At 39.1% G+C, this 132,795-nt stretch overlaps 8 protein-coding genes and 2 long non-coding RNA genes across 10 annotated transcripts; 4 read left to right on the top strand and 6 right to left on the bottom strand.

Annotated features, from left to right (window-relative positions):
• Nucleotides 1-6,540: 6,540 nt before the first annotated feature.
• On the top strand, nt 6,541-29,521 carry LOC306735137 (RNA-binding Raly-like protein; the record flags this gene model as incomplete). Its single annotated transcript, XM_079216581.1, has 8 exons — nt 6,541-6,796; nt 24,077-24,152; nt 25,270-25,317; nt 26,066-26,256; nt 27,367-27,480; nt 27,659-27,813; nt 28,331-28,368; nt 29,073-29,521. 7 exons carry the CDS (start codon nt 6,541-6,543, stop codon nt 28,361-28,363), a joined length of 873 nt encoding a protein of 290 aa, XP_079072707.1. The 3' UTR covers nt 28,364-28,368; nt 29,073-29,521.
• A 3,993-nt stretch (nt 29,522-33,514) lies between these two features.
• lrrcc1 (leucine rich repeat and coiled-coil centrosomal protein 1) lies at nt 33,515-48,560 on the top strand. The gene is made up of 19 exons (XM_079216027.1): nt 33,515-33,563; nt 34,210-34,415; nt 34,554-34,619; nt 34,702-34,869; nt 37,225-37,391; nt 38,584-38,775; nt 39,289-39,488; nt 40,229-40,400; nt 42,264-42,412; nt 43,409-43,613; nt 43,914-44,053; nt 44,362-44,563; nt 45,132-45,317; nt 45,795-45,969; nt 46,317-46,480; nt 46,879-47,087; nt 47,340-47,477; nt 47,877-48,012; nt 48,303-48,560. Exons 1-19 carry the CDS (start codon nt 33,520-33,522, stop codon nt 48,411-48,413), a joined length of 3,030 nt encoding a protein of 1,009 aa, XP_079072153.1. The 5' UTR covers nt 33,515-33,519; the 3' UTR covers nt 48,414-48,560.
• Nucleotides 48,561-49,046: 486 nt separating this feature from the next.
• Nucleotides 49,047-57,068, top strand: e2f5 (E2F transcription factor 5; the record flags this gene model as incomplete). The annotated part of the gene is made up of 8 exons (XM_079227421.1): nt 49,047-49,175; nt 50,940-51,049; nt 51,339-51,500; nt 51,890-51,998; nt 52,631-52,943; nt 55,904-56,041; nt 56,296-56,334; nt 56,872-57,068. The coding sequence occupies 8 exons, from the start codon at nt 49,047-49,049 to the stop codon at nt 56,946-56,948; spliced, it is 1,077 nt and encodes a 358-aa protein (XP_079083547.1). The 3' UTR covers nt 56,949-57,068.
• A 1,553-nt stretch (nt 57,069-58,621) lies between these two features.
• On the bottom strand, nt 58,622-60,769 carry ackr4a (atypical chemokine receptor 4a; the record flags this gene model as incomplete). The annotated part of the gene is made up of 1 exon (XM_079221876.1): nt 58,622-60,769. One exon carries the CDS (start codon nt 60,767-60,769, stop codon nt 59,666-59,668), a length of 1,104 nt encoding a protein of 367 aa, XP_079078002.1. The 3' UTR covers nt 58,622-59,665.
• A 2,693-nt stretch (nt 60,770-63,462) lies between these two features.
• LOC306741364 lies at nt 63,463-64,871 on the bottom strand. Its single transcript, XR_013771058.1, has 5 exons — nt 64,748-64,871; nt 64,369-64,485; nt 64,243-64,274; nt 63,961-63,985; nt 63,463-63,860 (listed from the first exon to the last, which is right to left on the bottom strand). It is a non-coding gene; the product is annotated as an uncharacterized lncRNA (long non-coding RNA).
• Nucleotides 64,872-66,584: 1,713 nt separating this feature from the next.
• LOC306734729 lies at nt 66,585-67,648 on the bottom strand. Its single transcript, XR_013770973.1, has 4 exons — nt 67,528-67,648; nt 67,310-67,414; nt 67,155-67,207; nt 66,585-66,906 (listed from the first exon to the last, which is right to left on the bottom strand). It is a non-coding gene; the product is annotated as an uncharacterized lncRNA (long non-coding RNA).
• Nucleotides 67,649-68,303: 655 nt separating this feature from the next.
• LOC306753599 (uncharacterized protein) lies at nt 68,304-69,985 on the bottom strand (the record flags this gene model as incomplete). The annotated part of the gene is made up of 4 exons (XM_079237487.1): nt 68,304-68,689; nt 69,332-69,384; nt 69,630-69,734; nt 69,869-69,985. The coding sequence occupies 4 exons, from the start codon at nt 69,983-69,985 to the stop codon at nt 68,611-68,613; spliced, it is 354 nt and encodes a 117-aa protein (XP_079093613.1). The 3' UTR covers nt 68,304-68,610.
• Nucleotides 69,986-73,815: 3,830 nt separating this feature from the next.
• Nucleotides 73,816-100,133, top strand: myripa (myosin VIIA and Rab interacting protein a; the record flags this gene model as incomplete). Its single annotated transcript, XM_079237498.1, has 16 exons — nt 73,816-73,925; nt 81,844-82,065; nt 83,368-83,504; nt 86,683-86,763; nt 88,333-88,430; nt 89,921-90,001; nt 90,122-90,177; nt 90,628-90,761; nt 91,081-91,454; nt 94,076-95,833; nt 96,944-97,000; nt 97,596-97,772; nt 98,571-98,732; nt 98,891-98,992; nt 99,106-99,166; nt 99,596-100,133. 16 exons carry the CDS (start codon nt 73,816-73,818, stop codon nt 99,613-99,615), a joined length of 3,630 nt encoding a protein of 1,209 aa, XP_079093624.1. The 3' UTR covers nt 99,616-100,133.
• Nucleotides 100,134-100,511: 378 nt separating this feature from the next.
• plxdc2a (plexin domain containing 2a) lies at nt 100,512-116,364 on the bottom strand (the record flags this gene model as incomplete). Its single annotated transcript, XM_079237508.1, has 13 exons — nt 100,512-100,799; nt 101,677-101,834; nt 108,686-108,914; nt 109,016-109,076; nt 110,345-110,426; nt 110,749-110,844; nt 110,964-111,063; nt 111,144-111,262; nt 112,031-112,153; nt 112,742-112,811; nt 113,340-113,483; nt 114,186-114,400; nt 116,268-116,364. The coding sequence occupies 13 exons, from the start codon at nt 116,362-116,364 to the stop codon at nt 100,593-100,595; spliced, it is 1,701 nt and encodes a 566-aa protein (XP_079093634.1). The 3' UTR covers nt 100,512-100,592.
• Nucleotides 116,365-118,050: 1,686 nt separating this feature from the next.
• Nucleotides 118,051-121,052, bottom strand: LOC306738069 (peptidyl-prolyl cis-trans isomerase FKBP1A-like). The gene is made up of 4 exons (XM_079219897.1): nt 120,935-121,052; nt 120,773-120,820; nt 119,946-120,058; nt 118,051-118,902 (listed from the first exon to the last, which is right to left on the bottom strand). The coding sequence occupies exons 1-4, from the start codon at nt 121,041-121,043 to the stop codon at nt 118,774-118,776; spliced, it is 399 nt and encodes a 132-aa protein (XP_079076023.1). The 5' UTR covers nt 121,044-121,052; the 3' UTR covers nt 118,051-118,773.
• Between the last annotated feature and the right edge of the window lie 11,743 nt (nt 121,053-132,795).

Genomic DNA, 132,795 nt, shown 5'->3' on the forward strand with positions numbered 1-132,795 from the left:
TGACCTTATTCACAATCATATATTCATGAAGAAGCATCCAGACCTTCCTCCAATAGCCTATATATAATTTACAAACCGATTTCAATATGCCATCACATATGGAAAAGGGACAACATCTCTTTGAAATATTCCCTTACCGGGATCCAGCCTCGGGTTGGTGGAGTACATAAGCACGTCAGACCGCCGCTAACTCCTACCACTGCTAACTCCTACCACTGCTAACTCCTACCACTGCTAACTCCTACCACTGCTTACTCCTACCACTGCTAAATCCTACCACTGCTAAATCCTACCACTGCTAACTCCTACCACTGCTTACTCCTACCACTGCTAAATCCTACCACTGCTAAATCCTACCACTGCTAACCTCTACCACTGCTTACTCCTACCACTGCTAACTCCTACCACTGCTAACTCTTACCACTGCTAACTCCTACCACTGCTTACTCCTACCACTGCTTACTCCTACCACTGCTAAATCCTACCACTGCTAACCCCTATCATTGCTAACCCCTACCACTGCTAACTCCTACCACTGCTAACTCCTACCACAACAGCTTAATTTAGCACACAGACATTGTGAAGAGTGTCTTTCTCTGAGTTTAATTCATTATGTTCTGTGATTAAACACCATTTAGCCATGATGCAGTTTGACCTTCCACTCAAGTTTATTTAAATATTTAGTGATTACCGAGATCAAATCATTTAGTCTTTCTACGTTTGTTATAATGAAGATTCATTCTTTGTCTATAACTGACTATTCAACTAAATTCTAGCAGTCAGGTCAGCCACAATCATTATTCTGGCTGTAAAATCCTCTTGATGTTCGGTCATTGAATGATTTTAGCACTTTTTTCAGTTTTTATGGTATTCACAACAGCATTTTCATAAATCCTCACAACTGCATACGTTCTCACATAACAAAAATAACCACATACCTGCACAGCGTATAGTTCGTAAATTTAGACTGTACAAAATTGTAATACGATTTCAGTCCACAGTTATTACCGTGTAATGCGTTTGGCTGTCATTCAAAAGAAAGAGGCGAAAAGAAAAAAAAGCACACTCATTATTAGACACATACTTTATTCGCTTACGCAGACCTTTTTTTTCAGGGAGGAACTAAAAAGTGAGACTTGGTTCAAGAGACGTCTTTCTCCTTAGCCTGATAAGGCAAAAGGTAACGTATCTAAATACAACTTATTTTCCTCTGTTGGCGACATTTGAGGTTTGCTGCTACCCCGTCAAATCACGGAAGATAAAATGCTGCAATGCAACACTCGAGCAGCGGATATAGTGAGTGTGGCCTGAATGCATCCTTCACATCCCATATGCACAGTGTCATATTGAATGAGGAGTTTTCATCTCATTCTCCTCTGACGGGAGCGCGAGTCAGCTGGGAGAGATCAGGGAGAGAAGAAGTGCTAAACTGATTACTTTCACCAGTTTCTCGCTTCTTTATCTCCGGAGAATTCAGTCACTGAAGCCCCTGACAGTTGGTGTGAAGGGACCAAAGAAGATCCATGAAATACTTAAACTTGGAACCTCTGCAAACACTGTAGGATGCCCTGAAGAAAAAACATCACTGTCAAGCACTCGCTTCGCTGTTATAAGAAACTTTACAGACTCTTAACAGACAAACAAAATGTTGTTGCGTGCAGAAACATGCCAGTGATGAGCTGGGAATGCGTTCACGGCTTCACTGATGCATGAAGATGTTGTTTAGCATTAATTTCTGGAGCGTTAAGCGTGCCCGGATGAACCCAAACCACCCTTTTTCCTCCTGCCTTGCCTATCAGGCTGATTTGAATTCAGTGTGAGTGTGTTTTCAGGCTTGGGATATTTCCACTAGCATTTGCCAGAAGTTGTGCCACATGTTCTTCTTAAAAAGGCTTTGAGGATCTTAAAGGCTCATGAATATTGTAAATAAAGTCATTTTTTTGCCATTTTGAGTAAGCTAGGAATTATATAAAACAATGTCTTGTCACCATTAAAAATAATAATAATTGAAAAACCTGTATGAGTGCAATTGACAAAATAGGCTATACTGCTGGAGGATCTCTGGGGTGTTTATTTTAGGTGATGCATGTCGACGACCTGCACTTGTGATTTTCTCCCAGCTGCATCCTTCAGTTATTTAGGACATGGGTTCAGGGGAAGTAATGGTAATAGAAGTTTGACAAGTTTACAGATTGTGAGGAAAACTCCAAAACCATTTGTCGAGCTAATGGGTCTAATGTCTCGTCCATGAGTAAGTTTGAAACGATTGGACATTAGGCTCCTCTCTACCTAACTAATGGACATGTTTGATCTTTGTAGCTGCACCCGGCTAGCTTTTCCCTCTGTTTCCAGTCTTGGCTCTGCTAAGCAACGCTAACCGGCTGTTTGCAGTAGCTTCAAACTTGATGTACAATTTCACTTCTTCTTCTTCTTCTTCTTCTTCTTCTTCTTCTTCTTCTTCTTCTTCTTCTTCTTCTTCTTCTTCTTGTGCTCGTACCATTGGCTTAAAGTGATGGGACTCAATAAAAAAGTGACTCTAGGTGTCCGCCACATTTCTCTGCTTTCAACTGATATAAAATAACTTTTTTCTTTCGTTCTTCTGCCTCACTAGTCTTTCTAACCAAATACTGTTCATTCAACATTTCAACATTTCAAGCAAAAATCCAATGCTTTTATTCGGCACTATAACCTCTAGCTCAATGCGATTAAATTAGGGAAATCGGATGTTCTGATATTAAATCTGCCTGAAAATGGGCTCCTGCTTGCTTAATCAACCGCCTAATGACCTCACCTCTGTGCATTTGCCTTAGAAGGGGCCATTCAGTGCACTTCACATCCATCAGTCACTCAGCGGGTTGGGTTAGGCGCTGGAGCTGTGAGGTTTATTCAAAGGTAGAGAAGGACTGAAAGGGATTTGATTGACTGGTGTTTCTTTTTAAAGACCTCGGTTCTGTTGATATTTAAGGTAATTACCTCCAGATGACATCACGTCTTAATGGCACTCAGTGTTAAATTATCCTCCATTCTGTGAGGAGCAAAGGGAGATTTAGGGAGCATTATGTGCGGTTTAGGGAGGGAAGTGAACAGATATGATGGGGAAAAATGTGATGGGAAGCGTGTCTGACTGTAAGAAGTATTCGTGTATGTGTGTGTTTGTGTATCTCTGTGTGTCAGGATGCGTGAGATACATTTTTAGAGAAATACCTGTACATATCATTACATCTCTCCATCCTTTCCCCACACTGATTTGTATTCAGGCCCCATTCACAGATTAAAATACATTTACAAGTAGAGTCTGCTTTTCACCTGAGCTGCAAGGCTCATGATCAGACTAGAATAGACATGATAGGATTTGTCAATTAAACCATTGGTCGATAAACAGAAAACTAATTGGAAACTATTTTGATCGTCAAATAACTGTTCCACGTTTGTTTTGTTTGTTTCAACAAAACAAAAATTTGATGACTTGCTGCTTTTGATCTAACTAAAGGCTGAATATATTTTATTTAACTGTTGCTCAATTCTCTGACTAGCACAGTGGTTCGCAAACTTTTTCTGTAGGGCCCCACTTTGGAGGAAGAAAAATGTTCGTGCCCCACCGCCCCAACAAAATTGTAACAAAATGGTCCAACTATTTGTGACTCCTCCCTCCGTGCTTTTTCAAATAATACAATAAAAAAATTACAATCCCTTTCAAGTAAACCAGATCGCTCCATCAGACAAAAACTAATAACATGTGCAATCACTTTGTTAGAACAATGCAAATCAAGTTCTATCTCTGCAAAAAAATAACTAATATTTGGCAAAAAAAATACTTATTGTGGCTCCAAATAACCTGTTTTGCACTGAATATATTATCAAGATAATAACAATAACGTTCAACCTGTGCAAAACAAAATGAGTGCAGATGTGTGAGCATCACGTTGTATCAGTATTAGTGGCTGCAGTGAGCTGCTTTCCTCTATCAATGTTTTTTAAATGAGATGGTAGATTTGATACGGCCGCTCTTAATTCATGCTCAATGTTGAGCTTAGATCTATATTCTGTTTTGAGAGACGCAGCAGCAGAAAAGATCTCATGGAGGCTTTTATCAAAACGCCAAGAATCGTCAAGTCGCGCAATCGTAACCTGTTAACGGCGTGACGTAAACATTTCCACTAAAGTACAGGCATTTCTCCATGTATTTATTAATGACGTTTTATGTCCGTGTTACTTTTGTACTTTTGTACTATGTAAAGTTATCATATTCATGGAGAGAGTGTTCGTCCTGAAACCACAAGGTAGCCGGTTCATCCCCATAGTTTCATGTTGAAGTGTCCTTGAGCAAGACCCTGAAGCCTCAGAGCTTCACAGCAGCACACTGCCCCTTAATTACTAAGGATGGGTAAAATGCAGAGAATAATTTCCCCACTGTGATATTAGCCGTCGCCCCTCTTTCCGCTTCTAAGAGCTTCTCCTGTGATAATAATGTGTGCACGGCTGCATCTGGGTCTAAAAGCCTCATTGTGGGAAGATACAAACTCATAAATCTCCGTCAACAGGGAATTCAAAGAAGCAACAACCTGAGAGGTACTTCCGTCATCTCTGAGTGGATGTGCTATAAATGTATTGCCATGGCGACACTTCCTGATCCCCCCCAGAGGTCTGTGGCATTATGGGAACAAACAGTGCAGCCTGCAGAGAGGTTGCAATTAATTTGTGTCCAGCTCAATGATTTTTCTCTCTCTCTGCTGACCTTGTTTCTATTTGACAGTAAAGTAGCTGTCATTGTGTGCATTGGTAATACAATCGTTAATTGTGGAAGACGTATTCAGATCATTTAATTAAGTAAAAGTACCAAAACCACAATGTTAAAGTCCTGGTTTAAAAACCCATACTCTATCAGCAAAATATGCTTAAAGTATCAAACGTAAAAGTAGAAGTACTTGTTCTGCATTTAAATGTCTCCTGTGCCTGATATTTTCTTGTATCACATTATTAGATTATTGATTTTGATATTTCAAATGAGGAGCCATATTGTATATTGCAGCTGGTCGAGGTGGAGCTGGTTTTAAAGGGTTGGGCCGCTCCAAAGGTTCAAAAGATCAATCTGATGAAATCATGATGATTCACTTTTCTTGAAACTTTGCTTGTAAAAAAAAAACGTAAAATTAAGAACATAGTCCGACTGCATGGTGGTTAATATTGCACAGTGGATACATTGAATTTATATTGCACATGAATGAATAAATGAACAAATTGACATCCAAAACCTGAGGGAACTACAACAACGTTTCCTCATACAACCCTTTGTATGATATTTTCCGACAAGTCACTCCACTTTCTTTTTCCTCTCTTTTCAAACTAAATGACTGCTGTCTGAGTTTTGTAGCCGATAGAATGAATGAATTCAGTGGACAGAACAAGGCGGATAATTCCTTTTGCTTCTTTCGGGGCCACCTGTTTCTACTTCAGGAAACACAAGTCTCTTTCCTGAGCTCCAATCATCTTGAAGCACAATGCCATTTAGGATGTTCTTGTCCTTCTCAGACATCACAAAGGCATTGCGTGTGGAGGGAACTCAAAAGTAAAAGAGACAATGTAAACGGCGAGTGAAGACTCTTGTGGCTTCTAGCTGTTTTTCTGGAATTGGGAACACAGAGTTCTCATATACTGTAAGAATTGTCAGATTCACATGTTTTAAACGCAGCTGCCATGAAAGCTCCATGTTAACATTGACTTGGGCTTAGGATGTAATGAACAGGTGGAGACAACTGGATAGACAATTATCAATTAATTTATTAGCCGAGAAACATAATTGTTCACTTTTAAATAATTGATATCAACAGAAAATGATTTTGATTAAAACTATTTTGATAAATGACTAAAATCCAATGATCTGCTTTTTCTCTATTTTCATGCGATAGTTGATCTTTGGGTTTGGGACAGTTGGTTTGACAAAACAAGACAAACAAGACAAAACAAGACATTTGAAGACCTCATTCTGCGTTATAGACTGATGGATTCATCAAGAATCGATCAGTTGCAGCTCTAATTTGAAGACATCAGGTTGGGTTTTGGGAAACTGTGATGGACACGTTGTCACTGTTACGGATCAAATGATTAACTGAAGAAAATAATTACCACAGAAATAATTACAAATTCAAGTAAGCGTGCCTGACATGATTCTCTGATAGTGAAGCATTCTGGGTTTCAATTTCATCTTAGAAACTAATAAGAACAAAGTATCTTTGTTCTGAGTATTGAAGCTGTCAGGTGATCAAATCTTCTTGCGTATCTCGAAATGCCTTTTAAAGCATATTGTAGAAACTAGCAGCTTTCTACGGGATGAGAAAACAACATTTAGTTTTTCTAAATCCACTTAAACCCCACTAAATTAGACTATTGAGTGAAAAACAAAGAATGTGTTTTCTCATCCCGTAGAAAGCTGCTAGTACCTACAACATGCTTCCAGCTGTGAGGACCCTTCACAGTCTAACCCTCCTGGCTTTCTGAGCAGTGTGCAATGTGTCTCCCAGCAGGCAGTGCTGCAGGACTAGGATGACTGGGAAGACCCAGACCAGCAACGTGACCAACAAGAATGACCCGCGCTCACTCAACTCCCGCGTCTTCATCGGCAACCTCAACACGGCCGTGGTAACCAAGGGCGACATCGAGACCATCTTTTCCAAATACGGCAAGATCGTGGGCTGCTCGGTCCACAAGGGCTACGCCTTTGTTCAGTACGTCAGCACGAGGAACGCCAGGGCGGCCGTGGCCGGGGAGAACACCAGGGTCATTGCCGGACAGTCACTAGGTCAGTGGTTCTCAACCTTTTTTCAGTGATGTACCCCCTGTGAAATATGTTTTGCATCTGAGTACCACCAGCGCAAAATAATCTTTGGTTGAAAAAAAGATGTATTACACTGCGCTGTGCCATCAGTGTCTGATTTAATATATAATATATACAATTATCTTCATGAATTTACACTTATATGTTATTGAATATTTCTTAAATAACTATTTTGAAAGGATTTTTGAATAGATGCTAATCTTTTATACATATATTTTAAATCTCACGTATTCATTAATTCATAATTTAGAGTTCATTAATGAACTCTAAATTTAGAGTTTTTTAGAGTTCATTAATGAACTCTAAATTAATGTATATATATATATATATATATATATATATATATATATATATATATATATATATATATATATATATATATATATATATATATTTGACATAAGAGAGAAGTACACTGTGTAACATGGTGCTTTATTCAACTTCCATAATGAGAGACCTCTCTTCCACATTGAAGCTGCTTGTTCCCCAGTCTGTTAGATGGATCCATGGTTTCCCAAAAGTACATTACGGTCCCCCCAGAAGTTTATCAGCATTTTTAAAACATCCATATATTAATCTTCACTTGTAAGGGACATTGGGTCACACATTTATAAAAGATCATAGAAAAGAGAACAAAGAGCAAGAGACCTGCGGGGTGTCGGTGGTTCACCATCAGGTCCATGTCGCTATGCCACAGTTGGCCGTTAGCGGCTGGTTGGTCTTTTGTCGGCATGCTGTTCAGCAAGCAGAAGCTGAGGATTCAGTGGAGATGAATGGGAGTCCGGTTTGAGTCATGTACCAGCGGCCTGTGGATTCCCTTTTCTTTTTTCTCCAAAATTCAAGTTTATCGTTGGAGCCGCTTTGAGCCGAAAAGTATTCAAAGTGGACCGCATGTTGTTGAAAGGTTTACGTTTTTTAGATTCTAACATTTATTTTAATGGTATTTAATAACTATATTTTCAAAATGTAACTTGCCCTGACATATGTCATGATAAAAGTGATTGAAAAGTAAAATCCTTTACTTGCATTAGGGTGTTATAGAGAAATCTACATGTTTCATCCTCACGGATGTTCTGTTCAAACCAAAAGATTAAGGGCAAAGAAAACTAGATATATAAAAACAAGAGAAGGGGTCAATACTAATCACCAAAGATACTTTCATAAAAACAAGTTAATATAAAAAGAGGTTTACATTTAGTCAGTTTGAAACCTTCTGCCACATTATTTAAAACTAATATTTCTAATCAATATTGCCTGAAGACTCAAGCGGCCATCTGGTTCATGGTGTTCATGGACAAAAGTCCTGTGATTTATTTTGATGGCGGGCTTAAATTTGATCAGTAAAACCGTGAAAATAATTTTGAAATGAAGAGGCACAGCGGGTGTGAAGACGCTAAGTTACAGACATTTTTGGGGGGTTTGAGCTTGAACGTACAGACAGACAGTCAGACAGACAGTCAGACAGACAGCAACAGGGAAGAAACATTTAGATCCTGGTCTGCCTGGGCGTTGAGTGGATCCCTGTAATATTCCTGATATTACTTATTGATTAGGTCACAGCCTCCTCCACGGAAGACACAAATCCTCCCGAGCCCTGCTCTCTCATTAAAAATGAATAAGAGCGCTGTGGGTCACGTCTGTAATTCCACCCTGTGTTTGTTCAGTTTCATGCATTTTTGGGCAATGAAATGATGGCAGTGGTAAAAGTTCATTTTGCTGTAAAATAGTGTGTCTCAAGAACTATTATTGTATTTTTGTAGAACTTCATGACTGATACTCCTTTAGTGAAACTAAACGGACTGGCCTGAGCCAACCCAGGTGTTGTCTGGGTAGTTTTGGCAATGTGTATTGGTAATGATAACATTGTACCTTGAAACCTGGCGACATTAGTAAAATTAGACCCAATGGAGCAAACTGGCTGTTAAAAACATTCATCTCAGTGTACAGGCCGAGCTCCTGGTTCAACTTTGACTGACGGTAGTTGCCGTAGTTTTGCTCACACGATTCTCCTGTTCAATGAGAGATTATTGATCACATTACAGGTGTGTTGACTTTACATTTAGATAACATGGTTGAACGGTTGGTTTGTTTGAAAGCTAATGAGTCGAAAGAGGAGCCAGATCTGTCTCTAAAATAAATTGGAAATAAAACTAGAAGAATAGGAGTCAAATTAAGCCCAAATTGATATAATGGAACTATCCTTTTAAAATAATAATTTAATATTTTGGGGATATACACTATTTGACTTTCTTGTCAAGACTTAAATGAGAAAAACAATACCACTCTCAAGTTTGGATGGAGCTAAAGTCAGGAGGCAATTAGCTTAGCTTAGCATAAAGACTGGAACCATAAGGAAACAGCTAGCATATTAAACAATGTAAAGGAGAATTAATACATTGTATGTCATGTGCTTTAACTATTTCCTTGCAGACAGTAGAGACTCCAGGAAGTCAATTATTTGTTTATGTTTGTGTTTGAAATAAACGAACAAGATGTGAGATGTTAATTTGTGAGCGTTAGAGGGATTGGTTGATAGATTTTAAAAACCTTTTTCCAGTCTTTATGCTACGCTAACCATATGAGTGTGGTATTTATCTTCTCATCTCATGAGTTCATAATCTGGAAAACTGACTCCTATATTTTGTTTTGCACATTGCATGCTTAATATTTTTAAAGGCAGCATTAAGGTTTTCACATCGGTGTAAATAGTATTACGTCAGTAAATGAACATATTTTGTATCGATGGTCCTAGCATAACCCAAATGTCTGGACATCATTGATAACTGAAAAAGGTTGACACATTTCTAAATACCTTAGTGCTTTATGTCGACACACAACCGAAACATTCACCCTGCTGTCAACACAAATCCACGTCTAGTCTGTCTTGTCCTGTCTGCATCGTTGCATCCACTTAAAGGAGCTCCTCTCATTGTTATGCACACTGACAAACCATAGCACGGTTATGCATTTCCTGAAAAACACGATTTCCTGAGAGAAAGGAAAGAGCATCTTGCTGAGAAGATCTCAAGTGAACATGTGTCTCAAGAACAAAGGCTTCACACAGCAATAAAAGTGAAGTATACCTTTGCATAGCAGGGCATACTGCAGCTCCACTGACTGCACTTCAGAGTGTGCTTGTACACATTGAGCGCCTGTGGACACACGCACACACACACACACACACACACACACACACACACACACACACACACACACACACACACACACACACACACACGCACACGCAATAAATTCAGTATATTAGCAATGCACCACAAGTGTCAGAGGTATACTAAAGGTGTCCACAATAACGTCTCTCTCTGCTTCGGAAATCATCTTCTCTGCCTTTATTCTTCTGCCCCCGTGAAACGTAACCCTTCCATCATCATCTTTTAAACATGAACTTTATATTTCATTAAGGTTTGAAACTGTATTGCCAAGAGGTGGGCGCAGCCTGCGCAACATAGGAATTATTTATATTTTCTCCTCCTTTATTAAATCACACACAGGGAAAAGAGTCAAAAGACAGAAGTGTGAAGGTATGACATGTGACAGGAGGGGTCACGGGGTCAGATTCAAACCTGTCCTGAGTACACAGTCTGCAGCTTTACTAGAGTTACTCGAACATCCCGTGCTTGAGTAGATTTAATAGCCGCGAGATGCTGAAGCGCCAGCAATTGCTTTACTCAATTTAATTCCTTCGAACATGACTGGAGTGCCGACACAATGACTTTATGTAGTTCATGAAAATAAAAGTGACATTCAATCAAATCGCCGGTTGACCTCAGACATCAGCTACTTAGATGAAGATGTCAGCTAACTTAAACACACATCACTTTACATCACACGTCACTTTAACATACACTTACATTAACGTTATCTGTTTGTCTGAGCACTTTATCTTATACTTGGTTTAAATATCATTGCACTGTTGTTGTCGTCGACTGTTGATTGTTGTTTGACTCGTCTAATGTATGCACCTTCCGCCTGGCAAAATTCCTCGTTTGTGTAAACATTCCTGGCAATAAACGGTTTCTGATTCTGATTCTGAGCTGGTGATGAAGAGTGCAGGGGAGGTTTTCATTCTTGTTTCACCATCTAAGCAATTCTGCTTTCTGCTTTTGTGGCTATAATCTGGACATAGATGTATCAATACCCTAAGGTTCATTCTTTATAATCTGAGTTTGGTGTGATCATAAATGCTTTCTCTGGTTCAAAGTGTGGAAGAACTTTCCAGTGTGACTGTTGCCTGGTGGTCTTTGAGTGCCTCTCTGTGGTTGAAAAGCTGCAGAACAACATAATCAGAATCAGCTTTAAATCCAAGGTATTCTGGAGTCTTTTTTTCTATGTGTTCGGGAACTGTAGGTTGCATACAGCTGATCCGCCGTGTAATGACTGGTAAAACTACAAATGGAAAAAAATAGTTTCTTTGACATTTTTGGGGAAAGCTATATTTCATAATAGTGAAAGATCTATTTGCAGGTATGTCTGTCAAAACCTCAGTCTAAAAGTCTCTAGCTTAATTTATTTGTTTTTATAAACAATATATATGTAAACGTTATGATAAGGGAAGACTTAAACAATCAAAGTTACAGTAAGGATATCAATCCATGCAGACATTAAAGGAGCAGTGATTTACTACCATCTATTGGTGAGGTTGCAGAATGCAACTGAACACTGAATACCGCTTCACTGAACACTCCTTTTCCAAGCATGTCAGAGAGCCACGTTGGTCTTCAGGTAGTGTACAAATGCAAAAAGCTCTCTCTAGAGTCACTGTTTGGTTTGTCCTTACTGGCTTCCTGTAGAAACATGGCGGTTCAACATGCTGAACTCTGTGAAGAGGACCGGCCCCCTATAGATATGAAGGAGAACATAACGATTCTTAGTTTCAGGTGATGATACACTAATTCCATTTCCGCCAATAAATTCTCCTAAATCAACACACTGTTCCTTTAAGTATGATACAAAGATGGGACCTGTTGGATTGTGTCAATGTTAATTTGATTTATTGAATAATAATCAAAACATTCTAATCTAAAAGTTACCATTTTTACTCTAAAATATGGATTCATTCTTCTGTGCACCAGTCAGTTATTTCAGGCTTCCCTGCATCCCTGACTTTCCATCTGCATGAACACTAGATGGCGCTGAAAGAATATAAGTGAAGGCAACGCCACCAAAACTCTGACATCTTATTAAGTCCCTCAGCATGCAGAATTCAATCCTATCCTCTGTGGTCAAACTCATGCAGGGCTCGCCTGCATCCTGTGCAGAATATCCAACCACATTTTTACATTCATGAATAATTGTATGCCGTGAAACATTGCTTTTTAGTGGTTGTCTTTGCTGTTTCCATAGTAAAATAAAGCAGCTCGGAAACGGTTGACACATGGACTGTTTTTGTATTAAGATACAACAATGATTAGGTTGCTGCTGTCATTAATGGTGATTAAATGTGTTTCAACATTATCTTGGAATAACCTCCTTGAATAAATAATCCCAAAAGACACACAGAACGTGTTTTAGTTCCCACATCATAAAAACAAGATGCATTTTTTATATTTCTTTAAAGAAGTCAAAGTGAGGACATTGGTCGTTTGATTCAAGCGACTGTCCTTGAAGTCATGAATCCTCCATCTTTCATTGGCTTTTAGTTTCTGGTCTTTTCTTGGCGAGAACAAAGAAGCGGGGGACCATTAAGATATCAGGCTGCGTGAGACAGCTGCAAACCCCTTGTCAGTGTAATTAGATATTACAATTACAAGGCTTCATCTGCAGCGGAGCCCGAGCGCTGCAGAACAGCTGGGGAATCATAGGCAGGTGCTCTGCTTCTCCAGTCTGTCTCTTAAGTCACTGACAATCCTAAATGTAAAAGAGAGAGAGAGAGAGAGAGAGAGAGAGAGAGAGAGAGAGAGAGAGAGAGAGAGAGAGAGAGAGAGATGGGAGGCCGTCACAATATGAAGCTGATTTGTCATTCCAATGGAAAAAACTTAGAACAGTGAAGGTCAAACTATATTTTTCTGCATTATTAAAATTGAGTTGTATTTTATAGGACGAACCATGAATATCAAGCAGGATTCATCTCTTGGTGTTTGTTGTTGTTGTTAAATGTGTGTTGAATTATGTGAAGCTTCAATCAATTTCTAATTATTTAACACATGTATTTTTCATTCTTTTTTGTTTCTGAGCACAATTATGTGTTATCGCCAAGCACTTGCGCCACAAATTCCATCTTTTTTTTAATTGATTTTTTCATTCACTTGTTTGTTGATAACGCCAATATAGCTCCGTTGATCGGAGAGAAGCATCTGTCCATAAAAAGAAAAAAAAATCAAATAATTGAACACAATACAGATACACATTGTGTGTGATAACATAAATAAATACAAGTGATGTTTTGTATGCTCTAATTTTCAGCCCATGTCCCATGTTATATATCCGAATAAACAAATAAATCAAATAGATTCTACCCAAAGATTCAGGATAAAAACAATATATAGCGACTGTGAGCATATGAATGTGCTTGTATGTATTATATATGATCAGGTATGCATTGGAATATGCATAGTTGTAAAAGGGTATATATGAAGTGTATAATATGCATGTGTGTACACATACAATGTGACCATGAATACATCAAAACTCATTAAATATTCACATCTTTGTTGGTGCACAAGACAATATTTCCTAACAATGGGTCCGAATGAGTCATTGTAATTGTAATAATGTAATTATAACTCGACTCTCACAGCCCTCATTGTGTCTTTCTCCTGCACCAAGTTAACGACGAGCTGGTGAGTGGAACATTTAGCAGCTAAAGAGCCAGATATTTCCCTCTGGAGTTAATGGAGCGCTGAAAGATAAATATTGAAACTATATTGAAATGAATAATGAACATTTGTGCTTACATAATGTGAGTGTAAAATAATACATTTGACCTTTTAAGACGTTTCAATGATGGTCACTTGTGATAGTCATCAGGACATTTAAGAGACCAAACAATGAATTGAGAAGGTAGATTAATTGATAACAAAAATAATTGTTAGTTGCTGCCATCTACACATGATGGGTATTTTACAGGCTGATTCCAGTATGTTAGACCCTATATGCTTGAGTACATTAAGGCCAGTACGTTTCTGTATTTTCAACAAAATTGATAGGTCACTGAGCAAATTAATCCAGTTAATTAAAACTACACTTCCAAGACCTTTTGGGTGAGTGGTTTGGTGGGTGCCTTGTTGGTTGGGGTAGAGTAGTTGCATGATATGTTTCTTTATTCTCTTCCTTCACTTCAAATTGCTTCTTTCCAGTCACATACATTTCTCATTTAAAGGGAGAGAGTGACTTTTTGGGAGTGAAATAGTCTGAAAGTATCACCCATAAAGTATCATATTAAACTATTTCCTTACTTCTCAATCAGTGCTTCACAGAGACAAAAAACAACTACACGATCGATTATTAATTCAACTCCTGTCTTTGGACGAGAGAGAGAGAGAGAGAGAGAGAGAGAGAGAGAGAGAGAGAGAGAGAGAGAGAGAGAGAGAGAGAGAGAGAGAGAGAAGTATTCTGAGGCGAGAGTTCCCCCTGGAATAGTTCGACAAATGGTTTGGTCCGAAGCGGCTCCGCTGTGAGTCTGGAGCAGAAGGTGCACGCGCAGTCTGGCTTTTTTTAGGGAGAGAAAAGGAAGCAAAAGTCTACTCGACCGCAGCAGAGACGTCACCCGTGTTGTCCCCGTTTCGACATGACCATGTTCAAAGGCAGGCGTCGCAACCTGAGATGTGAGTATGAGGCGTCGATCCCTCGTGACCAGGAGTTTTAATTACATGTCGCCGAAGTTAATGCTGTTAGTTTGCCCAGAGCATTGGTGAAATATTGTATTGTACACATTGTAGATACTACTTGTACTTTACTTGAGTATTTCCATTATATCTTAGGGTATATTGTCATTTTTACATACAGTGTATCTGACAGATGTAACGTTAGGTACTTATCAGATCAATATTCAAAAGAATATGATCAATTAATTAAATAGGTATTTTTTTAATATAACTATTGAATGGAAAATAGTTGACATTTGACAATATTTTGATGCTGCTTAGCCTTAGATATTGATGAGTCAAGAACATTATTCAAATGATAAAGGTACAACGTGGTTTTATTGCGCCTTATTAGTATTTTTACTTTTGATACTTTACGTGCAACTTGCTTCTTGTTGCCTTCTCATGTATTTTTACTCGAATGCAGCACTTACACTGTGGCTTTTACTTTTACTTCAAGAGATCAGAGTACTTCTTCCACCACTGCCAGAGAGTGTTCATTCCTTGCTGATGATTATAAATTGTTAAAATGCATTAACTGTGTGCAGGCTTCTCTGCAGTCTTTTCATAATTGAAATCTGCATCTCCGGCGTTCAATGTGCGTCAGCATTTTTGTGTACATTTCAAAATTCTAGTGAAGCAATCCTTATTTTATGAATTAACGCATAGGGACTGATGCAAATCAAACATAAACAATGCCATGGCTAATGAGCTAATATTTTACCAATTCAGACAACATAAATACTCTTCATCCAGTTTTTGAGCTTTTTTTTGGCATGAATTGTGTAATTAAATAAAAAATCTGAGTAGTTTTATTACAGGCAGGAGGTTGCTGCATAAGGCCCATAACAGTCATTTGAATCCATTTGGTTACTGCAGACTAAAATATTAAAGTGGTGGTGTTCAGTGCAGAAGTGCCTTTGAGCAAAGTACTGCACTGGTTGGTTGCACAGGCAGCGTGTACCTAAGAGGCTGATGGGGATATATTTCTGCACTGTTTGCAGATCTGCGGTTAAATGAATAATTTATATCTCGTGTATTAACTGCTAGATTTATTGGTTCATGATCAGAATACATTATATGTACAACTCGTGAGTTTTGCATGTAACCTTTTATTCATATTTATTTAGATGTATAAAGTCAGCGCTGGGACAATTATTTTGTATTATCAAGAGGCCTTATTCACAGCGGACATTTTGACGAATAAACTAAACGCTGTGACGGTGCACAGAGAGTTCTGCAGGGACAACTTATTTTTGTAGGCCAATCCTGGAAGTTAGCATCACCCAGCTGGTTCGAATGTGATTTTTGTATTTAAATAAACTCTGTGGCAAACAAATGTTTCTGATCCTGGAACAATTTGATCAGCAAGATAATCGTCATGAATGGACACCACATTTTATGATTTTTTTTTTTTAAGTGTCAATACAATCCGCAGAAGAAAAAGTTAATGCTATGCTGTGTTCACATTGAAAGAGTTGCGAATTTTCTCAATGCTTTTTCTCAACACTTTTTCGCCTGAGTTTACTCACTCGACTTTATGTGGTAAATTCGCTTTTTCGCAACCATTCGCGTTTGTACATTGACTTTACATGCAATCTACTCTTTTGGTGTGAACGCAGCATAAGGCTATAGATGAACTACACCACGGTCACATGAGCGTGGGTATACACAACGAGGATGCAAGGATGAACCAGTCGGTTTTAAGGTTTAGTGGTCTCATTTAGTCGCTTGTTAACTGCCTTTTTTAAGATGTAAAGATTTCTCATCTTCAGCTTGAGTCAACCACAGACCTCATTTCAGGCATCTTAACCGCCTGAGAGACGAGGGGACCGGAAGTGCAACAATGCCGACTCATTCCCAGGAGTTAGGGCTTACTCGATAAGGACCCTGAAACTAATGTAGCGAAATGGAATTCAGCCATCATTAATTTATATTATTTACTATTTACTGTGCTTTTCAGACTGTGACATGACAAAATGGCTCCCTGGAACAAAGGGAAAATTATTTTCCACAGTTAATAAATCAATCATTTGATGAATAAAATGTGAGAAAACGGGGAAAGAATCCCTTGAGATTTCCTGCGGTGCTTGTTTTGTCTGACCAACTTTCTCAAGTCTAATTTACCGCCACATAAGACAAACTACTGAACTTATCTGAACATTGGAGAAGCTGAATTTAACACATTTCCATAAAAGAAAAATTGCAAAATCAGTGATTCCCAACCTTTTTTAATGGCTTGTGATCCTTTAAGTGAAGCAATGTATTGTGTGACCAACTCAACCAATTAATTATTTTTTGGCACTTGTTTCATTTGAATAATCTTTAAAAAACCTGAAACTTAAAACAACAAGAAGGGGGGAAAAAAAGCCAAGATTGGAGGAGCAGGAACATGTTTTGTCTTTTTCTAACCCCTTAAACCTTTTGTGATTAATTTTCTGTTGGTCAACTAAATGATGAATCACCTAGTCTTTTAATTCTGCTGATGTCTAAACATGTATGCTGCTCAGTGTTTCAACGGTCAAACCCTGAACGAGGAGGCCAAGTTTCAGAGCAGATGTACGAGTAGTTTCAAGCAGGTGGCAGCTGCCAGTTTGTTTCCAGCTCCTTACACAGATTCACCAGCGTGTGGCGAGGCGGAAATGATGGACCACCTCCTGGGCTTGAAAGGATTCAAAGCGTTGCACTTAAAGACACATAGTTACATCATAAGAAAGAAATGACAAAAAGCAAAAGGAGGAACAGTGTATTAACAGCTCAGGAGAGATGAAAGACTATATTATCTTTACCTCAGGCTACGGCCATATACTCATTATGATTTAATGCAAAAATCAACACATGCCAAAGTTGAGGTGTACCACAGGCGTGAAAACCTGTTACCTTCTCTACTGCGACTCCGAAGAACATTCACACTAATGCGAATATTCCCAATGCGAACAGTCAACTCGAAAAATGTAGCAGCCACACGTCAGTCTCTCCTAAATGGACCACAGCTCAGCAGGTCTAATGAAAATAATTGTATTAGATCCTCAGAAGAAGTACAAGGAATTCATTAAGGAAGGACGGCAATTAATTCACGTGTCGCCTTCTATAAACAAAAAAGCTTTGAGGTCTTCATCCTGATTGGTGGAATCAGTCATGACGTAATACACTCTCGATCAGTGCATGTAGCTCAAAGATGTCTGCAGTTCATACGAGATTAGTGAAGACTTTAATTTACGATATCTCCAAGTACATTTTGACGAGCCTAAATTTAAGTTTATTTTAGATTTCTGGAATAACATTCTTTCAAGTAAGAACAATGGAATTGTATTGCGAATTTAAATATGTCATAATTCCTCAAATAGTGGATTTATTGTTTTACCTTAACTGAGGACACCAGGCCTTTATTTGAAGCAGGCTTTTATTAGATCCGTGTATCGAGAGGTGAAGTCGCACTCCTTCCAATGGACCACCACGGGACCTTATTTCTGGAAAAATTTGTAGGGTAGTCGATAGCGGGTGAATTGCACCACGAATTACACTCATGATGGTTGTCAATTTAAAAGATATGTTTCAGCTTCGTTGTCTGTGTCCTCGCACAAAAAATGTTTCTTGCTCGTTCATTTGCTTCCCAGCTGATAAAAAGAGTCGCTGGATAAAAGACATCAGGTAAGATAAGGTTACATTTGTGCATCGAAATAGCTAAAAGCTACCTAGCTAGCTAGCAAGCAGAGGCAACTGCTGTGTTTGTGTCGTGCTCTTAGAGACGAGAGATGTTGTTCACTGATCTTTACTAAATGAATCAAATTTATGACAAACTGCAACTTCTTTACTTGCACAATTATCTTTTGAACTGACAAAACGACTACTGTGTCATTCATGATGTAATTCAAAACGGAATAAAACAAAATTTGTCTTTTGCTGTTGACTACTGTACATATTTTTTCCGGAAATAAGGTCCCATTGGGGGACACCAGAAGGGGCAGGACTTCGCCTCTGTATTGGGTCATATTTTATTTTCTGATTCACTCTTCTGCTCTTTTTTCCTACTGCATTATGATGTTAATGCAAACTCACCACTTCTGTGTATCTGTCATAAGAAGGCTTTTTATCGTGAAATATTTGTAGGGTTCTCCATTTGTCTTTTGTTAATTTACCCGGAATTCATGACAGATTAGCCAAAATAGTAATTTATCTGAAATCTGATTCTCCGGTTGACCCATGTCATAGTCGTATCTATCTTGTGAAAACAACTTAAGTTTGTTGATCCAGACTATCCAGAATTACATTCATGGTTTCTGCAAATAAACTGGAACTAATCTCAATTACAATACAATGGCATGACCAGTAAGAACAATATTTCAAGACAATGTGAACAGAAGGTCATCATGTCCACATACACACGTTAATATGTGGGTGGGTGTGTGTGTGTACCCAGACACACACTCACAGTGTGTGTGCTTCCCTTAACCTGTCACTCACCCTGCCCTGCTTGAGGAAACACTCTCTCAGGTGTAATGAAAAGCCGTAACTGCCTGTGCCCTTGAGCCTCCCTGTCAGATTTACGGGGCGCGAAAACGCAGCGTAGATTGAATCTGCGGCTGCTGTCATGCAGGATGTCTCTTATAGTCGCTCGTTTGTATTCACACAGGTGCCTGGACGATCTCTTATTCAAATACTGCTCACCTGCTCTTGTGTAACAGCATAGACAGGAGATTGTTCTGTGCCAGGAGTGATGCTCTGCCTGCCAAAGATTGTGTTTTAGTATTAGTGCAGGGAGGTAATGTATTCTCTCTCATTACTTTTCTCAGGCAGTATTACCACATCACTTAGCTTAGAAGGCTATAGTTTAACATGGACAACCACTCTCTTCCCAACTATGTCTATTCCCAAAGTTAAAAGTTGCTTTGCACAGTCTCTTCCATGTGAATAATCCCAGTCAGGAGGAAAATTGCTAATACACTATAGTTCAGCTTGCCAAGGCTAAATAGAAGCTGCACAAGGGGTAAACTGTTATTTAGCTGCGTTTTCCTTTTTTCAAACTAAGCTCATCCCTGTGGACGCAAAGTTTTGTCTGCGCTGGTCCGGTCGTAATGACTCGTCCACATCTCCAGAGACGAAGAGCTCAAGGGCAAGCTGAGCCGAAGGGTCTATTTATAACAAAAAAAGATACTCAAAGGTAATTTAGCACGCTGTCATTAATATGAATGAACCCAAACGGAGTCAGGGGTGCCCTGAGGTGGTGATGATTGTATTCTAAAAGGATCCAGAGTGGATGGATAAAACTGTTACTGAATTAAACCACATCTTTGCCGAAGGAGACGCTCAATTAAATGGAGATCTGGTAAAGCCCACGATTTATGGGTTTCATCTTGTTCAAGATGAGGGGAGGCGGTATGAAAACACCCCTTTGACCTCTCCGACCTTTGAGTGCGTGACTTGCAAACTAAACCTCTTACTGTGAAAATCTGGTTTCTATACTTTTTTTTTTTTTATATATATATATATATATATATATATATATATATATATATATATAGTAACATAATAAAGCAAGTACAATCTCTGTAAATCTCATCTCTGGACCAATATATTCTCAATGGATTTCTTGGTCCAAAAACGTTTTGTCTTCAATATTTAATAATTTGGAAGTGCACATTGTAACCTTTCTTTTAAATGGTCTACTTACTTAGAGTGGCCGAAAAAGATCAAGTAATGCAGCTTTAAGAATTGGATTACACTTATGAAGCATAGACTGTAAATAAGAAGTGGACGTAATCATCAGGAGGTCACCCATTGATTTTTGGACTGCCGTCATGAAGCCTTGAGTTTTTCGACGAGTGACGCTGTTCGGCACTGACTCGCCCGTCACTGACGGGCGAGTCAGTGCCGAACAGCGTCACTCGTCAAAAAGCTGACAAACTATGACCCCGCCCCGCTGGTGTCACCTTTTTCACCCCTTATGAGTTTGCAGGTCTGACTGTAAATGTTAGACCCAGTGACAGCATGAAATGGCTTGCATAATACTTAGTAAGGAGGCCATCATAATTTTTGACTCATGGCTGAAGTTAAGTTTCTCCAGCTCTCCCCAGGTTGGCAAAAAATGCATCTCAAAATGCATCAGATCGATGCTTTAAAATATGGAATATTACAATTTTTCTTACGAGGGAGCATGCCCCCGAACCCACTAGAGGGGTAATATCCTTCTCACCTTTTTCACCCCTGACCCATTTTCATGCCTGACAAACCAATGAGTGGCCTCCCTGTGACTACGCAAACCTCTTGTAGACAGTCTGTACTTTTCAACATTAAAAGCCCTGCGAGTCGCAAGGTTGGTGGTCTTTTTGAATTTGTCTCTGTTTCTGTTGTGCAGCGTCCAACTCCCTTATGATGGCAAGCAAGCAACTCTTATTTTCCCCTCAATGTGATGCTGCATACAGTTTACAATATAAATCGAGTCCTCACTGGCTATTGCTTAGCAACACAGCCTCCATCTCCAGGCTCAACATTTTAATAGATACACACATACAATCAAGTCCGTCAGTCGCACACGCGCATTTGTTTAATTTTTGTATATGATTAATATAATGGCTGTAATCAATCAGATGCTCAGTGTGTGTCTGTCGTGGGCGTGGAGGGTTGTGGGTGTTCGTTTAGAGAGTGCTTTTTAGTGCTTCGCTCTCTCTTTAACGACCCCAGCAGGGGACCAGAGAAAGGAGAGCACACTTAACGATGTGGACCATTCCTCACGTCTTCCTGGAGCCTAATGATAATGATACAGACGTCCCTGTGCACCGGAGAGCGGCTGATACATCCCGGATTCATTAGTCCATTAGGGAGAGCGAGGAGGGAAAGGAGGGAATAAAGAGAAACAGAGAGGAAGGGAAAGTCTTGTGTGTGTGTGTGTGTGTGTGTGTGTGTGTTAAAGCCAGAGAGAGAAAAGGTGTGACAAACGAAAACAGAGAGCCTGTATACTATAGTCTGAGATATCTTGCATTCTTTAAATTGGCTCGACTTCAGCTCCTGTCATGAAAGTTGCTGCTGCATGATCCCCAAAGCAGTTGATGCAGAGCTGATGTTTTATCTGCGCAACTTTTTTTGAAGCTGTCGAGGGTAACTCACCCCATCAGACAAGGGTCTGTCCTGCTTTGTCGGTGTGTGCCTCTGTTTGTGCGAGCGGGAAGTGGGTGTTTGGTGTTTGTTTGTGTTTGTGTGTATGACCTTGAGTAGCACTCAAGGCTGACTGAGCTGAGTTTGAGCAGAAGCACCGCTGAGAAGCCGACAGACTAAATGCAGCGATAGCAGCCTGCTTTAGCAGTAGGGCTCTTGGAAGCTAGAAGGGTCTGTCAATCATTACTCACCATGTGTTGAAGAGTCTCAGTAGTCTGCGAATGCATTTGAAGGGGATTCCATTGTTTTTCAGTTTTTTACCGAGTGACTTTTATTTTTTTACCAAAATTGTCACTTGCAGTCCTTTCTTAACACAATCGATGTCTTGGTTGTCTCAAGGTACTTCAAACCCTTAAAAAGTTTCCAACTTCTCTGCTCGTCTTTGTGTCTGTGAAAGCTTCAGTGGACTGTAAGTGTTCAGTGTTCACTAAGTGAATCAATGCTTTCTACCTTTTATTCACCTGGTTAATTTCATCACACGGAGCCCAACAGGCACAACCCTCTCTGCCAGCTTCAGGGCTCCAACTAACAAATCATTTGAATAAAAGTCTATAGATTTGTATAAGATAAAATAAGATAATCCTTTATTAGTCCCGCAGTAGGGAAATTGCAGGATTACAGCAGCCTTGCACACAAGAGACACACAGTAAAAAAACAAGTAATATAAATAATAAACAGTAAAACGGTAATAAAAAAACAGTAAAGAAGAGAATACAGTAGCAATTTAAATAAAAAATTAAATATACAGACGGAATTTAAAAAAGTATAAAAAAGTACTTAATGTATTTATATTGCACCAGGTAAATGCAATTAAAGTGGCCACAGTGAATAAAGTGATTACAGTGTTTGTGGTCTACTGTGAGCTCAGTTTATTGTGCAGCCTGACAGCAGCGGGAAGGAAGAACTTGCAGTACCTCTCCCTCAGACACCGGGGGTGAATCAGCCGGTGACTGAAGGAGCTGTGCTGGTTTATTACTAATACACTAATCTGTACGCTAAATATTAAGCTGGAGATGGTAAACTCAGCATTAGACAGGAAACAGACAGATTAAGTCTTTTGATTACAGTAGTTGCCATGGAAATTTCATCATAAGTTAAAATATAAAGTTATAAAGAGATGATGCCACGTCTTGCATTGTTCATAAGGCACAGTCTTAAAACATTGAGTCTGCAGGGCTTCAACGCAAAGATTCAGCCTTGAGTTGAGGTATGCCCAAATTAAATTTCTCCAAGATGCTGGGAAAAAAAATGTAAGAGGTACCAGAGAGGTGAAATTTTAAAGACAGTGAGAATAAGGTCTGTCTGTATCTGAGAAGTGATTTAGACGGAATCGGCCCTCGAGGGATTGTCAGCGACGCTCTTAATCTCTAATCTTTTTCTCTCCACCTCTAATTAGCGATGTCCCTCGTCTCTCAAAGTTTGGATACTGATGTTTTCACTTCAAAATGGATAAGGATATGTTCCACTTGCGTTTCTGTATTTGAAAAAACATTGAAAAATGTGTGGTGGCCAAGCTCTAAACAAAACTGTTTTAGTGTGTTAATTAATGTCTGAAAAGATAAGATACAGATTTGATTGACTTCAGACTGATTACATGTATGGAGTACAAACATATAAGATACAAAATGATACAGCTGATGCATATTTTCATTAGGGATTAATCTTGCACGGATTATCTTTCATTAATCGATATAATAAATCTATCCTTTTTTCTGTAACATGTCAGAAAATAGTGACAAGAGTTTATCACTGCAGAAAATTCTGCAGTTTTGAATCTTTTGCCTATTTTTATTTCCAAGCCCCTCAAAAATGTGAACGCACAGTAGAATAATAATCTCCAAACATCCCTGCACTTTCATGCTCGAGTTCTTATCACATTTTGGAGACATGGACTAATGAACATGTTGACATGTATTTGTACCCTGCAGGCATTTTACAAGCGATGATTTGTAACCTAATTTCAACAGTATTATCATTACTATCGTTAACATACATTTTGTAATGTGTTACAATTAAACAGCTTGGAAGCTCATAAAATTGTTACATGTTAAATTTATTACGACACATGAAACTATCGTGTAATATTTTCACAATAGGCAAAACAATGCAGGTTTATTGGTCTTAAAAACATTCATTCTACCCCCTTATTTTACACAGGATTTCCTTCTCGCTCTATTTTTTTTTAAGTATTAACCTATATTTAGAAGGATTTCTGTATATTATAAGGCAGTACTGTGTCATGTCATGACATCAATTCTCATTTTGTTTGCAGATATCAACATGGCAGGAGAGCCAAAACCATACAGGCCTAAGATGGGCTCCAAGAGGCCTCTGTCGTCCCTCTACAGGTCTGTGTGAAACATGTCTTATTTTGCTGTTCGGTTAATGCTTTGCTGACCTACTTTTCCCACCGTAGTTACATTCTGCTGTCTGGTCAGGTACTTCAGCAGGAACAGCCAATTTCCTAACTGCTATCAGTGTCTGTTGTTACATGACTTTTTAGTGTCTTGTTGGAGGCAAAGAAAAAAACGTGCACAGGAAGTGACATGGCTGGCATTTTAAGAGGCTAAAAGAAGTACAAATGGCTGATCATTAGGGCTTACGGAATTTAGTTAAAATAGCTTATTTGTTTTCTTGCTGTGTTAAATTAGATAATTGATATCACTCTTGTCTGTACGCTAAAAGGCCAGGCTAGCTGTGTGCTTTTACCTGCACCGCTAAAGCTAATTAATTAACATGTTTCATGATGTCTTTGTTTATTTAATCTGTTCATAAACTGTGTACACATTATATTGTTCTGGCTTTATATGAAGTGCTGTGCCAGAGAAATGACTTCCTGAAGTCACAGAGCCAGTCTGCCTGTTTCCCCCTGTACTCAGACTGTATGCTAAGCTAACCTAATCAGCTGTTGGCTGCTGTATATTTTCAGAAATACACCTAATTGTTTTCCTGCAGTTAGGAGAGTATTGACTCATGTCTGTGCTGTAAATGTGAAACTACACTCAGCAGCTAGTTAGCGTAGCTTAGCACAAAGACTGGAAACTAGTCTGAAGGTAAAAACAATTGTTTACCAGGAAATTTAAAGCTTGTATCTTGTTGACTAAATCTGCGCAGAAACTGAAGTGTAAAAATGACACCCTGGCAGACGGTTAGCTTAACGTATAAAGACTGTTCTTGCTCTCAGCTGAAGAATATCTAAAAAGAGGAGAGAATAACGACACTGGACTGACGTTGGTGCCAAACCAATAGTATCCTACATATATTTTATTGTAATAGACCATGTTTGTTATCAATAACTAACCAAACCATCAAATGGATAATGATATTTAATGATATTCAGGAGAGCTAAATAATGTTTACTATTATTGTCAGTAGGTGACGCTAATCGCCAAATTTGATATAAATCTGGACTTTTTTACATTTAACATTAACAGGAAACTTAAAAACTCTGTTTTATCTTCACAGTGGCTATGAGTTTGACTATGACTACTACAGAGATGATTTCTACAGCAGGTATGTAAAAAGTCGTATCTGATGGTAAATATCAGCACAGTTTGGCTGAACCGGTCACGTTCCTCCCTACATTTCTTTTTCTAATCTCCGTTCTCCTGGTATTTTGCCCTTCACTGTTCCTCCTTTCTCCTCTTTTCAGAAACGGCTACTTAGATATAGATGAGTTTTGAACAGAATGGTCCCATTTCCAATCTAAGGCAAAGTAACTACATTATCATAGGCATAATGAATGTAATATTGGGGAGGTTTTTATTCCTTTCTGTTGGAATTGCTAATGATGCTGTTATCCGCATAGGCGAGTACTGAATGTCAGATAGTCCCCAGGCTGGTCATTTGCGCTGGCAAGGCAGAGAATGTATCTTCCTTCTGACATTTTCATTGGCTTGTTTACTTCCTCTACTTCGCAATACCCCTGATGAGAGTTGAATCCTTCAGCTTTGAGTCATTATTGCTATTTTGGCAATTTAATGTGTCGTTGGCAAGTGGGAACAAGATTTGATTTAATGTCCGCGGCGTTCAATATGTACCTCTATCATTCAAACATCTTTAAGGGGCTTTGTAAGTGTTTCTTGTTGCTGGAGTGACTTCTGGAAGAAAAAAAATACACCAACACACTTGCTGTTTAATGGCCATAATAAATCCAGAAATGCTTCTCCTTAAAACGACTAGTTCATCTGCACTGTAATTTCTTTTGTAACATTTCTATTGTTTGAAGATTGCTGAAACTTTATTTCTCATGTGTCTACAGACTCTTTGAGTACCACGGTCGGGTCCTGCCCCCGACCCGTGCTGTGATCCCCATGAAACGTTCGCGGCTAGTCGTCCCGTCCACACGCAGACCCAAATCCTCCTTTCCAGTCAGGGCCTGTTCTTCTTCCTCCTCCTCCTCTTCCTCCTCCCGAGCGCTCAATGTCGGCTCTTCCATCGCAGTCCCTAAACGTATGTTCTCTTTGTCACTTCTTTTCTGCTCTGTTTAAACGGAAACTCAAGTTTATTACAACTTAGTTCTTTCCATGTTGTGATTAACAATGTACTCTCCAAAGTGATTATTGAGATCTGATAACTTTGGAAAAAAACTAAACGCTTTAGCAGCAAGGCAATCAGACGGGTTTAGGGTTACAAAAATCGATTCATTTTTTTTTATTAGGCCCGTAACATATAAGAAAAAGGGGGAAATACCCATCACAGTTTCCCTGAGTCCAAAGAAAAGCAGTACATCTTAAAATTTACAAAGCTTGTTTTGTCCTAGTGTAATGTGTCGTTCTCCTCCATTCCCTGCAGCATTTCTGAATCTTTTATATCACTGTTTAATTGCACGGCTGTTTTAGTTCACTTTCACTGCTCTCGGAGGATCATTTTCAGACGTAGCAGGCAGCTGTTTTTTAACAAAAAAGCTCTAAAAACCCACAGTACACAGCCTCTTCCGCCCCAAATGACAGACAGACTCAGCTAGCGATTAGCTCCTGATCATAGTGGAGCATTTAGCAGATAAAGAAGAGACAGATTGTTAAACAGTTGGCAACATTGCTTGTGTCTGATAGTTAGTTAGTTAGTTAGTTAGTTAGTTAGTTAGTTAGTTAGTTAGTTAGTTTAGCACAAAGACTGGGAACGGGGGGCCAACCTGGCTCTGTCTGTTGGTAACTAAATGGACCTACCAACAGCTACAAAATGAGCATATTTCAAAAATGTTAAAGTATATTTTAAGTTTGTGAAGACGGTGTTATTATTACTGATGGGAATAAAAAAATAGGATCCAGATTGTATGGCAGCTTCATTTTCGTTTAATTGTTCAACAGTTGCCATTGCACTGCTCGTAATATCACTCTTACCAATCAGTATTCTCTTCATAATGCAACGGCGTAGAATACATAATTAATTGTGGCATCCATTTGAACGCCCTTTCACGATTGTGCCTCCGCTACATTTCTGGCAACGAAGTTGGCTGCTGAAACGTGTTTGAGCAGCGCAGTAGCTGTTGTAGCCGTGTCTATCTCCTCATCGAACATCACATTAATTGTGCTTTTTAACTGTATTAATGTATGCTCACAGTGAAGACAGACCAGCTGCTAACAATCAAGAAGGAGCTGTCACAGATCAAGACCAAGATCGACTCACTGCTTGGACGGCTGGAGAGGATTGAGAGGCAGCATCGCTCTGACGGCGGTGAGAGTCGACAGAGGGGAGCATGCATATGTAGATGTGGAAATGAAAGACGCACACAAAGTGAAACTAAAAACTACTTAAGCTTTATAGAGTGGCTCGTCTGAAAGAAATCATTCTATTTGTAAAAATAAGAAGTATTGCTCTCTCTGATGTTAACTGCAAGTCTCTCATTTCGCAGACATGCAGAGGAAACAAGAGGGGACGTGTGAGCGTCTCCATGGTGACGCAGCAGACCACTCGGGTAGAGAGGAGGCGGAGGGGACGGCCGAGGTGGAAGCGGGAGAGATGACGGACGGCGGGGAAGATGACTTTGAAGACGAAGGCAACAGAATGGTGAGCAGGTCACGTAGACATTTACGGTCTCAATAAGAGCGAAAAATAAGATGTTTTCTTTTACCTCAATGCCTGAGCTGTTAATCAATGGCTGATTAGCCTCTCCAGGAACATGAACATAAGCTCATGAAAGCATTCCAAGAATATATAGTATTATGCACTACCTGGAGACCAAGTTACTCGACCAACTCTGAATGTATGAGAGAATAACTAACTTACATTTACTTAACGTTTCCTCTTTGTGTATCTATGTACTTTTGTGTCCTTATTTATTGTGGAAAAATAAACTATAACTCTTTAGTTTTTTTGTAACTTTAAAAGTAACTAAATGTAACTCTAAATTCTTTTATTCTGATATTTTGCTCATCAAAAAGCCCCTCGTGTGACAGATTAAACAACAAACACAAATAAATTGTTTCATTTAAAGTGATTGGGAATTGAAGAAGGGCAAGTTAGAAGAATGTTCATCTCACTGATATTTATATTGTTTTGTTTTGTTTTCTTCTTTTAATCGCAGATAGAGAACCACATATCGGACATTGACAACTGAGTAAGGTCAGTGTTTAATCTCTTCTTAAAAGGGAATCATTATTTATTCATATGGAATTTCATTTTGTGAATAGACTTTTAGCAGCGTATGGACCACAGTACCCGTTTTCAGTTCCAAGCCACTTGTAGTAAGCAGCAGCGATGCTGATGATCTTCGTCTTATTTTCCTCTTCTTTTAAGCAGAGTGAGAAACGCTGCTCATCCCGTCTGTTATTCTCTCCGTCTGGGTGCGTAAGGCAAAGACAGCTTCTCTGCCGTTATCACTGATGACTGTCTGAACAGCCGCAGTGACACAACTCCGTCAGGCGACATTTAAATCCCCTGATTTTCTTTGTATGAACAAATAGCGAGATTTAGAGATTTAATTTGCCTCTTGGCTGACATTTACTCCCTGCTGTCCTCAAGTGCCAGATAATGTAAATCCTTTTCAGCCATTCTGAACATGATGGATCGTTAAAACGGTATCATAATTAACCGCTTGTTCTCAGGTGGATATCTCAGTGGTCGCAGGTAACATCAAAAGCATTCGTTTATTTGAATGTTGATCGCAGCCCCTACCCCACCTGTTTTTCATCTCGCAGATGATGCAGCTTATAATGTAGACACCTTTTCTACATGGGTTTACTGTGAAAGTAAATCATTTTATTATTATTAATAATAATAATAATTATCACTGCTGTCTATCTTGTATTCTCTTTTTTTTTCTCAAGTTGGGGAAAAGAGGAGCCTACAGTACAAGAAGAGGGGAGAAAAGATGCCAGCAAAACTTTCTTGATCAAGAAGGTGTATTTGAAATTTACAGAAAGCGATGACGGGAGTGACTGAAAGCAGAGGAAGAGTTTTTCAAACTTGTTTTTTTTGTTTGTTCGCCTCATTAAAACATGGCACTCCTGATGTGTACTTCATCTAACTGCTGGTTATGAATATTCTCCAGACGACAGCAAGACCACCTGCCAAGAGCAATCTATGATTTCCCTTCAAGCTGATTGCCTTTCTGGAAAGTGAGGACAATATATTGTGTTCTTAATACAGTATATTATGGTCTGTATTGTGCATTAAAAATACAGTTGCGTTATCAATCAGATGAACCATGAAACGCACTCTTTTGTTGTAATGTTTGTTCTGTTTCTGTGCATTGAAAACTGAGACGAGCCGCAGCGCTGGAATAATTATTAATGATATGATTTTACTTTATTTGTACATTCAAATGAAATGTTATTTATTCATAATGTCAACACAGTGTCTTATGCATATCATGTTTGTCATTCGTTATCCATGAGAAGATGCTTTTTTAATTCTATTTACTTTCTGTTTTTTTTTTTTTACTATCAGCATGTTAAAAACATATCATTATGGATCATTTGTATTCATTGCGTCTGTTGTACAGCTATGGATTATAGCAGTTTTTGAAATAAACCTGTTCCTCCCAAAAACATAAAAAACAGTCTGACAGTCTGGTTGTGGCTTTTATTTACACATTTAGTTTCTGTTTGGGTTTTCTGCACAGTAAAAATATATATTTTTACATTCTGCCTAAAAAAAAAAACAACTTCAACAAAAGGTTTAAAAACCTTATGACACAAGACGCAGTATTGGAAAGTTTCTACCTGACTAAACTTAAGCAACATGGCTGTAGGGATGAAAATGCTTCTCTGTTGAATTATCTATCGGATGGATTGTCATGGGATATTTCTACAACCATTCATGCTCCCCTGAAGATTACAGTACAACTTTGAGGTAGTTTGACTGTCAGAGGGACATGTAGCAGCTCAGTTAATACTCTACTATAGTTATTGATGATAATTTAGCCTACAAACTATTTTATTATTCTATCATTTTATTGTTCCAGCTTCTCAAATGCGATGCTTTGCTGCTTTACATCATTGTTTTTTAATATCTTTATTATCCTAGTATTGTAGCTTTTTTCACTTTTCTGAAGTTTTACAAATCAAACAATTCATCGATTAACCAAACAAATTGTAGATTAATCTATTATGAAAACCTCCCCTGAATCAGGGCCTTGAGGTCATGTTGCAGTTTTTTATCCATGTTTGTCCAAAATCTCATCACCTCATCACTTTATTTTTTTAAACATTCATGTGAAATTGTTATATTACCATATGAAGGTGAGGTCACATTGACCTTTGACCTCCGAAATATAGTCAGTTTATTCTTAAATCCAAGTGGACATTTGTGCCAAATTGTTTTAGATATGGCATTCACGAGAATGACTCGAAAACATAATGCCGGCCTCAGCTGTCGCTGCTGCAGATGCATAATAATCATTAATCACAACCAACATTTAACTGCTGCATACTCGTTAATGCATGAGTAATACCAATCTAAAGATATAAATTACAGTATGACAGTCACAGGGCACATGTTCTGCATTGAGTACAGTGCTTTTACTTTTTTAGTATATTTTCCTGATTTTGCTACATATTTTTAGTAAATTGTCAATGCAGGACTTCTCATGTATGAGTATTTTTTAAATTTGGTATTTGAAACTCTACTTAACTAAAGGATACACTTTCTCCAGTGTCGCAGATGCATGTGTCCCTCAGGATGAATTCTAATATATTTAATTATTTAAATACTTTAGTTTATGATAAAAAAAAAAAGAACTATTGACATTCCCATCAGCCTCAGCGGTGCTTTGTGTGTCGTTCTAGCAAATGTTAACACACCAGACTAAGATGATAAAGGCGGTAACCATTAACTTCTTAACATCAGTATGTTAGCATTGTCATTGTTAAGCTATGCCAAAGTCAAACATCAGAGTGCCACTAGCTTACCTGAAGGTAACTTTTCTCTCCACCTTCAAACCCTTTTCAAAACAAATGGGAGTAGCAAGGTGAAAATAATGGCACAGGTTGATGGTAAATGTTCCCTCAACTCAAGTTAGCATTCCTATACATTAGTCCTATTCTATAATTGGCTTTGAGACTATTCATCTATTTGTTATTTATTTATTGAAAGTACAGTGCCCTTGAAAACGAAATGTGATAAGTGGTGGTGGAGCCGCGGCAGATGGCATTTCTAATTCACTCACTTCATTAGCACCAGATCTTCATTTTCACAGGTTAAGGAGGGCCATTGGCTGCTTTTCAGGTATAATTGGCTCTATCATTGCTGGCTAGCAGCCAGTGAGTACAATGATCAGTCATGCAGCTCATCTAATATGGACAATGTTCAGTGCGTGATGAACTGAATCAATCACTGGCCTTTTGCTGCTGGAGGAATTATGAGTATAAGAGGGGGCAGGATCTTTATAACACATCTGTGATTAGCCATGCTCGAGTAAGGATGCACAACTTGCAGCAAGCTTTGTTTTGCAGGCCTTAAAGTCAAAGATAGAGCTAATGTTCAAGTTTGATGAATTATATCTTAAGAAGGAGCCATTTATATTGATTCTCTACTGGCAATTGTATTTCAAGTAAGTCTTTAATTCTGGTTTGGAGAGGCATATTGGTATTGTTTTTTATCAAATATACTGTTCTTATTCGTGTGTGTGACGCATTCTAGAGAGATTTAAAATAGATCATGAATGCGTCAGCAGGCAGATTATATTCAGTTGTTCACACAAATGGCAAGAGGAAGAGCAAAGTAATTTAATTTGAAGACTAGAATTGTATGGTTGCTTTGAGACAAAGGCATCATTTCTATTATACACAAAACATCTTTATTTTAGCAGGCATGAAATATTGTGTTTTTCATGCAACAGTTTGAGTCTTTGTTTTTCTCTCTGTATTTGCCACATTGTTTACTGTGTGATTGCTGCCAGGAAGGGGGTACACATGCTGAGGGAAGCAGCTGGAGCTTAAAAAGAATCAAAAATCAAGATGTGAAAAACAGTTGTCCTTAACTTCAAGATAAGTAAAGATTAAGGAAGAAATGTCAGATAAATAAAAGGGAGTCAAAAGTGCAGACAAAAAACACAGCAATGACGTGTGAGGGATTAACAACATTGGGCTGAGAATAGCAAATTTACAATAATTATAAATGCTGTAAAACTTAAAATGTATATGTTTTACATAATGGAGAGTCAATGTTTTTGTATTTTCTCTTCCATGAATTTAGTCACGTTCAAAAATATTTGATACAACATGCTTATTGTACTGTTATGGTTTATAAAACCTTAAAAGAGCTTAACTGGACATGTGCAGCAGAAAAAAATAATCTCACGATATGATCAAAAACTCCAGAACAGCCACTAAATGGACATCGTTTTTTTTGTCAACGGCGGTTTCCTAAATCAAAAATGAACTTTGAATATCATAAGGTGGATGACTTCTTCCAGGTACCTCTGTAAAAACTGTATAACAACATAAAACTGAGTAACTAAACTATGATACACATACCAATTATTCACAGTGTGTTGGTACACTGTCCCAGGTATAGAGGTATATAGGGTACACACAGGGAAGTAACAAGTGGGAGAATTTACTGTGTTTTGATACTTCACTTTTACATCTCAGAGTAAATTATTGTACTTTTTACAAAACGGCATTTGTTTTATAAATTAGCTCCTAGTTATTTTACAGATATAGATTATCATAACAAATATTTCCAATGAATAAAACATGATATATTATTATGGCTAACCAGCTACAACATTTAAGTTACACAACACATCACTGTAATCCAGTCATATAATAGGCATATATATGATTTTGCATAATGAGTATTTTTACTTCTAGTAGGCCTACTTTGAGTATATTTTTATGCATATACTTATGTGTACTTTTAGCTAAATATAGTTGTGAATGCGGGACTTCTACTTGTATTTCTGCACTGCGCCTGAGTAGGAACCACTGCAACGCAGATGTCCCGGATGTTACTGTTGACTACATCATAGAAACCGGAAGTACGATGTTAAAGGCGGTTATATCAATTACTCGACAGAGAAGAGGCTCAAAACAATAACAACACACGCTTTTACGTTAGATACAATACCATCCAGCCCTCGGCGGCTCTTCCAGCGTTTGTGACTGTGCTTTGTAAACGTTTACTTCCTGAACTCGATGTGCTGGGACGCTCGTTTAACTCCGCTAAAGGCTTCAATCTAAGTTAAGTAGTCTGCAGACTTTATACTTATTGAGTACAGTCTACGTTACACGTGTGTGACTAATAACATAACGGTGGCAGCGTGTCGTAATGGGAGACAAGGAGCTGAGTCTCATTGACAAAAATATAACAAGGTAACGTTTACGTTATTGTTTTGTCTGTGTGTGTGTGTGTGTGTGTGTGTTTGTGTTTGTGTTTACTTTGCTCGATAGTTTCCTGAACACTTGCCCTGAGTCGAATTAAACTTTTAATCCATTGCCTTCAAACCATTAGTAAAAGGGCAGAAACAGCATTTAACGTTCAGTGACTGTGAACGTTACTCTTAATGCAGCAGAATCCTTCCGTCATACTATTACGTGTTAACGCTGATTAGGCCTATATTATTGGATCGTTATTACTTATGAATTCAAGTATAGCAGCATTTTAATTCGCTAAACTAAAAAAAAAGAAGGTATTTGAATAATTCGTACCCCTTTGTACGGTCATTGTATGTGTGTATGTGAAATCCTCTCTGAAAAGTGACTCGTATAACTGTCTGAGAAATGCAATGAGTCAAAAGTATAAAGTATAAAAAAAAGAAGTATGCAAGTAAAGTACTAACCCCGTTAGCGTTGCCTCAACACTGAGTTTAGTTGAGAAGATATACTGAAGACGTTACCTTGATTTTTCACGCTTTCTGGGACTTTTCAGAGACTCGTACAACTTTTCCTGCAGAGCAAATCGGTCGTAACCGTTCTTTCATGGGGAATCTGTCGTTTAACCGTGTTGCTTTCTGTCTAGTTTGCTCGATGTCCCCCTGAGTCCCACTGTAACATCACTCAACCTGCACTGCAACCACATCCCGGGGATCGAGGGTCTGACCTCAGCGTGGCACCTGCGACACTTGGACCTTTCCTCCAATTGCATTTCTAAGATTGAGGGTCTAAGTTCCCTCACTTTCTTGAGGACTTTAAATTTATCCTGTAACTCAATCACCAAGGTTGAAGGTGAGTCTTTTAGTCACCATTTCACTCCGATGATAAATATTTCAGTGTTGTGGTTGTTCTCCGAGTAATACTTCTTCATTACAGACTCTTTGAGCTGTGAAATCACTCGGTTGTTAATGTCCCCTCCCTTTACCTCAGGACTGAATGGCCTTGTGAACTTAACAAGATTAAACTTGTCCTACAATCAGATAAACAACCTCACTGGTGAGTTGAACAACGACTACGCTCTTGTGTCGTTCAAGTGATTGACTCGTAAATGCTGTTGATTTCTGACGTCTTTTTTTAGGCTTGTTGTATCTTCATGGCATTGACTACAAGCTGAAGCACCTCAGTCTCCATAGCAACCACCTGGACAACATTGATCACCTCCTGCAGTGCCTGCTTGGATTGCAACGTTTAAGAGAGGTCACCTTAAGTCAGGATGGCGGAGACAACGCTGTGTGTAGGTCACCAGGTAAGACATAAAAAGCTTATTTTGCAGTATTTGTAATTAGTGGTTGGACTGTAATATCACATAATATCACAATATCATCATTGGCCTTTCACAGATGTATCGTATCAGTACAAACACTCAAGACGGTTCAATTAGAAGAGGTTGAAGTAGAATCTCTGGTGCTTGTTTTGGAGGATTCTTCATGAATTTGGTTGTGTTACACATATTTATACATTTCAGTTTATTGGGCACTTCAGTTAAACTCCACCTTTTTAGACTGCACCTCAACACCTGGTGCTAGCACTTACTCCTTGCCCTATCCTCTCACTATAAAACAAGGCATCGCTGCCTGTCTGTCTGTGAGTATGTCCTACACAAAGCTCGAGAACCATCTGATCTTTTTCACACTTGACCAGTGCATTGCTGGAAGTGGGTGCTATATCTCCAGATGGTGGCTGCGCTATAACAACAAACTTCACATTTTGGTTTGTAACTTTTAAATCATCAACCAACTTTCAGCAACAACTTTTTGTCCTGGAGTCTGTGGGTCCAGATGAATCTATGTATGCTGCGCTCATTAACATTTTTTACGCCATTTTTAATTGTGTCCAGATCTGTTTTTAGTTGTCTTATCTGTATATGCATTGAAGGAGGAATTTAAAAGCAGAAGTACTTGTGGGTCGTACACATCCTCCTGGGCCCTGTTTCTCGTACCTGGCTTACTGAGTTAGCGGGCTAATTGTCAGGATAAGATGACGTTCATCTCCTGCTTCTCAGCAGAGAAATAAAAAGAGGTTCCTCTGAGTTTATTTGCCATTGTACTGTTAGAACATCGTGGTGTCAGTGCTCCATTATTATCCCTTTTTGAAGAGGAGGCGCATTTATCCAGATGACTGACTGTCTGGCTAGAATTAACGAGACCGTTTCAGCGTGGATCAGCCGTGAAGAAACCCAGATAGCCTGATGTCAATCATTTCGCTAATTTAAGCTGGATAATAGGACATTTGCTTGACTTTGTTTAGCCAGGTACGAGAAACAGGGCCCTCTACAGGTTTAACAGATCTATATTCCCCTAAATACCCACAGGCAAACAGCATGTATACTGAAAAGGTATTCTTTAAATCCCGGGTGATCATGGGAAGTAATAGTCCGGAATGCGATGAGGTATAGTTAAAAAGTATTTAATAAAAGGTTCATCACAAAAACAGCGTATGCATTCTCGCTTGAGGCCCTCTCTTGCTCACAGATTCACAGTCACAGTTACCTGCCGCCTCTGTCCTCCAAGAGAGCCCCTTCTAGTCGTGCGTGTTAGTTTATCCCACACATTCCCATAGCTACATAAGGCCCTTCCATTGGTTAGTTCTATTATTTCACACCTTTTTGTGCCTTTTTACTCATTCATTCGCCTGCAGCACTGCAAATGACCTGACCAAATAATGCTCAGTTGTTGTTGAACATGTGCTTATTCAACCTTTTGGAGGCTTTATATGCAACTATAATGTCCATCACGTTTCTAACTAAATATCCAAAACACCTCTCAATTCAACAGCACTACAACTGCACTATGTTTATCAAATATATCCTATGTTTTATTCATTTATCAAAACTCTCTAAAACAGTGATGACTGAGTTTATAGGTCAAATTTGTGTGCTGACTCTTTTCTCCTCTCTCTCTCTCTCTCTCTCTCTCTCTCTCTCTCTCTCTCTCTCTTTTTCTCTCTCTCTCTCTCTCTCTCTCTCTCTCTCTCTCTCTCTCTCTCTCTCTCTCTCGTCTTTGATGCATCGCTCACTAATCCAGTGAATAATTGTTTGATTTTGCAGAATAACTAACTCATAACTCTCCCTTTTTGTATTCACAATAATGAAAGCAGAATGCAAATCAGTGGATGTTGACAGCTACTGATGGTAATGACTGGTATATTTATCTCTTTAGACATCATATGTCAGTATCTTTTCATAATTGTATTGACTGAATTCATATGAATGTAACATCGTTGCAGTGTTTTCCTTTAAGTTATGCTGTGCCCCCATGATCCATATCTTCCAGTTCATGATTAATTCACAGCAGTAGCTGTTGAAAGCACATATTTAAATCCATGAGGGCACACTTAAAGTATTCTTACAACCTTTGCTGTCAATACGTGAAGTTACACTTATAGTGCTCATATCTCATTGGGTGAGCTGAATCAATAGTGCATATGAGGATAGTACACACAGAGGAGAAGTTATTTTGTGCAACATAACCACCCTAACACCTGATGTTTTAGCGAAGCCATAAACCACTAATGTGACAATACTGTATAATGGTTTTGTGGACGGACTTGCAGCTTTTGCCCCGGCAGGTTTTTTAATGTATGTGTGTCTGTCTTGCTGCAGGTTACAGAGAGATTGTTATTCAGTCGTTGCCACAGATCTCTGCTCTGGATGGTCTGGACCGGCTGGGAAATCCATCACATCCAGGTCTCGGGAGTCCCTGTGATATCCCTGGTCTGGAGGACTATGTGGACCTCCTGCTGTCCTCAGATACTAGTCACAATGAAGCGGTACGTTTTGATGCCATACCACCATTATTAGCCTTGTATTTATGCCATTATATTTAATTATAATTACTATATTCAGGTTAAATTGTTTCTTAATTCAATGCTTATTTAACCAGGATGAATTTTAAAACACTCACCTGGACAACATGTCAAACACATAGTCACAGAAGAACACACACCGTTTATTTACAGCATTTATATGTAGCACAATAAAACCGGGCATGAGAGGAATAAGAGAGAGATGCTTTACTTTGAAGGGCCAGTGTGTAGCTTTAGATATTAACAGAAATGGAATATAATATTCATTAAGTAGTTTTTTTTATTAGTGTTTCACCAAAAGGATATTTATTATCATTTCAGGACATGTTGTCCGTGAAAGTGAACAAATTGAAAAACCTCAGTTCCTGGTGCAGGTACTCGCAATAATATAAAAATAACCAGTAAAAACATAAAGGTGTATAAACCTGAAAATAGAAAATATATATGTATATAAATTTGCAGCAAGAGGGACCCGGGTTATGTCTACTGCATTATGTCTACTGCATTGACTAACTAATAAATAAAAACACTTTTTATTACTTAAGAAGCTCCCTAATGCAAAACATTTCAAATATCCACATTCTGCATTTAGAAAATCTGAGATAAGTAAATTATGAATTAGCCTTTGTCAGTGGATGTGGCATTTTATATCCAAAATAGTTCAGTCCAGAATCTAAATGTGCCAAAAATGCGAAACTTGTATTCCAGCTCTTTATGTTGGTATTTGTTTAATTCATATACACATGCATGACAAAAAGTGTGAGCTTCCACTGCAGAGCCTGTCCTCTCTCTTACTTTCCAAAATGTTAACAGAATAACGGTCAGTATTGTATACTGAAAGCGTTTGGGAGACTTATTTAAGTCGGGCACCTTGCTGTGACGTGATGGTGCTGATCATTGAGCCTGTGTTATCCTTCAACCAAAGTAGTGCTTATAAATATCAGATTCCCAGAGGTCACTGAATGGCTGGAATATTGTGTAATTTATCAGAAAAATAGAAGTTAGGGAATATGGTCTCTTACCAATAAATTGCTTATTGAAAATTGAATGTTAAATAAATTGCATCAGATGGCAAAAATATTTTTCTTTTCAGCAAAACCAGCTGCAGTGTAACAAAATTAAATGGAAAAAAGACAAGTTTAAGTTTCTCTTGCAGGTTCGAGAAGATGTCACTCTCACCACACCCCGCATCGATGAGGTGCTGACCCAGTTTCGTCAGCGGATTGCCTCCAAAGCAGTCACAGATCCAGCTGTACAGGTTCGCTCTCCTGTGGCCAATCCAGCAGACCCAGTTAATGAACAACGCATCCAGAAACTGGAGCACCAGGTGTCCCAGCTCATCCAGAAGGTGCTTATTTAACACCGCTGAAAGCCATTAAGTCAATAATTAAGTATTTGTGTGAAGTATACAGCAGGTGAGAGTGGGAGAAGAAAAAAACATTGATGGATTATATTTCGATTAAAAAAACAGCAGTAGTTAGCCATCATAGGTAATCATCCTCTTTTACAAAACAGGTTATACATCACATATGATATTAGAAACTGGAGTATTTCAGCATTTTCCGGACTAAGAGAACATTCTTCCCTAAAGATGCCTGTGTGGTCTGCTTAATTTGTCAGTTCTAGGTTAAGTATTCGTGGTTTCCAAGCAGCAGCCCCGCTTTGATATCACAGTTGTAATTTATTTACCCTTTTAGTGTGAAGTTTTTATGATTAAATTACATTCACAAGTTTTTTTCCCAAATGTAACAATTCATGGTGCCGTATACCCTATGTTTTATTAATTTATGATTTTGTTTGCATTTATCTAAACAGATACAGTAGTACATATTTTTTAAGTATTTCTGTAATTTTTAACCAGGCTCCTGTTGGTGACAAATCCAGTTGCCCTACTCATTCTGTGGCAATGGTACAGAAAGCCAAGAGGGACACTGACCGCACGTCAGAGAGTGAGTGTGACAGCGGGAAGGAAAACAGGAGGCGCACCAGGATCCCCAAACATTGTAACAACATAACATCGAGGGCGACCCCCAAGAAGATCAAGGGCTGGAAATCCGACAGGTAATTTTGCACCATTTTGTTTTTCTCAGTTATCAAGTAAATTACTTTGTAATTTAAAATAATTGGTTTTGCTGTCATATTAACATGTGTTTTCCCTGCTTTTGTTATAGTAGCTAAATGCCACCCACGTGAAACCAAAAATTCATTAGAATTCTCTGTTAATGTTTTAAAACTCAACTGTGTGAAGACATTTAAGAAAATCAGGGAGTGTATTTTTTAAGTAATGATAATCATACACACGTTATGATGGTGTAATTGACAAAGCCTGCATTCATGATAGTCAAACACAATATGCAGCAATGAGAATTTCCATTTTGTACAGCATGCATCAATATAATATCATCAGGTACCTTGAGTATAAATTAAACCCTTTTACGTCTCAGCTGGAAGATGGTCATACATTTCCCTCCTCTCTCTTAGATACTAAAATTGCCATCTGAGTCCCATGATTAACGATCGTGCTTCAATGCTCTACCCCCTCATCTTGCTTCATCAGCCACTGATAACGTATTCAGGGTTTAGTAATTTAACTTAAGTAAGCGCCCACCCGTCCTCATCAGAGGCAAGGTGATTTTTAAATATTAGCTCCAAATTCAATTCAAAGTTTTTCAAACTTTGCTTACCTATAATAGTGAGCAAGTTGTCTGCTTTGACCATTATTGAACCAGACTCTGTTTCTCATCCATTTTACAGCTGGTTCAATACTTGTGTTTTACATGCACTATTTGTTATATGTGCAGCGATCAGGAGAATCATAAACAGAGGAGTTCAAAGTCTGCTGAGGGGCACCGGAGGCAGGCTGGCGGCCCAGGGGGTACAGCCTCAGCGGGGCTGAGGAGAGGACCTGTGAGAACTGCTGAGGCCTCAGGCAACATGAAAACCAAGTCTACTGAGGAGGAGGAAACCTACAGGGTACGACAAGAATAGGTCACCTGTGGTCTGCACAACAGCTTGAATGTAATGTAATATGAAAAAGGTTATGTCTTTGTTCAAGAGGAGCATAGACATCCTCCGAGTGTTTGTAATCGCATCTCTGTGAAAGCATACTTTTGTTTGTATTTTATTAACTTTTTTTTATATACACAAAACCAATACAAAACAACATGCACCTACAGGAACAGAATAATACACTCACCTAAAGGATTATTAGAAACACCTGTTCAATTTCTCATTAATGCAATTATCTAATCAACCAATCACATGGCAGTTGCTTCAATGCATTTAGGGGTGTGGTCCTGGTCAAGACAATCTCCTGAACTCCAAACTGAATGTCAGAATGGGAAAGAAAGGTGATTTAAGCAATTTTGAGCGTGGCATGGTTGTTGGTGCCAGACGGGCGGGTCTGAGTATTTCACAATCTGCTCAGTTACTGGAATTTTCACGCACAACCATTTCTAGGGTTTACAAAGAATGGTGTGAAAAGGGAAAAACATCCAGTATGCGGCAGTCCTGTGGGCGAAAATGCCTTGTTGATGCTAGAGGTCAGAGGAGAATGGGCCGACTGATTCAAGCTGATAGAAGAGCAACTTTGACTGAAATAACCACCCGTTACAACCAAGGTATGCAGCAAAGCATTTGTGAAGCCACAACACGCACAACCTTGAGGCGGATGGGCTACAACAGCAGAAGACCCCACCGGGTACCACTCATCTCCACTACAATTAGGAACAAGAGGCTACAATTTGCAAGAGCTCACCAAAATTGTACAGTTGAAGACTGGAAAAAGGTTGCCTGGTCTAAAGAGTCTTGATTTCTGTTGAGACATTCAGATGGTAGAGTCAGAATTTGGTGTAAACAGAATGAGAACATGGATCCATCATGCCTTGTTACCACTGTGCAGGCTGGTGGTGGAGTAGCTCCAATCATTTCTAATTGGTTTCTTGAACATGACAATGAGTTCACTGTACTAAAATGCCCCCCACAGTCACCAGATCTCAACCCAATAGAGCATCTTTGGGATGTGGTGGAACGGGAGCTTCGTGCCCTGGATGTGCATCCCACAAATCTCCATCAACTGCAAGATGCTATCCTATCAATATAGGCCAACATTTCTAAAGAATGCTTTCAGCACCTTGTTGAATCAATGCCACGTAGAATTAAAGCAGTTCTGAAGGCGAAAGGGGGTCAAACACAGTATTATTATGGTGTTCCTAATAATCCTTTAGGTGAGTGTATCTACCCAATAAAAAGAAGACAATAACAAACCACATCAAAACCTTCCATGAGACTTTTTGCTCAATTTGAGAAACTCAATAACCTGAAAAAACTGACTTAACTTATTTGGATAGTACATTTCATACAGTGTTCGCTTACTGTGCTTCACACACAATTATTATTAACTAAATAAAATAGGATATGAGTTTAGTAACGTAAATACAAATTAAACCTTTGGGTGTATTATGCTAGTAGCGGCTGATGTAGCCTCCAGCTGCTAGCCTCATGCAGAGATGAGGAGTGGTCTGCAGAGGTCTGATAAACTCTCTAACTCCACAACCTCAGGTTTTTTTTATTTCAAATTTATAGTCCTCAGACCCAACTGACATGGACTCAAGTGACATCACTTAAGGCAATTTATCTGATTTCACGCAGCACAAAATGCTTTATGCAATGTTTTAAACGTGCAGTCGTACTCCCTAAGACTTGTAAACAGACTTTAATGTGTAAAATCGGTGGATCTTAACAATATTTTGTATAGGAATTGACTGATACTTGAATCTTTTGAAACGGTCAATGTTCTATTATGCATGCCTCATTCAGTATTTGTGCATATGCTAGACTATTGTGGAAGAGCGTGACCAGGAAAGGGAGAGGCGTTGGAAGGCTGAGCAGGCTGTGAGGAAACTAACAGAGGATCTAAATTGCCTGAAGACAAAAGTCGGGGAGGAGAAAGACCTGCAGAGCATGGCCCTGCACACCACCGACAGGTAAGAGGAAAACCGGCTAGACACACAATGCACGTTTGCACACGAATCTTCACATGATTCAGTGCAGTAACTCTAAAGCATATATCATGAGGAAAAAGGATAATTGGACTTGTCTCTGTGGATTTTATTTGTCAACTGCATAATGGATTATCATCCATTTCAGCCCTCTTCATATTTTGTATTGGCTCTCCTGAGACCAGGGCTCGCTGCCTGTCTCATTCTTGAACAATGAGTATCCATCCCACCATTACAAATCCTCAGTATCATTGTCCTGTAGCCTCTCATGAAATCAAGCACACATTTTGTCTCCATTACTCCAAAACCTTAAAGTATGCCTGCAGTTGCCTTTGATGTTAAAACTGTTAGTGTAAACACCATTAACCTACGCACCCAACCTGTACTCCTATATGTGAGACTGTTTGGCTTCCACACTGCATCCATAGAGCCAGGTGTAAGTATTATAAGTGTCACACTCTGATGTGATAAATCTGCATTATGGTTGTAATTAAAATTTTGGTGACAAGCATATGTCTGCTGCTTTATATTAATCAATCTTAACCGTCACTGTGTAATGACACTGAACACGGCAGCTACTGTTGACTCCCTCACTCGTCAGGTGATAGCTTACAGTGAAATGACTCGGCGTACTAGTTGTGCGGTTATTGTAGGTTGTATTGTTTCCTAAATTCTCCATGTGTATTCTTTCCTTTTTTTCTTTTTTACCAGACAGCCCTTTTATATGTTTTTTCCTCTATGTATATTTTCACGATATGTTCATTTTCTCTTCCTTAAAATAAGATTTTGACTACCGGTATGCTGTAATGTCATATTTCTTCAAATTCACAGCAGTTTTTAACAGCAGGCAATAAAACACAGGGGATAATCAAGGGCATCACAAAATTGGTAGAGGTTGCCTATACCAGTTTCCATACACAGTAAAAACAGCCATACAGGGTATTAATCCTACTGCTCTTATGGTTTGTTCTACCCATACAGACTGAAAGAGTTGTTGATAAAAGAGCGATCGGGTCGCTCTGAACTGCAGACTCGTGCTGAGGAGCTGGAGGGGAGGTGTCAGTCCCTAACCCAGCAGCTGGAACAGGCCCGCAGCAGTGACGATCAACACAAGAATGCACTGTGCAGACTGGAGGAAAGCATCTCCCATGGAGAGGCACTCAGGGCTCGCCAGCAGGCTGAGGAGGTACAGTAGTTAGTTTAGTAAACCTGAGAACTTTTCATCGCCATGTTGATACACATTAGTTTTCATTCAGTCAGGAAATTTGAGCATGGCTGTTTAGAGTCATACATTATGAAAATATCATGCTGTTTCGGTTCCCTACAGCATGTTAACTCCCAATGTCACCGTTAGTTTTAATTAAACCAGCGTAGAACTTCATGATCTCTCCTGCAGAGGGAATGTTTGCAGCCAGATGAAAGGATTCAGCAGAGATTACATTCAGCGCCGAGCGTATCTGATAAAACATGTTCCGGCCTTCCTCAGATGAAGCGGCACCAGGAGCTGGAGAACAAGGCAGCAGCTCTGAAGAGAGAGTCGGACATCCAGAGAGCCTCCATGCATCAGTACAAAGACAAAATGCAGCAGCTGCATGAACTGCTGGCATCCAGGGAACAAGAGCACAGGTACACCTAAAGGATTTTACTCAGAATCACTGGTAGGAGTGTTGCATAACATCAACCTTAGCCCGTATTAAAAGAATACAATCTAAAACATTTTCTGCCAAATATAGATTTGGTTATTTCACATGAAAGGTTTTTGTCTTTGCTCTTCTCACAGTAATAAAACAGTAAATAATCCACAATAGCAGTATTATATATATACAGTTGGAAATTCATGTTATGACCCACATATTCCCATTTGCATGCTCTCAGATTTGTGTTAAACCTTTAGAACGGCTCAGTGTACTATGCTTGTTTGTATTGTCTCACAGAAAACAGTTGGATTTGCGGTTGCAGCCCGGCGGGGCAGATTTCAGAGAGGCACTGGCGAAAGAAGTTGCATCAGTGGAACAGAGACACGGCCACAAGGAGGTGGAGCTGCAGGAGAAACTGGCAGAGGGCAGGAAACAGTATGCCGCTCTGGAAGACGAGTTCCGCATGGCGCTAACCATCGAGGCTGCTCGCTTCTCTGAGGTCTGATTTGAGATAGATGCAAGCCATACAGGTGGCCTGTCATCACTGCAGTGTCTGCAGCTCTACATTCTCTGCACAGTTAAGCTGATACATTATTAATGTGTCCAGTAAAAAGTGAAATGACTGACCTGGAATTGACCCCAATCTAGATAGCTTCAGCATAAGTGTGAAAGCTGAGATTGAATTAGGGTCGTCTGACTCTGGACAAGTAGTCTGTAATTCACACAGAAAGAAAGGATTGGATTTGAATCAATCTTCTCATTATGGTTACAGATTTCATTCACACATTCTGCACACAATGTAATCTTGTCTACTGCTAACACACCTTTCTACTTAAAGCCTTCGACCTTTGGAAACGTCTGAATATAATTCAGATTGTGAGTCAAACGCTCGCTAATGGAAACCTTTAAAAATATCTTTCATTAAATGCGTAACTCTGAAACCTCTTCTGTCAGAATGTGACATTGATTGATCACATTGTCAAGCCAGGTAATGCTCCAACCAAAGTGCTTCACTCTGTTCAACTCTCATACTCATTCGATTCCTTGTCCTCGTTCTGCTTCTGTAGGTAAAGGAGGTTTGTGATCAGATGGTTGCAGAGCTGTTGGGGCTCAAGGCGAGCCTCGCCCAGACCCAGCAGAGGGAGAAGAAATCCGGTTCCCTGGTGCAGGAGCTCACAGCTATGGTCAAAGAACAGAAGTCCCGCATCACTGATCTCATCAAAGCCAAGAGAGATGCTGTCACTGATCTGAAGGTACAGCACTGAAGTTAAAGAGAGAGATCTGACTGAATTATTTAGGATAAATTCTCTGATCAGGCGTAAAAGATCCCATTTTATATATTAGCAGTGTTGGGCGAGCTACTTGGAAAGTATAGTGCGCTTAGCTCCCAGTAACTCTGCACTAAATGAAGCTTCTCTACACTGAAACTCCTCCCTCAAGAAATGTTGCAAGCTAAGTAAGTAGCGCTACTGCCCAACACTGTAAATAAGATACAATAGAGATAAGCAGTTCTGGGCATCAGTCATATTGTTCAGCCTTTAGGAGACTTTTAGGGCCTCATGAATGCTGAATGGTCCAGCTGCCTTTCCATCTGTCAGCCATGACAGATGGATGGCTGTTGATCATTAATACTCTCTCTCTCTCTCTCTTTCTCTCTCTCTCTGTCTCTCTCTCTCTCTATATGTATGTCTGTCTGTCTGTCTGTCTGTTTGTTTCTGTCCCTCTGCCAGAACCGTCTGCATTCCTTGGAAACAGAGGTGGCGCAGGATCGGCGGCTCAGTCTGCAGCTCGAGTTGCTCAAGAAGGACAAGGCTCGACTGTTGTCTCAGCTGACGGCTCAGGAGTCGGTGATCGATGGCCTCAGGGCAGAGAGGAGGATCTGGGGCCAGGAGCTCGCTCAGCAAGGTGGGAGCCGTCTAGGAGGGCACATGTTCCCAACTTAGAACGCCTTTTAGTTCATGGAACACTTGACAACTAGTTTTAGTTGCTCATCAGACACAGGGTTTCCCCTGAGTCCAGCTCTCTCTCTCATATTGGCCAGCAGAGTGAGTCACTCACTTTAGTCATCATGAAGGAGACATGAGCTGTTTGGCTTAATACTGTATGTGCTAGTGTTTTATTTCATCCGTAACGAGTAAAGCCTGTCATCTAGTGGTTGTTTGTGAGAAACACACTCCATAGACGGTAGACCACCAGAAAAACAAACACAGAATGCTTCCAATTTCACAAGTGTATGTATTTCTCTTTCCAAGGATCATCCTTGGCTCAGGATCGTGGACGCCTGGAGGCAAGGACAGAGGTGCTGGGCGCTGAGCTGGAGACTCAGAAGAAACAGAACGAGAGGGACAACGATGCCCTGAAAATCAAAACCAAAATCATTGCTGACCAGACGGAAACCATCCGCAGACTCAAAGAGGTAGTGGAAAATAACGTTTATTATTACAATCAACACTTGACATGATGAAGGCACTGGCAAATGACAAGGTAGTTCAAAATGTAAACCACAATTTGATGTGTTGTTTTTCCTTCTTTACTGAAGATTTCAATAAACTTATGTTTTTTCTTTTTACAACATTTACCAAAAACACTGACATCATTTTATTATTGAAATCAGTATGTCGTTCTTAAAACAAAAGATTCCATCATACAAGAACCTGCCACTACTTCCAACATTTGTATTTGTGCATTTTAACATGAACATTACTGTGTGACTGGTTTATGTGTGTTTATGTATTTCTATCAATATCTCTTCTGATTTTATCTTGGTACCCACTGAAGCCATTTCTCTTCCCCCTCTGTCTTCCTGCTGTCTAGACCGTGCAGGAGCGTGACGATCAGATCCGTAGGCTGAGTGAGGAGGCGGTCAAGACCCAGAAGAGGTCCCAGCAGCAGCTGGAGGAGGAAACGGCTCAGCAGGCTGAGCTGAGGGACCGACTGGAGCATCTGAGTCTGCGCAAGGAGGAGCTGAAGCAGCAGCTGGAGGACAAGGAGGCAGAGCTTGAGGATATCAGAAGAGTTTACAGGCAAGCGTCCCATCACAAGCACACACATATATACTAGATATACGCTATCTAGAAACATAGATATACCAGAAAAAAGAAGAATCTGTAAGTATTAGTTAATAGGAATAACTCATGTTGTTGTTTGAGTAAAGCTCACCACAGCTCATGATTTAGACCAGCTAGCCTTAACGTCTTCCTGATCAGATCTGTTTCTTCACCATCATCAAGTTGAGTTATTTTTCCTTATTCCTCCATATTTATTTGTCCTACCAGTGATTCCAGTAAGAAGTGGCAGGCGAAGGCAGACCTGCTGACTCGGCTGGAGAACCAGGTGACGCGCATGAAGGAAAACTTTGATTCCAAGGAACGTTTGCTGCTGGAAGAAAGAGATAAAGCAACAGAAGCGCACAAGTACGATACAACACATCCAAGCAAACATTTTAAAATTCTTCACAAATCTGCGGTTCTGTTGCATTTTGTGAAGTTATCAACTCAGTTCTAATACCCCACATGATCACATGATGTTAATATTATTAAACATAGCTCCTCCACCTCTCTCCCAAACCCAAAAGCTAGAACATTTTGAAGATTCATAATTGTAATAACATATTAGTTATGAAGTCTGGGTGATCAAATCATGATCAGGGTGTATTAAATCCCCTTAGACAGAAGCAGAGGATTTGTTTATGTTTAAGTGATTCTCTTCTGGGGCCGTCCACCCCACGCTAAAAGGTAATTGTACCAGGGAAGTTAGTGTGACACCCAAGTGTCTTGTATAACATTTAGTTGTATTGGTTGTTTGTCTTGCAGAGCTGCAGTAGAGAAGTTACACTGTGTGGATGATGCATTTCGTCGACAGCTAGAGTCTGGCCAGGCTACCCATCAAACTGAGCTGCTTCGACTGGCGAATGAGAAGCAGAAACAGATTGAACGAGCCAATCAGAAGGTACAATATATACCCTAGGATAGTTTTCCTCCCAGTTGGAAATCAAAAACAGGTGCTTTGTGCCAGTTTATATATATATATATATATATATATATATATATATATATATATATATATATATATATATATATATATATATATATAAACAACATATAAGGATTAATAAGTGTGTGGTAAATACACTAAACCTAGTCTTTGTTTGATCTTGTACAGCAGTGTGATTTTCTTGTGTTTTACCTTCTTTGAACTCCTGCATTCAAAAAGGTTGTATACGTGTGTGTCTTCTTCAGGTGTTTGACGTGGAGGAGGAGATGCGTCAGCTATTGGAGGAGACGGAAACCATTAAGAGAATCACGGAAGAGAAAATGAAACGTCTCACAAGTGTTCTAAAAGACTTTTAACAAATTAAATAGGACTTTGCAGCTATGGCAATGTATGAATTTAAATTATAATATATATTTATTTGAATGAATAAATGTACCTGTTTTTTCTACATGTTTTATCTTAAGTTATTGTTGTATTTTTTTTGTACATCACGATTTATCTAATAAATGCCCTCTTGAGCATATTTTTGTCTTTTCTTTAAATTATACATACATTTGTGTCAACACAACTTTAAGATGAGAACACAGGGTTTGATGGGAAATAAAATGAATACATATTTCATCCATATGCAATGTGCAGTAAAATGCCTGTCACACCTTTATACATGAAAGAGAACTAGGATTTAACAAAAAAGTAATAGTAAATAAAATAAGTATGAAGCACATTGTGACTTGATAATTAGTATTGTTTAATGTACGGTTGAAGGGGGAGGCTCAAAATCTTGTTGAGGGGCGCGAGCGGGACAAGGGTTGCCATGGCAACCGTAACCTAACGTAACGTACGGTCCGTTGATTTAAAAACCCTGCTGCCGGGTCCACAGTCGTCCTGCTGAGACGTTACGTTGTAGTGTAACGTCCGTTAATGCCAACGTTAGTGAAACACAGCGGCTGACTGTAAAAGCAGGACTCTCTGTTTTAAAGAAAAAGAAGATGGAGTTTGAGGCCACGGAGACTGTTCGCTCGACACCGAGTCGCCACGAGAAAAGTTTGGGGCTCCTCACGATGAAGTTTGTCAGTCTGCTTCAAGACGCGAAGGACGGCGTCCTTGATCTGAAAGTGGTCAGTGAAACCGAGAGCAGCCAGCGGGCGTTTGGGGGGGAATTAACCGGTGTTCTGTAGCGTAGCCTCGGCCACAAAGGGCTGTCAGTCACCACCGCCGGTCAGGTGCATTGATTTGGTGAACAGGTGGACTGGCTAGAGCCGCCATTACCTCCTCGGTTGTTGGTTCAATAACGCAAACTCACAAGTGGGGGGATTTTTTTTTTTTATTAAACTACTTGTTTACACAGAGAGAAAGTGCGTAGCTACCAGTTTCCAGTCATATTGTTAATGGAAAGAAACCAATTTGTACTGTTAATTACATTTAAAGTGAGCCCCTCCCCCCTTCAGTATGGAGTAGGGTAACAAAACAAACCTGAACTCGCGAGGCAGTCCAGTTTAATACTATGTTGATTCATGAGATCAGGACTGCATTTATTTTTGATCCTCTTTTACCAAAGAAGAGTTAGCCCAATCTCTCTGGATACTAACTCCTTAAAACAAGACTCTGACCCAGTCTTACCAAGTGCATATCTATGGGTTATTTGGGTTATTCAGACTTATATTTCACTCCATATACACCTTGCATTTTTGCACTTTATTATTTCATTTTCTTACATTTAATACGCTCTGCTATTTTATTGTATTGTGTGTATATATTGATGTAACTTTCCTTGCTGATTTAACAAACAAATGTCCCCCTGGGCATGAATACATTATATATTCTATCTATCTATCTATATATCTATTTACCAGGGCACCCACAAAGTCATTCATCCTTTTAATCTTTAGTTTGTAGTGCCCTGATGAGTTTTTAGTGCCCACATATGAAGTAATTCACATGTGGAAAAAAATGCAATGATTACAAGGAATATCTGAAATATATATATTTTTTAGTTTTTCTGCTTTTCTTTTGTCATAATGCTCAAGATTAATTTGTATGAGCCTCTGAGCTCTCCAAACTCCCTCCTACTCACATTGGGAACCAGTAGTGTAGCAACTATTTTAATAATTGATTAATTGTTTCGGAGACAAAATACCTAAACTCTGGTTCCAGCTTCTCCAGATTTTCTGCATTCCTGTGTTTTATGACAACATAATATCTTTGCTTTGGATTGTTTGTCAGACAAAACAACACATTTGGCAATGTCGCTTTGGACTGGGAAAAGCAGGGATGGACACAGTTTCTGATGTTTTTATAGAATAAAAGATGGTCAACAAATTAATTGATAATGAAAATAGTCCATGTTCCCTCTGAAAGTTTCCTTCCTACTCTCAAATGATAGTTTTCTTTTGGCTGTCCGCTATCAGCTAGAAACTAACAGTGAATGGACATTTTTAAACCCCTCCCCTCAAACGTCGAGGTACACTTTGTTGTACCATCATCTGCCTCACTGCCCTTAATGGTTAGACTAGTGGATGTGTCTCTGCACTGAAAGTGTCTTCCATAATTCTAACTTATTTCATCACACTAATAGCAGTTTTCCCTCCCTTCTTGCGCGCCAAAACTTGGTAATGTTTACACAGCAGGCTTCTTGGACCCTTTCCCTCCTCCTCCTTCCTCCTCTACTATTGCAACTGTCCTCTCCTGCCAAAGGGTTTTATTTTCTGTTTGTGCAGCTTATTTGGCCAAATCCTTAATTTGTTGGCTTTGTTCGAGTGTCTTTCCCACAGAAGTTCTGGGTTTCCTGTTGAAGGCTGGTCTGTGATGTTTCTGTCAGCATGGTTCATATTAAGCTGCCACTCAATAAGACCCTGAATGGAGATGTCTGACTGAATTAACAGGCTGCAGACAGCTTGGCAGTGAAGCAGAAGAGGAGGATATATGACATCACCAACGTACTGGAAGGAGTGGGGTTGCTAGAGAAGAAAAACAAGAACATAATCCAGTGGAGGTTTGAAAAAACTATTTTCATATTTTAATATCCGTGAAATATTTTCTTTCTTACTGATAAGTCAATGCCTTCGGTATCTTTGAACTCTTGTTGTCAATGTGAACGATTTGAGAGGATCTCCCATCCTACCCTTATCCATTGCATTTTTAAATGAAACATGTTGATGCTTTTAGCAGCCAAATCTTATCTTTAGTTGCCTGTTAACCTGCCAAAATGAAGCAAAACATTCCTAGTATACGACTTATACGTAATACTTGCTTGTCCAATCTGTAATCTTCCTTGTGTCTAGGGGGGAGAACTCAGGCAGCCAAACTAAGGAGGTGCTAGAACAGGTGAATGCTTTGAAGGCCCAAATTTCTGACCTGGAGGCTCAAGAAAAAGAGCTGGACAACCAGAAGGCTTGGCTAGAGGAGAACATCAAACACTTTAACCTTGATCCCATCACCAACACATATCCTTTTATGCCATCTAGCATTAAACCTATTTTAAGGTTAAGTAGTTTTTGTTTAGTCCAAATCAGGTCATAGGTTTTGTGTATTTCATTACATTCTCTAATATTGAGTAAACGTTCGTCTACAGTTTGTAACTCTAGTCCTCTTGAGGCCCCATTTATTCATTTCAGAGAAAAGAAATCTCTACTTATCCTTTTAACATTGTTTGTTATTAAGAAAATGCTATGAACGGAGGATTATAAATACAATCGCTATTGTCAGTCTCTTGTGAAACCACGGCCAGGCTAATCCTGATTTGCACAATGCTCACAGTCTTGTTTTTCCAGTTTATTGTCTTCATTTTGCTCCCCAAAGTAATCTAGCTCCTGTTTCCTTGACACCCTTCCACTTATAAATTTGTCACACATGAAGACATCTGCAGTGCCTTCAGCGGAGACACTCTTCTTGCTGTAGTGGCTCCTGCTGGGACCCAGCTGGAGGTACCACTACCTGAAACGGTTGGTCACGTCTTACAAGCTTTCTTTATCGATTGGCATACGAGTAATTTGGTTTTGCCCCTTGAGAACAGAGACAATAATTCCCCATATGTATTCCTCGTTTTCGCTGGTAAACCACATGTAGTCTGTTATAAAAGCAGGCTATTGTGACATGTGAAGTCTAACTGAACATAGAAAAGGATCTTGCGAACAAGGGACAGGGTTCTCCGCACATTTGGCTGCTTGTTCTGTACGAGCTGGCATGTATTTTCTGTAGAGTCTCAAAATAGTGTGATTAAATTATTAGAGACAATTAGAGACAATTTTCAAACTTTCTAAGAAAACTTGCACACGCTGAACTGAGCATACAAACTCACTGGAGATGCTGCACTTTAGCTCACATTCATAAACATCCTGGTCTAAATGACTTCTCTACTCTCAAACTGTCATTTATCATCAGTTGACAGCACCAACTTGTTAGTAAACGGTTGCCCATTTAAAAAAATGCTCTGCTCCTAGGTTTCTGTGGATTAGTCACTATAAGCGACCCATTTTACATACAAGACGTCCTGTGACCCATTGTGTATATAGAATAAAAACAGATTTCGATCTACTGTAATGACGATAAACGTATCTACACTGTTGATCCTCAGGGCCAGAGTGGTCAGAAGAAGTACCAGGTAAACCTACGCAGCCACTCAGCCCCCATCCAGGTCATGCTCATCAACAGAGATTCAGACTCCACGATACCTGTGGTCTTCTCTGTGCCGCCCACTGACGACATCTGTCCAATGCCAACTCCACCGAGCACCCCCGCCAGCCTGCAGAGGTTCCCTTTCTCCATGTCGGTGTACTCCACCCCCTCCTACTGCAGCCAGGACTCTCTCTGCTCAGACCACCAGATGGTGCTGCCAGAACTTGATGAAGTGCTGACTCCATCGTCCACCCCTCCTGATGTGCAGATGGGTAAGCATAGGGACTTTGAAGATTTTATTGCTTATTAACTTAGTCTAGAAAACCCCTATTATTATTATTATTATTATTATTATTATTATTGGGTTTTAATACCCTCATCTTAGGCTGCAGTGAACAAAATTGGAAAGACAAAAGCTTGACTTTTTTGATTTTTATATTTTGTGCAGGGTCATATTTCATACATACAGTAAAAGTTATCCACAAAGAACATTTTTCTCTCTCAAATCCTCCGTTATGATCTATTTGAAATAACATCTTCCATCCCATGAGTCAAAAGATGTTGGTTTTGGTCCCTCCCCCACTTGTTTTGTCAGTTATTGCAATATGAATGGTGTTGGATGTCCACAGTGATACTGTCCGACTGTGCTTCATGTTTCAGTTAAATGAGACCAGAGCAAGTAGAGCAAATCACACTTGTGAAGACTTGTCTACCAAATGTCACCAGCAATATAACTCACCCAAACAAGCTTACTAGACGATAGACTCAATTGCCACAGAGCGACAACTGATGCAGCAGTTGAATATAACAGCCCTGCAAGTGTGTCTTGTCTCATTCCACATAGTGACACCATGAGTGGGAAACTAGTTTTAATCTGACTGCACCTTTTTGGGGGGGGAAAGGGTCATGAATCAAAGGTGTGCAAAGCGATTACTCATTCTAAACTAAGATGCTCCTTGTTCTCAACACCAGGTGCTGCTGCTGCCCTTTTTGTTTTGTGTGTAACTCTGCACTTAGACAAATCAGATGGTCAACTTGTTGTCCAATTCAGTTTATTTTATATAGCCCAAAATCACAAATACAAATTTGCCTCGGAGGTCTTTACAATCTGTACACATAACGTCCCTGTCGCGAGACCTCACATCAGATCAGGAAAAACTCCCCCAAATAAAGATAGTGAAAACCCTTTCACAGGTTTTTGTGTTGTTGTTGTTGAACTGTGTTTCATTATACTTGGAGTAAAACATTTAGCTTATGATGATGGTTGACTAAATATTGGCTGAGACACTTTTTCAAATCTCAGTGTTGCAAATCTAAATGTTTCATTCAAAGACATGCAACATCAGTTCTTGGACATGGGAGTCAGTCCATGTCCAAGAACTGAAAGTATCAAATTGCAAAGGAATGTTGTCAGGAAATCAAATCCTGATGACAAACGGTAAGAAAACACTTCCGTTATATGAATGAATCATGTGAATTTGGTTGACTGTTGCTTTAAAAAGTCTGCTTTCGATCAGCTGACTCCAAAATATCAGATGTCACACATGCAACAACAGGAAAACATTTTCTTTTGAAGTCATTGCTTGCATCTGTAATACAATGCAATCATAATGTAACAGACACCGTGTGTGCTTCATGATAGCTTAAGGTTATTTTAAGGTCCAAGTTTAACGTTGAACTCAGTGTTTTGAAAGCCTTAAATTCTCCATCTCTTTAGAATTAACTATCTAAGAGAAATGAATGAGGAAGAGTTAAAACCCCTTGTTTCATAATCTTTTTCCTCCATCAGCCTTAGTTGGTGAATGTTCTGTCTAATTCTTCTGTATAAAACGATCAAGTTTGTCTTATGACAAACGATCTAAGCTGCGCACGTGCGCGGCCGCGCAGACCTGTCGAAGGGGCCGCGCAATAGATTTTTCAGACCGCGCACATTTTTCTGACCGCATATAAACGTTTTTTTTTTTCAGGAGTTAAAAATATTTTTTGCGCCAGTGTTTCTGAGATAGGAGTGAGCCATCTTCACAATAATAAGATCTTTGATGTGACGTGTCGAGTCTTCTTGGCCAATCAGCGTCCCGTTTCTCGACATGCGCTCTCTGTACCTCTGCTAGCGCTCTGCCTCCGTTAGCACCCCCCACCCCCGCTGTCCTCCTCCGGGCGCCAGGAGCGAAGCTCGCCCAGAGCGCCACATGAGCTCGGGCCGGCGCTGTTTAGGCTCCTCTTGGCGGGCCCTGCTCCAGCAGCTATAGGCTACCATGGCGAAAAGAAAGGCAGAGCAGGCGCCCCAGAAAAAAGTCTGCCTAACGTTCAAACATGAGTGGCTAGATGAAATAGTCCAAACTGACACAGGTAGGATGAAACTTTCAGACATATTTAAATATGAAGAATATGAAGTTATTAAATTGTTTATATAGGCTACCTTTAGGAAAAATGACACCATGTCAATTTAATAGGCCTATAATTATTGTTAAGCACTGCATTAGCATTTTTCTTTCAATGCAGTTCCACTTAAATGTTGTACCTGCTGAGAAATGACTAAACACCTTTGACACTTTTATTTTTGTATATATATCATTATCAGTCATAACCAGTGAACCAGTCATAACCTCCCCTTATTGAAGTTCAACAAAGATCCTTTAAGTTCAACTAAACTGACTGGTAAAACACCATCATTAAAATGTTCCCAAAGTCCAGCCATTATAAAGGATATTGAATAAATATCAACCTTGTATACATATTAATGCATTTGCTGTCATCTCTTTGAATCCCCTATGGCTAACGCAGGCTTGTGGTCATTTTCGGCAGGTCGCGTGGTTGCAAATTGCTCACAGTGCTGAAATGTGCGCTCAGAAAAAAAATGTTTTGCTCAGTGCTGAAAAAAATTAGAGGGAACATTGGTCAGGATGTGTGAGAACAGATAGCACTGGCTAAGACGTTAACAGACTATTCTTCTCAAATTGAAACTCATTACATAAAAAAAAAAGAAAAAAAACACAAAATAGACATTTACTAAACAATATTTACTGTTGTACAACACAATATTGAAAACGTTGACCAAGAAAACATATTGCATGTTTACATGATGGCCCAGGTTTACAGATGTTGGCAGGTGCATTTTATTACTTGAAGACACAGTCTTCGGTATGAAGATCCTCAGTGGAGGTTTACTTTTCCACAAGGTGCTCTGCTGTATAGCTGAGTGATGTTGTTGCACCTCCGATGATCCCTGCAGAGTGTCGCAGTCAGTCGGCAGCAGCGTTGGAGCAGCAGCAGATGGACCTGGCGGGCCAAGAGTTCCAGTCTGTACTGGACGTGAGCAGCCTGTTGAAGCTCAATGCTGCTGGAGACCACATGAAGGACGGCCGAGAGGGTAAGGCACAGGGACACGGGCGCTGCTACGCTGTTTACTCTTAATTACATCACCTTCATTTCAGTTAAGGTTCTGTAAAGGCTTTAAGGTCTCAGCTTGCTTTTATTTAGAGTGTTTATCCCAAGCTTTAAGACTGGGACTTGTGGGAGAAAATGGCTGAATAATATACTGAACTTTTTTAACATTCTACTCAGTAGTCTGCAGTGACTGTTCCATATACTGGGAAATGGAAACATGTTTTAATTCTGTTGTAGGAGCTGTCGACCTGATTGATGAGCTAATGTCGACTGACGGTAAGCGTCTGAATCCCTTGACTTACTTTATAAATGAAAAATTGGATCAACAAATATTTGCCATGACAGTGTGTTTAAAAAGAGAATTGACAGAGTGTACATCCATCAGCTCTGTGAGGTGCTAAAGTGTGCATGCTAACATGCTCACAGTGACTTTAGCTGGTGTTCTAGTGTGTAAGCACCAATTAAAGTTCAGTTGAGGCCGATGGAATGTCATTAGTTTCGCAGGTATTTGATCATTAACCAAAATATTGGCATTCAAGTTTTGACCTGATGGTGGAGCTAGAGGGAAGCGTCAGGGGATCACCAAAGTCAGAAGGACCTCCACAGAGCACTGTAGATATCCGTATCAAAGTAAAATCAATGTATGATAAGGTTTCTGACATGTTTCTGTCTGGACCGAAGTGGTTGACAGTCCAATGTTTGTTTGTTTGTTGCTAATAATTCTATAAGAGTCTCTTTGCAGTCTTTCTATCTGTCTTTGTCTTATTCGTGATTTTCAGTATGTTGCACTATTGATGCTCCTCTCTCACGCAGGAATAGACTACAGCTTCAACCTGGACGACAATGAGGGAGTGTGCGACCTGTTTGATGTGCAGATCCTCAACTACTGACGGCTCGCCGCGCCTCCTCTGCTGCACGCTTTCACAATCTCAGGAGCTGCCTCTGCCTCTCTCTCTCGAAAGACACTTCAAAGATGCCTTTTCCCATTTTTGTTATGACATGCCATTGCCATAAACAGATATTTTTTTTACACACATTTAGACTACTCCGCTGTCTGCCAGACAGCGTCAGCTGGCTGTTTGCCAACACAAAGTGCCTGATTTCATTTGCCAAGAGATATTTGTGAAGCCACGAGTCATTATATGTCCACTTAATGGTTTCACTGGGTAAAGACCATTCACTGAAACTAGTTGCTGAGCCGATTTAAGCCAGGACCAATCCTTCAGCCTCCTTCTGCACTTTTGCATGTTAGTATTTTTCCACATCCAGTGGAAATTCTGAGATTCATACGACGGCTTTACTTTTTGTTCATGAACAGTTGGGACTGAGAGTGTTTTCATATTGGTTGATATTCACAGTAGCATGTAACAACTCAGTATTTACTGCTTTCTAACATTTGATACAGGGTCGATAATCTAGTTCTGGCTACGTAAGTAAGAAATTTAGGGTTCTTTAAAAAGCATATTGTGTAAAAACGTACTCAATTCAACAGTTATATTTGGTCAAATGGCAAATTGTATTTAATGAGTGAATGTTTCGGTTACATTTTGTGACCTTGTTCTCATGTGAAAATGGCAGAAAGATTTATTTTCTAAATTATTGTGACACTGCCATTTTGGGCCTCAAATATTTTTTATTTAGTTAATTAGTTATATATTTGAATAACTAATAATTTTTATTTAATTTAAGGAAAGATATTTCTTGGTTCTAAATTGTTGAAGATGATGCTGGTTGACCTGCCTTAACTGTAATACAAGTGAATTAGCCATATTTCTGATGTGAAATATCTGAAGTGGCATTTTTGTATATTTATAGTTTTCTTTAAATACAAGTCTAATGATTTGAGTTTGGTTTGAACATAAAATAGAGAAGGAAAACAAATGATTTCAACATGTACTCAACTTTTGTCACGTAAGATTAGTTGTCATGGTTGTATTAAACCATACAGGTGTTGTTATTCTCACACGCACACAGTTTGATGCCCAGGTTTTCTTTTCCTTTTCTAACGTTTTGGCTGAGTGAAATGTTTTGCTCAGTTAACAGATGGCAAACCTCAGTCTAATTGATTCCACATGAGAGAGCTCACTTGCCAGAGCACGACCTGCAGCATCACTTGATTTGTACCAGCTGGGATACAGGATGACGACTAAGAAAAAAACATTTAAAATAAACATGTGGTTTCTTCATCGATGAAGAAATGAAGTTCTAACTTTCAGTAAAAACTCATTGTGTTTACATTTTGTATGCGAAGATTAACGACATGACAAACCACAGCAAACATCTGTCTAACAAGAAAAATAACTATTTAATGCAACTATTTAAACGATGTAGTGATGTGTTTGTGTCTAACTTACAATTGGAGACAGTTTATATTTGCTGACAAACCGTCTTCTGTCAGTCATCCCTCAACTCTCATGTAAGGAATTTTCCACCTCCTTTATTGGCAAAATTGCATCAGTTACAAAACCTTTTGGGAAATTGCAACATTTGAAATCCTCATGCTGCTGCTTGCATTAATAATCTCACCTCCAGGCTTTTTAGAAATTGGTTTTAACGGCATGGCATCAGCTCCTCTGCCAATATAGTAAACGCTTCTCTACTCTGAGGCTATTTCCCACAGACCTGGCAAACTGCAGTTAATAAGCCACACTTAAAATGACCTAAACAATTCACTGATCAAGTACAGGCAGACATCAAACCTCCCAGAGGGAAATCCTTGAATAGGGCTGGTTTTCAACAGTTAATCTCAGTCTTGGCCATTAACAATTGTTTTGATATGTTCCAGTCAAAGCCAGAGCACAGAGACTAGTCTTCATGCGATCTTGAACCTAAACACAGTAGGAAAGTTTCATTCTTTGTATTATTCCATTTCAGTGCTGCATTGACTTTGAGGAACTCAGGAAACTTTCCCACATGAAAGGAAGTTAAATCCCACTGGATTTGGTACAACGCAACACCACCAGTGCAAACAAGCTGATATGTGACATCTTTTAATTATCAGGAACTTTAAGGTCAAGTTGCAATTCCAACGTTGTTTCCAAAAGAACAAAGTTCCAGCTCATTCATTGTTTCACAAATAACCTGTATAGTGTATAATGAAGAGTATGAGCTTGATGCATTTATCTTATTTGTGCAGTGTGGGCAGCTGGAAGTGTTATGATAAGTGTTAAATGTTTCTGTTCCTTCAGATCTGGATAATCAAAAAATTAAAAAACCCAGATTTAAGATTGTGGGCTTTTCTACAAAGTGCATATTTGATTATGTAGATCCAGTTTTAGTCAAACTACTTAGCGGTCATTGTCATGCTAACTGGAAAATACATTTGAAAGAAACATTGTTTCCTCTGGACCTGGGTATAAAAATGGACAAAACATCACTCAAAACAGAAATCCAAATTCCTTTTGCATTCATCACTCATAATAGAAAAAAAAGTGAAAGTAAACAAAAATACAACAAACAACCTCCTGTTTTCAGAGAATTGAAGTGTTAAAATATTAAAACATCTGTTGAATTGTTGTACATCTTAATGATTTTCCTCACGCGCTTCTACTGCTGTTGCATCTGCTCTCCTGCTTTACTAAATATGGGGTTGTTCACTGGTCTTGGCTCATATTGAGAAAGTGTTTGTCTCTTGGGCTGCATTGTGGGAGTTAAATGACATCTCCATCTCTTCGTCCTCTGCCGGATTTTCCCTCCTCTTCCTTCTCTTCTCCCCAAACGTTTTGGCCGCCTTCATCATGTACTGCCTGAAGGACGACCCCACGAAGGCGTAGAGGACGGGGTTGAGGCAGCAGTGAGCGAGAGCCAAGCTCTCCGACACCTGAGCCGCCTGATCCAACACTTTACTCGTCCCACAGTGGGTCACTAAGGCGTAGACGGAGTCCATCGCTCGGTAGACCTTCAACGCGTTGTAAGGGAGCTGAGTGACCACGAACACCCCAACGACGGTCAAGAGGACACTTAGCGCTCTCCACTTCTTGCCTCTGCTCTCCACAGGGAGGCCCCTCAGTGTGCGGCCCACGCTCCAGTAACAGACCACCATAACCAGGAGCGGAAGCAGGAATCCCAGCAGCACCTCTGCTATCTCCAGAGCAGCTTTCCACCCGCGAGCCATTGATGGAGGGTAGATAGCCAGACAGACACTCCTATTAGATAACCGTCTCACTTCTGAGAGGAATAAATCAGGAACACCAAGGACGACCGCTGTCGCCCAGACAGCTAAACATATCTTCCAGCAGTGTCTCCTGGTGAATATTCTCTGCAGCCACCGACTTTGGTCTTGACCTTGCACCCTGGCTAACGCTAAGTAACGGTCCAGGCTGATGCAGGCCAGCAGCAGCATGCAGCAGGTGAAGTTGACCGAGTAGCAGGCCGACACCATCTTACAGACGACCTCGCCCAGCTCCCAGCCCCTCGCCGCGTCAGCAGCCCAGAAGGGCAGCGTGAAGAGCAGGAGCAGGTCGGCCACCGCCAGGTGAGTCAGGAAGGCGTCCGTCATGGTTTTGAGGCGCTTGTGGTAGGCGTAGACCGCCACGACTAAGCTGTTTCCTGCCAGGCCCACCACCAGACACACAGTATACATGACTGGGAGGAAGACGGCCGCAATGGAGCGGACATCGCCCTTCTCGCAGAGGGACGGGTAGTCATCGTAGCTGAAGTTGAAGCTGATGTTTTCAGGGTAGAAGTAGTCGTCCTCCTCTGAGACATTCATGCTGATCAGACAAAGCTGGGAGGGAGGACATTTTGACATTTTAAACATTCACAGCGTTACGTGCAGCAACATACACAAATAGAGTAGTGCAAAGTATTTAAGTACAGAGGGAAACAAAAGTAATTACATACCAGGGGAAATAAATGTAACTATTCCCTCAGAGCACAGCATGTCCAAATGTGGAAACCTAGTCTATTCTGACTGCAGGTAAGAGCAAGAGGCGAAGCTTTGTTTTCAGTGAGGGAAAAAACACGCACGCATTTCATAGTGGCAATAATGCAATATACTTTTGAGAGTTAAAGAAATATTCAACACATATTTTCTCCAACAAAAAATACCTAAAGTTGTATCTTATGCATCCAGTAAAACACAACATATATGAAGCAATATAAAGCACAGTATTTCAATGATTCTGACGTAAATACTATTTGTCAAGCGTTGTCCTCTCATTATTCCTTGAAATCTACTGGGAAAACTACCTTGGCATTTCTCCCCAAAAAAGAAAGAAAAAGGAATAAATCAAAACAAAAATGACTTGTACATGTTACCATGTAGCTGTAGAATCTGACTACACCCAATAATCAGTTCAGAAACTAGTCTTACCGGTCAGTGCTTTGTTCCCTCTGCAAGAGAGCCAGCTTTCAATCCAGCCTGGTCTTGTAGCGATGCCCTCTAAAAACACACTTCATGGAAGTAATGACTCAGAGAGAGAGAGAGAGATAGAGAGAGAGAGAGAGAGAGAGAGAGAGAGAGAGATAGAGAGAGAGAGAGAAAGAGAGAGAGAGAGAGAGAGATAGAGAGAGAGAGAGAAAGAGAGAGAGAGAGAGAGAGAGAGAGAGAGAGAGAGGTCAAGGGATGGGAGACAGAAACCAAATCCGTTGTCTGAGCTGTCTATTGAGGAAACACTTTTTGTGTTTTAAACATGAATGAACATGTTTACACAGAGACAATTAGTCATTGCACCATACGAAGAAAAAAGAAATGCCGAAAATGAAGAAATCAGAATGATACGAGTGTAAAATGTGCTAGAATAAATATTGTGTCTTCCATATGCAATATCATCACTCTGTACTAAATGACTTCTTGCTACTAAAAGCATGAAAAAAGCTTTGGTGTCTTTCCTGTCAGGATAAATAACCTCGCCACAGCTAAAACCAGAGGAATGCGGAAGGTTAGCTTTCGGTTTTAATCCATCAAGATTTGGTAGTAGAGGCTTGTTTTTTGTGTGTTTTTTTTAGATAAATTCTTCCTTCCCCTGTTTTGTGTTGCCTCAGCTATCGAGCTGCCACACCCAGTAACAGAAAACATAAACACTGATTTCTTTAGAAAGATTTTAGATTTGATTTTGTAGAGAGTAACGAAGGTTTCAGGGGAAATGTATCGGAGTAAAAGTATCAGTTTTCTTTGCAAAATGTAGTGAAGTTAAAGTAAAAGTCAACTGAAATATAAATAGTAAAGTAGAGTACAGATATCCCAAAAAACTACTTAAGTACAGTAACGAAGTATTTATACTTCGTTACTGTACACCACTGGTATTCAGACAGTCAAATAAAATATTATAGTATACTCAAAATGCTCAAAGAGTCTGTTCTTTCCAGATAAGGAGACAGTTGGTTTGTGGGCGGCATGAAGGCCGTGGTGAGAAGAGAAACATACAGGCACACCAGGACCAGCAACACACTTCTGTCTAATACTCACTGCCATCAATCAGTTTGATGTGGACAAAGAGGGGCAGGTGTGTGCAGATAAAAGATAATCAATCTACATGCACACACATGTTTAACAACAAGTCTGATGTAATCATCACTGAGTCTCTACTATATGTTTCTTTCCCCTGAAGTCCCTCCTGAAACATTTCCCCCGATTTGATAACCTTTGTACTCATTCGTCCAAAATCTTGGTTAATGATTTTTTGTATTGAACAAATCATCTTGTTACAAATTGTACTAAATGTACCCTGAAGCCAGTCTACACCGAGAGCTGTACTACCTCCTCTGCTTTGATTTGCAGTTATGAATATACAGAAATGTAAGATATCGTCTGACTAGTGGACTTTCACAACAAAGTCCTAACATTTCTTTCTAACATTTAAATCACACGATGCCGTTGGACACACCGGGTCAGAAACTAACACTAACACTTTATGAAAGATCTTCTTAATCATCTATAAGTCCTTCATACTTAATTCACAAATGTGGAATCCATCATTTGTAACGTATGAAAACCCAATCATGAAATGCATAATAGTCAAGCTTATTAATAATCAAGAATGAAATATTTATGACTGTGTTTATGAATTGCATACTAATGAGTTACTAATGAGTGCTCATGTTGGAACATTGCTTTAAAAATGATGAATGAAGTGTTTATTCATGCTTTACTAATGCTAAAGAGTGTGTAGGTATAATAAAGTGCAACCGGCTGACTGACTCCATCTTGTGGAGACATTATGCAGCACTACTTATTCAGCTGATTGAAACTACAGCTGATAACATATAATACACGTTTACAGAAAATGATTCAATCTACAATTCTTCTGTCATTTCTTTTTTTCTTCACCGATAACTGATTTAGAAACAGAAAACTGAATGAGATAGCTATTTACAAAGGAAAAAGCTTCTTCTGAGTTTCTAGTTCGTCATAAAGAATAAAGATGAAACACTCCTTGTGTATTCTTATTTCAAAAACTTTATTTAGTTTGCTACCAATTTTATAATCAACAGCAATTGGAGTCAAATATTACCTCATTATTCATCCTAGTAATAGAAGACATTAGTAAGCAATTTATCAGAGCATCTGTGAATACAAAAGAATAGCAAAGTACCAGATAAATGCTTCTAAGCTTTTATATAAAAAACAGTTGAAAAAGTGAACATGTGTTATATTTCATGGCTTGCTGGCATTTTTTTAAGTACTGGAGTAAAGGAGGAGTATTGTTCATGTAAGGATTTATTATTGTCACCAAGATGGTAAATGGCAAAGCAAAAGAGAGCAGCTTTCTGGAGGAGAAGATGCAGGTTCTTCGTGTCTCTCTTCAGTTCTGTCATAAGAGTTGTTTGATTTCCTTCTTCTTACTGATTTGGATTGGAACCTGGAAGCAGAGGGGAAAAATCAGGTCAGTTTAGGAATTTATTGTCATGAATTCAAATGTTTTTTTTTTGTTTTTTTAAATCAAGGAACTTTGGTTTTACCTTTGCAGCGAGTTTGACCTTCTTACTGATGAAGAGAAAATGAGAAAAGTCAGTGAGATGTAAATCAGGAAAAACATCCCTTTGGATTTCAAGTAAGTCAATCTATTAATCAATCAATCTAGCGGTTCAATAAATAAAATAAAAAGTTCTACATGTTTGCATTTTGTTCACCGAGACATTCTCTTGGTCACTTGACAATATTGCAAGATAATAACACAGATCTCAATCTGTGTTATTATCAGATGAATAATATTCATTCTAAAAAAAATGAAGAACATTTACATGTTTTGGTCCAAAGCCAGTTGAACTGGGACCTGGAAACGGAGGGGAAAAAGTCAGTTAATTTTAGGAATTTATTTTGTCATAATTTAAAATTACATTTATTCTTTTTTTAAATCAAGGACCGACCTTTGGTTTAACCTTTGCAAGGAGTGAACAAGCACCGCGTCTCCTCCAGCAGCCGGGTAATTGTCGTGGACTTCTTTGTCCACTCTTTCCTCTGTCGGGCACACTTACTCCCTTCACCTACAACAACATCAGGAGAAAGTACATTATTTGTACTTGTACTCAAAGTCACTGTATTTGATCTTTACCGTAACTCAGAACTGCCAATACAAAGTGAACAACATCAAGTTTGACAGCTCTCTCTCTCTCTCTCTCTCTCTCTCTCTCTCTCTCTCTCTCTCTCTCTCTTTCTCTCTAACAGGTTGGTATTTAGACTGAGACAGTCCTGTGAGAAAACCCAATCAGAATCAGAGAACGTGCAGCTCCTGCATCGTCTTCTTACCTGACCCAGAGGCTGCGTTCGCGGGTCATCTCTCACCAGAGTGGCTGCATCAGTAGAAGTGAAGGCTGTGAAGAGCAGGAAGACCTGCAGACCGAACAGGACCAGCAGCACACCTTTGTCCATGACTGATGAAATGAAGCGTTTGAAACTGACAGATATTTATATACTCGCTGCTGAATAATCACTTCCATGAAAACAATGCATGTTTTGAAATTATTTCACAAGTTCAATTTCATCATTGCAAAAAGCACCCTGAAATGTCTGCTTCCTTCTGTTGTAATTTCTCTTTTGACATCCCTGCCCATTACTGTCTTTAAACCGTGTGCCAATTCATTAGATAACTTTTTTTTTTATTGATTCCCTGTGTGAACATGTTCCATATCACATCCTGAATCTGATTAAAACCGACATCTATCATAGCAGGAACAATACTGTGCAGGCAAAGGTAATTAATAGATGATGTGTTGATGATGTCCTAGTTACACAGCATCTTGACAAGGGAAGTTAAACCTGGAATTATTGCACAATTTCAATGAAAATATTGAAATCGTCTCTACAAAATCGGTGAGGAATTTTACAAAGTGTATACTGTTAACACAGAGAAAACTGCAACCTCACAGCCTCCTCTGGTCTGAACTCCTGACTAGAACTCAACTCAGCTGACCACTGCAGCATGAATAGTCAGCTTTTCCTAAATATTCTAACATTTAAATCACACGGTGCCGTTGGACACACCGGGTCAGAAACTAACACTAACACTTTATGAAAGATCTTCTTAATCATCTATAAGTCCTTCATACTTAATTCACAAATGTGGAATCCATCATTTATAAAGTATGAAAACCCAATCATGAAACGCATAATAGTCAAGCTTATTAATAATCAAGAATGAAATATTTATGACTGTGTTTATGAATTGCATACTAATGAGTTACTAATGAGTGTTCATGTTGGAACATTGCTTTAAAAATGATGAATGAAGTGTTTATTCATGCTTTACTAATGCTAAATAGTGTGTAGGTATAATAAAGTGCAACCGGCTGACTGACTCCATCTTGTGGAGACATTATGCAGCACTACTTATTCAGCTGATTGAAACTACAGCTGATAACATATAATACACGTTTACAGAAAATGATTCAATCTACAATTCTTCTGTCATTTCTTTTTTTCTTCACCGATAACTGATTTAGAAACAGAAAACTGAATGAGAGAAAGAGCAGAAGTAAATCTCTCTCTACTGTATTTCTGCCACTGCATCAGCATTTTAAATGATGAGAAAAATAAAATATTGTTTGCTGTTGTTTACTTCCTTGTCTTGTCTTAGCCCCTTACACACATGCACACCCATGTTTAACAACACGTCTGATGTAATCCTCACTGACTCTCTCTGTATTTGACTGACAGCATCTGCTTCTTTCCCCTGAAGTCCCTCATGAAACATTTCCTCCCATTTCATAACTTTTGTACTTGAACTAACTGCATCTATAATTTACTGCAAAACGTCTTGGTTAAGGATTTTTTTTATTGAACAAAATCCATCTTGAAGCCAGTCTACACAGAGAGCAGTGCCTCCTCTGCTTTGATTTACAGATATGAATAAACAGAAATGTACGGCATCGTCTGGCTAGTGAACTTTCACAGCTGGTCTACCAGTCAACAGGCTGTGTTTATACTGGGCAGCTCCCAGTTTACCAACATGTGTTCTCAGTGTTACCAGAAAAAATACACATTTAAATTAAACTGTTAGCTATTTACAAAGGAAAAAGCTTCTTCTGAGTTTCTAGTTTGTCATAAAGAATAAAGATGAAACACTCCTTGTGTATTCTTATTTCAAAAACTTTATTTTGTTTGTTGTTTGTTGTTGAAATACTACCTCATTATTCATCTTAGTAATAGAAGACATTGGTAAGCAATTTATCAGAGCATCTGTAAATACAAAAGAATAGCAAAGCAGCAAATCTAAGTTTTTATATGAAAACCAGTTGACAATGTGAATATATGTTAAATGTCATGGCTTGTTTGATTGTTTAAATCACATTAGTAAAGGAGGAGTATTTCATGTAAGGATTGATTACAGCTTTCTGGAGGAGAAGATGCAGGTTCTTCGTGTCTCCCTTTAGTTCTGTCGTAAGACTTGTTTGATTTCTTTCTTCTTACTGAAAAAAAAAAAAAACGAGAAAAGTCAAAGAGATGTAAATCAGGAAAAACATCGACATTTTGATTTCAATTTAATCAATCTATTAATCAATCAATCTAGCGGTTCATTAAATAAAATAAAAAGTTCTACATGTTTGCATTTGTTTTACCGAGAGATTCTCTTGGTCACTTGACAATATTGCAAAAATAATAACACAGATCTCAATAAATAATAATATTCATTCTCAAAAAAATTAAGCACATTTACATTTGTTGGTCCAAAGCCAGCAGTTGAGGGTTTGGTGCAACAGTTACTGCATGCTGGAAACAGAAGGGAAAAAAAGTCAGGTCAGTTTAGGAATTTATTTTGTCATAAATTAAAATGAAAAAAAGAGAAAGTAAATCGAGGAAATTCGTTTTTACCTTTCCAACTAATGAACAAGCACCGGGCCTCAGCCAGCAGCCGGGTAATTGTCGTGGATTTCTTTGTCCACTCTTTTCTCTGTCGGGCACACTTACTCCCTTCACCTACAACAACATCAGGAGAAAGTACATTATTTGTACTCAAAGTCCCTGGTATTAATCTGTGCCATTACGAAAACCCAATCAGAGAACGTGCAGCTCCTGCATCGTCTTCTTACCTGACCCAGAGGCTGCGTTCGCGGGTCATCTCTCACCAGAGTGGCTGCATCAGTAGAAGTGAAGGCTGTGAAGAGCAGGAAGACCTGCAGACCGAACAGGACCAGCAGCACACCTTTGTCCATGACTGATGAAATGAAGCGTTTGAAACTGACAGATCTTTAAATACTCACTGATGTGCTGAATAATCACTTCTATGAAAACAATGCATTTTTTGAAATTATTTCACAAGTCCAATTTCATCATTGCAAAAAACACCCTGAAATGTCTGCTTCCTTCTGTTGTAATTTCTCTTTTGACATCCCTGCCCATTACTGTCTTTAAACCATGTGCCAATTCATTAGATCACTTTTTTTAAATGTATTAATGGAAAATATTCCATATCACATCCTTAATATGATTGAAACCGGCATCTATCATAGCAGGAACAATACTGTGTAGGTAAAGGTAATTAATAGATGATGTGTTGATGACGACTCGGGTTACACAAAGTCTTGACAAGGGAAGTTAAGCCTGGGAATATTGCACAATTTCAATGAAAATATTGAAATCACAGCCTCCTCTGGTCTGATCTCCTGACTAGAATGCAAGACAGCTGACCACTGCAGCATGAATAGTCAGCTTTCTCTAAATATTCTAACCTTTAAATCACACCACATGTAGAACGCTAAAATGAAGGCTTAACAAAAGCTGCATGCGTGTGTTTTTCACTTCACTGATAACTGATTTAGAAACAGAAAACTCAATGAGACAAATAAAACCAAAATGTTCTGCTTTTCATTGTTTTTAATCAGTAAAACATTTTTGTGGTATACATAACGCTTGTAGTGGAACACAATGTGTGACAATGTGAGCACCTTGTTCAGTACAGCAGTGAATGATTATCTGTCAATCACTATTAACTCTTTGCAGCTGTTGGCAACAATAGTATTTGACCATAAACACCAATGAACTTTGCTTTTACAATCCAGTATTAATGTTATTTGCTTTAACAAAAGATACAATCAAAGCCGTGCATATATGTAATGGAGCAGTGTCATGATCACCAGAATGATATCCTTGGTCATCGCTCAATAAGTGCAATATCAGTAATAATCAACGATTCCTTCACCAAATGGTTCTCTGTCCATCCCTCCCATTCGGTATTTGAACAACTCCTCTGGGCTATACACGGAGACATAAAGAAACACAGAAAAGAAAGAGAAGTTACACAAAATAGCTTCAACCAAGCAATTGTTAGAGAATTGTGGGATCACATGACACAAAAATTAATCTTGAAAGGCTTCAAGCAATGCGTTTGTGTCCAGTTAACCGGAGGACGGACCAATCGGAGTCCTGTGAGGAGCTACTGGCAGCTACGAGTGGTTTACTTTGAGTTTAGTAAGTGCCAGTCAGATTGTAGCTTTGTCTGAGTTTCACTACGCAACAAAGTATTTACAAGTGGAGAAACTCATAATTCCATCTATAAAGAAGCATGTGTTTGTATTGCAGTGGATAATTAGTTAGTAAACTCTATGCTCTCACCTTCATCGTTACGAGAGAGAGCGGCTCAATGTGTTTGACAAATGTAACTCTATCTCAGGTACTGTGGGCTGGTGCTGTTGGAGTGGACTTCCCCAAATCAGAGATAGAGTCACTGATGTTTGACAAATCTTTAATAGCATCCTGGACCGGTCTGGAATGTAGTTAGTTAATGAAATGCCCCTTGGTACGAAAACGTTACGATTCCTCAATCTTTTTTATTTATATTATGTCTTCAAGCATGTTGGATATAGTTTTGTGTTAACATGAGGAGTAATCTCTTACCTCGGACGAGTAGGACGAGTATGAGGAGGAGCAGTAGGAAGATGACCATGAGGCTGTAACAAAGATATTTGATACATTTTACAGTCGCAGACTCGTTCAAAGAACATTTCTGAATGAACAAATAACAACCCAGCAGTTTTCAGAGCTGTTGGTGAGACAACTTGCTCTTCCTTTTCAATGATGGATAATTAAAGTGTTGAATTTGGACAGCAATGATCTTCAGCAAGTTTCTTTTGAGACACAGATTCTGGGAGCTTCTGTAATTGTAAAATGGCATGGAATAAAAGTTTGGTCTTACCAATAAAGCTGCGAATCCACATGCTCCTGGTCTCCAGTCGCAGTTGGAATATCTTTTCCGTCTGTTTCCAAATACTTCTCTGTTGCGGTCATTTCTTCTCACCACCTATACAACAAAGGGCAATTGTCGTCTGTAAACAAATTGATGATGAGCAACAACATGTTTGCCATTTAGGTCCTTAGTTCTGACAACCAATGACCTTTTGACACTACGAGAAGCTTTACAGTGGATCTGCTTACCAGATCAGGAGGCCGTTGAGGATCTGTCACCAGGGCAGCAGCATCAGCAGAAGTGAAGGCTGTGATGAGCAGGAAAACCTGCAGAAACAACAGGACTAGCAGCACACTTTTCTCCATGGTGAATGAACTGAAGAGTTTGATACACGCAGGTCTTTATATACTCACTGCCAACCAACCACTTTCCTGTGGAGAAAGGGAAAGCCATTAAGACGGAGTAGATAAAATAACCCATCCACACGCACACAAACAATTTAAAATGATTTGTTTAACTTGACTTCTGGTATGTTTAACTGATATTCATGCTTCCTTCCCCTGCAGTCCCTCTTTGGACAATCTCCTGATTACATCATCGAATAAAAAGCTGGCAGGTTTATTGAGAAATAACGGTAACACTTTATAAATACTACACACTTTTTTAGCATTAGTTAAGTATGAGTAAACACTTAGTTCATCATTTCTAAAGCATTGTTCCAACATTAACACTCATTAGTATGCAATTCATAGGCAGTTATACATGTTTGATTCTTGATTAATAAGGTTGACTATTATGCGTTTCATGATTGGGTTTTCATACTTTATAAATTATTTGTTCCCTATTTGTAAATTAAGTAATTAAAGTGAATTTATTGATACATATACTTATTTAGATATGCACTGATGGTGGGACTATGTTAACATGTGCTTTTATAAATGTGTTATAATACTGCAATTCAGGATTCATTTAGGTAGTTACTAGTCAGTAAAGTATTTGTGTGATCTCATCTAAAGTGAGGACCATCTATGCCTTACAAAGCATTTATAAATGACACACAAAACTCTGAACTAAGTCGAAAGGGAGCGCGGACCCGGGCCAGAAAGAATGCTAGCCAGGTGATGGGAGGCGATGTCAGTCAGTGGCACGAGTGGTGAGTATGTTTCTTAGTTGGCTGGCACATAGACATTATTAGCTAGAGGTCCTGAGACAGGCACGCGCCACCGCGTCACCTCAGTTGTAAGTAGTAGACCAATCCAGGTGATAGCTAGATACTCATAATCAATAATGTGTATGTGCCAGCAAACTAAGAAACATACTCACCACAGGCTCGTTCGAGATGAACTGCTTCTCGCCTGGAATGTAGACGAGAGCAGGCAGTAGCAGCAGGGGCGTTGACAAAAAACTGAGGTCAAGTCGGACAGTTTTCAGCTGCCATAAAAAAATACACACGAACACGTGACAGCCAAAGAATATGTAAAAGAAAGTCAAAAGTAGGAGTAACGTTTTTTTAACAACATTTATTTACACTGGTTCTGGCTGACAAATAAAAAAAAGGTTCTCCATGAAGTGGGAGAGGTTGGGACAGTTGTGGTCGGGCCAAACAAATATAAATCAAGATAACAAAACTAGGCTTGACTAACTACCTCTACTAACATTGCACAACTGCAGAAGTTTGTTTCTTTATTTCTAACACATAACAAATTAGTATAGTGACAAACTAAATGCTGTACAATTGAATTAAGGATTCCTGTTCAAAATACAATCACACCTCTTAAGAAGGATGTCTTCAGCTAATGCATAGTGTACACAATTTAACGCGACTGTAGAGGTTAATCAATGCCAAATAGTGTGTCGGTTTAAATGTTGCTGCAGTGAATAATTGTGGGATTGCATTATCTCCTTTCCTTTGGTAAAAGATGGCCCAGTGTACCCAATGCTAAAATAGATAGAAAATAAGCGTTGAAGCACCTTTCCTCAGCATTTAGTGAATTCAACCAGATCTCATCATGGCTGCCACCTAATATTTCTGGTTCATTCCACTCAATTAGGAGGAACCTTCCTAAGCAAAAGAGACTATTAAATCGCAGTCAAGGTGTGAACTGAACCTCGAGTTGCTCCCTTGGCATATTAAAGCAGCCTCCTGCTTAGAATGAGTTAAAATGCAGAGGACGAATTCCATGATGTACCTGTACCTTTTGTGACGATACAAAATTAAGTTTACGTTCTTAAGTTTCATTCCACCTCTGTATTTACCGCACTAACCCTCCGGCCCTTTCTGACTGCCATGTTCCACCTGTGCACGAGCTGGCCTCCGTGTTTCTTGAGCGTCTTTATTCACGCGCCCTCCACAACGGGCCAGCAGCACACCTGCTCCTCATTTCCCAATCAGACTCCAGCGGCCTCCAGGACCTCTACCACCAGGCTCCCTGTGGCGCTGCACTTTCACAAAACAGGATATTAACTACTTGGCCTGTGAGTCTGCTTGTGTTAACACATGTTTACAGTTATTTATGGAAGTCATTGTGATACAGTGTCAGCTAATTATTATGTTATACGCTATGCGCATGTTTTCTGTTAGAAATATTAAATACGTCATCACAACAAATACGTCTTTTTTTTCTTCTTCTCTCACTTGTTTACTCAAACTCTCATCACTTCCATGACACCTAATTCCTTGTTCCCAGCAGAGAAACACTGGAAGTAGACCCGGATCAGGCTTTATCCTGCTTTACTCTCAGAAACCGGGACAGGGTGCACGAATCAGACCCGCTGCAGGGAAACCTTTCCTCAACCAAAGAACGAGGAAAGATTGTAAAAAGAGCGGTTTTGGTAGTGACTATTTCTTTGGGGAGATCTCTCATAAATCGGACGAGGAGTAAACTACTTGCTGTCGTGTTTCCCTTCTTTTCTGTGGCCGTGGAGGTGCACCGGTGGTCAGTTTCATCCAGCCAGAGACGGACCGAGAGATCGGTGAGTTGTTTTGTGACTCTTGTCAAAACTAAATATTAAATACGCAAAACCTTCTTTTTTTTAAAAATGACGTATACTGTTTGTTGTCAGCAGCTTGAACCAACATTATTATTTCGAGGAAATTGTGTCTGTGACCATGAATAAAAGTCTCTTAACTATGTTATTTATCCCAGTTTGAATACTTTGCCATTTCCCAGAAACATAGTTATCATAGCATATACAGTGCAAAAGTTCTCATTGATGTGACAGTTAGTATAAAGATGAACAGTAAGGCTTTTACTAGTGTGTTTTGTTTCATCTTTAACTGCTTTCCTCTTCAGCTGATCTCCACATCAACATTCACCCTGATCTGCTGTCATGTCAGCTTCAATCCTAGAACAATGGGCCTCAACTTGTCTGACAGAAAGAGATTTTCCTCCTCAGGAATGCTAAAGCTGAAAGTCCCAACTCCTGCTTGGTGTTAATACCCCTGATTTACTTGAGTAAGTGGCTTGTAGGACGTCAAAATGAGTTTTAAGTGCTTGTGGACTCTGTGCTCTATTTATTATATAAACCAGGAGGTTTTACATGCGTATGAGGTGCCGGGATAAATGCATATACTACATTTAAAACTGTTTATGCAACAGATGTGTTTATGTGTATTCACTAGTATACTTGCAGGAAGCTTTCTAATTAGTCAGTAGGACTCTGAAAGGGCACTTTACTACAATTATGACAATATTTAACCTTATGGGTTAAGTTTAGAACTTTTTAAAAATATGAACATAATTTAATGTTTAATATTCCACAATATATTACCATGTAGTGAAATAAAAAAGGTGCTTAAATCCTTCATGAAGTTGACCATGTTCAGTGTTTGTTTGAAACTGTTTCTGAGAGACGTTGAATCCACTCTATGCTTGGTTTCGGATGCTGCAGTTGTAGTAATGCAGTTGAGTACAAATTTAATATTTCCCTCTGAATTGTAGTCAATCAGAAGTATAAGGTATCAGAAATGGAAATACTTAAGTGAAGTACAAGTACTTCAACATTTAACTCAACTACAGATCTTATGTAAATGTACTTTGATACTTTCTACCACTGATTATTAATATTATACCATGCACTTGTCTACCAATACCCCATTTCACTGTCATTGTCTGCTCTGATTGGTGTTATCTTCTTCCTGATTCACATTGTTGTCTTCTTTAGATGATAGCAACAAGCCTGAGGTGGGTAAGCGATGGGCAGGAAGTTGGATCTGTCGGGGCTGTCGGACAACGAGGCGGAGCATGTGCTGCAGGTGGTGCAGAGGGACATGAGGCTCCGCAAGAAGGAGGAGCAGCGCCTCAGGTTAGTTCTGACCTACACGAAGACTTTAGCTGCACATACAACTGCAAGTGTCCTTTGGGTCAGTGGTGGAGGACATATTCAGGTTTTATTTACCTAAGTAACAATACCACAGTGTAGAAATACACTATTACAAGTAAAAGTCCATGCATTAAAACTTAAATAATAATCATACCTACTACTTAAGTAAATGTACATAGCTATATGTCACAGCTGTTTATAGAAACTACATACAAACTTTACATAAGACAGCCTTTGATCTTGTTCAAAACTGCTCTCATAAAATTTCCAATTAACAATGGATTTATAATGTATAGTTATAAACACAGATAATTATCATTATAGTTATAATTAATTATAATATATATATATATATATATATATATATATATATATATATATATATATATATATATATATATATATATATATATATATATAATTACACTACCTGCTCAACACTAAGCAACAGACAGATACCGTTAATAACTAGCTTGTGAACACTTTGGAGCATTTAGCAGCTAACGAGACAGATATTTCCTTCAGGAGTTGGTGGAAATCCAAAAACAGAGCTTCAAGAGAGAGAATATTTGTTTGACTCTCATTCATCAGACAGACACAAAGTATCCAAATATAATAACTGCTTGTTATGGTTTAAAATGTAAAATATTTGTTTGAGTTCCTGAAATCTGCAATTTTTGTTGGGCAGTGGAAACGAGTTGCGAACACATCATTGACATATCTGTTTAATATAAGTCAAATATTCACACACTTGTAGTTCTGTTTTTGGTCTCCACTGACTCCTGAAGGAAATATCTGTTTCTTTAGCTGTTAAATGCTGAACTATGTTCACCAGCTCGTGGCTAACTGTCTTTCTTCTGTTTGGTGCTGAGCAGGTAGAGTACTGATGAGAACAGCTGCCTGCTGCGGATGACAGTGACACTATTGGAGCAATAAGAGTGAACCAAAACCATAAACTGAGGGAGAGGACAGCTAAACAATGAGCTGAAACTCACTATGAAGCTTCACAAAGCTGAGAGGAGCTACATACTCAAGTGATTATTATCTACGTTTATCAATTTGAGCAATCCTTTTTACAGTGATTACAACCGCAGTTCATCAGGTTTTAGATAAACTCAAACAACTTTTTCGTGGACAAGAGATAAATGACATCTGAATAATAACAAAATAAAATATATTGTAAAAGCAATATACATTCACATTGTGCAGACCTCATCGTGCATTCCAGGCATTTTTAGAGCTGCGGGTGTTTCCCATCCTGTCTTTCTGGACAGGAAGTGGCTGCCCTTTCCTGTTGTACTCGGACTGGCTCCTTCAAAACCTCGAACCTTCAGATCCCAAGCACAACATGTATGAACAAAAAGATGGAATAATAAGCCAATTGGGTTTGATCTGCGCCTCTGGTTTATTTCTACCTCAGGGAGAAAGAGAGGGGTACATAATAGTGGAAAAATGATTTGTCTGCTTGTCAGAGGTTATAAATAACATAGTCATGTCAATTTCTCATGACTCTGTTTATCTCCTTGTACTTCATTATGCTTACATAATATTGTCCCTCCGTGTACCTTATCAGAAAGACTCTCAGCCATCGGGGAAACCCAACAATAACAAATTGGACCAAACATGCAAGATAAACTGAATGGCTGTAATTTCCTCAAGATATCCAACACTAAATTCAGCCGTAAGTTAAATACAGTGCAAGTTCTGTGGAGTTTTAGACATTTAGTACCGGCATAGAGCTATTTTCTGTGAGCCCTTGTTTTGTTTTCTCGCGCACGCCAACAAGGATGCACATGCATGCACACAGTGATGTGATGCACAGCTCTGCAAGTGGTTTCACACTGACCTGCAGGCATCAGTAATGAACCAATAAAATGAAACTATATGCAAAAAAGACAGGAGGAGGAAGAAGAATGCAAGTTTGTCAACATGTAAATACAGGATTTAAAATTAGCATTCAACAGGTTTGGCCTAAAGCATTTTACTGTTGCAGATGGTTGAGCTCAAGCTAATGATTCTGTAACTTTAACTTTAGATATTGTTAAGTAGATTTGTCCCGGTCACAATATATATTTGGGATGCCTTTAGGTTAATTTTACTTCTTTGGGCCTTAAATAATTATTTTAATCGAACCAACTTGAGGAATTGGAGGGAAAATGTCTCTTTAGTGGAACTCCTAGACATCTGAATTGTGTCCAGAGGCCCCAACCAGGTAGTGTTTGCGTTTTATAAGCTCTTCATATGTATTTTATTATTTTAAATTCTTGAGCTACACTTAAAAAAAGTCCAATATTTGCTTCTGAAATGGAGAAGTACCTCATTTGTTGTACATTACAACAAAATCTCAACTGTGTAAATCTAGCTCTAAATGAGTTGGTTACTGTTGTAACTTGGCGGTTTGACAGTGTGACGTTAAGTGGTGAGCTTTCTACCTTTTCTGACTACAAGTGTGTTGAGCAATGAGGGTGCCTACTTACAGCTACTCTTGTTGTTGTTTACTGTACCTGATCATTAGACTCATGCTGACATTTGGCTTCAAAGAGGACACCTCTATACATAATATTGATATTTTCTTTATTTGTGAAGAAGCCAATAAGGCCTATTTTAGATTTAACTTGCTAAATGGTCTCAAACACATTCATACCACATCTCCTCTTCAACATAAGAACATTGAAACATGAGCTCTTGTACCATTTTCAGATATCGAAGAGTGAAATCCCTCTCGTCATGCAGGTTGTACACGGCTCTCAAGTTTTCAAGTGGGCTTCGACTCCATGCATCCGGCTTTTCAATTTATTTTACTGACAGCCCTCTGAGATGAGAGCCTGGAGCCTTTCTGAATGTCAAACATCGATGCGTGATAGACAGGGGAGTTGAAGATTAGAGGAGAATACAGATGAGTGAATATAGTGTTCAATTGTTCACCCTCCCTCCTTCTCTGCATGAGCCTGTTGACTGGGCTCACCTGACTCCGTGGACCTAATATTGTAAAGGTGTCTGTGAAGAATAACGGAAATATCACACACCCATTTATAAATTAACTGTTGTTGCCAGAGTATAACTACCGCAGATAATAGTACTTTCTAGTTTAGGATGAGATTCATCTACCAGCCAACAGGGGGAGTGTTGAGCAGAGAAAAAGCTTTTATGCCCAACAGTGAACATGAAACAATGTTTTTTGCTAATGTAGGTTATTATAACTAAAGACGATTTTAAACGCACCTACTTGGTGTGTGTGCACATTTAATATAATCTGTATCCACAGTAATCCATTGTAATCCTGTTTTAAAATGGTGAAGACACAACAATACTTGGTTCTTATAATCTGTGAAATTCGGCAAAACTTGTAGTTACACGTATGCATATGCATAAATTTCCCTTCATACACATCTTGTATCCAGTTTCTGATACACACACACACACACACACACACACACACACACACACACACACACACACACACACACACACACACACACACACACACACACTTCATTAGTTTCAGTTACCGGTGTACCAATAAACAATTAAGTGTATAGGCTTTATGATATTCCTGAGAACAACTTAGACAACAACTTAGTTAGATTCAAGAAATATCTATTCAGTAGCAGACTGGCATCGTTGTGGGTATGAATTGGGTTTAAAATGTAGCGATCTCGATGTGGCACACACGTCAGACTGTGTATCTTAAGTCTTACTGCAGAATAACAAGTTCTCAGGAACAAGCCACCAGAGCCGCTTCGCTGCCGCTGCACCTGACGACGATTTGGGGATTGTTGGCATGTGTCCTGTAGCGTCATCAGCCACACACACTGCACACACACTGCACCATGCTGAGCCTTAGCGTGGATGTTTATCCTGGCTGATTGAGAGAGGAAGTCTGTGGAAGTGAAGTTGTGTTCAGTGTTACAGGAAGGTGAAAGCCTCAGTTAAATTCAGAAAATGAATGATGGTTTAATCTGTTTCCTTAATCCTTTGCAATCATTTACCTACATTACTCATCAATTAATATGCTGAGTGTGCAAGTTAAATATGGCTGTTACAAAGATAAGCTTATATTAAGCTAAAATTAAATTATTTGGATGTGTAGTCCTATTGTTAAACTACTAAAAAACACATTTTAGTAGAATTTGGTTATCGCACAAAATGCAATAAATATAACAGTATATACTCTAGTAAACGATATGACGGAAAAGGAACAGGCAGACACATAGTACTTCTGCCTATCCTGTAGTCTTATTAGTTAAGCTACCCCATGTGGAATAACCACATATAATAGCAGTTCTTTTAAAAACTAAAATTTATGTTATCATTTTTCCATAATTGAACTCTTATGAATATGAATAAAAACAGCCCGATAAACCAACTTCATTATCCGTTTTGTTTTTCACAGTGTGTTTTATTGGATTTCATTAAAGCATTTTCATATCATATTTGTATTTAGCACATTTATAATGTATTTTTTTCATAATCCCATCTTTTATTATATGGTCATTTACTGAATCTGTGTGTCATATTTTTGATAATTAATCAAATAAATCTTTATAGACCTGGAGAAATGCTTTTTTCGACTTTTTATTGAAGAATTAAAACCTATTAAATAAGTAATTGCAATAGGATTCAGCTGATTAACAAAACAAAATACAAAGGGTGGCTGTCTGGCCAAAATGTGTCTCAGCCACTAATCATCAAAATAAAGAATCTAAGTCCATCTTACTTATCCTCTGCAAGCGATTACATTTGATTAAAACAAAATTATTGTCTAGACTCATATAACCAAAGTTACTATCAGATGTACATTGAACTGAAGTCTCAGTTTCCTTGTTTCTACCGTTCAAAAGCACCACATTCAATGTATTTTCATATATTATGTAAAATAAACATGACAATCTTTAAACGGAAGAAATATAAACAAATCCACACAAATGCAACCACACATTAGTAGATGTCACCTCATCTTATTGTGAAAAAACAGACTGCTTTTGAGGATTATTGCAGCTTTGTTCTCAAATTATGGCCGAAACTAGAAAGCTTCTCTAGACGAGGTTGTGCGAGGACAGAGTTACATGCATATTTGTGCTTGACACTCTACTATCTTGCATCACTGAGTATTTTAGCTGTAACTGTTTGTGGTCTGAGTTATTTATACCATCCAGTAAGCTTCAGTAATGGAGTGTGCGGCTGCAGGGACGGGGCAGCCTTCTCTCTGCCAGACTGGCATCTGAAGGTCACTGTTAAACATTTATAGACTGGAGTTACAGAACATGGGACCTCAAGGTTTTGTGCTAATGTTCGAGAAATGTAGCTCTCGAAACAGGACTTCTAAATCATTTAGTCTGGAGAGCCAACCCTGTCTCCTAGAAATTACATTCCTCCAAAACTAAAATGCATTCTCAATTACGTTTGGCTAGAAATGTATTTTCTCCCTGATTTACGTTTGTGTTTGATGTATTACAAATACGTTTCTAATCGTCCTTTTCATCTTTGCCGTTTGTTTTCTTGATTTCCTACAATGCTGTTATTAATTGTAAAAAGCGTACACTAGTCTTTATTATTTATCTATTACTATAGTTTTCTAGTAAATGTGTCAATGTAATTCCTGTATATTTTGTATCGCCTGCGCATTATGATGGCATTAGGTGTGCTCTTAAGAAGTAATGTATTGGGAAAAGCCTTGTTGCAGCTGAGACGATTAATCCATTAGTCAACAAAATAAACGATTTTGATAACTTATATATACTTGATAACGTTTTTAGCAAACATGCCCAAAATTTCGCTCGGATGTGATTTTCTTTTCTTTTTATTTCTGGTTTTAAAACTTTTTGGACAAAGTAATTTAAAGATGTCGACTTGGGCTTTTGGGAAATTGGGAGGATAATCTAAGTTCACTACTTTCTGACATTTTATGGATAACTGATAAAACTATTAATTTGATTGACAAAAAAGCAAAAAGAAGCAGGTTAATCAATAATCAAAATAACATAGTTACAGTCGTGAGTTATTTTGTCCGATTCTCATTCTTTAATATTTTCAGATTTGCAGTTTTGTGATTATCTGATGTGTATTACAGCCGCTTTGAGTAAGGCTGGGTGATATGGGCAAAATCTTCTATCGCGATATACGTCACATACCTCTAATAATATATATCATGATATAGCATGCTTTCTGGTAATTTGATAAATAGATAGAGAGATGGTTTTGTATACTCTTGTGTGAGTGAAATACTATATGAGTACTCTCATGCAAAAAAACAAATTTTCTGAGAATATACTGTAATATTTGACGTGGTTATCAACTTAGACAATATAATTGTATCTCACAACATGTTGATGTATGATTTTGATTCCATTGAAAGATGATACATTATCATATTGAATTATTGCACTGCCGTTTGATCAATTTTTTTGTTTTTTCTCTTACACTCTACGAAAGCTCATTAACAGGGTAATGAAGAATACATTTTTCTCTTTCCATTTTGAATTTCCGACATTTAAAACTGAAATGAAATGAACTTTAAAACCCACAGTGGCTGTTTTCTTTCCTCCGCCTCTGTCCTCGTGTTGTCAGACTCCATTAGTTTCTCGCCGTAATCGTGCATCTATAAATGATTCAGTAATGGCTGATGCTCCTGCAGTCCTGATGTGAAAATAATGGATTTTTTGTGACACTTTCCATCTTGCACTACTTATACTAGACTAGTTTTCATTTGTCTCTCGTCTGCCTTTGTCCATCTTGTTTTCCTACTGTAATGTCTTATTCCATCATCTTTAGCCCCCATGTTGCACCGGTTTGAGATGTAATGGGACTTTTCGTGTGTGTTCGCCTAACCTTTGTTCTTGTGTTTTTTTGCAAGCGATATGCAGAGAAACTAGCAATATCATAAGTAAATACATGTAAGCATATAGTTTCAGGAGATTTGTTGCAAAAGCAATGTTTTGCTCCGTCTACTCGATTCTTCTCAGCTGATCATAATTCTTTAAAAATACAGAAATACATGTGATGTTATTTGTAAACTTTAATATTCTGCTTTTAAATCCATTGGTGGTAGAAGTACTAAGATCATTTACTTAAGTAAAAATAGTAATACCAAACTGTGTGGAAATACTGAGTAAAATAGTGAGTAGTAAAATAAAAGAACAAACATCTTGGGAACCTTGTATTTCCCAAAACAGTCGTTTTCCAAAGTGCACAAAAGGTCAAAAATACTCCAACATGACCAGCATGGAAGAGAAGTCCTTAAGTCTTTTTTTTAAATTGTATTTAATCATATTTAATTGCATAATAACTGGGCAAGAAATCATGCCATATGATGGAATGCTTCAGATCAGCCACTAAATGGACCTCGAGCTATAATAAATGTTTCTGTTACTCTGCACTCTGTTACTCTGAGGCAGAAAAGCTGCTGGGAGGAGAACACACTGATCCTCCTGCGTTAACCTTTACATGAGCACAGCAGGCGGCGTTTAAACAGTCAATCAAGACATTTATGAACGCAAATTGCACTTTTAATGAGAGCTCTGCTGGCATTTCACCACCACAGAATGAATAATGTACATTAAGGGAGCTATTGCAGCTTTTTTCAATCATCATTTACCATTTAAATTATGTCTAGAACATGAATACAATTAAACCACTTTAATTCCTGCTCCATTTTCTAAAGGGAGGCAAAAGATCAGTGTGACTGTTGTGTGTTTATGTGCACTTCATGTCCTCATTGTGATAATCATCCTATTTGACTCAATACACCAACAGAGAGGGACTAATATTGTACCCCCCCTCCCTCTGATTTTGTATAACTCTGTCTCTCTCACACACATTCCTGGTTTCCCCTCTCTCTCTCTCTCTCTCTCTCTCTCTCTCTCTCTCTCTCTCTCTCTCTCTCTCTCCCCCTCCTCCACAGTGAACTGAAGCAGGAGCTGGACGAGGAGGGCAGTCGCTGCCTCCTGCTGTCGCGGCGGAGTTGCTTCAACCAGCGCTGCTGCATCCGCTGCTGCTCGCCCTTCACCTTCCTGCTCAACCCCAAGCGCCAGTGCCACGACTGCCACTACAACGTCTGCAAAGCCTGCCGCGTCTACAACAAGCAGGACAAAGCCTGGCTCTGCTCCGCCTGCCAGAAGACCAGGTAGGGTGGAGCGCTGGTGGTTGTAGTAGTGATCCAGATGTTGTGTGTGTGTCAAGTTCATGAGGCTGAGTTTAGTGATGGGAGGCTAAGTGACGTCAAAGGTTATTAAGCTCGTACTGTACCGCTGGAGACATGGATTTGGTGTTTATTACTCACAACATAGTCACAGAACAGGGTCAAGTCTTCCGCTGGCGGAAATGTTTGGACTTTAGTATTTGGAATCACTAGTCGGTGGTGTTGGAAGACGTGTGGCAACAATGTATGTGCAAAGGCAATTTTCTCTTTTACTAGAATTGTCTTTTTTTTTTGTTGAATTCAGTTTCTCAGCTTCATGTTACAGAAGGACTATGATGCCCCATACAGCGGATTTCAAATGGTTCGCTGTATTTCTGCATAGCTTTGGTCTGTCACGAAATTTGGTGATAGAGCCCAGATGTGACATGTTTATTTCATGGAATCTCCTGTGGTTTATTCATAGCAAAACCTTTTGGATGAATTGATAGATGTGTACGATTACATTTATGTTTTTGGTAAAAACATATGGTGTCTCAAAAACAACATTACTGCTATCTGATACTGCTATCTGCTGACATTTGTATCTCCTTCTTTCCGAGAGAGAATGAAAATGACATGGATAAAAAATTAACTTTGTTATATTAGTGGCCTTCCTTAGGGATGTCTGCAGATGTGTCTGCAGACATTTTTCGTTAATCAGTCTTCTGACTGCAGGCATCAAATATCTCAAAATGGCATTAATTGCCCTGATTAATCAAATATGTGGCAGATTTTGTCTGATCGGTCATACTGTCTACTCAGTGTGTGCATTTGCAACCCTGATAAATACCCAGAATCACAAAATGGTTTTGAGGAAACATTAATTTCCCTATTAATTAAGCAGGTGATAGTCGGAACAAAACATTAATAAAAATGTTGTGACAATAATAAATATAAACACTGTAAACAGACTAGGACAGCTGTTATACCTTACATGGGTTTACAGAATATGCAGTGAAGTAGAGACAAATTCTAGTTAAGATGCAAAGCTTATAAATAACGTATTAAAACATATCACATGCCACATATCCTGCTTTACTTCTCACTGCTTTTATAATCCATAAACTAATTCGGAAATGTCTCTAAGATGATCTTCTGCCAAATTTCTCATTGGAAGTGAATTGGAAAGCTACAGCGGTTTAATACCCATAAATGTATCATTGGCATATAATATCACCAAGTATGACACTTGTTACGTATCCATAGTGAATATATAGTTACCTTCATGTCTGCTTGTGTGTCTCTCAGGTTGTTGAAGACACAGTCACTGGAGTGGTTCTACACTGATGTGAAGACTCGCTACAAGAGGTTCGGCAGCGCCAAAGTGCTGAAAACCCTTTACCGGAAGCACTTGGTGGAGCACAGCACGCTTTCGGAGCTCACTGGTAAACCCCTCTGTTTGTCAGCGTTGTGTTAGAACTCATTTAATTTGTGATATGTCTTATGTGAACAAAGCTCTAAAAACCCACGTCTACCTGCTCAGTTAGCGACCAGCTGCTAAAAGCTCCACTGTGTTTAAAGCTAAAAAGACAGATTCTTTGCAGGGTTGGTGGAGAGCAAAACGGAGCTAAAAGGGGAGTAAATATTGGACTTGCATTCATCAGCTGGCCAGAAGCACAACTTCAAATGAATGCTAATATTGCACTGTTTGCAGGATAGGCGACTGTTAGCTAGCTAAACTCTGTAAATACCATAGACTGTATATAAGAGGACGTATAATCGTGATGTCACCAATTGGTTTGTTGACTGCCGTTATGAAGACTTGAGTTCACTAATTTGGCCAATGCCATATTGAATAAGACTTTAAACTAGCGAGTGAGAAGTATACAGGGTCATTTTCTCATAGACTTTTATGCAATCAAACTTATTATTGCAACCGGAGGAGTTGAATGAAAGTTTTAAGAAACTTCCACATTGGCTTTACTTATCAGGACCGGAGGTTGCCGACAGGTACAACAATAATAATAAAAAGAAATAGTGAATTTGCCACGAATGATTATCGTTTAATTTGTCCCTTATTTTTAAATTGAGTGTGACAGTTATTTTTGAATTTGGAAATAATAGTACCTAAACATGTCCTCAAATCTTACTATTTTTCCCCCTCAATTTAAACATGTTTTTAAATTAATATTCTTAATAATTATGTTTCATCAGTGACAGTAAAAAATGAGATGCAAGATACTAAAGCCTATATTCTCACTGACATTTAATAATCTCAGAGTAGTGTGTTTCTTTAACAGCTTAATGTGGAGCGTGGAGCGCAAACACACAGGGTTAGGAGCTCTGCTGGAGCCAGCCATGCTGACAATGTATTCATACTACTATACAGGGCTCTGAACAGTTCACCCAGCAGCATATGCTCCGGCATGTTCGGGAGCGTTACAGGCGCTGGCGTGCATCTCCGGGCCATTACTTCAGCGACTCTGATCTGATTGAACAGACAAGGGATTTCAGAGAATTATGAGTGTGTTGTGGAGGAGAGGTCGCTGGCTGCAGATGATGCAGCGCTCTGACCCCTCTGGGAGGAGGCCTGATGTGTGCTGGCATCAGGCCACCGCTCAGCGTCTCTTTCTGGTTTACCGTTTTCATTCTCCGCTCGCACGCGCACACACACTGTATCATACCGTTGAATTTGTTCATGACTGGAAATTGCATTTAATCAACTGTCAAATCTGCATCTGCATCGTCTGACTCGTGGAAAGCTCTACTGATGTAACTTTGCATAAGAAACAATGTGAGCTGCATGAAAATAATCAGAATTAATAGAGCTGACATGTGTAACCTAAAGGCTATGAATAGAGGCATCGCCATGTGTCAGATTTGTGTCTCAGTGAAACATTTCCCCCATGAGCCACACTGACCGGCTACACTGCTCAGAGATATTCTTGTCTAAAGAGTAATGCTGAATAACAAAGTGACCCTGAGGAAGAGAACACACGCATACAGACAGCTAACATTATTTAATGCTCATTTTACATGCAGTATATAAAAGTACAGACATCAAGAGAAATATTAAAATCAGTCAGAAGTCAAAATGATGCTAATTTTAAGTCCAAAACATGGATATACATTATATTGTTGGGTATTAATCAATGTCAGCTTCTTCCTTACCAGTTTCCTCTTTTAATGTTTTATTTAGACAATATACATTTATATTACAGCCTCGCTAGCAGCTCTGTGAGGCTGTTCTTAGTCACAGTAGCGCTTTGAGTTAAATATTGCCGCCTACACGACGATCACAGGAGCAATGTTTACATGCTGTTTAGCAAGTATAATGTTTCCCATGTTCACCATTTGAATTTAGCGTGTAAGCATGCTAATTGTGTCTTTCAAAGATTTACATTTGGAGTGTGTTGTATGGCTGACATTACATCACATGCTGTCATGCTCTTGATAGAATTTGGTTCAAAAGAATATTTTTTATTATATTAATTGCTTTTGCTACAATATGATCCCCAATTTTCAATTGTCTTGAGAGTTTTTGGTAAGAATTTAAATCTACAGTATCAAGAATGATTTATTCTACATTTATATTTATACACATCACATTAGTATTACGTTTCAATGAATAAACATCAAACTGTAACAAACATACACACCTGTATGGAGCCAAAGAGTCTCATGTTGCCTTCAGGGTGACACTGACCTTAGCTGCTCATTGGTCATGAGTCTTCTTTTTTTATGACCCTGTGCTGCGGCCAAATGTGTCCCAACTCATTGGATGTTACAGCACAGACGTCTGCACACACACACACACGCAAACATATGGGGTCACAGAAAGAAAGTCCATGCTGCAGCACCTACAATACATAATGTTCTCTTTATTTACAGGATACATCACCTCAGTGAACTCATGCTTGCTTGTAGTGTTTTTAGCAATGAAAGAGTGTTTACGGCATTTAAAAAAAAAATCTACAGTTCACATCACTTAGTCCAAGTCCTCTGTTTTCCTCTTAAAATGATTGGAAGTGACCCTGTGTACTTGACTGTACCTCTGAACCAGCGCCACAGATCAGGTTGTCTGGTAATACCTCATGTGAGGCCGTTCTAATGCACTTATATAACCACATATGGCTTAATTGTGGACGAGCTCACAGTATGAGAAACTATCTGCAGTGTGACTGAACTCTGCTGCTCTGTCACCAAGTCATGTAGTTAAACTATCAAACCTTTGTATTTAAGTACATGGTTCATGGCGTCAAAACATGTTAAGGTCTAAAAACACAGATCCCACGACATTACCTCTGTCTTGTGAGGTAACAGTTGCCTATTTCTCTTGAGTACCCTGGCTTAAATCCAAAATAGCATGAATAACACATGCAAAGCAAGTATCACCATTTCTACAATTGTTCTGTTATTAGTCACCACATACTGTTAATAGCTGATGCACGAAATTGATACAATATGCTACATCAACTACACACATAAAAGTGAACAATCACAATTCATTTATCTGTTTTGTTTAATGTCCAAAATGATTTGAAAAATGCCAGAATGACATATGTGTGTGTGTGTGTGTGTGTGTGTGTGTGTGTGTGTGTGTGTGTGTGTGTGTGCATGCAGAGGGCAGCGCCTACGAGGATAGTATCTGCACTGAGGGCAGCTTCTGTGGGAGTGACTCAACCTTCTACAGACAAACGCAAGGTGCAGATTTGTTTTATAATGACTTCACTAATCCTTTAATAATCTTTTTTAATCTGTTTTCCTACATTTTGTATCTTCTTGTAACATGTCCATACAACTAGAACTACTTCAGTTATAATCCCACTATACATACTTCTACATACTTTCAGTTAACATGTGTTTATGTGCCGCATTTCTAATGAATTGTACGCCGAATAGCAGAAGAAAGAAAATAAACGCTACAAGCCTAAAGTTAATCTTGAGAAAAAGGCTTTTTTTTCTCATTTCCCAGATAAATGTATCCTATGTGAATAGCCAACTCAGGTTTTGCTTATTATTATATAATTATACAGTATATACTACAACTATATCACATACCACAGTAGTAGTAATAGTAGCTCTTTAATAGAGTCCTTCAAGCAATTATAGTAATAATGTAGCAAGGAACGTAATCATAGTTGTAGTGGCACTGAATTAAATTATTAAAGCAAGAGTTAGACGTTTTGGGGAAATATTAGCTTTCTTGCTGAGTTTTTTTTTACAGGTGAGTGACGGCGCTCTTATGTGTACGGTAAATATGAAATTACAGCCAGGAGATGGTTAGCTTTGTTCTTTGGAAAGGTAATATCTGGTTCATCGGCTCAACATTGAGGTTAAATAAGATACATATTAATTAGTGAGCTTTTTTTTGAGCAGCTAATTGTGGGATTTTGTTACGTTGATCAGAGCCAAGCGTGCCGTTTCCCCCCCGTTTGCAGTGTTGGTGCTAAACTAAGCTAACGATCGTCATATTAAATGGGCAGTTCAGAGTGTTACTGATCTTCTCGTGTGACTCATATATCCCAAAATGTTAAACTGATCTGTGAAACTAGATTTTGACACAGGTTCCCTCGACAAGACCGGGCCTCAAGATTGAGGTAAAAGATCTGTGAAATGCAGGAGTTAATGTAAAACCCTTTCCATGTCGGTTTATATGAACTAGTTTCAGTGAACGGCCCATCTTCCGGGTCCCGGGGCAGTTGCATTACATTTTATTTAGCTGACGCTTTTATCCAAAGTGGCTTACATTTTTGTTCTATACAGCAATGGGGAGCAATTTGGGGTTAAGTGTCTTGCTTAAAGACACATCGACATGGACTAGCGGAGCCAGGGCTCGAACCACCAATCCTCTGATTGAAAGACAGGCATGCTAACCACTGTCGCCCTACTTGGCCAGTTGGTAATTCAGCCTTGTAATAGCGAGAGCTTAATTCAATCTCCATAAGAGATCCTCTGTGGCCACATTATCCAGTTCAAGTTTTTTTTTTGTGGTCATTCATTGTAATCCTCTCAGGAATCCATAAACTCATATTTTATCGCAGCTGCCATGAATAAAATGCTGCACAGCAGATGAAACAACGGAGAGAAGCATTTTGATCTTGTTTCTTGTTGTAATCTTTTGACGTGTGTTCAGTCTGTTCTGCTCTCTGGTTTGCTGTCCCGACTTCTCCTCACTCTCCTGGTTTAAAATTGTGCAATTACGCCTTATGTTAATGATTTTAATTCTAATTTAAGGTTCATAATAAGTGATTCTTGTTTCTTTGTGTTCAGAGCACAGCATAGCAGAGACGATCACTGTGGCCTTGCGGGTGGCAGAGGACGCCATAGATGAGGCCATTTCAAAGGCTGAGTTTGACACGGCCAGTCAGGTTATTTGTTTTATTCACATCTCATAAATAGTAATGTATTGGTGGATTGCTTGTATACACACACTGTCTTTCACTTGTTCCAAAAACTGTTTAATTTGTTTAATTAAATAATTAATTCGCTACCGTGCACTATAATGACCTTTTTTCTGTAAATTTTCTGACAGTGACGTGTTGTTTTTGTTCATTGGTCTGCAGTCCATGTACTTTGATAAGTATCCTCTGCAGTCTTCCTTAATCTGAAATCTCTGCTTTTTTATTCTCAGATTTAAATCAGATTATGAAAAAAAACATCTAGATTATGCTGCAATCCAAAGGACGGTTTAATACTACAGCATACCACAACACCAGGGTCATTGTTCGGCCAACAATACACATTGGCCTTATTGAACAAGAATAAGTTATGCTTATTTCACTATTTAGGATCACTTTTCTAACACATAATTAATTTAAATTAAATTATTTTAAGGTGCTCTTTGTTTAACAACCTGAAAACACTTCCCTGTTTCACAAGAGACACTATTGATATGATAAACTTTCTATCAAACATTGATTTTGTTAAAGATCAGGCTCCCCTCGTCTCCTTAAATGTTGAAGGTTCGTACACTAATATCCCACATGAGGGAGACTTCATGGCACACGAATGATCCAATCGTGTGTCAAAGTGAACGGCCCTCAAGGGCCCAAGTGGTCAAGGTGCTCCAGAGTATCTGTTTTAAGCGACTATTTCTCGTTTAGAAAGTCATAGTTAAAAGTAGAGACATTGTAAATGCTTCAAAATTGCAGAACAAAAGCACAACATCTAATAAACACAGACTTATTATTAGGCATCTAAGCAAAACCCATTGACTTCAAGACAAGGGAACCGGAAATGCAAAAAATGCAAAAAAATCGATAAAGACACTGTACAAAAAGCAGTGAGACACCGAATGACTAAAAGCAGACACCGAATGACTAAAAGGAGACACCGAATGACTACACAAAGACACTGAATGACTACACAAAGACACTGAATGACTACACAAATGCACTGAATGACTAAAAAGAGACACTGAATAACTACAAAGAGACACCAAATGAGTACAAAAAGGTACTGAATGACTACAAAGAAACACGCAACTCCTATTACAATGAATTACTTGTCTTGGTTTATACTTCATAATTTGATCCAAGGTGGCTAAAGAAGTGTAATGCATGTCTTTTACTTAGTGTCCACAACTTCAATACATTCTTCAAATATGTTTTACTGCAGAACTAACTGTAAAGAATCCCAAAGTACATTTCTGGTTCTGCAGCAATCTTTCAGAATACCGCTGTATGTTAAAAAATAATGCTTCTCACTAATCTGTGAAAGTACCCCAAAGCTTTTGAACTGAGAGCAGTAAATATGTGTATTTAAAGTGTGTGTTTAGAGGAGTAATCAGCTCATAGAATGCATTTGTGAGCATGTGGTGTCGAGTAGTTTTCTTATTTCTGTTTTTTTTGTTGACCAGGAGAAGCAGAATGAGGCTCACTATCTGCGGGAGCACAGAGGAGAGCTCGTTGAGGAACTGTCAAAAACTATTGTGCACAAAGTAAGAAAAGTAGCACATGTTGTATCGTGTGTGATTAGGTTGATTTACTGTCTGAAAAGCAATCGTGTAATACTCGTGTAATACCAGCTGATGTTCTCTCTCTCTCTCTCTCACTCTTAGATTATTAGTAGGAGGAAAACTTTGACTGAGATGAGGGCAGAATATGACCAGGACTGGCCACTTGAACACAACACTGACCTTCATCATCATCATCATCATCATCATCATCAGTCTGACTGTGATCAAGCATCCAGCTCCCTTAAGCACCAACCAGATGTCTGGGTAAAATAATCACAGTCACTTCATATTTCTGTACAATAAATGTCAAAGGCCATGGTGAAGAAATCGTGTTGAAAAGTTAATTTACTCAAGTACTGATGAAGTAGCTGGCAACCTTTTTGGCTTGAGATAATACAAACATTTTAAATGTCAGAGTTCAGACCAGGGTTACTTCTAGTAATCTGAAACTAAAACAACAATAACCAGTAAAAAGGTGCGATGTGCTGGCCTCCGCTGGTCGACATGAAGAGTCCGGTATCAGACCTGTTGTCTTTACTTCATTGCCGTCATCCCGACCGTGACGCAGCAATCAATCATTTGTATTTGTCATCTCTCTTCTCTCAGAGGTCCCACACTGCCTTCTCCCTGTTGGACAATGAGCCTTCAGGTCTGATACCGGACTCTTCACAGGCGCTAAAGAAGGACGGAGGTGTGTCAGCCATGTCAACCCGTAAGAGTGTTGAACGGCTGGACAACACTGGTAAGATCTTTAACTGGTTCTTTGCAACCCACCAGTCGTCATTGTTTTGGTTAGCTACCTTTGCACATTAAATCAATTGAATTAACTATTATCATGGAAAAGTTCACTTGATTGATAGCACGTGATATTGATATAATAGTCAATGTCAGCTATTAGCTACCTCATCCACCGTTTTGTTGTTGTTGTTGTTGTTTATGTTGCTGCATAATACGATATTTTACTGGTGTGTGTGTGTGTGTGTGTGTGTGTGTGTGTGTGTGTGTGTGTGTGTGTGTGTGTGTGTGTGTGTGTGTGTGTGTGTGTGTGCGCGTGCGCTAAGGTGTGTACGGAGGTGTGTCCTCGGTGCTGAAGAGCCCAGACGGGAACTGGATGGCCCTGCAGAGCACCCAGCTGTCGCGTCCCAGCCTGCTGACCAGGAGGAAGAGCCTGGTCTTCAGTGCCTTGGAGAGAGAGTCTGAAGTGGTGTCCGCCTATGAAGGCATGGGCTCTGACAACGAAGCCAAACCCGAGCACAGCGCCCGCGTCAGGACACCGTCCCCGCTGACGGGCAGCAGAGAAGATCTGTTTTCAGACCCTGAGGGGAACTGGAAGCCTAAGAAACCTCTGCTGGCTCGTTTTAAGAGGAAGGTGCCCACAGAGATCGGGCGCCCTTCAGCCTCCTGCAGGACCAGCATCATCGACGTGAACTTTAATGTGGAAGGAGCCAAAGAGGAGAAAAAGGAGGCGGCCAAGCCAGATACGGGAAAAGTCCGAAAATCCCGGAAGAAAAGGAGGAGCAAAAAAGAGTTGTCGTCTTCGGTGCTGGTAAGAAATAAAAACTACAAACTGACGAGATGAAATAAGATGAAAGATCTCTGCCAATTCTGGTACTTTAATTCATTATTTTCTGCAATTAATTAGTTTCACTTGTTAATGTAAAGCGTATTTGTCTCCATCAAGTTTTTATGCTTAAGTTGAATTTAGGCTCTATAATTATATTGTGTTCAGCAGGCACATGCACAGACATTTTGGGGGGCAGGTGCTCAAACCAAAAAAAAGGGAACCCATCGCCAAAATTATTTATGACATTGAAAATAATAATAAATAAATAAATAAGAAACACAGTAGCATATTTTGAACATATATTTATTTGTGTTAACAAACTAACTAAAATTATCAAATTGAATAAATAAATGAATAACAGGCAACTTTCCGTTTCCGCTCCTGACCAGGCACAACAATAGGTATAGGAATGTTGAGAGCCTCTGCCTAAGGGCGTAGGATTGCATAGGTCCATAGGGACTAGTCACAACCAAAGTTTGGGAAAGTCACAATTGTCCCCATCAATACGAAAAAAATATCTTGCACAATTCAATACATTTGAAAACATATTTGTATTATTATTTATACTATGTTCATCGCCCAGAAGAGAGAGAAAAAAACATTTCCATGTTTTCCAATGTGCCTTCGAGCCTGCGAGACAAGATGCTGTCATTTAATTGGCTGAAGTGGCGAGTCAGAAACACTACGCGATTCTTGACATGCAGAAAGAGATGCAGTGCAGGTTGAGGAAGCGGGGTCGGCAACCCGCGACTCCGGAGCCGCAAACTCCACTACTGCTGCTGGTTCTGTGGCAGCTCATGAGACACTGAGGCGTCCGCTAGTAAAAACGGATCCGTCCTCCTCCGTTTGCGGTGATCTAAAAGTCCGTAGTGAGGACGCTCAGTGTGAACGAATCAAAAGATTTAAAAATAAAATAAAATATAAACCTGCTACCTTGTGGTTCAAGGACGAGCACCCTACCAGATTAGCCAGAAATATTGATAGGACTTTGCTCCGCATAGTTTTGTGTACTCTCATAGTCAACACATGGCAGTATTTTTTTTCTCCTCTTTATAAGAGTTTGATAGTTATGAAAAAATAGCAATACAATGTCAATAATTGTCTTTATTCTTGTTCTATGATTTCATAAATACAACAAACTATAGTTTGTGTATATATAATATGACTATATATACAACTTTATAAGCTGTGATCAAATAGCTTTTGCGGCTCCAGACATATTTTTTGGGTGGAAAAAGGGGGGTCCCTATCAATGCTGAGACCAAACCTACACCCTTGCCTCTGCCTTCTCTGACGCACCATGAAATATCTCGGCAAACTTCTCCTCAGACCTCAATGCTTGTATTGTGTGAATTACACCCTCAATTAGCTTGTAGGCTGTGGAGTGGTCCAGGCTTCATTCTTGCAGAGTGTTTGATGCAAGAGCAGTGACTTCAAATGCCGGGGTGCTGATTTCCATGCAGAGGATGAATGCCAAGTTAATCACATTTTTGTAATTTTTTTCTAGCTGTGAATTCTCGTGACATTTATAAACATAAATTCAACATACTTTCAAAATTGTCTAAACGGCATTCATACAACAACACAAAGAAGATGCCTGCCTGTATGTTTCTCCCTCTCTCCTCATTAGACATTACGTCAGTAAACAGCTGGACAAGGCTTTGAAATCACGGAGGAAGAGGAGGAGGAGGAGGAGGAGCGCGGCGGGGGCTTGTGAGCGCCGCAGAGCATGTCGGGGCGAAATTCTCACACAAGAACTCAAATAAATGCCCCGTCAAAACACATTTGGGGGGAATTGATGACCGAGAGAGTAATTTTTATTCTTAAATACTGATGAATGAAGAAAAAGGTGGGCTCCAGCAGAAGGGGCACTTTTCTCATCCAGGGCAAAAGGGCAGGTGCTTGAGCACTACTAAGGGTCTATCTGTGCACGTGCCTGGTGTTCAGTGTACTAACAGCAGCAGTAGAGCTGTTAAAATATGAATGCAGAGCAGCAAAATGTATCAAAATATGATAAAAAAGATATCAACAATTTTCATAATTGAATGATCGTTAAAGTTTAATCAAGCAGAAATGGACAATATTCTCTAGTTTGTTTCTCAATGTGCTGCTTTTGAATATTTTAAATACAAATATTTGTTTTAACACTTACATTTGTTGTGCATAGGCCTTGTTTGTAAAATGCTTCCTGAATTACAGAGAAATACAAAGATAACCTTATGGTTGATCAAATTGCTGCGTTTCCCCACATGTAAGAAAATGTAAGATGCCCGAATGAAGTATGGCTTCCTATAAGGTTTATACCACCTGCATATACCAGGAAAAAAGCATATTCTTAAATCTATTATTTCTTACCTTCACAGGAGTACAGGGAGAAAGACGACCATCCCCAACATTCGTCTGATGCGACCCCTGGCACTTTGAGCTCCGGAGCTACGACCCCTGAACTTTTTCACCTTGAGACCGACACCACGGGGCATGAAGCCAATCAGATGGAGGAGCAGCTCACGTTAAAACTACAACAGCTAGCAGGCAGCGTTTCTGACTCCTCAACCGAAGGAAGAGATGTTGATAAAGATGGACAGAGGGAGGAAAATAGTCAAGGAAGCAAGGACAGAGGGGAAGATGATGAGAAGCCGTGGAGGATGGAGATTGACTTGGATGAAGGAAGAACGGAGAAAGATGAAGTAGATGAAGAGATGAAATACAGATTATACAGGCTCATCGCACAGTCCAGACTCACCTACCTGTCGACTGATGATGACTTGGACAAAGATGGCCGGAGTGAAGGAGAATGGGAAGGAGACGAGGAGGAAAATATGGAGGCGGAAAAGACGGTCAGACTTACTTCTAAACTCTGTCGGCTGGAAAAAGAAGTCAGGGCAAACCAGTTCTCCTCCACAGAGGATGAGTTGGACAGAGTTGGCATCATGGATGAAGAGAAGAAGACTGGAGAGGAGGAGGAGCTGGTGTGCAGATTAGCTAATCAAGCTAACGCTACCCAATTTTCTTCTACTGAGGATGAGTTAGACCGAGCAGGCAGAGGTGAAGAGGGGGAGGAAGCGATAGACGAGGAGAATTTGTGGAAACGGCAGCCAGAAAAAGACGCCCAGGACGATCAGCTGCGCGATTTGGCCAGTCTAATTAGTGCTTCTCAGTTTTCTTCCACTGAGGATGAGCTGGATAGAGTCGGAGAGAATGAGGTGGAGGAGGAAATTAATGAAGGAATTGAGAGTGAGGAAGGAGTGGGAAAGAATTTGGATAGGAGAGAATCATTTGGAGACTTGGATGTAAATATGTTTGATTCAAGGGATGAAATCAAAACGGAGAGCTGTGATGAAGAAGTTGAAGATGTCCAACAAGAAAAAACAGAGGGAGAGGAAAAGAAAGATTGCATGGAGGAGAGAGTAACAGGTGAGGATGAAAGTATGGCAAAGTACAAAATATGTAAAGAAAAAGTAGAACTTTTGAAAGATGTGGCTAAAAAAGCAAACAAGAAAGGACAAGAGACGAAGTGGCCAGACAAACCGGAAGGAGGAGAGGGAAAGATTACAGGAGGCGAAGAGAGTCAGGATACAACAGCAGACAGCGATGAGGAAGATGCAGAATTCCACAGAATAATCAGCAGCATGTTGACGATGACTTTGGAGGACATGCAGATGGAGCCATTAAAGGATGAAGCTGCAGAAAATGGGAGCATAAGTAGAGAGCCAGAAGAAGTAGAGACAGGTGAGGATGTAAAGATTGAGGGAGAAGGTGGATTTGAGGTCAATGATCAACGTGCAAATGCTTCAGAGGAGACAGGAAGAGCAACAGAATTTCAAAGTCCAGGCGACAACGTAACGCTAGAGTCGGCTGTGAGAGGAAGACCAGGAGAAACTGTTTGTAAGCAAATTGGAATTCACATTTACAGACAAAAGGGAAGTGGAGATGCTACAGGCGCAAATGAAAATGAGCGGCAGGAAAAAGAAAGAGATGCACAAGAAAAAATACATTTAGAAATCAAAGAGGCACTCAAGGCGAAACAGACGTGTAAAAGACAAGAAATGGACGATGACAAACAAGAGGACAGAAAAGTTCCTCGTGAGTGGAACATGAAGGACACACAGGAAGGTGCTGCAGAGGGAGAGTGTGAAAATAAAGAAATGGATGAAAGTCTTGAAGAAACCAAAGAAGAAAATACAGATGATGTGGAGCAGAGCGAGTCTTCTCTTCAGGAGGGTTTACTGTCACCCGAGGAGATTCAAAATGTAAGAACTAAAATGCACATAGATTCATAATAAATGCAACATTACTGTTGGTGGCCAACAAATCGGATGCCGTTTCAATAACCGATATTCTCCACGTAGTCTGTTGTGATTATAGGATTAAGATTAGTCTGTGTAACTTTAAAAAATAACACATTCTTCCTCCAAGAAATTAAAAGTTTTCATTAGCAATAAAACGCACCATTGCATTTTACATCAATACAATGCATTTAATCCACTCCATTGTTCTATATATAGATTTGTCAATTGGCACCTGCTAGATGGTTTTGGTTTTAGAGCGTCAGTCTCTCCCTGTTGCATCCTCATATTTCAACAACCACACACATATAATAATAATATAAGGCATAATATATTATTTAAGAATAAAGGCAAAAAAAACCTTTGGGTCATGTTGCAACATGTAAATGTTTGCGTCAGATGACCAGTTAGATTTTTTTTATTTTTATGTAATATTTCTGTGAAAATGTTCTCCTTTCAGAGAGGTAAAGCAAATGCATGAGTCTGAAATGCATTTTTATGTAACTGGAATCCAGCTCATGTTGTCGCATATCAATTAATGCACTCAACATTCCTTAATTTGTGATTGTAGACATTTGGGGGATTTATTGGCAGAAATTGAATATAATATTCATAACTAACTCTCAGTGTGAACCTATCACATAACATCTGACTGACTTTATCATTGGTCAATGGTGAGCAAGAGGACGTCATGATATGTCCTGCATTATTATGAGTCATCAAAGACATCTCACGGCATTCATCAGCAAATAGATTTTGTATGGATTTTGCGCAGTTGTCCACTCAGGAGAAATCTAGTTAGTGGCTGTTGAGTTAAGATTATTTTGTTTATGAATGAATTCGTGATACACGTTTCATCTCCATGATCATTTTTAAAATGACCCATCATCTTGTAATTACCAAAGTGCTCAGATAGAGTTACAGGCCCGCTTGAAAGGAAACATTACATCTGAGTAACTCTTTATAAACGGTTGTTGGCAATGTAACAAACTACTAATCTCCTCTGCTTGGTGCTGTTCTTCGTTTTCCCGGTCTGTCCTGTCTCCTCCTCTTCTGTGGTTCTCTCTGCTGTAGGGTAGAGATATGGAGCTTTACAAAACAATAAAGGTTATATCAACTCTGCTGGAGCAGGTGAGAACTGGTTTTGCTTGAGGAATGCAGCGTGTGGCGATGATTGCAGATTTAGGAAGCAAGTGTCCTTCATTTGCACTTTGTCACTCACATTTTCTTCTCTTATTGCATGCATGCATCTCATTCCATAACTTTTTTTTCAGTTTTATTCTCTCTCTGATGTTTTCCAGGCCCATGTTGGCCACCTGTGTATTATCCAAACAGGCCACCCCTTCACATAGAGTGAAAATTATAGCTTGAGTTTGGACGTCATTTAAAGCAATAATGCACTTTAGAGTTTTCCTCTTTTTTCACACTTTGTTATTTGTTATAGTGTCATCTAATAAACTGACACCAGGACGTCCACAACATCCACATCACAAACCCTATATGTAATGAATTATGAACAACAGGTCTTTATTCAGCTCTACACAATTTACATATAATTATTCATGATTGGCAAAAGGAAGGTAAACCACCAGCCACGGATTTTGAGATGATTACACAAATCAGTTCAAATGAAATGTACCTGCCTGTGTGTGTGTGTGTGTGTGTGTGTGTGTGTGTGTGTGTGTGTGTGTGTGTGTGTGTGTGTGTGTGTGTGTGTGTGTTGTAGAGGTACTCGGTAGTGTCTCTGTGCAGCATCACCACCGAGGTCCTGAAGGTGCTGAACGCCACTGAAGAGCTGCTGCTGCTGCAGGGAGGAGATGGACCCCGACTCTCCAGCACGTCGCTGCCCCCCAACACGGATCCAAAGAAACTGGATCAACAGTTCTCGAGACTGGAGGAGAACGTAAGTGTGGCTTTTTATTATCTATATTTGTTTCATTCACTGCACATATGTCACTGTTTGATGTTTTTATTTGCTGTTTTCAATGTGCAGTAGTATTACTGTAGTGTACTACAAGTATTAGATTACTGGTCTCCTAGTACTATACTACAGCCCAGTTCTACATTTTAACAGTATTGGAATGTAACCAAGTATCTTTCCTCAAGTTTAAATGTTATAGTGTGTTAAAAAATAGTTATGGAAATATCAAAGTATAGTATATCATAAAATGTAATTTACAATGTCTTAAACATGTAATGTGTATTTCTAAATAATAAAACAGCTAAAAACAAAACTGAACAAAAGTAAATGGTAAAGAAAATTTACTTTTGTTCAGCTTTGTATAAATGTGTCAATTTCAAAGTCAGAGTACAAACATGCTGGAATACTTATGTAATTATTGTAACATCTTAATATACGTACAGTAAATACATGAATCAGGATGTACGGAATATATAATACAGCGGGTAAAGTTTATATTTGACAGTGATACATATTACAAAAATATAATGTAATTTGACTGATGCTAAATGTTATTCAAGGTGACGGCCTAATACCGATTGAAACCAAGCTATAAAATTTGATTTGAGTTTTTAAGTCCCTGTGGAAATGAATACATGCATCACTGGGTATGTCAGTCAAAGTCATGCTTAGGTTTCAGTTGACTTCCCTGTAACAATACCACTTCCAACAGGTTTACGTTATCAGTTAAAATGACCAAGTTTAGAAGTTAATTCGGTTGTTGAACTGGACATGCTGCAGGTGTACGTGGCAGCGGGTGAGGTGTACGGTCTGGAGGTGGAGCTGGGTGACCTGGAGGAGTGTGCTCGGGGCGTCTGCAGCGCCACGTCTGACATGGAGCTGTCCTTCCTGGAAGAGCAGGTAGCATCAGCAGCTGCTAAGGTTCAACAGTCTGAGCTGCAGGTGAGTTGAAACTAGATATGCATTTTATAGCTGAAAATGGAATATTAAGAAAGTGCTCTGCTGCTTTATGTTGGGCCTGCATTTCTGGAAGCTGTGTGATGAATTCATAAAAACAAAGATTGCCCTTCAAGGTACCGTGTTACTTGTTTCTGCTCCAGATTTGCGACATCTCGGCCAGAATTGCTGCTCTGAAGAGTGCAGGCCTCAATGTGGACACACAACAGTCACGCTTAACAAAGAACAAGACCATTCCAATTATGGTACCTGTATACGTTAATATAAATCACATCATAATAGTGTAACTGCCACAACCTTATGTCAAACACGATCATAAAAAAAAAAATCCTAAAGTTTCACATGCGTCTTGTTGCAGCCCGTCACTGTGGAGTCATCAAGGCAGCTGAGGAGGCGATTACCTGCACCACCAGTGAAAGGTAAGAAGCACACACCGGCCCAATTATATGCAACACCTGTAGCGTAGACAGTGCATTATACAGTTTTTGCAGAAAATAGAAACAAAGGATATATGAACATACTTAACTTGTTTACACTAACAGGAAATCAAACTCCACTAAAGGTTGTAATGGCTATGTTTTCTTAATTAGCCATATTAACTCATAACCTCATAGATTAAATGTATAGCATTGTTTTGATTTGACTTAGTGATCTTTGGAGATATGAAGTGGTAGTGAAGTAAATGGAAGCTACTTTAACGAAACAAAGTGCATTCAATTTGCACATATTGACCATTCAAAAGGAAGTGCTTTTTGACTGACGATTGAGTATCTTATTTTAAACCAGTACCTCAGATCACAAATACATGCATATGTTTCTTTCCTACATCGTGTTTGATTCTGTTTCAGGAGACAAGGAGGAAACCTAAAGGTCCAGGTCCTATGCAGTATCTTCAACATGAAGTGCCTTGACCCTGAAACTCTGCAGCCTACAGGCCAGTTTTAAGTGATCCATTCATTTGCCTTAATTACATTTAAACATGCCTCAAATAATACTGGACAGTAGCACTGTTGTGTCATCTTGTAAAGTGCAGTAGCTAAAACTATTATGTTTTGAAAATGTATGAGCAGTTAAATCCTCAGCTCACTGAAAAATCTGTAACGTTTGAGCTTTTGTAATTCACCAAAAGTGAGATGAAATAATTAAATTATAGTATGTCTTCAAAAAAATAATATTTTTAACTATACTTTTTATAGACTATTGTAACATCATTACTTGTCCATTTAACTTGCTGATGAACAAAGTTATATAAATACATGCAGTTTTTACTGCTCTATCCTAATATACGGGGAATAAAAATATAGCATGTTAAAAACTAATACTTGTATTTTTTCCATGGATGTTTGTAATGATGACGTGTACAGCAAAATAATCAGTAAATGTCATATCTGCTTTTTCTCAGTTCAGAAAATAAAGTACACAATTCAAAAGGTCCCAGATATTTAATTCAAGGTCCTGTGCACACTGTTTGCCCTCAATGAAGGTGGGTGAGGAATTTAGTCTGTATTTTTGAGATGAGGAAATGACACCTAAATATGACATTCCTCTTTGTGAAGGTGGTGTGGGAACAACACATAACAGCCAGCTTTGAGAGAAAATGGTCTCAAAACAAACATTCAGCTGAAGTAAACAAACGAGGGACCTGAGCAAAGTACATTTTATTTTTATATTTTTTACATTGAGCTGATGCCAAACTGTTTCCTCATAGAGGTTTGGTGTTTTCCTCTCTGAACACTCAAATTCTATCCTTAGAAGGAACTTGAGCAGCAGCTGAATGGAAAATAGTCTCCCTCTCTCAACGAGGTCCTGCTCTGTTCCAAAGCCTCCTGGGATATGTAGTTTTGGTCAGCTCTCTGAGACAAGGAAGCGCTCCCTCTGGTCAGGAACTATGAATCCTTCTTTCTGTTCACTCTCTCTTCTGTCCGACATGGCGAATGACTGCTTGGGGTCGATGACCACCGTGCTGTCCTGACCCGGAGCCTCCACCTCGGTGTAAGAAGGCCGACTGGAGCCTCGCCGGAACTTCATGATTGGCCAGCGAGTCGGCCGCCGCTGAGGAGCATGACAGAAAATGAACACAAAACATAAAAGTATGCATTTTAACTATTTGTATGAGATGTGTTTCTATTCTCCTAAATACACTTTGTAATTGCATCGCTTGGGATGAATAAATATTACTTGTTGCCACCATTACAAACTCATGTTCTCAGACCAAAGATAATCAAATTAAAGCTTCCAAAATGCCAAGTATTTTCATCTAGATTTCACAGGAAGGTGTTTAAAAAAGTAGGACTCACCGGAAACATGAACGAGCTACAAATCTCATCTCCAATGAGCATCATTTTTACAATAGTGAAATTTTGACTTTTGATAATTTACTGTTGAGCAGGATACACCAAACATTATTTGGTATATCCTCCCAGCGGTTGTCAAAATATCTGTAGATAGTTAATGGATAATACCTCTAGATTTAAGTGTCGGAAGGACTGGCTTTTATCTTTATGCTTTGCTGCTTGCAGGCAACAATAACTGACATGTTGACTGTGATGATTACTAAAAACACTCATTTTCAAGTCTTACTGTAAAAGTCTGGTTACTAGCCGCTACTACGTTCGGTGGGTGTCCCTGCTAGTTCCCCGCTGTAGCCAGCTAGCGCTGCTTCCGCTAGCTTTCGCTAGTTCCCCGACAACCACCGAAGGTAGCGGGACCAGCCCCAGCTCGACCCCCGACTTGGGCAGAGGCAGTAGCAGGGAACTAGCAGCAGCAGGGAACTAGCAGCAGCGCTAGCTTGCTACAGCGGGGACAACCACCAAAGGTAGTAGCGGCTTGTAACCCGTCTTTTTCGTTGCTCATGCCAAAGGGAAATACAAAATAAAAAATGTGCATTTGGAAAAGGGTTTGTTCAGGGGAGTGGATTATTGTCACTGACCTCAATGAAAAAGAGACTGACACTGGAGGTGGGGTGGTTGTACATGTAGACGGACATAAGGACGGCTGCTCCCACGATGAACATCACCATGACGATACCCGTGAGAAGCCCGGCCTGCGGCCGCTCGTCTCCCATAGTCTCCTCGGCCCCTGCTGAAACTGTCAGTAATGCAACTTAAAGCCACTGTGTGGAATTTGCATCCCTTCCTTGCACACGACTAAGGAGTACTTGAGATTATTGGGCTAAAACAGCACATTGTGATATTATGCTGCAGAATGCAACCAACAGAAACGTCTCGCGTGTGTCAAGCATGTGAGAGAACTACAGTGGTAGACGCAAGATCGTGATCGGTCTAGAGCCAGTGTTTTTGTTCCATACACAGATAGAAACATCTCATTTGAAGCTAATGAAGACAACTTTTCTTATTTTCGGGGTGATTATACGCCATAGAAAACATACGTGGCAATATTATATTCCATATATGTCAATAGATCCTGCTCAATGCTACACACTGTTAAATATGTTTAATGAGAACTTCATTAATTCACAATAAAGTTTCATTGTGTACGAACAAAAGAGACAGGGCAATTTTTTTCCATTATATTGCAATGACTTAAGGAGCAGTGTGTATGATTTAGTGGCACGTAGTGGTTAGGTTGCAGATTGCATTCAACTGAACAGTTTGTCCTTTATGGGCTACTGTAGAAACATGGAGTCAGTGAAGAGGACCAGGGACAACAAAGAGGCCTTTTTTAGATCTAGATTTAAACTTGGAAAGGCCCCAGAGATAAACGGTAGAGGACACTGAACAAGTAGAATGTACATTAGACAAAAGCCTGTAGGGGTGGCCACATAATTATGAATCCTAATGCATTTCTTGAGACAGCGACGATTAGTTGAGGTTAGGCATTGACCTTGAGTTGTGAGGGGGAGGATAGCTCATTGGTCAGGGCTGAACAAATCAGGTTACTGGCACCTCAGCAAGCATATAAGGCGCTTGACCAATCCTAGCGCTTGAATGCTACTCATGCTCATAAGGAGGCCATGATGTTAAAGGGACTCACTCAAATCTGCAAAAAGACTACATTATCAGAAAAAAAACATCAGGGTTGTTAAATAGATCAACATTAAAGATGTTAGCTGGAGCCCAAGGTCAAAGCCACTTTGACTATGCTGCCACCTCCTGGTTTAATAGTGCACTACAGCGCATCAAGATCAAACTCGAGATTATAAAACTAATCAGGGTTGTGCTTAAGTTACCTCCCTGTACCCGTCTGGATTCAGCATATTTTCAACTATTTCAGTGGCTATTTCAGAGTCATACAAATCTCGTTTGGACTTACACGTAAAATGTTTCATAATTAGGTCCCTCAATATCTGTTCAACTACTTTAAATCACTTCAGAGGCAATCACAACTATGGGACATACAGTCAGGTGCATAAATATTTGGACATTGACACATGCTTCATTATTTTGGCTCTGTACACCACAACAACGGAGTTGAAATGAAAAATCAAGATGTGCTTTAAGTGCAGACATTCAGCTTTAATTTGACGGTATTTAAATCCAAATCAGGTGAACGGTGTAGGAACTACAACAAATGTAGAAGTGGCCACCCCGTTTTTAAGGGACCAAAAGTAATTGGACAATTGGCTGCTCAGCTGTTTCAAGGTCAGGTGTGTGTAATTCCCTCGTTATTTCATTTACAAGGAGTAGATAAAAGGTCTAGAGTTCATTTCAGGTGTGGTATTTGTGTTTGGAATCTGTTGCGGTCAACTCTCAATATAAAGTCCAAAGAGCTGTCACTATCAGTGAAGCAAGCCATTATTGGGCTGAAAAATCGGAAAAAAATAATTTCAACTCCATTGTTGTGGTGTACAGAGCCAAAATAATGAAAAATGTGTCAATGTCCAAATATGTATGGACCTGACTATAGTTGTGATTGCCTTTATTGGGACCTTGCACCAATAAAGTGTTGTCCTTTTATGGATGTGATTGGATCGTTATTGTATTTGCACCTGTCGGTCTTGCCAGATTTGGCATTTTGCCCCACCATCAGATTTACCATCAGAGGATCACAGTGGAAATATTATGCGTATAGTTTAATCCATGGCAGTTTTGTAGATGTATGCGTCAGGGGAAGCAGTATTATTTGTATTTTTATGATTGTCAAAAAAAAGTATATAATTGAAAAATTTTGTGATTAACTTTGGGACTTCAGGGATTCTTTACATTTCTAATTTAATTTGTTTAAATATCTGAATACAACATCCTTCTCAAACCGAGGCATTATTATTTTTCTTCCAGCTGACAAACCATATCCACTACAGCCAAAAATAACAGCCCTCCTTTATTCGGACTTAACCAGAGTGACACGCATACATTGAGTCATCCTTCAGCAACTGAGGATACGATGTAGTATTTAACATGGCGCTGTATACACTCAGCTAGGAGCTAACAGACGGCTGGGAAATAGCTGACCACTTGACCCTCACACTGTCAGACTTTACAAAACACACTGGGGCATGGATACAATGCAACAAGTATTAATACATCAGATGGTAATGACACCTGCTCTGCCCTTAGTAGTAATCTGTCCTAAATGACTTAACATTAAAGATGAAAACTGAAATTCATTGACATAAAGCTGTCAAACGATGATTAAATGAAGAGGTAGGATAAGTTTCAAAGTCTTAGAAATACTGCAGTTTTTAGCTGAGAGGTCCTATAGTGGATTTTAAAATCTGGAATAATGATCAAACTCAAAGTAATAAATAGCTTATATAATGATGAAATATATAATTCTGTGTTCAACCACCTTACACGTTTAAACACTAAAATAGCCTTTTTACAAGAAACTCACCTTCTGCGTTCAGATCACCTTAATCTCCGGAGGGGGTGGGTTGGCCAATTCTTTCACTCCTCTTTTTCAAGTAAAGCCAGGGGGGGTTGCAATTCTTATTCACAAATCGGTGCCATTCTCCGTGACCAAAGTGGTGTCTGATACAAATGTCATCATCACAGGCAAAATAGGAGGTCATAACCTGATTTTGGCAAATGTGTATGGCCCAAACTGGGACAATGATAATTTTTTCAAAAACGTTTTTTTCTCTCTCTCTGACTTGCACTCCCACTAACTCATTCTTGCTGGTGATTTCAATTGCTGTCTTGACCCTTCACTTGATTGATCATCCAATAAGCCCTCTGGTCTATCTAAATCAGCAAAAGTAATTCTGATGTTTATGGAGCAATATGCAGTCACCTGGCACTTTCTCAACCCTAGTACTAAACAGTTTTCTTTTTTCACTCCTGTCCATGGCACATTCTCCCGTGTTGATTACTTTCTCATTGATAGCAAACTCCTACCATCTGTTAGTTCATGCTCCTACAATCCCATTGTGATATCTGACCATGCAACAGTGGTTGTCGACATTTCTCTTCCAGGTAGATCTATGAAACGCTCCCCCTGGCACTTTAATTCTTTATTGCTTTCTGACCCAAACTTTGTTTGGACCATGAAGAACCGCATTGATCTTTTTATCTCTACCAATGTTAAGCCAGATACATCGGCAGCAGTCATCTGGGAGGCATGCAAAGCTTACCTGACAGGAGAGATAATATCTTACTCAGCTTATCAGAGAAAGATCACCTCAGAGAAAAGTACTAGCCTTGCTAGAGATATATCAGAACTTCAGTCTAAATGTGTGGACTCACCCAATGCAGATCTTTCAAAAGAATTATTTATGAAAAAGGCTGAATTTGATCTCCTGGCTTCCAACGAAGCTGCAGAGTCACTGTTAAAATCACGTCATAAATATTATGAGTTTGGAGATAAACCTAGTAAACTACTTGCACACCAACTCTGACAAGCATCTTCATCACAACATATAACTCATTTCAGTTCTATCGATGGGACAACTATTGACCCACAGGTAATTAACAACCATTTCAGAGACTTCTATGCCAAATTATACATCTCTGAATGCATGGCTGGTGAGAAACAATATGACGTTTTTTTTTAACTCTTTAGAGATTCCCTCCATTGACAGTGCAACATCATCTAGACTGGATGAACCCTTTTCGATTGGTGAACTCAGTAGTGCTTTAATGCTGATGCAGAGTAGTAAATGCCCAGGCCCAGATGGTATCCCGGCTGAAGTTTATAAAACATTCTCAGATCAATTAGCTCCAATTTTACTTAACATGTTCAATGAATCTATGCAAAATGACAATCTTCCCCCCACGTTAAGACAGGCCACTATTTCTCTCCTTTTAAAAAAGGACAAAGACCCACTTTCTTCTGGTAACTACCACCCCATCTCTCTGCTATGTGCAGATGTTAAGCTCTTGGCTAAAATGCTGGCTAGGCGTTTGGAGACTGTACTACCAACTATTGTAGGTATTGACCAAACAGGGTTTGTTAAAGACCGACACTCTTTTCATAATGTCAGACGTTTATTTGATATTGTTTATGCACCGACACCCTCCGACACCCCTGAGGTGGTTATCTCCAGAAGGCATTTGACCGTGTAGAATGGTCCTACCTGTTCTCTTTGTTAAAACGTTTTGGCTTTGGTAATACCTTCATATCATGGATTAGGCTTTTGTACACACCCCCAAACAATGATTATTCTGACTAATTCCCTCTCAAGCGTGGGACCCGTCAGTGGTGTCCACTCTCTCCACTCTTGTTCGCCATTGCCATTGAACCACTGGCGGTGGCCCTAAGGTCAAGTCAGATACCAGGTATTTCAAGGGGTGGCGTCGAACATAAAGTGTCCCTGTATGCGGATGACCTCTTACTCTTTGTCTCTGACTTAGACAGAGCTTTCCCTCTTGTCTTAAACTTGCTGCCGGAGTTTGGTCAAATTTCAGGCTACAAACTAAATTTCCAAAAAAGTGAATTAATGCCGATCAATGCTGCAGCAATGGCGTATCCATTGTCTGACTTACCTTTCAAAACATCTCTTGAACATTTTATGTACTTAGGTGTCTGTATAACCAAAAAATACTCAGACTTATATACATTTAATTTCTCCCCTCTTCTGGCAAGGCTGACTCAGGATCTTCAGCGGTGGTCTCTTTTGCCTCTCTCTTGCAGGGCGGATAAAATGAATGTGCTCCCGAAATTTCTATATCTCTTCCAATGTATACCCATTTTCCTTACTAAACATTTCTTTTGCTCACTTGACCACACAATTTCCCAATTCTTATGGAACAAGAAGCCCCCTAGAATTAAAAAATACACTTTACAAAAACCTAAGGAGCTGGGTGGTCTAGCCCTCCCCAACTTCTCACTCTATTACTGGGCAACAAACATTAGAGCCTTGTTACACTGCTGTTGAACTAATGACCAACCCCCACCCTGGCTACAGGTTGAGGAGGCCTCATGTGGTTCATCATCTCTGATGTCCCTCCTGTGCTTCCCCACAACTATTCCATCATATGTGCATTCAGACAGTGTTGTTGTGAAAAACTGTCTTAAAATCTGGACACAATTTAAACAACAATTTACATTGCAATCTATACCTGGTCTGGCTCCTGTTTACTCTAACCCCCTGTTCACTCCACCCATTATGGATAATGATTTCTTAATTTGGAGAGACAAAGGAATTTGATCCTGATCTTAATATAGAGATAGACCCTGCGGTGTGGGAGAACGCTTTGAAATGGGTCCACTCGTCCTCTGTCTGTGCCCGGCATGGAATCTTACAATGTAAAGTAGTGCACAGGGTTCATTGGTCCAAGAGTAAACTGGCTATTCCCAGGTGCAGACTCACGCTGTGACCGGTGCCATTTAGGACCGGCCAGTCTTGGCCACATGTTCTGGGATTGTCCTGTACTTGCGTCGTTCTACCAATATCTGTCCCTCACCATCAGTTGCCCTGCTTGGTGTCCTACCTTCTGGGAACTCACTACCATCTTACTTCTGTGAACTTGTGGCCTTTCTGTCACTTTTAGCGAGGCGTGTTATCTTGCAACATTGGAAGAACTCCCACCCCCCCTCCGACTCTCAATGGCTTAGAGATGCCCTTCGTTTTATGATACTAGAAAAAATTAAGTACTCTTTACGAGGCACCTCTACTAAGTTCTGTAAGGTCTGGGAACCCTTCTTAGAGCACGTCAGGTCTGCCCAACTAGATATCGCCACCATTGATAGATTCGCCCCAACAACGCACCAGTGCCCTGTTTTAACTAGCCTTATTGGTAGCACATATTAGCAGCATGCAGCACTACTATTTATATATATATATATATATATATATATATATAATTCTTTTTTCTTTTTTTTCTATGTTTTTGTATTATTTATTGTTATGTATATGTTTTTTGTTTCCTTATTTATAGTCTTTACATTGCTCAATTAATGCAAGTGGATATGTGTGTGTGTGTGTGTGTGTGTGTGTGTGTGTGTGTGTGTGTGTGTGTGTGTGTGTGTGTGTGTGTGTGTGTGTGAGTGGATGTATGTGAGTGGATGTGAGTGAGAGAGTTGAAGGTCAGAGAAGGTGGGATAGTGAGAATAAGCATATGTTATCTACAATATTATCTGCCACTGAAAGCATTTAACAGCCAGTTGTTGATGTTGGGTTTTGGTTGCTTTTATAATTTTCTTTTCTGTTTGTGTATCAAATTGCCTTGTTGTATCTTTGTTTTGGGAAAGGGAGGCGAGGGGAGGGGGGCTGTAATGCGTATCCTCACCATTTGGCTGTCTGATATGTTATCCTTTCACTCCTTATTTGTGAGGTCTATTGTACATTAAGTCTTGTTTTGTAATTTCTACAAATAAATCATATATAAAAAAAATATAATTCTGATAACTCTGGAATTGAGCATAATAAATGGACCATACCTAAATAAATAGGCGTATTATGTGTATGGAGCCTCGATGTAAAAGGCGATGTAAGTCCCTGTGTGACACTTTGTGTAATTAGTGCCGGCCTCTGTTAGACGACTAAAACATTCATGTTGGTTCACTCCAGACGATCTGAAAGCATCGAGGCTGCTCACCTTCTGCGGGTCGGCTGGTTGGAAGCTGTGGAGTGGACATTCTCCTTCTGCCTGTGCTGCTCCGCGGTGAGGGGTTGGTGATGGAGGAAGTCCTGCTGGGCGGTTTAGAGGTCACGCTGGAGGACCTCTGCTGCTTTGCGGTCATGGTAACAGGCGCGGTCGTATGCGTGAGGTGGCGAGATGTGGCGTTTGTGACATGAGTTGTTCCGAGACACCGGAGATCTCTTCTCTGGAAAAGCAAACATCGGTCAACTATTTCGTGCAGACAGACAGAAGTTCTAACAGAGTTCAACTTTCTGTCGTTTCCTTAAATCCCAAAATAATGACAACCTCCTCCGGGCAGCCGAAGTCGACCCAATCTTGCCGGTTGCGATCAAAGCCGCTGGAGCATCTAAGAAAAAAAAGTAAATGCTATTAGTGTGAGCTGGAGCTGCCATTACAGCTTTACCTGCACACACATTCAAGATACTGTATTGACAAAGTGTTTGAGGCTTTTTCCCAACCAAATGTTATTATTTTGCAGATGGCATGAAGGCATGTAGAATATAGTTACCTACAATGCTTACTCCACTGCAATAGGCCGGCGTGTAGAAAAGCAACAGCGGAAATAAAGCTATATAGTTATAGTTAATAGTTTATAGTTAAAAAAAAGTATAGTTTGTGTTTTTTGCTATTTTGATACAATCCCTATCCCACATTGCAATGCGTATCGGTTGCTGTAATTGTTTCTCCTCTGTCCATACTGGCTACAAAGAGATCCTTTCCCAAAACAATGGCAATGTAGGCAATAGGGGACAGAACCCAGAGTCCTCATTCTCATAAAATGAGGCTTGTGAGTCAATCAGATCACGCAGATATCTTCCAAACTTTTTATAGCATGACATTTAGTACCAATAAGACAAGAACATTGAAAAATATCCACTTGATTAACAGAATGAGAACTGCTCTTTGCAGCCAGAAGAACAGGAGGAACTGTTCCAGCAACTAATTTCTCTCTCAACACAAATACGATGAATGAATGAATAGTATTATTAGTATAGCCAGTATTATTTTTAAAAACAGCTTTCATATAAATGTCAACCTATTATTTAATGCACAAATCATTTACTGTAAAATGCATTTAAGGCTTTTTTAATGGCTTTCAACATGGCGGCTCGCAGCCAACCGTGATAAAAGCGCAAATAATGGCAAAAGTGCAATCATGAACTCTAACTGCGATATGAGGCCAATGCAGAGCAGTGGCTGTAAGCTAGTTATTATGCACTAAAAGCATGCGCGGCCGGCCCAATATTTATTTGTCCATACCATTTTTTTGTCATTGGTTGCCAAATTATTGTGTCTGTAACTGCAAACTGTGTAATAGCCACCACATTTAGATGATATGAGCACTCATCAGTTTATCCGACTACACAAAAGTCCCTTATAGGAGGCACTACAACATTATAATTTGAAATGCAGTCATGAGTCTGACTAACTTGGAACTCTGCAAAAAGATAACGATATTTTCACATAATGTCTGCTATCAGCCAACATCTGTGTATTCGAATGCAGTCCTGGATTCAGATGAAGATCAATCATCCCTCTTTTTAGTTATTAAAATAAAATCTGCTAGAGTGTGCAGTTGTTGGTGGCATGTGCTCCGAGCGCGTTACAGTTTACCTTTGCAGCCGACTGCACCAGCTGCAGTTAAAGCCAATCTGAGAAGTGACACATGGACCACAGCTGGAGAACTGGAGACACGCTGAGTATGAAGAAAACAGTGACGAGTGAGGCGGAATAGACGGCTTTGGCTTCTATGAATTAAACCTGAATGCATTTTACAGCCTCATGCTGTACCTGCTGCTTCTGATCACAAGCTATTACGGTATTTTCTTTTTTTTTAAGATCAGAAGGAGTAAAAACTCTACAATACGATTGTACAATGAAAAGTGTAAAATAAATGTTCAGATTAGGTTACTGCTGATTCAAATATACAGAACATAGATCAGAATATGCGTGCAAACTGTGTGTTTTGCCATGTTAGCAGCCTATGTCTTTGTATAGTTGAATTAGCATTAACTTACTTGGGAGCGGTATCATCTCCACAGCTGAAGAATTTGCGATTTTGGACTTGAGGATGTCGACTTTGTGATACTCATAAATAGTTCTCCTACGAACATCTGGAGCATGTCAGGAAAGATACAATGTTGTTAACTACTAGTGAGATCCAGTGTTTTGTTTTGGTTGATAAAAATATAGTAAGAAAATGCATTTTCTATACACCAAAAGTGTCACTCACTGGGGATCTGCTGTATCTCATGAAGAACCACAAAAGCATCGGACAAGCCCACTTTGACAGGATGATTCTCTGTGCTGATGTCGTTGATGTCGAAAGGAATCTATACAAAATAAAAAATAGCAGCAGAATTAAACAACTTTTGCATTAACAGAAGAACTGAAAGAGGAAATTAAATGTCACCTCTTTGTATGCAAAGACGATACGTCCATCGCTGTGCAGAACGGCCTGGAAGGTGAACGTTCCCAGACTGATGTTCTCCTGGAGAGGAATCCGGTTCCACTGAACCACCAGCGCAGTGCCTACAGACAGACATACCCAGGGCTGTAGTGGAGGGCAAACGCACGTAAACGCCGTTTACGCACCTCTGGAATTTTGGAAATAGCGTTTACGCACCTCTAAATAGCGTTTACCCACCTCTAAGTGGCTTTTACGCACCTCAAAGTTCCATGCGCATAAATTATATCATTTTAAAACACCTAAGACTACGTTTCATATTGTTGAACATATAAACGCTGTAGTCTGAATCATTTTCATCTGCGCTGTATTATGGTCTGTGACCCTCGAATCAGTGCCTTGCGGCTGCGGCGGCGACACCAATCAGGATCCAGGAAGTATGTAAACACATACATGTTGTGGATTAGCCTGCTTGCCTACCTGTTCGGAATGGTCTAATTAGCCATGGATATCAGGCGATTTTTGAAGAGACCATCGAGTGCTCCCACTCCCACAGATGCCCGATGTTTTTTTTAAATTTAATAAACTACAAACTACAAACACATTTATTCACTGTCATTGATTATATATGACTTTTTAATGGAAAACATAATGCAATATAGCCAGGACAGCCTTACAGAGTCGCGACGCTTTGTGTTGCGTTGCTTCACATCGCGTTGCATCGCGTCGAGGTCTGTATGATCACAAAATTCATAGTTTACCCACCTCTAATTTTACCACTACAGCACTGGACATACCCACAACCATCACAGACATGTGCTATACATATTCTTCAGCAGACAAAACACACAAACAGTCACAATTGATGACAGTTGAGTAAAATGGTCTCTTACCGTTGTCGAAGTAAAACACAGTGGAGTTTTTGGACAGACTTGGGTCAAGATTCGCCATAAGAGGGGCAATGTACTGAGTGGCTGTGAGCATTCGGTGAAGTATATCTCCAGTGTAAAGGAAGCCTGTCAAAAGTAAAACAGGCAGGAGTTACTAGTTAGCTATATGCAATGCACAGAGATATTCACAATTATCATATAAATCATGGACGAGATATGAGACAAAGGAGACAGAACCCCCCCCCAAACAAACTGCTCCACTCACAGTAATTTAGCTTTTTTTCTGTTGTAATTTTGCAGATTAATCTAGATCTTAAATTTCTGTTGAACACAAATCCTTAACTTCAGTATTTTATTCAGGCTGGAGAGGTTGTATAGAAAGAGATCTACACACCATACAGAACACTAAAGCATATACCAGAACATTTTACACCCAGCATAAAAGGAAATCTGTAAAGCCGGTTATAGTCTCTTAAAGCAGCAATCAAATATGTTTAAATTGCTTTTTAAGTTGCTTGTATTTAGATGTTGGTCAATTATATCCCAAGTATGCATTGTGCGGCTGTACTATCAAGGGAAAAAGTGAAGAAATATATAATAAAAATTCTCAATTCCTATAAAGCAGCTCTACTTGTAACTTAGGAGGAGAGGCGAATCTAAAACTACTTTGAATACCCACTGAGCCTCGTAACAACTTCTCTTAGTTAGACTTACCTCCAGTTGCCACTGTGATTTCTTTCAGTACATGTCCATAGAAAGGGAAGTCGAAGGAAAGATTCACTCTCTGGAAAAAAAGAATAATAAAGTGTAATATCAACTGTATGCTTAAGATATACATATACACCGTCAACTAGAGAGGCAATTCCAAAAGTCTCACCTGTCAATTCCAAATTTTTATCATGTACATTAATTGACCGCATGTACACAGATTTTTGTAGCATTTCTTTTGTGGAACATTTAAATCCAATTCATAACAAAATATGAACTATTAAATAACTTACATTTTCTTCCAAACTGCACTAGGCTAAAGTACCCTCTCTCACTGTCACTCAAATATGTAATCTCTAAATAAAAGTGCTCCAGGTTCTGGACACAAAAAATCCAACAAAAAAATTAATTGCAATACATCCCACTTTTACAATGACTAAATTATTGGGATATCAAAATCTTGAAAGTGTTTCACTTTTTCCATTTGGGAATATCAAAGTAAATAAATAAATAAAAGATGGATTGCCCACCAAACTTTTATTACAAGAGATATTTATATTTATATTTTATTCACATTGATGATGGTATTCACATGATTTAATACCTCAGCTTGTCTGTAGGTGCTGGACAGAAAGCCACAGACCTTCCACTCGTCCTCTTCGATCTTGTCGATGTTCACCCACAGCTCTTTGCTGGCCGCGTCTCCAGAACCGTAGAGTTTAGATGTATAGTAAACATGATCAATGTCCTGTAGAAAAATGTAGGGATTGAAATCAGTGTACGAGACAACACATGTGACATGTTCATGCTGGTGAGGCTATCAAGTTATAGCATAGCACAGGTATGAAAAGTAAAAGCAGGTCAACAACAGTCAAAACCAAAGTCAAGAAATAAAACTAAATGTGTCTTGTTTTTTTTGCTAATTTCCATGATAATAACAATTACTAATCACAAAGAGGGAAAACAATTCAGAACCACTGCATTAACAATGTTCATCTCTCTATTTCCCCCCTAATCTTTCTATATAATATATTAATTGATAATATGAAATACAATTTTTTTATTAAATTCTAAAATTTGTCATTATTCCAATTCACATCACATTACTTTTACTTCCAGGAAACAACATGTCTGTTGTTAATTCATAACGTTCATCATTTTCAAAACCGTTTTAAACAATGTTCTTCCATACCAATATGCTTTGATAAATACAGTTTCTTTAAAAGGTCTGGTCTTATATGCTGAGAAATGTATAGCTGCTGAAAGCTTCATCAAGAATCTTGCCCACTTTCAAACACTGGTTGCCTAAATGTCCCGAACTAGCATCCAATTTAAAGACTAAATACTGCGATCGCCACAGACATCCCTGGAGCATTATTTTCAGATTTGACTTTAGTTCCTCAGTTTTCCTTCATCTGCGAAAACCTTTCTTAGCTGTAAATAACTTTACCACAATCTGTGTAGAATTGTTGTGCCCCTCGTCCAACAGCAGGTCTGGATCCGAGTCCTCTGGTTTGTGCTGGTCTCTGTAGTGGCCCCTCTTATCTGCAGCCCAGCCGGGGGCCCCAGACCTGGGACTCCTCTCCCTGGGCTTGTTGTTTCCTGCGTCCACATACGGCCGGACCTCTGGAGGAGACAGACCCTGAGTGTCAGGGCGGTAGACTCCTGAGGAATCAACAAGAGGCAAGTTAGTGTTTTTGTTTTCAACACATCATTGGCTTACAGTTTTTTTTTTTTTTTTTTTTTAGTATTCGGTACCTATTCTATCACTAGCAAAAAACATTTAAAAAGTAATTGATGCTGTGGCAATTTATCATGTTGTTCTTTTTAGATGTAACAAAGAAAATACAAGATTATTTTGTTATGTCACAACTCATCATTTCGTGACTTTAAATATAATTAGCAATTAAACCTAAATAGTGAAGCAACACCGAGAACAAAAAGAAAATTGTTAAAATGTAATTAAATTAACATATTCAGAGAAGAATCATAAAAGAAAAAGAAAAAAAGAAAACTGAAAACGTTCCAAATATGAAAAACAGCATTTTTTATAACAAATGATCAATCAAGTAATTTATCAATGCCAAACATTTGCTTGTTGCAGCTTCTCATATAAGGAAAACTTGCTACTTTTCTGCATTTAAAATTGAACTGAATATAAGCGAATCCTCACATTTAAGGATTTGCAGCCATCAAATGTTTCTCATTAATGCTTGCCAAAAAAGAAGAAGAAGAAACTATTTCAAAATTATTGATTAATTGCAGCTCTAATTCAAACTCTGAACTTACATTTAAAAATTTGCCAATTCCATATTTTAAAGTTTACAAAGATATGCCAGGCTAAATGTTGGGGGAGTCTGTATAAAATAATGTGAAAAGCAATCTAGATTATTTCCATAAAAAGAAAAACAGTCTTGGGTTTGAATAATTCACATACAAGTATTATTGCTTCAGCTTCAGATACTAGTGTGGAATATTGTAACAACCGTAGGGAAGAATAAATAAGGCACATTCTATAGGGATGCTATATGTGAAGAATGCATCTTTGAACATCTCAAACACCAGTTCACAAACTCCTGCATCTCCTTTTCTCATGCAACAGGACATAAACAATTCTCCAGCGCACGCCATGTGGCAGCATGCCTGGCCATCGCGTCATTCCAGTTTCCAGTGATCACTGTGCGTCCGATTTTTTTCTTTTCACAGTAGAGAGTGAAAGCATGCTTCACATTCTTCACACCTGCAGGTCCAGGACCAGGCATGTGAGGCCAGACAGCTGTGATGCTGTGTCTATATTTCTGTCACATGGTGGCCCTGATGTGGGCAGCGTATTGATGCTTGCTGTGCAAGTAGACACTTTATTGGTAATATAAGCAGGAGCTGTAGTGACTGACTGCTATCCACTTAAAGTGTGTTAAAATACCCAGTCTGTTACTTATGCAAGCGAAAAATACAAAGATTTGTGTTTATTTGAAGGATACCTTATTTAAGAAAATGTCAAAAAATCTGCACACGCTTTCTATAATTGTCACATTTAATCCACAGATACTGTTATTGACATACAATAATGCATATGTTTAAAAGCAATAACACAATATGCCATGCATAAAATGTAATATATTGTAATATGTTATGTTTCACTATTGTCATCTTTCTTGTTTTATTGCTGCCTCTATTGTTTTTCTTTACCATGTAAAGTGCCTCGAGTACCTTTTAAAGGGCTATACAAATGCATTACATTGTATTATTATTATTATTATTAATAATAATAATAATAATTACAAAAAAACATTACACTGAAACCCTACCGCAGTAAGTGTTTAGTTAGTTGTGTTAACTTTAACATAAATATTACAGAATTTTAGGTGATAAAACAAACGCTTGAGGTCCAAATCATATTTTACTTCTACAATGTAGCGTTGCAGTATTTACTGTATGAAGCAGCTTTTACTGAATATTTGACTGACTAAAGTTAGGTTAGCATTTAACCAATTCTTTGCAGATTCAAAAATAGTCACATTGTATAACTTACCATAAGCGGATTTAAGCTTCGTGAAGCTTATTTGTAACTGGAAAACGAAAACCAGTGCAGTGATGAGATGCGCAGTCTTCATCAGGGTCTTCGTCATCCTTCCTCTCAGATCGCAACGCATCGTCAAAGCGCACAGATATACGAAGCGCAATGAGTTTGCGCGTGACCGCGACCCTCCAACGTCTTAAATGTTAATTTACCTATCAAGTAAAAAAATTAAGAAAAACAAACGAACGAAGACGAGGCAAACTTAACTATTATTGAGGCCAAACGTACAGTTCCTCTTCATGTTGATGTCCATGTTAAAGTTTCAGATTGTGCGTCAGTTTGACGCTTCTTCAGGTATGAGACTGTCCTGTGATGAGCTGACCAAATGCTGCCTTCACTTGCCGTCGTAATTGTTACCAGTGTGAGCCCAAAGTAGTGGTGGAGAACTGATAGCCCACCACACTGTAGACATACTCTATTTAAAGTAAAAGCGCTGCATTGGCAATACAAACTTGGACAAGAAACATCTACTTAAAGTATTAAAAGTACTCTTTATGCAGATGAATGGCCCCTTTAACTGTTATTTTATATTGTATTAGAAGATTACTGATGTACTTATTTTATTGTTGTAATTAGTTGAGGTGGAGCATTGTTGTTTCGGACTGCAACTGCTGATAGTTTTCTCAATTAAGCGATTGATTGTGAAGTTCAAAGACTACAAAGAGCAAGTGAAGGCAGCAGATGTTACGTCACGCATGCAATTCAGAGATTTCCCCACTAGAGGGTCCCAATCAAAACAAACCTATGAAACTCAAACACATGTGAAGGCTCTGTATTCGTGAAGCTAATCTGTTATTGTACTGAAAAATGATAAAATGTGTTTGAAAAAATAAAACTATGAAACCAGAGATTTACAGTCTATCAAGAGCAAAAGTAAGATTTTTTGGGAAGAACTAAAAACACATTTTCCGACTATTTCTGACTGATTCTTGTTCTGAGTTTGCACTCATGGTTGAATGCACTTATTGTAAGTCGCTTTGGATAAAAGAGTCAGCTAAATGAAATGTGACCAATTCAGAAGTCTATATGCAATAATGAACACACAGTATGGTTTGACAACATTTTTTTTATATTTTGTGGCAAAGCCAAGTTGGCTGTAAAGATTAGTGCTCAGATTTAATACTTATATCTACAAACCCTAAACTTACTTAAGAATAACTATGTGTAGTTAACAGTTAAATCTGTTTATATGTTATTTATGGAAATGTATTACATTTTGTTCATCTGTCTGAATTGAGTAGTTTTACTTTTAAGTACATTTACCTGGCAATACTATTGTGCTTCTTTTGTAGGATTTTAGATGCAGCATTTTTACAATGTGGTACTTTTACTGAAGTAAAAAGTAACTTCTTCCACAACTGGGAAGAACTTAAACCGTCTCACAAGAGGCCGGGAAAACAAGATATTTTACCTGCTGCATTGTATTCGCTGCAATGCACCTGAACACAGAGCAGAATCCAGTTTGACAGCAGTCATGTTTATGTGAAAACATTCCTAAAGCCTAAAATTGCAATACGTCCCACGCAATGGAAAGGCCTCTGGTCTACCCGAGTCATAGGACACCTGGAGAGATTTGTTCTCAGTCAAAATAAATGAGTGTTTATCAGAACTACTTGTTCGACGTCTAAATCATGTCAATCTCAACAAATGCCACATTAATATTGTATACTTGATGATTTTAATGCAAGAATGCAATACCCATGGAAAAGACCCGTTCTAATGAATGACACAAGTAAAACATTACCAAAAAAACTTGTTAAGCATGACATAACACAAGGACACTTGAGGCCTTTATTCTTGTTGAAATGACAAGAATAAAGTTTAAGAGTCAGGGTTCAAAATCTATACGATAAAAGGCAATACATGTAGGTATGAAAATGAAATCATAAGCCGTTATTGTCTGCAAGCCATTCTTTACATTGTGTCAAAGTTCCAAACCATCAACTCAATGCATCTGTTGAATACATTAATGCAAGGAAAAAACCAAAACAAATAAGTTCTTCATTAAAAAAGGTGTTTCATGCGCATTTATTTTCACAATAACCATTTCCGCACTATTTTCAGGAAACTGGAATAAATAGGTATGAACAAATTATTTATCATGTTCAAATTTAGTGTTAATTGTTCAAATTAGGTCATCGTTCTGTTGGATTGTTTTAAAAAAAAAAACACAAGCATGCCAGTGTTTCTAATTATTCCACGATGTAGCCATGATTTCTCAGACAATCCTGGAAGAAATAAGTTGCAGTTTCCTTACGTTGTTAGATCCCAGTGTCATCTTAGCACTAACATTACCGCCAGCATGTGTCAAATTTGTCTCAATCATCCCAAGGTATACAAATTATTTTACAGTGATTTATTCATGTATATAAACGCTGCTGATGGCACCTTTAAATAAACAGTTATTTGTGTCAGAGATGTTGATGGCATGAGAAACTGTGAAGAGCAACCTTCAACTTCAAGAAAAACCCAACAGCTCCACATCGAAGATGAGAGTGGAGTTTCCTGGAATGACAGGCGGGTATCCTGCAGCACCATACGCGTAGTCCGGCGAGCAGGTCAACCTGGCCCTCTGGCCGATGCTCATCTGTGGAGGTGAATAGCAAGCTCCATAAAAAAGGCAGTAATAGGTTTGATATTGAATGGCAGGCACGTTTTTTGGCATCTCTGTTAAAAGGGGGATTCCAGATTCCAGTGATTTAGGAATGCATTGCCATCAAGTTGCGGGGGACCCACAATAGTTATGTGATAAATAAAATAATTGCCAATATCATTACAAACAGAGGAGGAGACACCCTAACTTTTAGTCCAGCATAAGGGCCAAGCTACAAAAACACTGGAGCCTGCTTGTCCCACAACGCAAATCAATTTGTTAGACCACGTCTTGACTGGTTGCCGCTACGGCGTGGCGATATACATCGTCAAATTATTATTAAAATGTCTATCGTTTATAATTTGTCTGTTGCGATGTCAGCTATATTTACATCGGTTGGACAACGCTATACGTTCTGTGCACTTGGGGGCCAGAATAAAGAAGCAAAGCGGGACAGTACAGCTGTTTTTGAGTCATGTGCCTGCCTCAGCTTACTTCACTGCATTGACTCCAGGTGTTGCCATCTGTGGCGTTCTCTCAGCCAATCTAATGATCCCAAAGAAGTCTCTGCACGCTGATCTTCATGCTCCGTTTGTGATTGTTAATGATATATTATTTCTGGTTACAAGAGGTCAAGCAATAGGAGTTGACAAACTGGTGAGCGTATTTTACTTGGACCAGTCCGTTTCTACCTTCAGGGTAGCCAAGCTAGAATCTAGTCGGTTGTCCGCAGATAAAATGTGAAGACAGGAAAACACAAACAACTGAGATCAGGAGGTGGTGCGGACGTTGTTATTCTGCTCATAAAGAGCTGCTAAAAAAATAAAATAAATAAATAAAGTATGACACTTCAATAATGTTGTGGTTCTGGAACATTTTGCAGGGCAAATGATAATGCATGTAATTATGCCAGCTCTGGAGAAAATATTTTCATTTTTGACCAAATTACCACGCCCTAATTTACAGGTCCAACATGTGTAAACTCATCTTGATGTATAAAATTGTTAGCGTGGCCACGTTTAAACTCGTCTCCTTACCTGAGCTACACCCTCATCCCAAGCACGAATGACGTCACCACGGCCAATGTTGAACTTGAAGGGCTCTCCTCGGTCCCGAGAGGAGTCAAACTTCTTCCCATTTGTCAGCGTGCCTGTTCAACAACCAAGAAAAAACAAAAAGACCTGATCAAAATATATAGACAACCTTGTTGTGAGCAGCTGTGCTTGCGTGGATTATCTTGAGTAACCCGGTCAGGATTTCTGGCAAAGGTTATTCTCAATTATACTAGTTTTTTAAAATGTATTATTGTGGTGCCATATAGTCTCATTATATTCGAAAGAAGGCGTACATACATCCAAAAACTAGACTCACACAAAAACAAGCTAGACTGAGAACCACTACACTAATAAAATAGATATGCACTCTTGTTGCTAGTGTTTTTTTCCGCACCGTTACATTTCAACAAGTAACGTTAGCTAAAGGAATAATGTATTTTGCGTGGGTAGATTTAAACCACCTAAACCACTCCCATAATAGTCATCTCAGCACACGTACAGGCACCACGGGGGCGGCTGACGTTACGTGCAATCATAATTGCGTGTATAATATAAGATGGCGAGCATTTGGGAGCTGCATATTCTGATAAATTGGTCCGAAGCCAGGCTGGCCGTCGCCCCCGCTCCCAGGACTTGTGCTAAGCTAAGCTAAGCTAAGCTAACGTTACCGCACAGACACGAGCGCAGCATTGGATCTCACTTCCCAAAATGGACCGCGGGTTTATGTTCGAGTGGGGAGCATTTGGTAACGTGATCTTAGTGTGAATGGGCTAAATGAGCAGACAGCAGTGAAATAGCGTTATATTTACCAACGTAGTGGACGGAAACCGTCTGTCCCTTCCGTGGGAAAGACTTTCCTGAAATGAGGGAGGGAAAAACGTGGGGTTAAAAAAGAAAAACGGCTATATTTTTTTAAACAACAGGACATTTACTTCAGTTATCGAGTGACTCGAATACAATAAATCGTTTACCGTCTCCTGGTTGAATGGTTTCGACGTCTACGCCCATTGTTCTTTCCGTGCAGTCTTCCCTCTTGACCGTAAGACTCGCTGTATAAAGTGAAGCCTGTGCGATGCGCATGCGCGTCAAAAGACGAGAAGAAGAAGACAAAACGTAATCACGGCCGGCACGTGGGGCGTGACGTCGGCTCCGCACGTGGGGCGCGCGCTCGGTCCTGCTCCTCATCTGATAAAGGCACTATTTACAAATTTTGGGATTATACAAAAAAGGCGTATTATGCTTTTAAATGCTTTAGAATAAGGCGGTTTAAAAAATTCTTCACTTATATATTTTGAATATGAGATGTGAGTTTAAAGACAATTACAATCCCTCCTCGTCATCGTGGAGGTTGGTTTATGGCATTTGAGATAATAAAGTCAAAATGATGAGATAAAAAGTCATAATTTCGACTTCATTATCTCATAATTATGCCTTTTTTTATTTATTTTTGTTGCAAAAACGGGCTTCCATACATGTCTTTGTGTTACACTCGTTGTCTTTTTTAATTCTTCACAGTCCACTTTGTCTGTGCTTCCTCCGTCTGCTGATCGAACCACAGATCATAAACAAAGCTTCCCACTCAGTGTTGCCAACTCCTCAGTAAGGAAAGTAATACTTAAATGTGACCTTTTTCCTCCGTACATCCACAATTTCTCTTTACATCGCGGTCTTGAGACCTGATTGCACAGAACTTTACTTATACTTAAAGTATATTTTTCTTATAATATATTTATTGAAAGTATACTAGAGTACAATTATTTTAAAGTGTGTTAAAAGTTGGTGAAAGAGTGACTTTTGTATACTTTTTATATATTTGCAGAAAGTACACTTCTTTGTTAGTATATTTTCAATATACTATTAAAAATGTAAGTATATTTTAAATAGAAAAAAGTATATATATATATATATCTTTTCGCCTGGGTTACTGTACAGTAAGCCCCATTTTAACTTTCAACTCTGCTTTAAACTCAACCTCATTTGTCCACAATTAGGAAATGTGTTGTTTCGTAGATGCAACCCCCACAGACACAAACATGCCCATATTTTTTAAATATTTTATAGCTTCCTTAATGGAAAAAAAAACTCTCTGAGAGAAACATGTTACACAGTCTACATTAAATGTAGAGGATAATAACACATTCAATTATTTGTTCGTTGTGTAGTCTTCTCCTTTACTCTTTATCCTCTGTCCTTTTTCTATTTTCTTTGAGCTGAGGAACCTCTATTAAATAAAAAGTGTTCAGCATGTACACAGAGAGAAACCCCCGTCCACAGAGAAGGGCCCTGCCTTCGTCCAGCCTCTCCTATTTCTGCTGCTGGCAGTGGTTAGTTTGATTTATTGTGTTAACACTCAATAACCTAGGTATAGATATATTTATTATGTATTATTAAACATATTGTTCATGTATAATTATGACCTCAATGTCATATGATAATGTCTTATTCTGTTGTAGCTTTACAGACACCTCAGCTAGCAGCTGACTTCCTACTGCAGTAATCACCTTTATTACTATATAATAGTAATAAGAAATGATGAAACAAATAATTGTTTGAATAGACTAAAGCATTTAAAAGAAGAAAACTGCAAAGACATATTTCAAGACTGAGCTTTAACAGTATTGAATTTGAAAAGTCACGTTTCTATTGACCGGCTCTTTCTGCAGGAGTCTCCATTACATCCCAAAGTTGACTTTCAGGTTGCTCAACAAGAGAACTATCCGTCAAACAATAGCACAGAACATTATTATTCAGTGTTGTCACAACTTCTTTTTTGTTCGCCTGAAAGACAGTTTAGTTAGAAGTCTCCTGGCAGTAAAAAAAAAAAAAAGGTGCGGGAACAAAGGCCTGTCTGTCATTAAGCTGTTTGCTTTTGTTTTTGATCATATTTTTTCCTTGTCATCAAAGGCGAGTGTTTGCCTTTTCAATGATGAGCTACTACGAGATACTATTACCACCTTTTAAGATTGTATACATATTTTAAAGTTATTCTCATTTCCATACCAACTATTTAAATAAAGACTTAATAATATATGCATACGCCATTTCAACTTCCATACTTGTATTGCTTGTTTGTTTAGTGACATGCAACGTGATGGGTTCATTCAGCGTACCCGTTGGACTGTACCATGTCAGCCTCACTTAGTCGAGAGACTCTAGACCAGGTTGAGTCTCTTATACTTCCATGTTAAGAGGGTTTGCGAGATTAAAGTGTTTTTTTTGTTCTGCTTGTGTGGGTGCTTGCCTGTAAAAGAAATATGTGAGTGTAAAGTATTGGCAACAAGACAGACATGTGACGAGAGGAAGTAGCTTCAATTTAAAACAATTACGTTATTGGCTTTGTAGGTTAAGTATGACTATTGACAATAAAATAGTTATAACAAGTACTCATTCTGCAGAAAAAAGCCCCCTGTAACTGATATCTCATTATACATGACATCATTAGATTTGTAATATTGATTCATAAATGCACAAGGAGCAGTTTACTCTGTCACAGTTGTTCAAGGTGGAGCTGGTTTTAACTAGTTTATATACAGTTAATCAATGGAACTTTTAAATATGTCATCAAACTTTAAATGTAGATGTGTAATTTGTTCAAGCAAACAAGCTCTGTGTTCTCTTTCTGCAAACAAAAAAAACCCATTACATTTGATGAAACGTGTTTGATTAACATGATATTTTTTTGGGGGCGTCCACTTTTGAATCATTTAAAAGTGTGTTCTTAAGGTTATATACGTACTCGCACTTTAAAATTAAAATTAAAAAAGAATACTTAAATGATGGAAAAAATTATTAAGGATATGACGCTTTAGCTGTAAATTTAGATCTTTTGCAATTTAAATAAAGCTGTAAATAAAAAACCTCATTCACAAACATGCATTAATAAACTGTTTCAAATCCAAAAGCAGAATAGAAAGACAGCCAGCTTTACAATGTGCAGTTTCCTAAAACAACAAGACTAAAAGCTTTTGGCAAAATAGTTTAGGCATATTCAACAACAACATAAAACAAGCTACAACACGGTGTATGTTTAATTCTATTTCCCAAAAAGTAAAAAATGTCATTGTTCACTAATCCTCAGTCACAGGGCTTGTATGTTAGCAATACATCTGATCACTTGTTTCTTAATCTCCTTGTCGTGATTACAACTAAAGAGTCCCTGATACTTTCTCATTTAACTGACATTACCTTTCACTTTCACTTATTTAACAATAACGTATCCTTTGATACAATCTTTTCTCAGAAAAATGCCCCACTAACATCAATATTTAATTGAATCGTATAAATAACAGTTACAAATGGGAATCAAATGTCTCCAAGAACACAGGTAGAAATTATGAATTGGTAGCTATTAATCTGGACTAAGCATCAGAAGTAGCTACTGCGGCGTCAGTCACATGTGGAGATGGATTATACAGACGATTGAAGAAAGAAAAGTCTGATTCAGTTCCATGTTGCGTGCCCTGGGAGGAAACACAAGTTTTAATCATCTGTTCCCTCGTGAATGCTGGGCAAGATTTATATTAATAAATCCTGCTGACTTACATCTATCTTGCAGTCAAAGAGGTCAAACTCAGCGTTCTGGTTCATCGCGTCGTCATTCACAATTGGCGGCTGATTCCTGTGACACACGAGCAGAAATGTCAGCCGACAGCATAAACCAGCATTCTTCGGTGTTCTTATACACATTATGTAAATTATGTATGCATTTATGAACGACATTGTACGTTATACTACACGTCTTGTTCGTCATAAAGAGGAAGATGGAGATGATGCTTCCGGCCAACATAGTCAGACCAACAGCCAGACCTGCAGACATTACGCCTGCAGACACAGAAACAGTTGACATCAGCTTCTGTCTTAACACTTTGAACAAACTCTTTCCACTTGCACTGAAGCTTAAACTAACCTTATTTTTGATCATTTCCATACGGAATTATTTGAATTGGTTGTTTCTGGAATAAGGCTGGTGATTCTAGGCTGGTTCTATGTTTTTCTTATTGTCAACATGAAAAGACCAACATGTACAGTTAATTTATCCCAATATCAAGTGTTGACTGTGTCGTCAAAGCCTGATGAAGCATATTATTCTGTGCAAAAGCGCTGTATTGTTGTCCAAACACTGTTGAAACACATAAATGAGCTGCATTGAGGCACTTTGTGCGTCAATCCGACATGCACTGTCCTGCTGTCGTAAATACCTAAAGCATGTTAATCCGCGGCTGAAAATATTTACTCCTCTTTGCATATTGTTTGCTAAAAACTAGTGATCAGGAAATTACTGAACCTATTTATAATATAACAAATGATTCAAGTTTTCAGGAGGAAAAAATGGGTGTGTGGCTGAGTGCCAGGGAACGTCTGAAAGCACTGAGAGATGGACAAATGCATTGTTGGTTTTGGCCTTTTTATAGGCTTTGCTGACAGTAAATTAGGCACATTTTGTGATGAAGTGTCTAGTTCAATCCATATCAGTGCAAATTACTTTCTACACGTTTCCCCCCCCCCACCCCACTAATATCTAGATGAGGGTTAATGATTTGTACTTTGTAAGATAAATTCACAACCAATTCATAATACAACTAAGGAATAACGTTCTGCTCAGTTGAAGCTGAAGAAGGTCTCAAGTTACCGTTATTATTATCCTCAGGTGGATGAATAGGGGGCTCTGAGTAGCAGCTGCCAGGGAGGATAGTGACATCATCAAGAGCAACATCCCCATCTGTACCGATACCCCGCTGATACACAAACACAAACTACAACAACAAAATCAAATTAAAAATACACATTGGTAAAATACTGTTTTGAACAATACTGTAAAACAATGTGTGATAATACAAGTTATCACCATAAACGTGTCTGACACTAAATTGACTACATATTGCTATTCAATTTAAGTTGAATTTAATCAGAAAGATCCATGATTTTTTTTTTTGATTACTTTATATTCAGTTAGCTTGTTCAGTCAAGTGGCTCCTTAGCTAGTGGCCGAGCCCCTTCAAAGAGTCACAAGACTAGATGTTGAATCATTTCACTTCTTTCAGTTTTTTTTTGTAAAATCCTCATTTGAAAAGCGAGGCGGAGTGTTGTTGAGAAAAAAAGTAAAATACTTCCTTCTGAAATGTAGCAGAGTAGAAGTATAAAGCAGCATAACATGTAAAGTACAAGTACCACACTTAAAGGACATTACTTGTGTAAATGTGTCTGCATTCATTCTGATGAAACAACCAGGAGCTCGTTATTACCCAGAATGCTTCTCCATGTTTAACAGTCACACTGGCCCTCTGCCAGATGTCTCCCTTGTTTCCTGTCTCAATCCACTTCAGAATCCCTTCTTCGTCTCCACCAGAGTGTGTTTTTCTACGACACACGACGGCACAAGTTTAAATTGTTATCAGTGTGCATGTTTAATGGAGCAACTCATTAGACATTACCAGTTGGTTACCTGTCATTTATGTAAACTCTGAGAGTCCCCACGTGATGGCCATACATGTGGTACCAGAAGGTCAGACAGTGACCTCTGGTGGACGGCTGGAACACGTCACCAATCAGGAAGGACATGTCTCCCCACTCACCCACCGAGCTGTCCACATATAGATAGAAACCTGGTGGAAACATGGCACGATCACTCAAAAATAACGTATTAATTTCACAACATGATATAGTCGACATCACTTTATATATTACACATGCACAGCTGGTATGCTGTACTAAAGCTACTCCCCACAAAGCAAACTGAAAACGTGTCTACTTTCAAAGGATTTTGATAATATACTTAGATTAGTTATGTCTGTGTCTCTGGTTTGTATCCATGCTCTGCGTGTGATGTTTTTTTTACTGCGTGCATGTTAAGTGCCCTATGAACTGATCTTGATGTAGGTATCATTATTATTCAGAAAGTAAGGAGTTTACGCTGCAATAACCAATGATCTTGTATTAAGAATGACTCAAAGGACTATGTGTAATGTGGGATTTGTCACAGACTATGTAGTTCCCGTCACCTTACAGAGCGCTTAATGTTTTTCAGCTCATTATTTTGGTTTTACAGCCCACAACTTGACTGTCATGCTTCACATTCAGCTTTGTTTTCAGACGCAGCAGGCATCTCTTTTCATGATAACAAGAGAGCGAAAATTAGTGTTACATTCATCAAAGATTGTCTGTTTCCACCGCCCACAAACACACTGTTGTAATTCCCTCTAAAGTCTTAATTTGCAGTTTCCTGTGAGCAAAGAAGTGTTCAGTTCATAACCCACCCGTAAAACACATCTATACTTTAATAAGGCTGCTGGGGAGCTCTTCATTACTTTTCTACTTAAGCTTTAGGAAAATGCAGACGTGATGTCCAATCAGTGGCATGACGTTTCTGTAAATTTCCATACATCTGATTAAATCACATCCATTCGGTTTCAACCTGGAATCGCAGATCAGCGCGTTCGTGTTGTTACCGTGTGTCGAGTTGGTGGTGTGGTCAACACTGGGCCCCGTGTTGGGGTTTGGGGAGGCTCCTCTCCCGCGGAGCCAGTCCCCCTGGTCGACTCCTCCTCCCAGGTTGCTCCAGCTGCACAAGTTGCTCTCAAAGTCACAATGTCCAGGAGGAGGACATTGAGTGTCAGTCAGCTGGACATCATCAAACGCCATGTCTCCCTCCTGGGTGGGGCCGGCCTTCACACCTTCCACCACAATCTGAAACACAATGATGTAACCTGCTTACTTTAAATAGCAATATACAGTTTACATTTAGTGTTATAGAGGTAGGGTCACAGTCTAGTTTTATGTCCAGAGGTTTAGAGATATCAATTTACTAAGTACTCATTTTACTCAAAAAATATCCCCAAAGAAAACTGTCCCGTCTGTGGATTATACTGATTTAGTAGAGATTTACTCATTAATTTGGGTGACCTCAATCGTGAAAAGAGATTTAAACTTTATAGGTTACCATTTAACATGGAAGAAGCATGATAGTCAGATTTACCTCCATGTACCATATCCTTTACTTTAATATAAATACCAAGTAAAAGTCCTACATTCAACATGTTACTTTATTATCAGGAAAAGTATCAAGTGAAAGCTTTCCTCTAAAGTATAATGTAGCTAATGTAAAAAGGGGCATCAAATGAAAATTCTCAAGTAAAGTAAATTTGGTTAAAAATTGTACTTAAGTACAGGTACAGTACTTGAGTGAATGTACCAATTTGCTTTCCACCAGCAGTCCATGTATATCCCTTTCCCCCAAAATGTATTACTACCTGACAGATCTGTGTGACTCACCCTGTAAGGCTGAACCCGGGGCAGAAGTGACGCCTGCGCGAACCTCCAGAGCCGACCCTGGTCTCCCGTCTGAGAGAAAATCAGAGCTCGCGTCCCTTCTTCATTCTGCTGGTAAACGTTGAGCCGCCCCATTCCTTTACCATACATGTGGTACCACAACTGCACACACACTCTTTTGTCTGAAGGGCCAGAAGAAGAAAAACCAGAGCAAATGAATCAAATATCAACTTTTTACCCCTGTAAACTTCAAACCGCTTAAATGTCCAGATATTTGTGTTTCTATGTAGCGCGACTTGTATTTTATTCAATTATTTCCATTAGATGTTCCTTTATACTTCTACTCCAATACATCTAGCAATTACAGTGGATATATGTGGATATACATATGTACTGTCCACTACATTTATTGAACAGCTGAAGATAGTTTACAAAGGAGCATACAAAGTATGGAGTGCTTATAAAACATGCAGATGAGCAGTCTACTGTACCTGCAATTGGAGCTGAAATGATTCACTAATCAAGCAATTAATTAAACAATTTATCGGTTTAGGTCATTATTCATGACCTAAATACACTACACACGTTTCTCAGTATTTCCTGAATAGATTTTTTTTTTGCCTTATATAAAATAGTAGGAAATGCTTCTATAGTAGGAAATGCTTCCATTAGTAATAATAATCTAATGATGTAAGAGCCACAGCAGTATTACTTTTACTTAATAATACGTAAAAGATCAGTAAAAAGTAAAATATGTCCTCTAATACTAGGAAAGAAAAGTATCAGCAAATGATCATCATCATTATAATTAACGAATACACTAGAATGCTAAAAGCCGGTTTGGGCAGAGAAAGGAAATCCTAGGGTCCAATCTCTCTCTCACACACACACACACACACACACACACACACACACACACACACACACACACACACACACACCTGCAGGGTACAGTGGTGAAGACATTGCCGCGGTCTGTCCCGCGCGGTCGGCAGTAGAGGAGGGCAGGAAGTAGTAATGGCCTGCGGGTGTGTTGGTGGTGTGGTCGCCATCCGGCCCGGTGTTGGGGTTGTGGTTGGAGCCCGACTGTCTGACCCAGTCGAAGTCATCGGTGGTCTGCTGCTGCCAGTAACAGCTCCCCTCCTCGAAATCACACATATCTACAGGGTAATGTTTTGGGAAAGCATTGCCAAAGTTTGCATACATTTAGCAAATAATAGAAATGGTAACTCAAAGTTTATTGCTCAAACGCTGTGTATGGGAGTCAGTGAGTGGGATGTTAAACAAGGTTACTGACAGTGCTTCATTTCCCCCCTCCAGCATTTTCTTTTGTGTGCAAGCCTATGAGGGACTAAAGGAGGAACATATTGTTCAGTGGATGTGACTCACTGGAGAGAGACACTGGTTCATGTGCGAGTAAAATGTGTCATGACTCCTTTTTTTATTTAACTCAAGCTTTTACATAATTAATCACTTTAAAATGAAGAACAGACTTGAGAATTACAGTCTAAATTGAACCAAAAATGTCAAATGTTTGTTTTTCTGGAATTTTCTTCAGTTTGTTATATTACCAGACTTAGGACAATGTCCACTGATGAAGGATATGTCATCAATGGCTATGTCTCCTGCTTCTCCTCCCACTGTAGCCTCCAGAATCACTTGGTGGACTTTCTGCAAGGTCACGTGGTTCTGCACCAGCAGCCACTCGTCCCCTTGATTTCCTGATTTTTGCCACACCTACAGGAAAGACAGGAGGCTGATTCACTCGTCACAATGAGGATGTGAGGAGGTTTTTGCAACATCGTGGTATACGCTGAAACTGTGCAGCTTGCACTCACTATACAATGCATTTATATTATTTTGCAATCAGCATTTCACAACCATGTGAAAAGTATAATAACAGAGAAATTGCAGGACGAGCAGTCACAAATATTTCTCAATCGCCTGTTGTTCTGCCATTGTAGTAAAGGGAAGTGAGGTGTCCAGAGTGAAAACAAGTGGCCTTCTCTGACCTCTGTTATGTCTATGCTTGTTGAAACATGCAATAGACTGATAAAACTACTAATTTCATGAATCCTTTTACCAATGTTTTCGTGAAGGGATCAGCTGTTTGTAGAAGCATCCTCAAGGAGCCGGCAGTAGCTCCGAACATGTGGTACCAAAATGTGAAACAGTATCCTTGTTCACCAGCAGGAGGCAGCAGCAAAGACTTCAGCTGGGCCATATTTCCCTTCACACTTGGTCGGGAACTTTTGATGTAAATGTATTTACCTGTGAAACAACGGAACCATTCATATTAAATAAATTTTTTAATCAAAATAATCGGTAAAAAAAAGAGAAAAGTTTAAAAGTTAGATTGGGGGGTTTGAGTTTAGTTAAATTCTTCCTTCTGACCCTGGTAATCATCTTGTATACCCAGGTTGGGAACCACCTTATCGTCATCAATTTCAAGCGTGATTTTTACAAGAAGTTATGACATAATCTTCCTCCCGCAAATACTCCTGTTGCAACTCCAACTGGTCTGAGGTGACCAATATTAACGGAACTAACAATATTGAGTCAGTCCTTTTGTCTTAATGAGACTTCTCTTGTGAATTTTCCAGTAATTGTCACTTGAAGCCACAGCAACTGTAAAAGTTACCAAAGCCGTCTTCAAAGAAGAATTCCCAGCAAATGCAATAATGTTCTTTCTGTATTAATTAATTAATGAATTAAGTGCAAAATACTACTATTAATTATTGTAATAATGTTTTAGGACACTTGTTGAAAGGTAGTGTGGAATAAAAGTGACCTTTGCCGGTAGTGTGGTCTCCTGCAGGCCCGGTGTTGGGGGTTTCAGTGGGACCAGACCAGCTGAGCCAGTCCAGCTCATCTTCAGCCCCCTGAACCCAAACACACAGACCGTCTTCAAAAGAGCAGCCGCAGGCATACAGAGCTGAGGAGGGAAACATAGTTTAAAGAGTAGCCAGCTTTTCCTGCTAACAAAGTTATGACTCATACGTACCACTACTACTACTCATGTCCAATACATTAAATGTAATGTTGATGGGATCCTTACTTACCTGGTGGTTGGTAGGACTTTTCACAGTTTATAAAAGAAATATCATCCACGGCAACAATGTGATCTCCAGAAGTCGTGTCCGGCTGAATCCCTTCATTCATGCCGCTGAACCAAACCTGACATTAGAAATGATTAATTACATTCATGCTTTTGCAAGATTAGTGTCCTCCACAAAAAAGGAAACATTTACTGCACTTCAAAAGCCCTGCACATGAACATATATAAAATGTAACCCAATTTCCAACATTTACACACTATCCTCACCCTCATGAACACCCTAAACTACTGATAATCATATTCCATACTCTTTTTATGTTAAGTTATCTATTCGCTTTACCTATCTCGATTAATAAATTACTTTGTTTAACCTTTGAAAATGACGTGTATCTCTCGGCCATATGAGCCAGACTTACTGTAAATTTGGATATATAGTATTTCCAATCATATTTATTCATAAAGGATGTACCATTTTTTAAGTATGAACTGGATTGCACATAATCGTTTGTTTGTATTACATTCAGATATACTAAATAGTATAGTATAATATACAGCAATAGTTTTATCCGATACAAAAGTGAAATATTCTGCAACACACAAATATTATTTAAGTGTTCCAAAACATATTGTAGATATATACACATTCAAATGTATGTTTTTGCATTAGATCTCCAGTCATTGTGATTATACAGATTATGTCTCAGTGAGGTGTCAACCATCCCCATAGATATTGAATTAGATTGAGACGTGGTGATTCGTGGTGTACCCTCCTGTATGCAATCTTCTGCATTCATAAGGCTCCTGTACTCATTAAGGAGTTAGTTTCACGAGGATTACATTTAACTGTTCAACTGCTCAGCGGATACTCAAGCCCCCACACCTTGTACGGCTGCTGGTGCCGGCCTACAGGCAGATGCTCTGGGGGCCAATGGGAAACAGTGTTGTGACTGCGTGACCACAGGATTGCTTCACTCCCCTCAGCTTGCTGCATAAGCACTCGGAGTGACCCAGAACTCTCTGTACTGATGTGGAAGTGAAACCTGTGTTGAGGAAAGAAGGAAGGAAGAAGGGGAGAGCGTTGGATTGGGAAGATAATTGCGTGGTAGAAAGACGAGAGGTGGTGCGCAGCATTGAGCAATTCATACTTTAGATATTCAACTCAAAACAAATATTTTAAAGACATTGGAGATGATAATGAGAGAAACGTGGCCATAGATGTTATCGCTTACAGAATCTGGCAGTAAGCAGATGAAGGAGGGAGTGGGGGACTCTGGAGTCGAGCTTCAGTCTGAGTGGACCCCCGACTGAAATTCATTCTCATGTAGTAGCCTGAGATTGAGAGAAAGAGATGTCTCCTAATCATGTAGGTAGTGGAGTTTAGTTTCAGGTTATCCTTCGAATTCTTGTCCTGTGGGTCCATTAAAATCAATAAACTATGAGATAAGTCAAAAAGCCCCTAAAGTCACCCGTCTCTGTAGTGTGATCAGTGGGAGGCTCGGTGTTGTTACT

Source organism: Taurulus bubalis, assembly GCF_910589615.1.
Source record: "Taurulus bubalis genome assembly, chromosome: 1".
Lineage (NCBI taxonomy): Eukaryota > Metazoa > Chordata > Actinopteri > Perciformes > Cottidae > Taurulus > Taurulus bubalis.

Coding starts and splice junctions, on each gene's coding strand:
- lrrcc1 (XM_079216027.1), top strand. CDS start 33,520: ATGGGAGACAAGGAGCTGAGTCTCATTGACAAAAATATAACAAG. Junction 39,489..40,228: donor AAGGGCTGGAAATCCGACAG/GTAATTTTGCAC, acceptor TTATATGTGCAG/CGATCAGGAGAATCATAAAC. Junction 43,614..43,913: donor CTCGCCAGCAGGCTGAGGAG/GTACAGTAGTTA, acceptor GGCCTTCCTCAG/ATGAAGCGGCACCAGGAGCT.
- LOC306738069 (XM_079219897.1), bottom strand. CDS start 121,043: ATGCGCATCGCACAGGCTTCACTTTATACAGCGAGTCTTACGGTCAAG. Junction 120,821..120,934: donor AACCATTCAACCAGGAGACG/GTAAACGATTTA, acceptor CCCTCATTTCAG/GAAAGTCTTTCCCACGGAAG. Junction 120,059..120,772: donor GGTTTCCGTCCACTACGTTG/GTAAATATAACG, acceptor GTTGTTGAACAG/GCACGCTGACAAATGGGAAG.